The 144,179-nt window shown below is 36.9% G+C and overlaps 2 protein-coding genes across 7 annotated transcripts; one reads left to right on the top strand and one right to left on the bottom strand.

Moving 5' to 3' along the window:
* The first annotated feature begins 46,126 nt into the window (after positions 1-46,126).
* Positions 46,127-137,557, top strand: LOC131029587 (uncharacterized). Of its 6 annotated transcripts, none has more exons than XM_057960123.2 (10): positions 46,225-46,430; positions 46,763-46,819; positions 46,931-46,966; positions 47,083-47,207; positions 75,127-75,196; positions 75,447-75,606; positions 77,309-77,390; positions 117,434-117,653; positions 118,345-118,409; positions 137,147-137,557. In XM_057960123.2, exons 4-10 carry the CDS (start codon positions 47,115-47,117, stop codon positions 137,399-137,401), a joined length of 945 nt encoding a protein of 314 aa, XP_057816106.2. In that variant the 5' UTR covers positions 46,225-46,430; positions 46,763-46,819; positions 46,931-46,966; positions 47,083-47,114; the 3' UTR covers positions 137,402-137,557. The 6 variants fall into 6 exon arrangements, with proteins under 6 accessions (XP_057816100.2, XP_057816106.2, XP_057816104.2 ...); XM_057960121.2 differs by having other exon boundaries at positions 46,892-46,966; XM_057960122.2 differs by having other exon boundaries at positions 46,676-46,819.
* LOC131874646 (uncharacterized) lies at positions 113,216-114,571 on the bottom strand. Its single transcript, XM_059218413.1, has 2 exons — positions 114,306-114,571; positions 113,216-113,997 (listed from the first exon to the last, which is right to left on the bottom strand). Exon 2 carries the CDS (start codon positions 113,941-113,943, stop codon positions 113,302-113,304), a length of 642 nt encoding a protein of 213 aa, XP_059074396.1. The 5' UTR covers positions 113,944-113,997; positions 114,306-114,571; the 3' UTR covers positions 113,216-113,301.
* Positions 137,558-144,179: the final 6,622 nt, after the last annotated feature.

Here is a 144,179-nt window from a genome sequence, read left to right as displayed (position 1 = left end):
GAAGTTCAGGTCAAGAGAAATTAGAACTCTTGCATTCAAATGAGGGAGAGTCACTCTCAACTGCTCAACTTGTAAAACATTCCCCAAGGGTTTTAACAATTATGGTAGAAAAGGCTAATACTTAGTTGCCACTCCACGAATCTCTAACCAGGTAGGGGAAGACCTAACAATGAATTGTTCCAAATTTCCATTAGGGGACCACAAAAAAGCCCTAAAAATCAACTGACCCACATTCCAATAGTCTTTTTTAAGAACACATTCTTGCATACTGTGATTCTTCAAAATGAGAACAAATAGCCTTTTATGCATCATTCTAGAAAAATTCACATATATACCCATTTTTCCCCCAAACATTACAAACCCAATCATCAAAGAATTTTCTTGACGATAATGAATTTCCATCCATACAAATAAAGAAAATTACCACATTCTTTAATCTAATCTATTCATTTCTAATAGCCTTAACCATATCTTCATTTAGAGTGAGGGTGAGGACGTTAGGGATATAAGGTTGAGTCTTATCGTTACATCCTCCTTCGAGGTCTCCACCTTCGACATTCCCTCCATCTCTATCTCCATAATCCTTCAGTCTCCAGTACTCCTCCATATTCTTGGTTGGAGACTCGTAGAAATCTTCCATGAAACACCACTGAAGTAGGGCACATTGTTTTATTATTGTATATCAAGAGCACAACCTTGTACGAGGGTTTTTGAAGATTATTATTATTCTCAATATTTTGTTCGGGGCATTTATCTTCTTCCATCGAGTCATTATTAATCCCCTCCACTCCTGCATCATTACCTTCCATCAATGTGCCATGAGCGGAATAGACTTAAGGTACCAAGTCTTGTGGCCAAACCCTAGGCCAAAGGGAATAAGGATAAAACCAAGACCAGTATCGTACAGGATAATAACAAAACACACATATGAAAGAGAGTCAGAACCAAGCAAATCAAGGAAAGACAATAAAAGCACAAGAAAAACCAGCCAAGCAAGCACAAAAAAATAGGCAAATGTGGCCAAAGGGACACAAAGAAGAGCATCTGAATTATAGGCACAAGATCTAAGGAAGATGAGGTGGTCATTCACCTCCCTCAGAGGGCACCTGTACTAGATTGTACTCTCTCCCTATTTCACATTTCTTTATTTTTTATATAAAATTGTTATGCCAAATTATATACTAAGATATTATAGATTTAATTTCATAACAATGGTATATATAAATAAAAATAATGTATGTCCCATCACTTTTCATGTCTTGAAATAAGTCTATTACTAACCTAAGACAATTACATCTGTACTAGAGTTGCAAGAAATATTCCAGTGGTTTATGAACACAACTTAGGTACAACATTTATAGTTGCACAAATTTGGAAATGTCTTCCAATATAACAAGGTTTTTCCATAAGAGTGTTCAAATATGCATAGTAAAAAATAAAATTATTTTCCTCTTGCTAATGGGAGCTCACCTCCCAACCTTAGGATTGAAAATAATTCATCCCCAATTCTAAGAGATCAGAATGATAATTAAGTTCACACCATTACAATACACACACAAAGACACTAATGACAACACTTTTTTCTAGTCATTAAACTCAGAATGCACCCATTATAAACCAAGTGAGACATCAAATTGGTTTTCTCATAAAATCCATCTTTAGGGGATTTGGAACAACACTCGACAAGGAATAAAATTATCAAAATTTTCTCAAAATCATCTCCTCATCAAATCTTCACAAAACTATTTCTATTTCTCTAGCTCAATACACAAAAAATTCTCAAAACAACAATGTGATTATGGGCACTCATACCCTATAAATCCCCCCAAGGAGGTTCATACAACTCTAACCCATTACATGGAGTGCTCTTAAACTATTGGGAGAGCCTACCCCAAATAAATTCTCCCAATACCAAGCACGACACAACACAACACAAAAAAAGCACATAAGGTTGATTGCTCTTACATACATACAACTTCATAATCTTAAACTATAATGAGAAGGACAGGAGGCCTGCCTTTTTAAAACTTCAAACACTTTAAGAAGGTTGATGTAGCATCACAAGTCAAATCCTTCCTAAGTTTCTTCTTCTCAACCAAGCTTTGTCCAAACTTCCCACAAATCACAAACACTTTTTACCCTCAAATAAATTGCAAAATAAATAAAAAGCCCTTTTCTCATTCACAAATGAGAATCAAGTAGAAACTTCAATCTCAATTATTTTTAATGTGGATGTGATACTTGTCACTTTCACATTCAATCTCCAAGTACATCCCAAGCCATTTGTGCACAAATGTGTGAGCAACTTATTTGGACTACCCCTTCTTAAGAGCTTTAAAAAATTTCTCCCAATTGTGCAGTGCATGTTAGTGGGGAAGATTATCCATCAAGGATCTTCCATTTGAGTGATTCATGGCATGCTAACATTATTACCTTGACTTTAAGATTCAAATTGTCATTTTTAAAGAATGCATGAAATAGGGGACTAAAATTTAGATATAGTTTAATTTATACACTTCAAGATGTCCCCATCTTAGTCATATAACATATGACTTTGGAATTGCCAAATAAACATGACAATACCAATTTAATACCACCTTAGATGCATAGATTCAAAATCCAACACTTTAGGTTAAGCATTCCTTTCTACAGCTTGATTCAACCAACACCATTACATAATAAACATTGATTTTACACAACATTGTGTAATAAATTTCACAACACAAGAGATAATTTCCACACCAAGAAAGATAAATTTTACATTACAATAGTCCTTAGCCCCTCCATATAGACTAGGGTTAGGCTTTCCTAATTATGCACATTTAGGGTTAGCATGTGACCTCTTGATCTCTATTGACAATTGAATCCTTAAACACTCAATTACAATTATCAATTCATTATAATGGAACTCATATCTGAAGCAACTAGAAACTAAAACATATTTGAATCAACATTCAACTAATTATCTTAACATATATTAATAACATTCAATTTCAGCAAACTGGACGAAGAGAAGGAGACCTTGGATATTGACCCGGACACTGAAGGCACAGGGGATGCTCAAGGACCCATAACCCGAACCAGAGGCAAAAAGAAAGAAAAGAAACCTAACAAGGACCTGGAAGATCTCAAAGTTGTTGGGGCCACCTATGACCAGTTGGTGAAAAATGTGGAGGACCTGCTGAAGACTATAGCTGTGTAGTGCTTTCCCTGTTTCTTTGTTGTTTTTATCTTTAGCTGTCTTTTTGGTTTGCTGGATTTTTTGCCAGTCATTTTGTAAGTGGTTTATAAGCTCTGGAATTTTTATTGTCTTATCTTAATCTCCTTTGTTAAAGGTTTCGGGTCCTGAAAACCTATTTTTCTTAATTAATTAGAACATTCAATTTCACATGAATCTAATTTCTAGGCATGTACTTGAATATTATTTCAATTAATAGTAAACCTAATGTATCATGAAAACAACTTTACATCAAACTACTCATCTATAAATCACATATGAATGGGAATAATCTAATTAATTCATCCATTCACATAAACATTATAATAACCATAATCAAATTTAACCCATGCATGCCATATAAACCAAGATAAATGTCAAAAATGAAGGTCTAACAACATACTAATAAATCATAGCATAATATATCCCATGGAGATCAAAACAATCATGAAAGTAGCATAAAGGTCTATCACTAAAGGGTGGGTCTCATAAGGGTAAATCTATTCCAACAACTAAAACCTTAAAGATAATTTTTAGAACATTCCCCCATTGTTTCCATATCTAAGAGATTGATACCACCCAAATCACTTTCTTATTTTCAACTTCTTCTAGAAAGACCACAACGAACATTGAAGATATGTTGGTATTTACTCTATAATGATGATCAAAACCCATTAATTTCTCACTGAGATTGATTTTAATGCATGGATTATAATGACAATATTAATTTTTGAAGACCCACTTTAGCCTTATATTTGATATCCTCCCTCTAAACACAATTCTCCTTTTCTCTGCCAAAAGCCTAATATTGGTATCCATAATAAAAAGTGTCTTCATAGGTTAGAAAACTTGTGTAAATAACCTATTAATGAAAACCTTGCAAAAGCTACTAGAAATCTCACGAACTGCCATAATTATCAAGTACTTTTTAGTTTGCAAGATGAATTAAAAATCCCCGCCTCAATCATACATTTAATATAGCCTTAATCTTTTATATGTAGAAAATCTAACATTTCCTCAATGCACAAGTAGAATCACAAATTATGGATGGTGTAAGGTTGTCCTTAAGGACATGTGATGAAGTAATTCCTAACATAGAGGAAAAAATAGCTATAAGTTGATAAAAGAACCAAGAAATATCAAGTCCCTATTAAGTTACTAATAATATAATCTTCTTGCTTATCGATGGTATAATTTGCTAAGAACTCCATTGTCTTATTGATTTTTTGGTGAAAGTAGCAAATGAATCTAGAATTTATCGTATTTGCATTAGGATGTTATTTATATTCCAAGTTGGTGGTTCCCTCCTACAGCTTGTGTTAGTAGTCACCATCAATTCCCCTTAACCCAAGGAGTAGAGATTGTGTTTTAGCTTTTTTATTGGATCCATATTTGATTTTCTTAGAAGTTTCACCTACTAACCTTCTACCATGATCTTAGATTAGATTAAATATAGATTCCAAATTTCACACACACAACTCTCACAAGATCAAGATTTTCTATTAAGGTACCAATCTATTGGTGGTGGAATCAATTTTATTCCCTTCTAGGATAGAGAGGAGAGTTAGCTCTTGCATCCCCATTCATTTTTTTGGTTGGTAATAAGATTATATTTTTTTAATAGTATCAAAAAGGTAATTACATTATATTTTTTGATAATTTCAGAGAAAACCCTCCCTGTCATCCAATAAAAAATGAGCCCCTTTACATCCTAGAGCTGAAGAAACACCCATAAAAACTTCCATATACCCTACTAACATTTACATACTAAATACATAGGCCCTTTGAAGACTATGACATACGACCCCTACACTAAGATACCCTACTAGTTACATACATTCATTAGATCCATCCAAAGTTTATACACAAATTCATGAAATTTACTAAATTTATGTATAACATTTAATTTTCCTTCTTACTAGACATAATTGGGCCATTCACCCAATAATCCTTGAGGTTAGAAGTATCCTTCTCCTTTCCCTTGTCTACTTCCATTCCACTATTTCCATCATGTTCCCTTTCCTTTCTATGCCAAAGGCCTTTAACTCGTCCCACCTAATTAGTGCCATCGTCCTGTGTCCCTCGTTGTTCAAATTGGGACTCCAGTGGATAAAAGGAAGAAGCATAGAGGGCTTGTACTCTTCCAAATTTGTAGTGTCTCCATCCACCAAAATATTGCTCCAACATGAGCCTTTGCCAAGAGGGATTCCATGTTGTAGATGCAGTCTTCATCAAAACACTTTTATATTTCCCACAAAACCTCCTCTTTCTTTCCCAATTCAATCGCCCATGCCATCACCATCGAGACAATGTCAACATTTGTCCAATAGTGATGTTTAGAATGTGGAAATTTCTCTCCTAAAAGAACCTCCATTACTTGCAAAAAAAAATTGATCATCAAATTTTTATACTCTTCATGTGCTTCTCCGACACCCTCTCCAAAAATGCCAACTATTGTTTCATTGTAATGACGATGAAGTTGGCCTTCATGTTGCAGACCTTCCTCACCCACCACCACCAAGCACTCTATTCTTTGGTTGACACCTATAATGGTATTAATAGCCAACAACCTTAACAACTCATCATACCACCATCCAAGGCGCATTTAAAACCATCTTTCAACATGAGTAATTTAGAAATGATAGCATACAAGGTGTAAAAAATATAACTCAACTCCACAAAAATAATCCCTCATCAATTGTCTTCCTTCTTCATTAAGATTTAATGCCACCTTGGAGAGTGTATCCGCTACTGAATTACCCTCTCGCTCAATTTGGGAAATTTTAAAATTTTGTGAACGTTGCAAGTAATTCCCTTGTATTTTTAATCATTTTATTGATCTACCAAACCGTAATTTCACCTTTAATTAAATCATTTACCATTATTTGAGAATCACAGGCTTCAGATGGATCATGGAGAGGTTTAATCTTTTATCCATTTTGATTGCCAACTATGTTGCTTGAGCTTTTGCCTCATTATTTGTCCCTTTCACAAGTTTAGATGCCCCTAAGGCAATAATGCTCCCTATCCAATCTCATGCCACATAGCTAGCCCTTGATGGGCCAAGATTCCCCCATGGCACTTTATCAAAGTTTAGTTTAATTCAACCCTCCTCTAGCTTATTCTATTCCACATTCCTATTCACCTTCAACGTAGGATTAACCCCTGAAGAACCATTAACAGGTCGAACCATTCATTATTATTATTACGTATTAAAATATGTTTATAATTTTATTTTACTTTAATATTTACTATTTAATTGTTATTGTAATTTGGTGGAATTAGTATATCATACTATTTTCAATTTATTATTTGTACCTTGATGGAAATGTCTTATGTAATTGACTGACTCCATCTAAATGTAGTAGATTGATGTAGAAAACTCAATGCATACAACTCAATAAACCAACAGATCCCATATCAAGAAACCTAATAACTCAATTGGGCTCATTTAATTATCAACCAAGGAAGCATAAACTTGCTATGGGTCTGAATTTCATGTGCACTATGGGAGACTCTAAACTATTCTATCAATTGCGTATAACAAATTAACTAAAAGTAATGAACTAAATTGAAAGCATAACATTGCTAAAAGTAAATCTATTTGCACAACAATTGTGGTAGGAAACTATGTAATGACACAACAATTGTTGTGGGTTCTACTAATTATAACTATCAAAGGTGTAAAATACCTTAAGTGGCCCTTGCTTGGGTAATTTTCACTCTTAGCAAAGTGCTAAGAACTTGATACATGAGTAACTTGCTTCATTGAGAAAATACAATCTGTTACTTTCTATTAAAATAAAATCATTGTAGAAACATAATGATACTTTATTTTTCATGTTTTGGACTATTATTGATACTTTATTTTGATGCATTATGGACATAGATTCTATATGATCTAGTGATTGGATAGCATTGATATGGTGTATGCCATTTATCTCTGATTTGTAATACTTTATTTATGATGTTAGAAATTATGGATGCATGTCTTACGAATGATTGAATTTCATGATGATTATGATGATGCCATCGAGTAGATTATTTTATGTGGATTTTATTGGATAATTGGTAATTTGATTATTATAATTGAAATTGTATGCAAGTGTCTAAATTGTATTCTTTTCATATGTTAATATTATATGTGATTATTTGGGATTACTAATGTGCAAAGTGAGATGTGCAGGAAAACTAACCCATGTGACCATGGAAACTATTCAGAGAATCAAGCTAAACCTATGTGTGTTTGTGAATCCAACAGTTGTCTATTTGGAGAGAAAACACCTCGTGTGTAATGTGTTTTATTTGTAAATGTTTATGCTTGAATGTGTGTTTAAATTGAATTTGTTAAATTTGTTAATTCCAAAAAATGGACATTGTCATGTGTATTTAAGTATTGTATATTTGTATGGTATCACTTGACACATGTGTTGTGAAGTGAGTTGGCAGTGACATGTCCCTTGGAAGGAATTTGTTTAACCAATGCATTTTTTAAAATATCTTAGTATGGTCCCAAGAAAGTCTTGGATAGAGAGCCATTAGAAAGGTCGACCCGTAGGTAAACTTTGGGTGAGTTTCTAGAGGGTCAAACTAACTCCTAAGGTTAGGTTAGGGGTATTTTTTAAGGTCCATATGTTATACCTATGGGTAAAGGTCAATTTTAGCCATGTGTCCACTCCCAGGTGACTGTCAAGTCACCTCAAAAGTTGAGTTTTCCAAGATGGCCAAAATTTAACTTTTGAGGATTTCTCCTAGGCTAGACAACCTTCCAATTGAGTGATGGTTTCTCTTCCCCATTTTTCTTTTACCTTTTTGGGTTGCTTTTTTTTAGAGAGCCTGTAAGAGCTTGGGAAGACCAACCTATGAAATATCTCATTCTTTCCAAGAGGTTGGAAAGAGTGAGAAGGGTCTTCTTAGGGAAGGGTTTGAGAGGGAGAATTTTGATCACCCACTCTCCATTTTTGGAGATTTAGAATTCTTGTAGAAGTTTTTGGTTTTTGGAGTTGCATTTTCTAAGTTTTGAGAAGGAAAAATAATAGTGGATTGGGAAACTCTTCTTCAACTTCTCCTCAATTCCATTTGCAGGTTTAAGGTTGGTAGAAATTCATTCTTGTAAATGCTTTTATTGCCAATGTGAAAATGATTGTATGTGCTTTTGATGGTTGTTTTCTTTGTAGTTTTGGTAAGTTCATCTTGAGTCTTTCCTTGTGTTTTTCCTTATTTGTTGAATGATTTATGTTTTTGGGTGTTGCAAGGCCATACTCACCCTTGGGAGGGTAGAGTAGCCTTGGGGGTGAAGGGCTACTTGACAGCCTAAGAGTGTAGAGATTCTCTTCTTGGAAGAGAGAGATACACAAGGGTTATGGGACCCTTGCTGCATTGTATTTTTATGTTTATGCAAAGGGGGTCATAAGGGGAGATTTTGGGCCGGTATGCCATGGGGGACATAAGGGTATTTTAGGGAAAGTATGTGACTTGTGGTGGTTCTATTTTGGCAACCTTGTAAAGGCATTGTGTTCTCTATATTGCAGATTCTCCTCTAGATACTTGGTCCACCTTCACCCCTCAAAAGAAATAGTCACTTGGTGACTTCGTTTATCCTTGGGTTGGGAGTTCAAATGTTGTGAGTCTTTCTTGTGTTGTGTTTGAAATGTTTGTATCCCATTTAGCCTTGGTTCTCCTAGCTCGGGGGTGGCTTTATGTAAGCCTAGGTTGGGAGGTGAGCCTCCATGGTCATAACCTACAGATTTTATTGCAGGTTTGCTTGGGAATAAAGGATGGAGTAAAGTCTACTTGCAAGTTCCTATTTAATGTATTGAGTTTCAAAGTAAAGAAATGTATTTTGACAAGCCCTCATTTGGTAGAAATGAAGAGGCTTCAGTTTGTAATCTTCTTATTATTGTGTAAAGAAACAGAAAAAAAAAATTAAAAAAATATATGTTTACTTGAGTATTTTATTGCAAGAAATATAAAAGAAAAGAGAAAGGCATTTGTGTTATTCCCTTATATTTATTCATTGTTGGAAATAAAGTAGAAAATGAAATTAGTTTTATGTTTCAATTACTATTGAAAGAAATGCATGTTGAAATGGAAAAAGATAGATAAAATTTTAAGTTGTTTTTCATTCTTTTAATCTTATCATTTTTGCAAAATGAATGCTAGATGTGCAGTTGTTAATAGAAAGGAGATGCTATTGTCTGTCTTTAGTTTAAACAAAAAGAAATGTATGTAAATAATTTTTAAGTGTTAGTTTAAATCTCTTTTAGTATATGCGTCTTGTTGTTTTACTTTACAAATGAGAAATGTGAAAGATTTAGTTGCAGCTTTAGAATAAAGTATTTCTGTTAAATTTATAATTTTGGAAGTGAAAGTTCAACATTGCATTTCTATAAAACTCTACATTTAGTAAATCTGGAAATGCACATTTTAGAGGAATTATTTAATCTATGCATTCTTATTTAAAATAGAAAAAAAGAAAAGAAAAAAGTCATTCTAGTTGCTAAAACATACATGCTCTCAGCTAATGTAGAAGATAAAAAAATGCAGATTTAAGTATATATATATATATATATATATGTTGTATTTTTTAAAATATCTATTGTACAACTTAAAACTAAACTGTTGTATTAGAAAATAAATTGGAATGTATGCTACATTGAAATCAAAAACAAAAATATATATATACATATATTATTAACCTGTGAATGAAGATTTTTGCTATTACTATTCTGGTTTATGCAAAATAAAATTTGATCTGCTCAGTCACACACACACACACATACCTATGTGTGTGTGTGTATGTATATTCATATACATATATATATAAATATATATCTATATATAAACCTTTATAAAATAGAATTGTTTAATAAAAAAAACCTTGCTATGGAAGCTTGGCCGCCACCATGGATAACCACGGTGGAGGCTCGGCCCGCCACTGTGGGTATCCACAATGGGCGGCACCGCGGCCGCCACTGTGGGTAACCACAGTGTACGACACCATGGCCGCCACTGTGGGTATCCATAGTGGTGCCTGCATGTCGTCATGCAGCTCGCAACCCCCGCCTCTCTTTGCCTTCCTTTGGCTTGACCTTCACCATTTTCATGGCCGCCCTTCTTCACCTGCACACACACATAGCCACACAAAAAAAATGTGTTGTTAAAATAAAACCCTAACCTAATTTTGGGTTAGGGTAAATGAATAGCAAAAAAAATTAAAAGAAGAAAGAGGCATAAGGATTTAAAATAAACCCTAGTTAGGGTTGAAATAAAAGAAATAAAATAATAAAGGGGGGAAAGTTCTTTTAAAATTTGAAATGGAAAACCCCATTTGATTTAAGTTAATTATTTTAGGTTAGTTATTCTTTTATAGTTATTAGGGGTTTAGTTGGAAATGCAAATATTTATTTATATAGGCAATATTATACACATGTATGGGTAATTTTCTTAAAGGGTTTACTAATGGATATTTTAATTAGTAAAATGAGTAGTTTTAGATTAAAGGGGTAATTTAAATATTGGATATTAAATATTTAATATTTAATATTTTAGGGGAATTATTTCGACATTAATGTGAAGTTAATGACTAGGAAATTATTATATTTGATTTAGTCAACTTTAATAGGCGAATTTTAAAACGATATTTACTATTGCTAAATTCATTATTTTTGAATACTATGGAAAATGTGATAACATTATTTTAATTAGTTTCAAAAGCAATTAAATACTATTAGGAATGAATATTATCTCTTGATTAGAAAATTGAAGAATTATTTGGGGGAAACTAATTAATTAACAAATAAAGTTGTGATGACTCCTTAGGTAAAATTATTTCAGTATTAAAAATGTAAATGCTATATTTGTTGTGTTAATTAAATTAACTTTAGGAACCCATTATTTTAACGCATGAGTCAACCCTTAGTATAGACAAACTTAATTATCGCATCTTTTATAGAATAACATCTAGTATTTTTGTGTTGTTTTAAAAAAAATTGTTGTTGCATTTTTGCCCAAAAGTTTGGGCATGACACTAGATTAATTAGGAGGCAGTAATTAGATCATTTTGTTCACATAGTTTAAGTAGGCAGTTAATTTACAGCATATTGAAAAAAAAAATTGCATCTTTGTCTTCTTAAAGTAGCTCCACTTAAATTAATTTAGGAGGTTAATCAATCATTGTTTGCTTTGTCTACACAAAGTGGTAGGTGATTATGCTCTCACTCTAACTAGGTGATAAAAAAAACTATACCCACTTTTTTAGATTGTGTAACCCATTAGAGGACCTGCCTCCCAAGTAGCTCATAAGGCTAAGTGAGAGGAAACGACCCAAGTGGCAACAGATAAAAGCCAAGCCCTTCCGAGCCACTATAAATAAATGCGTCTGTGAGGTAACTCATAGGCGATAGGTGTCGATGTGTCATACCGACGTAAGTCTCCCTCAGTCACCAATATGTTGGATCTCAAATCAACATATTGGATATGTTCTAAGGAAATGCCAACTCCTATGATCAAACCTTCCAATTGACTTGGCCAACTTATAGAGTGAACCGATTTGGTTATTAACTCCCTCATTTTAGGCTCTGCAAGACCTAGGCGGGTGTACCCATTCACTAGTCATTTTTGGTAACTAATGCTTTTTATAACAGATTGAGTATCTTGATCTAAATTGTTCCCTATCTCAAAATGGCATAAGTACCTAGGATAGGTGGCTTTTAGATGAGTCCAAGATTGTTGTTGTGAAAGTTATTTGACCTTTGTAATTGAAATTTATATGTATACACTATTGCTAATTGATTCTATATATCCTACTCAACTATTCCTATTGCTTTAAACTAAAGGTAATTGATATGATAAAGATTGTGATTTGTAAATGACCAGTGTCTTCCCTGTTATTTGGGCTACATAGTCTTATATTCTTCTAGGACTTAATGTATGATTTATGAGACAATTCTTAAACTTACCCCTTTGGTAAATTTGTCAATTACTGTTTCTTAAAAGGGATCTGTCAAATGTTTATGTTATAGACAACCTGAATGAATTTAACCCTAACCTTAAGGTACCATTCAAGAAAGAGCTACAAGGAACAATGACAATTCACTAGTAGATCTTTTGATTCAGATTTATAACATAAGAACATAAACTTCACTGCAAGAATACAAGTAACCTTATCTTCTCAGAGATAATATCACAAACAATTGCCTATAGAAAATGAAATAACTCACAGCACATATGTGAAGGAAAACAACTGATTGTATTAAAGGTTCAAAATAGTACAGTATCATGCCAGAGTCTATATTATATTTTTTTTATCTCCCCCTTTTTAATCTTCCCTCCTCGATTTCACACATATACGTTACATTTTTTAGGGTTATGACCCTTCACTTTGTTCAGTGCAACTTTACATTTAATTAACCATGATTAAAATATTTAATTTTAATCACTTTAATCTTTAGTCTTCAAAATAATAACACTCTTCCTGCGTTGGCAATCCTCATGCTTGTATTTTTTTTGGACGGAGCTCTGCCACGTGGCACCTCCTAGTTCGCTCGGAATCCACCTGGGTGCCACCTAACCTGTCACCTCACTGCCACCTGACTGAAGCCCGCCTTGTTGCTGAGTCGTGATGGATAACTGTCGAGCAGTTTCCCATTGCAGATCAACGACCATCGTCGATCTTCCTCTAACTTGCCAGTTCTTTAACACACCTGAGTTACTTCCTTCTATCGGGCCCACCACTCAGTCGCTGGGTCGCGATGGGTTACCATCGCACAACTTCCCATTGCGGATCAACAACCACCATTGGATCATCTTCAATCTGCATGCTCGTTAACTCATTTTTTTGTCTCTGCGCCTTGCCTTGTGTCACCTCTCAATTGGTTCGCAAGTCCATTTAGGCACCACCTCATCCGCCACTTTAGCACTATCGGACCCACCACTGGACCCTGGCTGTTATTTGTCGTTGATCTGCGATGAGTAACCAGCGAGCATCTTCCCATTGCAGATCAGCGACCACCGTTGGATCATATGCCCGACCGTCAGATCTGCTCACTCTTTATCTCATTCTTTACTGCACGTGCATTATCGCTGATCCACGATGAGTAACCAGCGAGCATCTTCCCATTGCGAATCAACGACCACCATTGGATCATCCACCCGACCGTTAGATCTGCTTGCTCTTTATCTCATTTTTTACTGCAAAATTTGGGTGTCTCAAGATGCGTGCACATACGTGGGGTTCGCTGGGCACTCAGTTGCTTCTTGTCAAAAGCCTTTAAGCTTTAGACACTAAAGATATATGTGGCTTTGTATTTAAATACTAAAAATTTCCTCCCCACTACCAATGTGGGATAAAGGCCTTTATGCCTGCATTTGCATTGCTTGAAAGTTTTAATAGTCTTTTCTACAACGCCATTCCATATTCCACTTGCATTTATTTGAAACTTTCAAAAGGCTTTACCCATACCGCGGGGAGGGAGGTGTTGGCAAAGGTCATGGAGTTCGATATTACGCTTTCCAAGTGAATTTGTTCTTTGACGCCTTGCAATTGCATTCTACTGAAAGTCTTCACTTAGTGCTCTCTTTCAATGTGCCCAAGTGATGCCCTCTTTTTAGGAAACTTTTATGGCTCCAATTAAAACCATGGAATTTTACTGATTTAAATTCAATTCTCAACAGTGGCTCTGACTGGGGATGGAGGTATACTATGGATGCCTTCAAGAATCTAGAATCTTTGGTTAATATAAACATACTAATGGGAACTTGCAGTATATACAATGGAAAAAGTAATCCTACTCTAGTGTACATGGAATTATATTGTTTGTTTAAGAGAAAAATTTCTTCAAGAATTGCCCATTTACCGGCAAATCTTGACTCTCTCCTATTGCACTTTGTATGAAATTTGAATCTTCTCCTGCCTTCTCCAAGATTATATATGGCCCTAGCCAGAGAGCTTCAAACTTCCCATGCTTGCCTTTCTCCTGATTTCCTGCATCCCACATCAAAACCCAATCACCTATCTCAAATTCTCTATTTTTTGTTCTCTTGTCATACAATCTCTTCATTTGATTCTATAATTTAACATTTTGTTTTTGAACTTTTGTCCTGATTTCATCCAGTTCTATTAATTGCACGAGCCTTTCTTGCAAAGGATCAATGATATCAATCTCTTCCTGTATTATGAACTTGTGAACATGCAAGAGGTTATCTAGGGGAAGTCTAGCTTTCTTGCCATAAACTAACTCGAATGGAGATTTTCCTGTAGACTTGTTTAATGTTATCCTATCTGCCCAGATTGCCAGATTTAATTTAGAATCCCAAGCTTTCTTATTCTGTCCTAGCATCTTCTTGATGATCTTGAGAATATTTTTATTACTAGACTCAGCATGTCCATTACCTTGGGGGTGATAAAGAGATGAATGATATATCTTGATGCCATACTCCTCACAAAAGGTGTTGAATTCTTCAGATCTAAAACACATACCATTGTCTATGATAATTCTTGCAGGGACACCAAACCTGGTGATAATATTCTCCATCATCAATTTGATCACCACTTTACTAGTAGCTTGTTTGGTAGGGATTGCTTCCACCCATTTAGTCAGATAATCAGTGGCTACCAAGATCCACCTGTGTCCTCCACTAGATTTATCATGTATTTCCCCTATGAAATCCAATCCCCATTGTTGGAATGGTTCTTCAACCTGCATTGGTCTTCATGGGAGTGCTCCTTGGTATTTCATTTTTCTAGAGAACTTTTGGCATGCTTCACACTTTCTAACATACTTATAGGAATCATTAAACACATGTGGCCAATAATACCCTGCCCTTGATATCTTGTGAGTTGTAGTCCTGGCAGAAAAATGACCACCACACACTCCACCATGCATCTCTTGCAAGATCTTTTCTGCTTGATATTCATCTAAACATAGTAGCAATATTCCATCTTTGTTCTTCCTGGTATAAATCACCATTGATTATCACATATTTTGAAGATTGTAATTTCAGGGTTCTTTTTTGGTTGTCAGTAATATCATCTGGATACTTCTGGTGCTTGAGGCAGTACATAACACCTTTGTACCATGCTATGTTTTCAATGTCGAACCTAGCTTCCTCCAAACTAACTTCATTTATTTGAAACTTTTCAACTTTTGCCCCTGCCATAAGCGTAGCTAATCCTTGTCCTTTTATGACTTGTGAAATCTTAAGTTCAATATTAAATTCTTGTATCTGATTGATCCACTTACATCTTTTCCCTATGACTTATGTCTGTCTAAATATATCTTTAACTGTTGCATTAGGAAGATGAGCTATTACTTCTACTCCTACCAAGTATGGCCTAAAATGTTTTACTGCTTTCACTAGGGCATAAGCTTTCTTTTCATTCATTTCATACTTTACCTTAGTTGGGCTTAATGACTTACTGAAATATGCAATCGGTTGTTCACAACTATCTTTGTTCTTTTGTAACAATACAGCTTCTATTGTATGGCAAGAAGCAAAGGAAAAGATTAGAAATGATTTGCTGAAATCCGGTGACATCAATACGGGTGCCTCAGTTATTGCCCTCTTAATCGCTACAAATGCATCAAATGCTTCAACATTCCAGTCTATTTTAGCTCCCTTCCTCAACATTCTTGCTATGGGCTTCACAATATCTGCAAAGTTCAAGATGAATCTTCTAACAAAATTTATCTGTCCCAAGAATGACTGAATGGCTTTGACAGTTTTTGGGATGGGGACCTAATTGATTGCAACTACCCTCTTAGGATCAATCTTCACTCCTCCTTTAGATACTATATGTCCTAGGAGCTTTCCTTCATCAACTCTAAAATGACATTTCTTTGGATTAAGAGAGATCCCATATTCTAAAGCCCTTTTGAATCTCTTTTCAAGGTGATTGTAGTGGTCTTCAGCCCTTTTTGAATAAGCGGTTAGATCATCCTGATATACCACCATTATCACATCTATTAGCTCTGTAAATGCTACATCCATTGCTCTTTGGAAAGTTACTCCTGCATTAGTTAGGCTGAATGGCATCCTTGCATACACATACGTACCCCATGGTGTTGTAAAGGTTGTCTTGTATTGCTCAGCCTCCCTGACTTTTACTTGGTTGTAACCTGAGAATCCATCCATCATAGATAATAGTTCACATCCAGTTACCTTTTGCAACATGATATCCATATTTGGTAATGGGTAGTTATCTTTCAAAGATGATATATTCAAGTTCCTGAAGTCTACACAAAGTCTTATATCTCTATTCTTTTTTCTGACAGGCACTAGGTTTGAAACCCAAGTGGAATACCTACAAGGTTTGATTATCCCTGCATCTTTTATTTTTATTATTACTTCTTTCATCTTAAGTAGCAAGGTTGGATTTATAGGTCTCTGTTTTTGTCCAAATGGCTTAGCATCAGGTTTAAGGGGTATTTCGTGCTGGAAAAGATCTTATCTATAGGCTTTGAGGTCATCATATGACCATGCAAAAATGTGCCTATAGTTTCTGAGCAATATTATCAGTTGTTGCTTCATTTTAGGAGTTAATTTCTTTCCAACAAACACATGCCTTGGTGACTCCTCGTTTCCCAAGTTAACTTGTTCAACACCACTTTCTCTAGTTGTAGTCACTTTAGTTTCTATTATGTTCTATGCATTGAAAGTTCTTTCTAATGCAACCAAACCTCTTGGTATTTTGTTTGATTTCAGTTGTATGATTTCCTATCCAGACAAGATTTCTTTCCCATCAGTCTCTTCCACAAAGTCATTAAAGTTAATAGCTTGTGCTTGATAATGATCCACACACTGCAAGAAGTTTAGCAAGTCAGCATCATCTTGAAAAATTCGCCAGTTGTATAGGTTATCAGGGATAGAAGGTCTGACTTTTATCTCCACTTCTGATATCCCATTCAATGTCACATCATTTTCATTTAGTGCAATATTCACCAGAAAGTCAACCATTATGTTTTTTGACCTATCAACCCAATTTATTTGAAAGATCAAACAATTCGATGGTGTCCCACACTGCATTCCTATATTGCTTCAATCTGATATGTTAGAGACATATTTTTCCTTAATTTGGGACACTATCAGTTCTAAGTCCCCAAATACACTAAGGATTTTAATTTCATGCTTAACTGCTAGGTTTAGTCTTGTGATTAGAGCCTCATACTCAGCAATATTGTTGGTACATTCAAATATTAACTTGAAAGAATACTTAAATGTTTCTCCACTTGGTGAAATGAAGAGAATCCCAGCCCCACTTCTTTCCTTACTGCACAAGCCATCAAAGTACATGCGCCACACCTGATCATTTGTTTTTTTGATGCAAGACTCAATTGGAGACAAATCCTCAGTCTTTGGCTTTGTCAATTTTACTTTAAAATTATCCATGTTTGACTGAATAAAACATATTGGCTCAGGCGTTTCCACATCCTCAATGAGATATGAGGAATGAGACTCTCTTTCAATTCTCACTTCATGTCCGTTCACTGGTATGGTTGCATATGACAAATCCAATTGGACATGTCCCCCTATCAGGTTTGATCATTGTCTGGATAATAACATTCCATAATTTGGAGGGACATCCACCACCGTGATGTCTGTCTTGTAGGATGCTTCGAGGTATGTTGCTAGCTTGAACTCTACATATTTCATAACACCCACCACTAGAACAGATCTGTTATCCATAGCATAACACTTGCCTAATGTCGTATCCACCCCCATTCCAAGCTCTTTCATAACCCCTATAGGCATAACATTTATTGATGCTCTCGAATCAATCATACAGTTTTTGATCATCTTATTATTGATCATTAGAGTTAGGTAAAAGGGATCTACTTGGGAAGGATTTTTTGCTATTGTTGACCCCAAATATATGGTTGGAGCTCGATCATGTTCACCATTATTGTCTTGACCACCCTGCTTGTGTTATTTCACTTACTCTCTTGAGATATATGTGATCATCCTTAGAGTCTTCTCTCTGTATTCTGGTAACTTCATCATCTAAAGCAATGGCACATAGACCTTCATTTGCGTCAAAGCATTGGCAATGTCAAACGATGTGGCAATGGGTATTGGGGAAGTAGTTGTCATAGTCTCCCTTTCTCCCTTTTGCAGTTTTGTTATTTGAACCTCTTTCTCTTTGATTTTGCCTGAGTCCTTATCTTGGATATTACTCATTCTATTTATTGGTTTACATATTTTATTGACTTCTTTCATGAACATTTCAGAGGGTTTTCCCAGCTCGGGGTTTATGGTTCTATTTCTGAGAGCATAGGTCCTTTTGGCTTGTTCCTTTGCAGCCGTCGTGATTCTCTCCCTTTCTTCTTCAGTGGGAACCCTAAGTTTGATTTCTTCTTCCTCATCTGAGAATATTTGCTGCATACAACATTACTGATTGATCCATCTGGAACTTACATCACCATTCCCTTCTTCCTCGGATGAGTTGTATTCTTTGAATGATAGAAAATTTATGGTGTGGTCATTTGCATACCCTTCACATTCCTCTTCTTCTTCTTGCAACTTCTTTGCTACTATACATTCGTAAGGAGAATGTGGCATGTCACAGGCAAAGTACCACATATTATCATCTGACACTTGATTAACAGTTGTTTTCAGAGTGTTGGTTCCCAAAACCACAGATTGGAAAACCAAAAGACTTGGGAAATCCTCAAGTAGTCCAATCAGCCTTGGCCAACGAACAAGGATAGTCAAAGACCAAATCCCTCTGCACTTTAGGCTCCACTGAACCTAGGTGGGTGTGCCTCTTTCTCTCAAGCACAAAAGAGGTTATTTATAGTGGATTTAAACCTTTTAGCAAGTTTACACAACTGGCAAATTATTGTTCTGCAACTATGCTTTATTATGTGCTTTAACTGAATGCTTTGAAAAGAAATGATTGTGAATGTATATTGAAAATGAGATTGCTTTCAGGACTTAAATGAAATCTGCATAGATCAGTTCATATAGGATTTGGGAAGAACGTTTCTCTATCAAGGACCTTGAATGCATACAGATCAAAACCTTAAAAGATCAATAACAGACCAGTGCCTCTATCCAGGGATATATATGACACTTTGTGGACAAAATATCTTATCAACTCAAGAGACAATTTCTCATCAACTATGAAGGTTCAGTATGCATTACACAAACAATAAGAACTCAATCTTTCACTTAATGCAATGGCATGTGATTCACATCATAGAAAATCTATAAACAGATTTATCAAGAGGACAAAGATAATCATCAACACAAAACTGTACACAATATTTGGAAAAAGAAACAATGAACCTTGTATAGTAATCTTCGAGAAATAATTGCATACATAAGCTGCACTTGTAGATACTCCATTACAAATTGCTTGCACAAAATGATACGTCTTCTTCCTATAGACTTCTCTAATACAAAATGATATTCAATCCTTATAGCAGTATCTTGTTCTTATGACTCTCGCCCCCCTCATTGTAATCTCCTTGTTCTGGATGACTTCCCTTTTATACACATAAGGGATGGTTATAGTCAATTTCTTTCCAAAGGACACACCCTTTGGTTTAAGCAATAATTACAAATGAAACCCTAAAATACATACTAAATAATGCTTAATAATGTTCTTTCTAATCTTTCACTTTGATAAAATTCCACTTCCGCTTTTGAACTCCTTGATATTCCTCATCACCAAACTTTGATAAAATATCCTGCACACAAACTAAACCAATCAAATTCATTGATTTAAAAAATTAATTACTCTCGATTAGGTTTCACTTATGAAAGATTAATAATCCCTTTCCCTAATGCAAGATTAATCCTCCTTAATCAAAGTATATCATCAAGAGGATATTTTGCAAAGTGATATTTATACTTAGGACTTTAAAAATGTTAATTCGTATAATAAAACAAAATATTTACCCTAGTATATATTTCCAAATAATAACATAAGGTAAAATACTTTATACTACATAATAATACTTCCCTTGGAAAATCATAAACCATCGATAAATATTCCAACTTTGTAATACCTTTTCATCCTTTTAGGGCAACTTCATCTTTCTTGGGAATATTTTATCATATAGGATAAATATTTTGCAAAAATCAATCAAACATTAATTATATGATAAAAATAATTTACCCTAATGAACATATTCAATTTATTAACTTAGGGCAAATAATATGCATATGAAAAGATTGCCTCAAAACACCAAAATCCATTTTAATAAATGCTATTCATCATTTTACCTTGGGTAAAAAGAACTTTTCAAAATACATTTTCTTCTTTGAACAAAATATAATATTCACACTTTGATCCTCAAATACATTATTCATACAATAAAGAATAATATTTACCCTAATATGGATTCAATTCAAAAAATTAGGGTAAAAATATGATGAGAGACAATATCATTAGGTCACCATATTGAAAGCACTTATGTATAAATATAATTTCCCCTTTGTCAAAATATATTCTTTTATAACTTCTTCAAAGGCAATTAGAATATTATCATAATTATATCAAAGACTACAAATAAAATTTGTTTTCAAAGTGCTTTTGCAAGTAAATAAAGATTATTATGTGGTGAGAAATACTCCCTCCTCAACATGTGCTTAGGAAAAATAAATTCAAACTTTCATATGTGAGCGTACTGCACACCAAACAATGTAATAAAAAATTCATATTACATTAGGGATATTTAATAATTTGCCCCTTAAAATAGAATCCCTAACATTCAAATGATTTTCAAAGGTATCTTTCAAAAGTTACACTAATCATTTTAAAATTTGTCTATTTACATTTAATAATGTTTAGAAAATTTTTACTTAATAAATTCAAAAATTTCCGATAGTAACAAATCCCTTTGGAAATATTATTACTCTCTAAATCAACAAAAGAGAAAAATAATAAAAATATACTCATTCTTTGATTATTATAAATAAAATTTACCCAAAAATGTATATTCAACTCATTAATTTAAGGTAAAAATATTTATGAAAGCTTAAAAGATCATAACATTAAAATCCACTTATTAATCAAATATTATGCATTAAAGAACATTTATATGTAAAATATAATTATTCCTTTTACACAAATATTTCCCTTTCAAAAAATAAAATAAAATAATTCAAAGTTCATAAAATGTGGAAAATATAATCTTTAAAATAATAATTTTCCTTTTCTATGGTATTTACATGAATGATAAAAAATCATTATAAAAATAAAATACTCTATTAAATTTCTTAGGTAAAAAAATACTTCATGTACATGCCAACCTAAGAAATATAATTTTGTGTTAGAGTACCCTGCACAAAAAAAAAAAAAAAAATCAAATACCTTAATAAATTTATATCTTTCTAAGCATATTTTTAGAAATAGAAACATTGACAACATATCCCTTATGAACAAATAATTTTCCCTAAAGAACAATCTAGCCATTTGTTCATGCTAAAATAGTTGCTTGGAAGTATAAATCATTTTACCCTTTAAAAAATTTCAAAAGTAAAATATTAAAATAAAAATACTTACCCTTTGCAAAACAAAAATTAAAAATATATTACCTCATGGTGGATCCATGAGGGTAGCATACCTTCTCGGGATAGCACATTATATCCTACACCGATACCCGATGGCAATGAAGACTTCTCCTTTGCCTTTGATTTATTAGGCATAGAGGCTTTATTATCTCTTTTCCGAGAGCGTTATTTTTAATTTAGTGCTTCTTCAATCTTCCATTTTAAAACTGCTTCAAACTATGCAAGAAAATAAAAAATTTAATTTCTCCTGCGGCCTATTTTGGATTAATTTCATTGTCGACTAACCAGGCATCCGATTACCACCAAACTTGGCCAAAAGTTATGATAATTTAAATAAAAAATGGGTTTTATTTCAAATTTCAATTAGCTCACCAAATTTTGGTACTTGCTTTGTAAACTGGCCTGTCGGAGCTAGTCGCAGGCAATATAAATTTTAAATTAATACATCAAATGACCTCTGATCTCTGTGAAAATTAAAATGGAAGCAATTGACATAATAATGCTTAGGTGAGAAGAAATCATGATTCAAAAAGACTTACCTGGAATGATTTCGCCTTTGCAACCATATACATACCTAGAAATTGACCACCTTGTTCATGCATCAAAGTAGGTTGCAGGGAACTCAGAGTGGAATACATACATGATCTCAACAATTGCAGAGAGAGATTTGCTTCCTAGTATGAATCTGGAACCTTAAACAATTTTAAGGGTCCAACACAGAGGATCTGGTGTTTGCATATTATCCTTTTGGCTCTTCTCCACTGGTTTCCCATCCTTCCAGGTAGTGTTGTAAGGCATATCGTGTAGTCTGGGTCTATCATGACGGAAGAATTATTGTTTTTCTGTTTTATTTACCTTCATAGATAAATCTTTTAGAACATTTAATACCTTGTCCAATTTATCTTCATCTTTAGTTTGTTTGGGAGCCTTTGGGTTGAACAACCTAGTATCTTCTCTCTTCCCAATTCTCCCAGCAGCTTTTCTATTGTTTTCTATAGTTATGGCAGCTTTCATAACTCCTTGAAGAGTTGTAGGATTTTTTGTTCTGAATTCATAATTTGTCTTGTTGTCAAAGGCATTTATGTAGTACAAGATGCTTACTTTTGGGACTGGTTTTATCCTATTAGAAATTTTGTTTATAACTTTGTTAAATCTTTTATTGAAATCGACTACTGTCTCATTAGGTTCTTTCTTGATACTTATGATTTCATGTAGTGCAAACTCAAGGCTATTTTGATCTCCATACTGTTCGAGAAAAAGTCTCTTAAACTCTGCAAGGCTACTTATTGAAGCATCAGGTAATGTTCTGAACCAATCTCGTGCATCTTCTATTAAAGATTGCATGAATAACTTCATTTTAACATCTTCATATGGGAGGCATAAATCTTCCATGACTGTATCGAAAGCTTTGCAATGTGCTTCTCCTGTGATAGCATTACTCCTAGTGAATTTTGGTACTGCAGTTCTGATTTCATTTGGGATGGGATGAGGATACACCATCATTCCTAAAAAGTCAAATTGTCTGATACGCTCTATATTCATCAATCCATATCCTCCCTAAAAGAAATTCCCATGGTTCTGACTCATGTTATTATAATGGGGAAATTGGTTTCAGGGTTGGAATTGAGTTTGATATCCAAAATTGTTATAATGACTGTACTGATGTTCAGGAGGTACATGGGTGTATGCATAATTACCATTCTCATGATCATATAAGGGGTTTCCAATTATCTTATAGGTATTGTTCTTTGCATTGGTTTCATCTTTATGATTTCTTCCTTTGTCCGACCCTTGGGTTGCATGTTCACATCTTTCTTTATACTTATTCAAGTCATGATCAATATCATTTTCATTGACATTGATACCCAGCCTAGCACATAATTCCACATAGTCCCTTGTTCTTCCAGTATCTTCCATTTCGGTGGCCACATCTAACATTTGTTTCATCAAATCTACAAAATGGTCTGGTGCATCCATCCTGCTTGAACCTGAGGAACTTGATGTATTTGCTCTCGAATTTGGACGATGATTTTCAAAACCAGGAGGGAATTTTCCTTTTCGTGCTTTATCTGCAACTACCAAGTCCTCATTTCTTGGGCATGCAGGAACTATATGGTTTTGTTTATTCCAAGCTGACTGTAAGTTATTTTCAGAGTAATATTGGTTATACCTCTCGTTCATGAAATCATTCATGTGTTCCATTGGATTGTCTGTCGGTTCTTTGTTTGGTTCTTTCTTGTTTCTTTTCTTATCAAAGTTCAATTGTACTATTGGATGGCCTTGTGTTATTGACCTCCTTCTGTACATAAAAATTCTTCTCTTTTCTTCAGAGTCACCACCTCTCCCTAGAGAGGAAATTTGTTTCTTTTTTATATAAGTTCTTTTCCACAGTAGAGTCTTTTTAAATGAATACTTTCCCCAACAGAGTCACCAATCTGTTGGATCTCAAATCAATAGATTGGATAGGTTCTAAGGAAATGCCAACTCCTATGATCAAATCTTCCAATTGACTTGGCCAACTTATAGAGTGAACTGATTTGGTTACTAACTCCCTCACTTTAGGCTCTGCAAGACCTAGGTGGGTGTACCCATTCACTAGTCATTTTTGGTAACTAATGTTTTTTATAGCAAATTGAGTATCTTGATCTAAATTGTTCCCTATCTCAGAATGGCATAAGTACCTAGGATAGGTGGCTTTTAGATGAGTCCAAGATTGTTGTTGTGAAAGTTATTCGATCTTTTTGATTGAAATTTATATGTATACACTATTGCTAATTGATTCTATATATCCTACTCAACTATTCCTATTGCTTTAAAGTAAAGGTAATTGATATGGTAAAGATTGTGATTTGTAAATGACCAGTGTCTTCCCTATTATTTGAGCTACATAGTCTTATATTCTTCTAGGACTTAATGTATGATTTATGAGACAATTCTTAAACTTACCCCTTTGGTAAATTTGTCAATTACTATTTCTTAAAAGAGATCTGTCAAATGTTTATGTTATAGACAGTCTGAATGAATTTAACCCTAACCTTAAGGGACCATTCAAGAAAGAGCTACAAGGAAAAATTCCAATTCACTAGTAGATCTTTTGATTCAGATTTATAACATAAGAACATAAACTTCACTGCAAGAATACAAGTAACCTTATCTTCTCAGAGATAATATCACAAACAACTGCTTATAGAAAATGAAATAACTCACAACACATATGCGAAGGAAAACAACTGATTGTATTAAAGGTTCAAAATAGTATAGTATCATGCCAGAGTCTATATTATATATATATTTTTTATCTCCCCCTTTTTAATCTTCTCTCCCCGATTTCACACATATACGTTACATTTTTTAGGGTTATGACCCTTCACTTTGTTCAGTGCAACTTTACATTTAATTAACCATGATTAAAATATTTAATTTTAATCACTTTAATCTTTAGTCTTCAAAATAATAACACTCTTCTTGCGCTGGCAATCCTCATGCTTGTATTTTTTTTGGACTCAGCTCCACCACGTGGCACCTCCTGGTTCACTTGGAATCCACCTGGGCGCCACCTAACCTGTCGCCTCACTGCCACCTGACCGAAGCCCGCCTTGTTGTTGAGTTGCGATAGATAACTGTCGAGCAGTTTCCCATTGCAGATCATCGACAGTCGTCGATCTTCCTCTGACTTGCCAGTTCTTTAACAAACCTGAGTTGCTTCCTTCTGTCGAGCCCACCACTCAGTCACTAGGTCGTGATGGGTAACTGTCGTGCAACTTCCCATTGCGGATCAACAACCACCATTGGATCATCTTCAATCTGCATGCTCATTAACTCACTTTTTTTGTCTCTGCGCCTTGCCTCGTGTCACCTCTGGATTGGTTTGCGAGTCCATTTGGGCACCACCTCATCCGCCACTTCAGCACCGCTGGACCCACCACTAGACCGTGGCTCTTCTTTGTCGTTGATGCGCGATGAGTAACCAACAAGCATCTTCCCATTGCGGATCAGCGACCACCGTTGGATCATCTGCCCAACCGTCAAATCTGCTCATTCTTTATCTCATTCTTTACTGCACGTGCTTTGTCGTTGATCCGTGATGAGTAACCAGTGAGTATCTTCCCATTGTGGATCAGCGACCATAGTTGGATCATCCACTCGACCGTCTGATTTGCTCGCTCGTTATCTCATTTTTTATTGCAAAATTTGGGTGTCTTGAGATGCGTGCACGTGCGTGGGGTCCGTTGGGCGCTCAACTGGTTCTTGTCAAAAGCCTTTAAGCTTTAGAAATTAAAGATATATGTGGCTTTGTATTTAAATACTAAAAATTTCCTCCCCACTACCAATGTGGGATAAAGACCTTTATGCCTGAGTTTGCATTGCTTGAAAGTTTTAATAGTCTTTTCTACAACGCCATTCCATATTCCACTTGCATTTATTTGAAACTTTCAAAAGGCTTTACCCATACCGTGGGGAGGGAGGTGTTGGAAAAGGTCATGGAGTTCGGTATTACGCCTACCAAGTGAATTTGTTTCAAGCTTCTTTGACGTCTTGCAATTGCATTCTATTGAAAGTCTTTACTTAGTGCTCTCTTTCAAAGTGCCCAAGTGATGCCCTCTTTTTAGGAAACTTTTGTGGCTCCAATTAAAACCATGGAATCTTACGGATTTAAATTCAATGCTCAACAAGTGTGACACGTGAAAAGTTGTAGAACGTAACCTCTATATGTTGGGAGGCCTCCTTAACAGAGTGAAACGCTGCATGTATGGCCACCTGAACGAATGCCTTGACTAAAAAAATTTATTCTTAGAGACCAAAAAACTTCTAGTTGTTGGTACAAGAGGTCAGACCTCTGATGTCATCTCACGTTCTTACAATTTTTAGTAGAGATACAATGTTTTTTATTGGGAGTTTTCATGGGAACTGATGCTTGGTTGCCCTGGAGAAGTAAGTGTCGCGGAGTGGAGCCAGTAGGGTCAAGCATCTAAGTATCTGCTCTGAGCAAGCGTAGTTGGGGAAACCCAAGTGAGATTGAACATATATTGTCTTGGATAGCCACTAGAATTGTGCTTGTCTTTTTATTTTATTATTTTCCAAACATTGTGTCTATTGTGTTTGTTGTATGTTCTTATCAAAACAGAGAAAAATCACCCCATTTTAGACATCAAACAAAATCAATAGAAGAACTGAAAGATTTACAAGACAAACGTAGAATTTTGCATTTGAAACTCATATTTGCACATTTCTTACACAGAATAACACTTTTACTGAATAGAATAGCGCATTTGTCAAAGAGCTTAGCGCTTTCATCAAATACTTTAGCATTTTTGCCAAATTATTTTATTGCTTTTAAAAAATCTTAGCACATATAAGGAACAAAACATCGCTTTCAAAAAACAGTGTAGCGCTTTCATTCAATACAATAGCGCATTTGCAAAATCATTTAGTGCATCTATCTTAGCGCTTTCACAACAGTGGATACATCCTATGCTTTGACGAAAATTTTGAAAACAAATTTAGATACCCATTTCGGAGAAGGATTCATTTTGATTATCACAGATTACATATCTAGTCAAACTAACAGGGTTCTTAAGTACTTCACACATAAGACCATATTGTCAATACATTCAAGATCAAGATAAAACATTGGTGACCTTAAGATTTGTATTATCCTTTTATTGATTTAGTTCCAGTATCAAGATTTAACATCCTTCCAACATAGGAGCTATAATAAAAAAAATCTTGGCAAAGTGAGTTATTACCATTTAGAGATCTATCATTCCTAACAATGGCTTGCTTTGATATCACTATTTCTTAATAGTCCAAGATTTCCAAATTTCATAGAACAAATCAAAACTTGTACACCAAGAACCTTGATAGCAAAAACTTACATTGGTCATAACAAGCAACAAACATAAATCTCCCAACATACAACGTAGTTTGGAAAGAACCCTGTATGGTTGAAACAAGAAGTCAAAGAGCCAGTAAAGCCACAATGTTGTATCAGGATAGAAACAAGAATACCTTTGATCCTATTGATCTCTTTGGACAACACTCGAATCCATTGTTTGACAATGATAGTGACAGTGATTTGGATGAACAAAAAGTCCTTGGTGCATCACAACATCCTAAATTTCTAAAACTCATGGAAAAGGTTATGGAGAAGGAAAAAGAGAAATATTTTCTTCACCTTGCACATCGAGGTTTAAAACTTCCATCTAATTTTGATGTATCCAAGCTCAAGGAAAATAGCACGAAAAATGATGATACCAATAACAACACAAATGATGGAACCAATCAAGCTGAATCACATAAAAACAAGAAAGATAAAAAGTTCCCTTGTAAATCCTTTGAGTACTCTTGTTCAACAAATTCAATAGTTACAAAATCAAGTTGCCAAAATGCAATCAAGGTCATCCATTAAACAATATTCACTTGAGGACACATCTCCTTATAAATTTGACAAAAGCTTGGTTATGCTACCATTTCCCCCGAATTTTGAAATTCCCAAGTTTGATAAGTACAAGGGGAAAGGGGATCCACGTGATCCTATCAAAGAGTTTTGTGCATCATGTATGGAAGTTTCTCATAATGATACCTACTTGATGAGATTATTCCCTAAAAGTTTGGGTGGACAATCTATTGAATGGTTTTATAATTTATCACCTGGCATCAAATCATTTGGTGAACTTGTTGATAAGTTCATTACACGTTTTTCATATAACATCGAACATGAAGTTTCTATGCTAGATCTTTGTAATAGAAAACAACGAAATCATGAATCTTTCATAAATTTTTAAGAAAGATGGAGGCATCTTGCGAGTAAGTGTCCTCATGATATACCTGAAGATCAAAAGATGAAAATTTTCATTCATAACCTGAATTCTGAATTGAGTTATTAGTTGCAACTTAAATGTCCTCCTAGTTTTGCAAAAATGATAGATAATGGTCTTACCATTGAGAAAGCATTGATAGAGAAATGAGTGATTAAGGTTTACAAAAATAATGTCGGTTCAAGTAATAACAATGATAAATCACAATTTTGGACCAAGAACAAAAACCCTGTTAATGATGGTGTAGTGGATGCACAAAACCTTAAAACCAAACAACCCATCTTAAACTTATCAGGACCTCAAAATAATAAAGACAATCAAAACAACAATAATGCATCTAAACCCAAGACTTCTTATCCTCCTCGAAGGAAATTCACTCCACTAGGTGAACCTTTGGAAACTGCTTTGAGGAAACTTATCTCTAACAGTCTCATCACTTTACCCAAAGCAAAAGATTATGAACCAAAGGTTAAACCTTCATGGTGGAATGACCAAGACTATTGTGAGTTTCATAGAAGTAAAGGGCATAAGACCATTGATTGTCAGAGATTGAAACATGCCATACAAGATTTGATTAATAAAGGAGACATATCCGTAGATGGTCATAAATCTAATGAAGAACATGTGGCATTTAAGGATCTTCTTTCGAATTATGAGAAAGTAAATTCCTCTAAATCAAGAAATGAGAAAGTGAACTATATAAATGAGTATTATGACTATATTATAAATCATATTTCTGAAAGTGATTCTCATGTGAATGTGATTACTATCAATAATAAATCTGACTGCAATGTGACAACATGACGTGGAAAAGTCACTCTTCAAGGGGCATTGCATAAACCATCTTCCATGACTAGTCAATACAATGTCCTTGATCAACTTAAGAAAACACCTGCTCACATATCTATCCTAGAGCTTTTGCATTTGTCACGCACTCATAAAGAAATTTTGGAGAAAGCTCTACAAGAAACCAACGTATCCTGAGACCTTGATCCAACACTATTTCAAGCCATGGTAGGACACTTGACCACACCTCATTTCTTGTCTTTCACCGAACATGATGATCTTTCCATAACCCAACCTCATAACACCCCTCTTCATATAGAAGTCCTTGTACATAAGCACCGAATAAAACATGTCTTGATATATGGAGGGGCTGGTTTGAATATGTACACTTTTAAATTTGTCCATGCATTGGGGTTTTCAAAAAATGCCATGGATCCAAAGAAAAAGATCACAATTAAAGCTTATGATGAGGAAGAGAGATCTTCAAAAGGATTTGTTGTATTGCCCATTAGAGTTGGAGTAGTGAAAAAAGATGTGGTTTGACAAGTACTTGATCTTGATCTAGCATATAACATACTCCTTGGACGACCTTGGATACATGCACTGCAAGCAGTACCTTCCACGTATCATCAATGCTTGAAATTTCCTTATAATGGTCAAGAGATTATAATTCAAGGAGATCCCAATCCTTCCCAATATTTCAATACTATTAAGCCAAAACTTGAAGTAGTTGTCCCGAATAATAGCCCAGTTTCACCTCCTATCTCATAAGTTGATCTAGCTTCAACACCCTCAACATCTAAAGTAGTTGAACCCATAACTAAATCAGATGAATACATATCTAAAGCAACTTAATATCAAAGATCAAGGTACGGGAGAATATTCTATTGAGCAAACCTTTTGTGTTTTACAACTCCCATTTTCACCTAAATCCTATGGCAAGCCAATGTTCGGTAGACAAACATCTTTTTATTCTAGGAGATAGTCGAATGACACTTTTATTAGATGGGGGAAATTATCAAAGGAGACTGATGAAAAAGATATTAAGGCATGGTTATATAAAGAAGAAGAAGACAAGGCAGATACATCGAAACTAGACATTTAATTACCTCTTGAGCTATATGGGAAAGGATTCACTATAATGCAAAAGATGGGATACGGTGGCCATGGTCCCATTGGATTAAGAAAGGAAGGAATTGTGGAATCTATACAACCTTCTTCACAAGCCTCTACTAAAACAAAAGGATTAGGATATAATGAAGATAGTGAAGAAGCTACAAGTAATTTGTATGAGAAGATTCAAGAATTGCAAGAAATAGTGAAACGAATTCTCATGAATGGGAGAGGTTTTCAGAGGTGTCTTCCAAAGACAAGCAAATAGATGTAATTCATTCATATAATATACCAAACAATGAGGGACTTAGTTCAAGTTCTAGACCATTAGAGAAAGAACCACACAATGCTAGAACTGACTCTCATGAGGAGGGTTGGATATCAGATGAATCAAACAATCTTGAGGTGGTTATCGATCTCGAACTTGAAGATATAGTCATTGACCTCTGAAACTTTTACATTCTTACTATCATGTCTTATGATACCAACAAGCCTAATGACCTTCCTCTTGTGCACCCTGAGCTTATATATTGGGGGCAAGAAGACTCACCTGAACTCCAAACCTTTCTTGATGATCATGTTATCATAAACTTCTTGAACCCCATGGGTCTTTCATATGTAGGAGTTAGTGATATAGATTCAATTGAGAATCTTAATAATACAACCACATTTGGAGAAAATGCCAAGCGTTTTAGTCATAAAAATGCAAAAAATGAATAATATATTTGATGGTGAAAACCGTAATACGACAGTATCAAATCTTGAAAAAGTAAAAAGAAAAGACGTGTCTGATGGTGAAAACCTCTCTGAGGCACCAAAGGATGAGATGATTGACATTCTTCCGTAGTGAGAATATCAAGAAAGATCTTCAGTCATCATAGAACCAACAATATCTATTAACATTGGAACATAGGATAATCCTAAAAATCTTCATTTGGCAACATCATTATCACCAGAAGAGAAAGAAAATTTTATCATTTTTTAGAGAAAACTAGATTAATTTTGCTTGGTCATATGTGGATATGCCTAGTTTAGATCCTAATTTAATCATGCATCATTTATCCATAGCTCCTAGGGTTAAGCCTATAAAACAAAATTTGAGAAAAATGCACCCGCATATAGCTCTACTGGTCAAAGCTGAGTTGAAGAAGCTGCTAGATGTAGAATTTATCAGATCTATTGATTATGCTAAATGGATTTCAAACATAGTAACTATTTCAAAGCCAGATAAGAGTATCAGAGTCTGCACAAATTTTTGAGACTTGAACAAAGCATGTCCAAAGGATGATTTTCCTTTGCCCAATATAGATATCATTATGGACTTAACTACATGACACACTATGTTATCTTTGATGGATGGCTTTTATGGTTATAGTCAGATATAGATAGCCTCGAAAGACCAAGACAAGACAACATTTACCTATCCCTCAGGGATCTACTGTTGGAATGTCATGCCATTTGGACTGATAAATGCAGGAGCTACATATCAGAGAGCAATTAGAACAATCTTTCATGATATGATGCACACATTTATCGAAGATTATGTTGACGATGTTTTGGGAAAATCATATACTAGAGAGGAGCATCTTAGAATTTTGCAAAAGATTTTTAATCAAATGGAGAAGTGTAATGTACGCTTGAATCCTAAAAGGTGTGTTTTTGGAGTGACATCTGGTAAAAGCCTGGGAGACATTGTGTCAACAAATGGAATAAAGGTAGATCTTGAGAAAGTGAAAGCTATTATGGAGATGCCCCCTCCCAAAAATTTTAGTCAGTTGTGCTCTTTACAAGGAAAATTGCAATCCATTCGAAGATTTATTTCACAGCTAGTTGATAAATGTCATCCTTTCTCACATCTCTTGCACAAAAATGTACCTTTCAAGTGGGATAGCATGTGTGAAGAAGCTTTCCAGATGTTGAAGGATTATCTAATGAATCCACCTGTTCTTATGCCTCCTATTGAAGGAAAACCCCTTTTACTTTATATATAAGCTACTCAAGCATCTCTTGGTGCCCTTTTAGCCCAGAAAGATCATTAGGGGAAAGAAAGAGGAATTTATTATATCAGTCGAACTCTTGTTGTGTATGAAATAAATTACAGTTCAATTGAGCGAGCATGTTTGGCTGTAGTTTTTGCATCCCAAAAATTGCGTCATTATATGTTAACTCATACTATAAAGTTAGTAGCCAAGACAAATCCTTTAAAGTATTTGCTCAGTAAGGTAGACTTAACAGGGATATTAGCAAAATGGGTGCTCATTCTTGGTGAGTTTGACATATAATATGTAGATCGAAAAAGTTATCAAAGGACAAGTGATTGTAGATCAATTAGCAAAGGCACCTTTATCAGATTTTAAACCAGTATGTTCAGAATTTCCAAATACTTTAATTTTAACTATCACTAAAAATACATGGAAATTATATTGTGATGGATCATACACTCAACATGGATCGGGAGCTGGCATATTATTTGTTACACCACAAGGAGATACCATACCTAAATCATACTGATTAATGTTTCCTTGTACAAATAGTATGGCTGAGTATGAAGCATTAGTGACTGGAATAAATATGGCAGTGGAGTGGAAGATAACAAACCTTAATGTTTATGGAGATTCTCAGTTGGTTATCAATCAAGTGAATGATGACTATCAGACAAAGGATGAAAAGTTAATGCCATATAAATGTATGGTAGATGAATTTAAATAGTATTTTGTCTCTCTTCATTTTGAACAAGTGCCTCATATAGAAAACAAAGCAGCTGACGCTATGGCTACCATTGCTTCCTTGTGGGAGATACCTGAAAAACATGAGTGACGTGAATTTTTAGTTGAACAATTATATACTCCTGCATATGAAGACCCGCAATCCCAAGTTATATGTCATTTGGTTGGACTTGATTCTTCCATATATGGTGACATATATACCTATCTAAAATCCAGTACCATGCTGCTTAATCTATCCAATAACCAAAAATGAACCTTTATTCGCAAAGCCTCTCGTTACACCATTATAGTTGACAGTCCATATCGATGAGGTCTTGATGATACTCTTCTTAGGTGTTTGGAGCATGACGAATATCAAATTGCCTTGCGAGAAGTTTATGAAGGCATTTGTGGAACTCACTCTAATGGTCCAACTTTAGCTAAGAAACTTATTCGTGCGAGATATTATTGGCCGACAATGGAGACATATTCATATTAGTTTGTGAGAAAATGCAAGAAATGTCAAATACATGGTAATCTGATACATGCGTCGACTCAAGAATTGCGACCTTTGGCAACTCCATTACCCTTTTGTCAGTGGGGAATTGACCTCATGGGTAAGATCCATCCACCATCCTCTAATGGCCATAAGTTCATAATTACTGCTATGAAATACTTTACCAAATGGATCGAAGTTGTACCCCTCACTAATATTAATAGCAAAAGAATCGCTTCATTCATTTTGAATTATATTATCTGTTGTTATGGTATTCCCCAAACCATTATCACCGATAATGGTAGGCCTTTTAAAAACCAAGATATTGAAGAGCTTTGTAACAAATTTCATATCCAACACCGTTTCTCAACGCCTTATTACCCGCAGAGCAATGGCCAGTTTGAGGTCTCAAACAAAAAACATTATGAAATTTCAAAGAAAACGGTCAATGAAGCTGGTCGTGAGTGGCATATACAATTAAATCCTTCTTTATGGGCCTACAAACTAGTTTTCGTACACCCACCGATGCAACGCCTTATTCCCTATTTTATGGATCCGAAGCCCTCTTACCCATTGAGGTTGAGTTGCCATCATTGTGTTTCATTGAAGGGTTTGATGCCAGATGATGATTACCGTGTTTCTAGAATTAAATCTAGATGATGATTGCCAGATGATGATTACCGTGTTTGCCAGATGATGATTACTGTGTTTCTACAAATAAATCCTACTTTATGGGCCTACAAAACTAGTTTTCATACATCCACTGGTGCAACGCCTTATTCCCTAGTTTATGGATTCGAAGCCCTCTTACCCATTGAGGTTGAGCTGCCATCATTGCGTTTCATTTAAGGGTTTGATTTTCGTACACCCACTGGCGCAACGCCTTATTCCCTACTTTATGGATCCGAAGCCCTCTTACCCATTGAGGCAAAGTAGCCATCATTGCGTTTCATTAAAGGGTTTGATGCCAGATGATGATTACCATGTTTCTAGAATACAAGAATTAGAACTATTAGATGAGAGGAGACAAAAAGCATCTAATCATTTGAAGGCTTACCAACAACGAATGCCAAGAAGTTATAACCATAACGTCAAGCCTTATGTTTTCCAAGTGGGTGATCTTGTGCTTGAGGAGAATCCTTGTAATCAGCAAGGTAGAGAAAAGAAAAGAAAGTACGAACACAATTGGTTGGGTCCCTTTGTTGATGTAGCAACATACGGATCAGTGGCTTATCAACTCTCTACACCTAAAGGTGAACTGTTGAATGATCCAATCAACAATATACATCTTCATAAGTTTTATACTTAAGTATTTAAAAAACCCTAATGCAAGGGGCAAAAATACAAAAAAATCAAAAAATCATCCAAAAAAAAAAAAATTACTATAAAAAGTGCAATAAAAGCAAGTAGTGAAAACCTGGCAACAGGTGCTGCTTGTGACAAGCTAGCCCTTCCATCTATTTCGATTCTAAATATTCTTGTATCCTAGCCATAATAAATGCCTCTAGTCACAACTTATCCATCGTATGTCACAACTACATAATAAATTCTATCATGGCTTGTGAGCTCATGCTTTCATATGCCACTTCATTCATAATAAACTTTCACCCTCTTTCCATTACATACCTATACATTTTTCCTCTATTCCTAAAAAGGAAATTCATTCTTATACTGAGGCCAAATCCTTGACCTGGTTACAGTGTGGGATCTTTGAGTGCCACATTTCAGAGGATAACAATTTGGACTTTGATGAATGGATAACAAGTAGCAAAACAACATGCATTTTAAACATTATCAAGATATGAATCATTGGACGATGAGTGTTTGAAAATCATGAAATATCAACTACAACGATGAAACATAACATTGATAATCTATGATCACAACAAACTATGCAATGGGATGGTTATATTTGTTTTGACATGAAAGCATACTTTTTGCATGAATGATTCAATGTTTCTATCTTGGTTTTTGTTGATCATGCTTCCTATGCTACTCTGGGATGTCTGAGACTAGAGGAGCTATGATGGAGCATGGTTATTTTTCTTTGTCTGTTGCTTGTCGATTATTCTTTAGTAATGTATGTACTCGTCTAAGGACATGATTGGCAAAAGATCATTGAGGATATTCTGAGTTATGCATGAAAGAGGATAATCCTTGTCTGTTTCTAAAAGGGATACTTAGGTCATCTCGATCTCATTATACCTAGATGCTTGTATTAACTTGCTAAATCAAAATCCATGTAAGAAATACTCAGGTTATCCCGATGTAATTATACCTAGGTGCTTGTATTATCTTACAACATTTTAAAATATCAAAGATGAAATAAAACATTGTTATAATGTGTCAAAAAATATGACAAATTCATTTAGGTAAGTTTTGCATTTTTGTACTATTCAAATAGGTGTTTCATTTCATTTCATTTAGTCATGCATAAATATCAATGGTTGTTTAGAGGTATGATTGAGTATACTTGGACAACTAAAAAACAAAACATTTGCATTCATTTTAGTGTTTTTAGGGTTCATTCCATCAATTTAGAATTCATTACATTTATCAATTAAAGTCTTTTAGATTCATTCATTTATCACGTTATTATAAGCATTTCATAAATACATCTTACATCACATATGTATATATATGCATTTCATAGTACACCATAATCATATAGTAAATAAAATCACATATGCATCATCACCATTATAAGCATTTCATCAGTAAAACATGAAAAACAACATATAAGAATGATACATCCACCATAAGTGTGCATAATAGGCAACATTTCTAAATCACTGCATAATCATGCATATATGAATTATCTTCACATGAAATATCATAATATCATCAACATTATAAACATAGGTCATGAGAACTAAATCATATAGGTCATCAAAGATCATCATCACAATAAGCATGTAAGTCAAATAGAAACCACATATATAGTCCATGAAAGTCAGTATGCATATCATGAATCATAAAATGTCCAAGTATGCAATGATATAAGAATCTAAAACTGTACAAATCCCAAATAATATAATAAAGTATAAAATCAAGTCATAATACATCAAGTAGCACTACCACCAGAGGTTGTGGGTCTCGGAGCTCCTGTACCTGCTCCACTAGATGGTCCTACCCTTGGATCTAGGTCTCTGTGAGGTGGCCCCATGACACCAACACTCTCTGTCTGAGCACATCTAGATGGTTGTTGAGAAGTTGATACATAACTCCCTACTCTTTGACTAGGAGGAACCACACTCTCATATAAACCACTCCAGTGAGCTATCTCCTTCCCAGCCCGAACCATCTCCCTAATAGTACCCCCATGTACTCCCTATGTGCCAACCTGCTCAACAACCTCTAACATGCCCTCTACCCATCTGTATCTCTCAATGGCAATGTCTCTCTCTAATGTCAAAGCCTGCATCTGAACCTGTAGCTGATCAATCTGTGCCTGCAACTGTACAAGCGCAACCCTCAATGCATCCCTGTCATCATGAACTAGCTGTACCATTGTCTGTTGTACCTCTGCCTCCTGAACTTGTGGTTGTTGTGATCTAAATATCCTTTTACTAATAAGAGGTACATTATCCTCTAAATCATATCCCCCATAACCACCAACACCCCCAATATCCTGCACAATACACAACAGACCACCTCTACCTTTTGTGCCTCGACCTGCATCCCTAGCTCTGCCTTAGCCTGCATCATCACCCTTCCCTTTATCTCCTCAACCCCCTATATCACCTGCATCTCAGCCCCCATCTCTCCCACCTCTGCCATGATTCATAGGAAGTCCTCTAACCTGACTCCAAAAGGTCCACCCCGTACTCAAGCTCTACCTCATCTCGGACCTCCTCTCCTAACTCCTCTCCCGTCATCTCCTCCCTCTCCATATCCTCCTCGACCACCCTGACATCACCTCCTCCTCAGTCGTCTGTCTCTATCATCATCATCATCATCATCATCATCATCATCATCAGAATCACCTGAACTGGGTGGTGGCTTTGCAGGATCAATCAATCTAGGAAACGAATGCTCTGTGAAGTACCGAGCATACTCCTTTGTCATACTAGTATCCAATATGTGTGGTCATGGATCATATGCAGTATGAGGCATATCAATAAACTCTGCATACACAACATCAAATGAATGAGATGGACCCCATTATGACCTGTCCTTGTATGTTTGTGCATACAAGGCAACTCTCTGTGACATCCCCTGTACTCTACCAATCTGTTTGTAAACTTGGGATATCACTAGATGCTCAATAAAAAAAGGTGTCCTATCAATGAGGTATCAACTGTGATAAATCACTAGAAGTACTCTCGTATCATCTAGCCATGGCTCGCAAGTGACATAAGGCCTCCATACAACGGTATCCATAGTATCCAACACATATCCCCAATACTCAAGCTTACCCAACTTGGGTTAGGTAACGACACCTCGATACAAGTATATGTAAGGTTGTCCATCTCCTCGGAGCCAATCATGAATAGGCCATGTGATAGCTATGTGCTCCCAACACCATATCTTTAACAATGTAACTCTTGAAGCCAAGCTAGCAACACCATCATAGACCACTTGATGTAAATCATGGTATAAATGTGCTAACACACAAACTCCCCAGGCATATCGTGTCTTGTGCTGCATCATTTGTAATAGAATGCAACCCCAACTAATTGAAAGACCACGGGATCTCCTGTCAGGACAGATAAAACTTCTAATCAAACTAGCCAAAATGGAAGGCAGAGGCTCACAATACATCAACATATCCTCCCATCGCACCTCAAAGGCATCAATGCTCTCATCACCAAATATTGTCCGCAAAGCTGTTGTACCACCCATCTCACGATGATCATACTGTACAAGCTCACCAGTAATGGGGATGCAGAGAATCCCATATACATCGTCTAAGGTCACACTGATCTCTCCAGTAGGAAGGTGAAAAGAGTTGTGGTCACTATGCCACCTCTCTGTGAGTGCTGTCAGTAACCCCCCGTTCTCAAGCATACACAGGAGGTGTCTCAATCCACGAGCATCTATGTGTCTAATCGCCACAGTGTCTAAATCAAGAATCAAATGTCTCATAGAAGGGAATCTCTCCCGACACTGGAGGACATCTAAATCCTCCTGGAACAAAACACATTGTTATCTAAGTCAGTTATCTATCAATCAATCAAACTATCAATGGTAAATTGTTGCTTAGCCTACCAGCTCTTCATTAGAGACTACATCGGTCTCTTTGAGCAAATATCAAACAAACAAATCATTCATCATGATTTCTTTATCAAAGTCAATTATTGAACAAACTGTGAAAACTAGCTAAATAACAAAAGCGCTATAGTTATAAATAAAGGTGCTAACACATATAACATCTGCGCTAAAAAACATGGAAGCGCTACAACAATCAATAAATGTGCTACACATATTAACAAATGCACTGAAACCAATAAATGTGCCTAAAAATTTCACATATGCGCTATTCAAATTGACAAATGCGCTAATCTCAACAAATGTGTAACACTATCAAGCAAAGGCGTGAAAACATGCAACAAATGCATAAAAAGTATGAAAGCACAAAAAAAACTAACATATGCGCAATAAAATTTAACATATGCGTGAAAAAAACATACATGCGCTAAACAAATTCTCAAATGCGTGAAAAAACCTTCTAAATGCGCTAAAATATAAATGAAAAAAAGGGAAAAATTAGGGAAATGCAGTATTTTAGCAAAAATTAACCTAAAATCTAAAAAAAAATCACACAAAAGCAAGGATTTCGAATACCTACTGGAGGACCATACTCTGGCGGCCTTTGAAATCTCCTGACTCGCTCAAAATGATGACTATGTAGTGGAATCACCATCCCGACAGTTGACAACACTCTACAAGTCTCCAAATAGGATCTCCAAAATTCAAAAGCTCCAAGTGTGCAAATGAGGTGGAAATGGGCCCAACTTACCTTTTATAACTTAATTTTGACCTAATGGGAGTTGGATAAATATTTGTAAAGTGAGGGGAATTTTAATTTTTCAAAATTATAAATTCGCACAATCAATTGTGCATTATTAAACATTTCGTGAGATTGATTGCTCAAACAAATTTATCCAAATGTTTTGCACATTAACCTCTTGAGGGGGCATATACCATTGAAAATTTTATCGTCGTCAAGGGAAAAATCGAGACTTGATTTTAATTTTAATTTTTCTTTGAAACAATGTTATTTCAACATCGTCTCAAAGAGGGGCAAAATGTATACACCTAAAAATGGCTATGATTTATTAAATAAATATTTATTATTTATTTAATGATTATTCTTCTATTAAATAAATAAATTGAAAAGTTTATTTATTTTAATTCATTTAGCTTATTCTTCTATTTTTTAATTAATTAATTAAATATTCATTATTTAATTAATTATTTTCCTAAAGTCTTCTTGGTTAAATAATTCAAAATTATTTAATTATCTACCTTTTCTACCTCACTCTTTTCCACATCACCTTATCTTGCCAACTCACTCTTCATGTGGCTAAATGTTATTTTTTCCTAATTTTTAGTTAGCTACATTATCTTCAACTCCCACTTCCTATATTCCCTCCACTACTCCTACATCTTTGGAGGAGGTTGTGTCCACCTCATCCTAATCAAACTCAACTTGTCCTACATTTCCTAGATTGTCTCCAACTATCCTATATTCTTGGAGTTTCTAACTGTGGTCAACTCTAGCAAGCTGCCACTTGGATTTCTCTCCCACCTTTTCCTCCATCTTGTATGTGTAGGAGGAACATCTTCCACTTTCTTCTCTCAAATCTCAACCAAACAAATAATAGCCATCAACTTATCAAGATTCACCCTTAACCATTGATCTTTGCCACATGGGATTTTGCTCATGGAAAATCTATAAAACCTGCATTTTTCATTAGTTTGAATCTAATCGTAATCTTGCACTCCTGTCATTTTATAGCATTTTGAGCATTTTCACAGTGTGCCTTTGGCTTAGCTTAGATACCATATGGCTTCATAATATCATTTTGCATATTTAGTTTGCATTTTAAAAATCAAAGACTATTGTTTGTTCATCTTTGTCATCTTGAAGATCATTATAGTGCAGTTTGAGAGCAATCAAGTCATATAACTCAAGAGCAGAAGGTTATAGGACACAATGGGACAACAAAGGGGAGTTTATTTCTTTTGAAATGATTTCCTGTATTTTATTTCATTGGTAATCTAGGAGCTTTCATAGTTTCTATTTTATTTTCTAGGTTACACAATAATAAATGGTAGAGATTGGACTAAATGTGTTGCCTTCTTAGTCATCACTTTTTACTCAATCAACTTCTATCACAAACTAATAACTCACGATGTAAACTTTCCTCAAATGCTTTCTAGGTTTTTTGCTCCTCTTTTTCGGATTTCTAAATCATTTTGGAAAAAAAAAATTCAATAAGAAATGAGAGATATCCCCATTTCAGTGAAATTGTTTTTTTTGACTTTTCTAGTACTTTCCAACAACAACTACATGGTGACAATTGCCAATGTTTTTCTTCTTTTTAGCTGCTTGAATGAAACAATCCTTCCACAAATGACATGTTAATCCTTCTACAAATACTTGACATTTAATAATCACCGTTCATCATGATATATTATCATAATGTAGCATTAGGTAACTAGACATACAAATTCTTATCAAATATCTTTTACCATAGTTAATGCTTCATAGAATCAATGTAAAGCTAATAAATGTATTAGAATGACATTATAAACATGGGTTAAAGTTTCATGAGTCATGAAATAAATAGGACAATTTATAAGCTCGTCATTAATAATATATTGACAAGTGGTGTACTCTTGTGTTAATCTTGGCTCATGACCCAATTCCTATTCATGGACATTTCATATTTATTTGCACCATTTTCCATAGAATTGCGATTCTTATATCCTTATTCCCTTACTTATGTTCACCGCCTGCCTCAAAATTATCTCACCACTATGTACATTATCTCCATCTCAATTTTATGTTACTCTTAAAAATAACTTATTACTTTACTCAACATAATTGATTAAAGTATCCATTATACATTCTAACAATTCAAGTGTTAGTAAATACTGATAAAAGCACCTAAAGACGCTATTGGGTGGCCCATGGACACATATATAAATAGTCTAAGTGGCAAGCACTCCACAATAAAACTTTGGTAAAAAATAAAAAAAAATGTTTAGTGCTGAACTATTTAAATATGTGCTTATCAAGGATTCAAAAGTACCTTTAAGTGTTTTTATTAGATTTAGAATGTGAAGCTTACAATGACATTCAAATCCATTATGTGAGTCCTTGATAGCAAATTCTTTTCAATTTTTGATCTAAATAAGAAAAAGTAAAAAAATAACATGAAAAATTATGATCAAAATAAATTTAAAAAATCAATAATCTAAAAAGTTAAAATAACTAAATCAATTATCTTTGAAGATCTTTGACCCCATAAATATTAAAAGCCTTTCTATTCACTTCTATTGTAATTAATATAACATTGTATTTTAATGTAAAATATAAATTATATGCAACTTAAATGGACTAAATACCTATTATTAATCATAAACATGTGTGTTCTCTAACTTTTCTATCCAACACCAAAAGACCAATAGTTGAACACAAAAAAATTATTTGTTGTTATAAAAACAACATATAATAATAGAAGAGTCATTATGGGCGGAATCTATTTTGAGGTCACGGAGTAAGTCATTGCCCAAGCAACCAGTCTATCCCTGAAAGGGAGAAGATGTAAATGCAATAGCCATGCTGCTAACAGTGAAGGGCTTAACGAGTTTTTCAGAGGAAAGCAGACTCTGGTCAAACTTAAAGGTGGGTTCGCCAAAGAGGACCTCAAGTATCCCTGGGATATGGTATGTCTCTTAATCATGAAATATTAAATTACTTTGGAGGGACATCATACGATTTTTTATTATTATCACTTGCCTCTGCTGAACCATTTTAGGAATTACGACTTGCTTTGTTTGCCTTTCTACTTACTCCATTCTATGAAGAGTTCTATTAAGGATGCCCTCGACCCTAAGAATGAAGGAAAACCTCCAATTCCCCTCCACCAAGATTTATTTATAGGCTTTATGATTATCATTTGGCCCTCTACCTCCCCAGAAATATCATGCTTGTTCATCCCCCTTTTCTCGCCTCCCACCCTTTGGCGACGTTTGCTAGTGGTTTTAGCCAATCTAGGTTTTTTCAGCTCTTTAATGAGGCATTCACTTCCCCCGCAATGCCTTCCTCCTTTGTCACCATTACTGAGTTAAGAACTCCCACTTGTCCTCCCCCCTCCTCTGGGCTAGACAAGAAGTCCTCTGGCTCTAAAGGAAAAGGCAAAATAGGGAAATGCAAGAGAATTATCATTGATAATTCTAGTTTTGAAGAGTCAGAGGAGGAAGACCCTATTGATGACATAGCTGGAAGACAAAGGTCTTATAGGTTGGCTTCCAAGGGCTCCACTGAAAAGAAAGGTGAAACTCGCACAAATGCTGCTATTGAGGAAGACCTCGATGAGGGTGAAATTGAAAAAGATCCCATAAGGGAAGAGAATGTTGCTGCTAGCATGAATATTGCCGACTTGGAGGATCTCGACCCCTCTCTGAGACCTGATGTTTCACAACAAATTGAGAATTAGGTGAAAGTGACCCTTGACAATATCATTGATGGGATGGAGCCTAGTATTGCAATGACCTCTAACCTGGAAGCCCATAAAGATGATACAGTTGCCTTGGAAGGCGTAGGTAAAGAAAGGCAGATTGACAGAAATAAGAAGTAAAAGAAAAAGGACAAGGATAAATATTTTAAGGAGGATGAGAACATAGAACCCACAGACCCTAAAGTGGGTGAGTTGTAGACCCTTAACAGTAACCTGACAACTCACATTGATAGCCTAGGGCCGAATGGAGAAATTTAGAGACCGAAGGAGGAAATATGTGCAATTAACAATAGGTTGGACGTGAGAGATAAGCAATTGGTTAGCATTAACAAGTTCTGCATTCGGGTTTTGCACAGTTCAATGCTGACACTTTTTCTTCTCTGCGATAGAATTGCTAAAGATGAAGTTGATAAACAAGCTGCCAGGGAACTTTACAAGTTCCTCTCTGAAGACTAGGAGAAGATCATAGATATGATAGGGGCTCACAAATTGGCACCTTAGATCTTGACTAGTTTTTTTGGTTTTTTGGTTCTCAGGGTATACCTGTTGGCTTGACGATGATTTTTGTATTTGATGACTTGATGTGTTGTCATTGATGGCACATCTGTTTTGATTGTCATAGTCATCTTAGTTTACCAGTTGAGATAAACCGGTATATTTGAGTCATTGTATTGTTAACCGATATTATATGTATAGTGGAAGTCTAACCGGTACGAAGATGTCTAAACCGGTATATGTAGATAAGTCAATCAGTTTTGATCAATTCCAGAGTTATCGGTTTTGAGATGCAACAGATAAAGTCAAGGAGGAGCATGGGGACAATCACCCAGTATGAATTCAAAGTGAATCGGTCTGTGAGTTAATATTCTATTTTAAGTGGTCAACACTGAACTAGTATCGATGTTCTAACTGGTTTCCCCAGTTTGTGTGATGAGTTATCACCGACTGTGATGTGTTACCACCGACCGACACTATGGCGGTGATTTGTGTCGTGTTAAGGAAGATTGTCCTGATTCATTGAAACTAGGAAATTGTGTCAAGGTTCAGGGGCCGACATGAAATCTAATATCTATATAAAGACATTGTGATGAGTTATTTCATATAGAAGATACAAGTTATGATATGAGTTGAAGTTGATGCGATTTGTTGAAGGAATTGCAGAGTATGTCAGTGATACAGTAATGTATGCGCATAAAAGGATCTAAACCAACAAAAGGTGCTATTCTTAGATTAATCCAACTGTTGTTTTCTAACCACTACAACAATAAAATCCCTTAACTGGGTAAGCTCCAACAAGCTTCTTTGTATAAATCCTCTAACAAGGTGATTCATTCATTTGGATCTAAATCCTCCACTGAGGTTACCTTTAACCGGTATAGCTCCTAACAAGGCTTGAGATCTCTAATAGGATCTGCTCCTAACAGAGCATTTGTAGACCTTAACCGGTCAGTTATCTATACTGCAGATAGTTAATTTGTGAGTTCCATCTCATCGTGGTTTTTCCTAGTTGGGTTTTCCACGTATAAATCTTTGTGTTATGGTGAATATTTTGCTTGTGGTGAATACTTTTATAACACTTTGGATTATATGCAAAGTCATTGGTAAATTGGTTAAATGTTTTTACCGGTCTGCAACTAAAGTGTTACTATTTTTGCTTTCACCGATTCACCCCCCCTCTCAGTGCTTTATACGTTTATCAATACCCTTGATGTTTAATTCCTGCGAAATTCTTATTTGGTTATTTCCTGCTGAACTCTCGTCTAGTTTAACTGTTTTTTTGATGTTGTTGATGTGCTATGGATAGTCTATGACTATGTTAAAAGGTCGGTACCCTAGTTAACGCTGCTTTATAATAAAAAATATATAATATAAAATACAATTTATATTGCACATAAAGGGACCGATTGTTGAAAACTAAAACCTTTGGACAAACTCTCACATTTCATGTAAAAAACAAGGCATTTATTGTGTTCACCTTTTATATTTGTGATAAATAAATTATTAATATGAAATACTTCAATGCATATACATTGTTTTCCTAATAGTTGCACACATAAGAATAATATTTTTTCACTATGATAATAGTACTTGTTTAAGTGAGCATCATATTTTATAAATCACACACATATAGTGGATAGCTATAATGTTTTATTTGAAACAAAAAATGATTTATTTCACTTGTTCATGAATGTATTTATGTTTTTTTTTATATAACACTTATAGGTTCTCTTGTGTTCAAGTATTGGTCAATTTTGACCAACATTTGGTAATTTTTCTTTACCTATTGCTGCCTCTGAGAGTTCCTTGGTAATACATGCTAGCGTCATAGATTGTAGCAGAGCTCAACTTTGAGGGAAGACAATCTCATTCAAAAAGTTAATAGTGCATTTGGCGAAGATACTCGTCATAAAATTGAGGCAAATGTCAGCAGAGGAAGTACATCATTGGAAGAGTATAAGTGCGTGCAAATGAAACAAAGGTTTAAAGATACTCACCTTCCAACTATAATTTACATCAAATCCAATCCAATAATATTCCATCATGCAAAAGAAGTGTCGTTCCAGTTACTAACATCAAAAATTTGATATTACTTGCATTTATAATTTTAAGTAATTTAAGTAGACATAGCATAAATTAGATTTTTTTTCTAGAATTAGAAAATTATAAGAGGAGAGGGTCACTACTTAAATTACTTAAAATTAAAATTTATTTTAGACTAACTACTAAAGATTTTAGTATATATGCCCGGGTCATTTGAAAATTATAAATGCAAGTAATATCAATATCTTGATGTCAGTAACCGGAAGGCACTCCTTTTGGATGGCGGAATATTATTGGACTGGATTTGACGCAAATTACAGTTGGAAGGTGAGTACCTTTAAACCCTTGTTTCATTTGCACGCACTTATACTCTTCCAATGATGTACTTCCTCTGCTGACATTTGCCTCAATTTTATGGCGAGTATCTTCGCCAAATGCGCTATTAACTTGTTGAATGAGATTGTCTTCCCTCAAAGTTGAGCTTTGCTACAATCTACACGCTAGCATGTATTACCAGGGAACTCTCAGAGGCAGCAATAGGTAAAGAATGAATTCTGTGCATGTAAGATTAGGTCTAATCACCTTGACTCCACCTCCAATCTACCAAAGACAGAAATTTCCAGAGGGCTCTTTTTTGTGAAATTTTTTTAAATCATTGAAAAAGTTGCTCTAGATTACAAAAATAGTAATTATGCTTCTGAAGGCTCTGAGAAATTTATTTATTAAATCAAACCTGGAAACCTTTAATTGACAAGGACAAAATGAATGGACCTAAATAAATACAGATATCAAGCCCCTGGAAACTCGCTATAAGCCTCCTTTACACTATTGGCTTTTATAAACTAGTGGGCTCATTCTCTTCACTTTTACAGATTTGTCTTCGCAGACATCTTGAAATAACTATCCACCTGCCCCAACTTTTGAGTCAGGTTAGTTTTGATCAATAGCTTTTTTCCTGAAAAAAGTATTACCACTATCATTTTTTGTCCCTGTTGATGCAGAATTGAACTTCTTAACCATGGCATCTGCTGTTCGAATAGGTTCTTTGGTACCTGAATGCAATTATAGTTGTTCAAGTGAGCACAATTTCCATGCATTTATCTTTGTCTTTTTGGAGGGTGGATCTCTTTGGGCATGTACTTCTATGAAAGAGTGTCTAATATAGTGTTCTGAATCTTCTGATTCATGGCAGAAATACAGCAAAGGAGACATCACTTTACAAGCATGCCAAAAACATTTGCTATTGCGAAAAAAGAAAATCAAAATTTTCAAATTTTGACAGGTCTTAGGGACTTGGCACGGTCTCATCAGTATAAGGTACACATAACTAAAAGCTAGAGCTTCTGGTTGAGAGTTTAATCTGTTTATTAGATATCTTACAGTAATCAGTTGATTTTTATTTATAAACTTCTAGATTATTGTTCATTTTAACAGCCAAGCTGAGAGGGTAAAGGGCAAAATTTACCTATCATTATGGCAAGGAATGTTATGATTTGGGGAGACTCGTCAACTAATCATCACCAAGAAATCATATACCAAAGATTGAAATATGAACATCATCCAAGAGATAACAAAGATTTTTAATTGATTTGACCATAATTGAAAAATTTGGACCCGACAAAAATTTGTAGATCTAAATTTTATTTGGATTTGATAACTCCATCAAATTTCTAAATAATGAATATACATAAATTTGTAAAATGATCTTTAAAAATATGTATAGAATAAACGTATAGAAAGTCACAAGTAGACTGTTCTTCATTAATAGATTAAAAAATGAGTTCAATGCATGTCATAGGATAAATCTGTATTATTGTTTTTACAAGTTTCATTACTGAAAAATATGGGCTCAAAACAAATATTATTTTTTGCTTTTTAAACTCACATCCGGAGCCTGAGGGCAGCAGCCCTCTGTGGAGTCAAAGGGCAGCACCCCTTGTGGGTTTGAGGAGTGTCACTCTTGGTGTGTTCTATTGTGAAATATGGCAAGGTTGAAGGGTGGAGCCTTCACCACCAAGCTCAAATTAAGGCCTTAAAGACCACATAGACCTTTAGACTTGTGAGTTTTTATGATTTTGTCAATGTGTTGAAGGAGTGAGAGCTGAGAAAAAATTTGAAAAATGATTTTGATTTTCATTATATGACTGTGGGTGAGTTTTTCCCATTGACTCGCGAGTTTTAGCAAGTAACTCTTGGAAACTTGTCTTTGAAACTCAACAAGTTTGAGGTCAAAGTACTCAGGACAAGAAATTCCTTGTGAATGCTCAGCGAGTTTTAAATCTATGAATATGGCCATCAAGGAATGAAGAGATTATTTACAAGAGATTAGAAGAGATTATTACAATTTTTCTATTTAGTTTCCATTGGATCATGGATATATGAACTTGTTTCCCCTCATGTAAAACAAATTCACATGCAATATTGATGTTTACATAGAAATCTTATTGACTTGATATTCAACAACCCTTTTCTACCTATAACAATCTCACATTTCTCAATTGATTTCTCATCTCAGAGTGATCTTTAACTTTCCATTGCACAAAACAACATTGATAACTTTGAATCTCACATGAATTACAAAACATAAATAATTTTCTTGGAAATGACTGTTGATATTTGTTATTAAATGTACAACATTTGAATTGATACACAACCAACTCAACCACGATACACCATATTATAGTATCAATGATATTAGATGATAACAAAACACGCGGTGAACATTATATGCTAATATGGAAAAGGTGGTTATATTTTTCAATTTCATTAAATGTACTCTTATAGGGAATGAAGTATTGATAGTGGCAGCAGTTTTACAAATCAAATTATTTTTTTTTCTTGTTACAAATATGAATCAACATCATCTAAAAAAATACATGAACGGTAAAACTTAAGTTGTGTATCAGCATCATCTAGGAAAATGTAGGATATATACTAATGGTAAAACTTAAGTGTTGTATCGACATCATCTAAGAAAATGTCGACCATATGCGAATGGTAAAACTCAAGTGGTGTATCAACATAATCTCAGAAAATGTTGACTTTGTACAAATGGCAAAACTAAAGTGATGTATCAAAGTGGCTCTTGTGCAATGCAAAATTAAAATACTTGAAATCTTTTAAAGAGGCTATTAATCTCATTTTTGTAGTGTCACAAACATTTGTAGACATGTTGACAACCCAAATGAGCCATTCAAGCATACAAAGAAATAACCTTGTGCATATGAGATTCTATCATGTCTCATCAGATTTTACTCGAGCAAACGCAAAGTACCTAATCGTGTAGGTTATCTCTTCAGCCAAAATATGAAGTTAATGAATGGAGAGAGAGAAACAAAAGTTTGTTAGAGATAGTATTAGATAATGTTTGAAATGTTGATATAAGATGCTTGGTTTTAAGATAGTATAAACAGGTTTCTTGGGGCACGAAAAATGTATGACTTGCTATTAGATGCTTCTAACACAATAGAATTTAAGACTCAATACAAACATCATGTCAAAAATATCTTAAAATTTTATAAAAGGGTTCAAAGCCCTAGCAATTCAGAGAAAGTGGGAAACAATAGGTCAGGAGACCCTAAATAAAAAATTTCAAGACACAAGGTGGTGATTTCAAAACATTTGTAGAGAATGAGTTGTATCAAAGAAAACATGGCCTGCATGGAAGTCAATTTTTTGTTAGTGGAGCTTGAAATCCCATGTAAGTAGAATACTAGAGAAGAGTGAAAATATTGGAGGCGGGGAAAATATTGATGGATGGTATAGAAGTTGGATTGGAAAAATCAACTTAAATAGTTGGCATGTGAAATCTTTTAGATAGTCGTGTGATTACAATTGTGATTAAATGGTAGTGTAACTAAAATTTGGTTTTTGAAGAAAAAATTGTGTCCTGTACAATCATTTTCATTGATGTTTTTTAAAATTTAAAGAAATCTTTATCTAAGCTTTCCAGATGTCCCTATAATTCTATTACATAGGTAAAGGTTTGTTCATTACATTTGACTAGGCACACTTTTCAAACATGTATTTGCAGTGCAATGTTTTAAAGTTCTAAGGAAAATCTAATAAAATAATTATAGTTCTGATATTCATTAATCTAGATTAAGTAGATATCAATTTCCTCATCAAATAGATCAATTTTTCTATTCAACCTATTTGACTCTTGGATGGTACATTCAATGATGTATTGGGCAAGTTAGACGTTGATCCTCTTTACATGCAAGTGTTAGACACATTGTTGTAACTAGTTTGAAATAGATTTTTTTTTTGATCGGTAATAAGATTATTTTATTAATAGAACCGAGATTGAAACTGGCCTGAACTAGTTGTGGCTACAATTAGGGAGCCACCTCCCCAGGAACACCTCCACCCTCTAGTGGAGGGGCAATACAGATACTCCCGAGTCCCAACCAATCCTTTCTTACCCTTCTTTCGTTTCACCTCAATCCATCCATCCGTTTGAGCATTCTCCAATAATTTTAGATTTTGGACCCCAACATTATCCAATTCCTGAACAACTTGGTTCCCATCCCTAAACCCTACAACACGACCTCCCTGAGAACCAGACCCACCCTCCATCTTCTGTTCAGATGCTGAACCACCCTCCATCTCTAGTTCAGACACACAACCAGCCTGTATAGAGCTGCAACCCAGATGAGAACCACCATTTTCTGCACAATCCAATCCTCCGACTGCCCTTTGTATATTATTGGTTGGTTCCAAGGCCTTTTCACTAGTTATATTTGCAAGACTCCCCACATCTTGGGGGGTGCTCGGATCTCTTGCCTCCTTATCCACTGTATATAGTTGTGGAGTAACCTCTTTCCACCAGGACGCCAGACGCCGGACGCTTCACCCTAAGCCTAGTGCATGAATCAACATTGTCTCTCGTCTTAAAACATCTCCTACATCTGAAAGGAATCCCTTCATAATCCACAGACTGAAGCCAACTTCCTTTGGAGGATGTGATAGAAATTTTTGAAGGGAGGCCCATGGAAACATCCATCTCAACCAACAAACGAGCGAAAGTAGTATGCAACAGATTTGGAGAGTCATCATTAGCCATAAAAAACTTACCTGAGGAGTTTCCAATAGCTTCAAAATAGGAGTCAAACCAATACTGCATTGGAAGGTTGGAAGTCTGATCCAAAGAGGAGTCCAATCAAAGGACTCCGACTCAGGGTTGAAAGCCGGGTGTCACAATTTCAACATCAACACTTGTTTGTCCTCCCAAATCCAATGACCACCCCCAAGAACTTTGTTTTTGTCTGCCACGCTTTGGAAAACCACAATGAAAAATCCATGAGCATGCGGGAAAATCTGCACACAATCCTCCACCAAGGGTTCCCAATTAACCGAAATCCATTTGTGCAAATCACCAAGACTCGACCATATGCCTCTAAAGCGTCCAATAAGCCCTAACTCTGCAAAAACCACTTCATTTTGTTCGACTTCCTTCTCAACCTCCTACAAAATTAAAGAAACCGACTTGGCCGCAGGAACCAAAGTCGTAGCAGCAAGAGCCGAGTTACCCGTGCCATGAGACACACCTCCCGACAGTAAATAGTATTCCTGCTGTCATTTTATGACACCCTTGCTCCATCAGTGAGAATCGATCAGAGATATGTTCCATGGACCAGCGCTGCCCCAGTTGATCAAGGAGAAAAGTAGTAAATTTATGAAGTGTGAAGTGTTGTCTTGTTTGGAGGAAGTCCCTTCCCTTTGCTTCCCTTTCCTTTCTCTGTTCCCCGGAACTCCAGAACCCCGAGGTTTCGAAGTTCCTTCTCTTTGCCTTCTCTTCTTTTCTTCTCCGGAACTTCGGAACCCCGAAGGTCCCTCCTCGTCTTCTTCCCTTCCCCGGAACTCCGGAACCCCGAGGTTTCGAAGTTCCTTCCCTTTGCTGCCTCTCTTTTCTCCTTCGCGGAACTCCGGAACCCCGAGGTTTCGAAGTTCCCTTCCCTTGCCTTCTTCGGAACTCCGGAACCCCGAGTTTCCAAAGTTCCTTTCCCTTAGCCCCTTTCTTTTCCCGGAACTCCAGAACCCCGAGGTTCCGAAGTTCCTTTCCTTGCCACCTTTCCCTCTTCTCCGGAACTCCGAGGTTTCAAAGTTCCTTCCTTAGCCTTTTTTCAGTTCCCCGGAACTTCGGAACCCTGAGGTTCCGAAGTTCCTTTGCTAGGTCTCCCCTTTTTCTTTTGCTTAGTTTTTTCTTCCCTTCCCCGAAACTCCAAAACCTCGAGGTTCTGAAGTTCCTTCCTTGTCTTCCCCACTTCGGGAACCCGAGTTTCCGAAGTCCTCGGACTTCTTTCCGGCTTGCAACACTTCCGGATGGCGTGATCAACACTCAAAGCTTTAAATGCTCCGACGACTTTTGTGACTTGTGCACCTTCTTTTGTGGAGCCACGGGGGTGCATTTAATGATTTTAGCAAGATTTCCATCAAGAGAGGTACAGGGCCATGCTTGTTGTGGTAACTTATGTCATGTCTGCATGCTCTGACTTTGGAAGGTCAGTCAATCCACCCTTCTCAGGGTTGCATTTTTCAGGGTATGGCTAGGTTGCTTGCATGTACAGAAAGTCAGGGGTATGCACTTCCCTGCACTCCCAGACTGACATTTTCCTGCACACACAAGAGTCATGATCACTCTTGTAACGAATTTTCTATATAAAAGTTGTTAAGCCTCATTGTAAAGGGTTCTCTCCCTGCTGGCTTGAGCTATTCTATGCTCTTTCACTTCTCTTGTATTAATCTTGCATTTATGCAACTGTAAGTTTGGCCATTGGCCTTATAATGAATTGAAATCACCATTCTTGCCTTCCTTCAACTTATGTATGTTGTGTATGTTTCCTTACCTTCATCATAGGTGTATGTTTTGTGGCTCTTCTCTCATATATGTTGTGCTAATTTATTTCTGAGTGTGACTTGTGGGAAACCTTCTCCCCTCTTGACATTCAGCGAATTCTAACCTCCATACATGCATTGGGGTCACTCATACAACTGAAGTTTGTGTATCTTTTGGGTATTTCAATTGATTCTTTGTGTCATTTCGGGTAGGGAGAGAAACAATCTCTTCTTGGTGCATCACCTCCTTTTATTTTAAGCATTTCTCTCTTCCCTTTTCCTCTGCAAGTTGTTAGGATAGGCTTAGGAGTAAGTTTTGAAGTGTTGAGTTGGTTCAACACTTGCACCTGGATTGAGAAGGAAGTCAACCTTCTCCGGAGATTCAACCCCCTTGCGCAAGGTCCCACACTTTAGGTTTGTTTCCATGTTTCACAAGGTTGCTGAGTTGATAGCTCAGCAAGGGTGCAAGCTTTTGTGATAACAATTCCCTTAGAACCAAAGCACTCCTATCGCTTCCCCCCACCCACCTAGCGTTCTCTATAAGGGGCTGAGAGCGGGATTGAAAACCCAAACCCTGGCGAACTCCTTCATTCTTAGCATCAAAGCCATTCCGATTTCGTGCTGCCACAGAGCCGCCGTTATCACCGCTTTTTGACTCCACACCCAGCCGAAAACTTGCACTACCACCCTTCGCCACAGTCGCCCAACTTCAGGCCCCTCAACCTGGAGAAAATCCAGCATGAGAATGCCCTTGCGAAGAAACCCTAGCCCATAGAGCAACTCGGAGCGACATTGTAAATCAGTTTGAAATAGATTTTGGAGGAGATTTTATCTAGGTTTATCTGGGAGAGTGTCAAGATGAAGTAAGTTGGCATATTTAATAGAACAAAGAAGGCATTTTTGATTAGTAATTTTGTAACAGTCCATGGGAGCTAATGAAAAAATTAGAAGACTCCAAAAACATGGGCCTTATGCAGGGAGTGGAGTTGTGATTAAAAGTTATATTGTTGTGCTTGTCAGTTGAAGTAATTAGTTAGTAACATTTAGTATTTTATAATAGCCAGAGGTTGGGCCCAAGATGAAGTAATTTTAGTTGCTAGGAGACAATTAATATAGACAAACCAGCGACACTTAAATAGATGATATTCGTTTCTTCTGGTTGTGTCGATGAGTTCAATGATGATGACTTCCCATTTGATGAGCATGAAAACATGGTTGTTGAGGGACACAAGGAATTTGATATGTGTTGAGAAATCTCACTTAATGTGAATGGTACAAGCCTGTACAAGGAAAGAAGAATAAGGGGAGAGGAAGTTGACTGTCAAGAGTTTTTCAAACCTGCTGCAACCTTCAACCAGGACTGCAAAAACATGATTTCTAGATGCACAAGCACCGTATAAACACAAATCAGGTATGCAGTATAATTTAATGTTAAATACACTCCTACCTGAGTAAGATATAAACCTTATACACTGAAAGTACAATTTCTAACTTTCTATAAATGATTAATGAGAAAATTGCCAGCACTTTTTGTCTGATAACAGCATAAAGAATTATTGTACAAAACACCATAGTTCAAAAACTTGTGAACCAGAAAACTTTGTAGACTCAAATTTGACTCAATAACCTGGCAAAACCCATAAACTAAAAAAAAAACTTAAATCCTTTAAAAAAATTAATTTTATGCAAAATACATTAACACAATGTATTAAATGAGTACGTAAAAATGTTGGGGAAGTGTTTTCTATTAGATTGAATACAAAATAACTGCAATCTTGTGTCGTCATGTGAATACAACAGCTGATAAATGTGAGATGCTCAATCATCGTTAAAGAACACATATCCATGCAAGTTACAACAATTTACAATTCCCTCTTCTCTGTATGCATTCTAGTGATAGTTGTAAGGTTTTCAACAAGGTGCTTGAAGACCGAATGTTAAATAAATCAAATTTATTTTCTTAACATTGCATCAATTGCACAACAATTGAAACTTCAAAATGTGGAAGCATAAAACAAATACATAGATAATTAAACCTTCAAATCAACTCTTTACTCCTTTGAAAAAATTACACAGAAACCTTTGCAAGCTGTTCAATACTCAGCTACACGGTAGTCTACAAGATGTACAATGATGTTCTTGTATATTACATTCTTCTATCATGCTCCTATCTTTATAGTGTTCAACTAAAAATCTAATCTTTCAAAATGCATCTTTATCTCTTACAAGATATGAATTGGAAGATAAATCTAAATCATTAATACATGTCTACACTTAGTTAGCTATATAAAGACTCACTTTTTACTAACAGTGAAATGCAAAATATAATAACTCAAACCACCCAAACTATTTCCAACACGTTCACACTGAACCTTTAGAAGTTCCTATCCAAGCTAAAAATTCAACACTACCTATTAACAAGGAAGGGATTTTGCACCAATCCAAGTTTGTCTTTGAAACTTCAAACTTTTCTTTTGATAAGAGCTTAGTTAGAATATTCACTATCTGTTGATTTGTTGCTTCCTAGTAATTGGAAACTTCTTCGTAGGGCTGCTCTTTGTGAATGTGCTCCTAGGAGTCTCAACATGCTCTCGAGAATCCCTCAATGTTTGTGTGGACCATTGAGGTCTCTTGATAGAACTGAAAGGGGCTAACGTTTTGCCTCCTCACGTAAAGGCTGCTGCCCTAAACTGGAAATTATTGTTGTCTTTGGAGACCTAGGTTTAACCTTGGGAGCTTCTTGCTTCTCATCCTCTATTATTAAAATGGTTTGTCTTCTTAGATGCAAGTTTTACTCAAACTTTACATCCCTAGTACCTACTGATTACTACTTTCCTCTACTTTGGAATATAGACTTTGTAGGCCTTTGAAGTCTCACTGTAACCAACAAATAAACCCTTTCCGTTGCAAGGTTCCAACTTGGTACTCTTCTCTATAGGTATCTGACTATAAAATGGACAACCAAAGATGTAGAAGTGACTCACTCCTGGCTTAATACCACTGAATGTATCCTTTGCCCTCTTGTCCTCCAAGATTCTATGAGGACACTTGTTCTGGACATAGATTGTTGTGATACATGCTTCTGCCCGAAGAAACATCGACAAGTCTTGGTCATGAATCATGGTCTTGGCAGCCCCTATAATGGATTGCTTATTTTGCTTTGCAAGCCCATTGTTGTGGTTTGTACAACAATGTTAACTCTCTCTAATCCCTACTTGCCTACAGTACCCTCAAACCCCTTGGAGGTATCCTCAACCCCATTGTCCGTTCTCAAGACTTTGATCTTCTTCCTTGTTGATTTTCAACTAGAGTTTTGAACTCTTGGAACTTGCTAAAGATCTCTTCCTTAGCCTTAAGGAATTAGATCCAAGTCTTGTGAGAGAAGTCATCAATAAAGAAAACATAATACATGCTTCCTACAATTGATGCTACTATCATTGGTACACAAACATCTAAATGCACTTTGTCTAGAATCTCCTTAGACCCATGCTCGTTGCTTGGGAAAACAGCCTTGACATTCTTGCCAAATGCGCATCCTCTACATGCTCCCTATTGTTCAGTATTGAACTCTAGAAGACCTATGACTATCTTCCTCAGGATAGGCAACACTTTTTGATGTAGACTCCCCATCCTCATGTGCCATAATTTGCATAGATTGTCATTGTTACGAACTAGAGCTAGAACTAGTTCACACCATAACCTGTATAAATTGCCTTTTCTAACCCCTATAACTTGTGTAGTATCTAGGCTAGATCCTGCCAGCTTGATAAGAACTTGATGCTTCTTGAATTCTACTGCATAGCCCTTAGCTTGCATAACTGAAATCGAAAGCAATTTTTTTTGAGACTAGGAACAAACAAAACATCATCAAAATTTAAGTGTTACTTGACTGTAGTTGAAAGGCAATTTTACCAACTTCTACTATAGGATACTTGACATCATTACAAAGCTTAACTTGAATTCTAAAGCCATGTTCTCTTAAGTTGGTAAAATACTATCAGGTTGATGTGATATGCTTAGATGCTCCAGTGTCCACATACTAGCATTCCATGGAATCATGCTGGTAGAAAGACAAGATACCAATGAGAAGTCCTCCTTAAACTGGGCAGAAAATTTGTTCATCTGGATATCTACAAAGGCTACTACTTCCTTGTGCTGCTGTTTCTCTTTGTCTTTCTTTCTCTTTGGACAATGTGATGCATAATGACTGAACTTATGACAATGAAGCACTTGGTTTTACTGGCTGTGAGGATGGATCCTCATCCTTTCCCTTACCCATGTTGTTCCTTTTTCCTTTATTTCCTTTCATTTGTCCAAAAAGGGCTAAATTATCATCACCACTGTTCTTGTTGGCTTTTGACTCCATTTGAGTTTCCTCTTGCATAGAATCATCTGAGTCTTTTAAAGGAAGGAATATTCTCCAATGCACAAATGCCCTGAACAAATGCTTGCCATGAAGATGAGAACTCATTCAAAGCCAAGTTTATTAGCTTTGCATCTTCAACTTTCTTCTCAACTACGAGAAGTTGGTCATGACACTGTGCGACCTTCATCAGGTAACTAGTAATTGAATTTGATTTAGACATCTCTATGGACCTCAGTTGTTTGACAATATCATCTTCTTGTTTATATTTTCATTTTGGTAAATACTAACTAGAGCATCAAACATCTCCTTGGCTGTTTTCCTTTCTACTAAATGAGGAATCAAATGATCTTCTACCACATCCATGATTATCTACTTGTCTGAGTTGTCAACTACAATGCATCAGTGGGTGTAGGCACCACATCCTTAACGATTCGCCAAATATCATTTTCTTCCAACAACAAAGTCAACTTGATTTTCCAAGGCAGGATGTTTATGCACCATTTAATATATCCTCAAATCTGAGGCTACTTGATGGCATTAAAACATTATTTTCCTTCACAAAAAAACCCATAGATTTGGAAATAATAAATTGCTCAAAAATTTGCAAATACCTGTTTAAATGCCCCAGTCATTGCTGCAAACCCTAGTTGTTGTCATAGCCGCCAGTTTGAACCTTGGTCATAGCCTTAAACACTAGCTGTCTCAGCAAAAAATATTTGCAAAAACCTAGAAATTTATAACTGCCCTAATCGTGATCTGCTAAACCCTTAGCTATGAATGAACCAATGCAGAAATTTGCCAAAATATATCAAAAAACTGACACAGATCTGTGTTAAAAAATTGGGATTTTTACACAAAATTCCTGCATTTCCTTAACAAAAACTGTTGCAATATTATTCAAAACCTCATCCTAGATTTTCAAACTAAACTTGCACAAATTTCCAAGGAAAACCCAACGCGATTTTCAGTTTATCTAGGCTGCGATTTCCTTTCAAAGAAGTCTGTGAATTTGGATATAAAAAGATGGCTTGTGATTTTTCATAATTTTTTTTGGGAGATTTTAAGCAAAAAAATCCCCGAAATATCTTCTCCTAGCTATGTGATTTTCATCTTGCAATTATTTGCTTTGATATCATGTAAAGTTTTCAACAAGGTGACTGAAGACCTAATGTGAAATAAAATTCAAATTTGTTTTCTTAACATTGGATCCCGATCAATCACACAAAAGTTGAAACTTCAAAATGTGGAAGCATAAAACCATAGATAATTACACCTTCAAATCAGCATTTTATTGCCTTGAAAAAATTACAATGAAATCTCTACAAGTTGTTCAATACTCAGTGGCATGGTAATCTACAGCAAGTATTATGTTGTTTTTGTATATAGCATTCTTCTATCTTACTCCTATCTTTATAATATTCAACTAAAAATCTGATCTTCCAAAAAGCAACATTATCTCTTACAAGAGATGAGTTGGAAGATAAGTCTAAATCAGTAATATATATTGACACTCAATTAATTAGCTAAATAGAAGACTTCAACATATTACTAAAATTAAAATGTAAATTAGAATACTTGAATTACTTAACTATTTCCAACACGTCCATGTTGAAATTGTGTGGAAGTTCCTATCTGACCTAAAAACTTTGGAGTCTACTACTCATAGTTTGGAGCCTACTACTCATAGTTGGCTGTAGTTCCACCCTTGTATTAGAAGGCCGTAGCTCCACCTATGAACTAGGAGGCAATGGCTTTTCCTTTGGCTCAACATCATCATTTCCCATAATGTCATCCAGTCAAAACAATTGTTGCTTTTGTTGCACCCTATTTTCTTCTTTCTCAAATCATCAGTCTTATCTTTTGTAAACATGATAGTACCCTCATATTTTGTAGTTTAGTTGTTATATAGATCAATCTCATCCAAGTCGATCAACTCTTAAGTAGTTGTGTCCATTTTTTTGAATTCTAAGGTGAAGGTTGAATTCCATAAAGATGAGGTCATTGAGGCCTTTTTGTGTCAATTTGTTGTGTTTTTTCATGTGAATGGTGTTGATTTTAAGTAATCAGATTAGCAATGTGAATGAAAGTCAGAATGCTAAGTAAATCATGCACATAACACACATGTACCCTGGGAAAACCTCCCTCTTGGAGGAAAAACCCAGCAACCAAATTATCTAGATTAGGCTATAATCAACAGAGTTTACAATGAGCTTCAACACATGAAGCTGTCAGTAAATATGCACAGAACCCTAGGGCAGATAGCAATTATGAACTTATCTGCAATACAACTGTTGCTGTGACAAGGAGGAAGGCAGATTGAGGTTGCTGTCTACAAGGTTGATCTGCTGACCCTTAGATGATGTTCACTGCCTCCTACAGACCAGTTCGCAGTCCTTCAAGAGAGTTCGCTGTGCCTTGACAAGGTTCGCTGCCCTCTAAATGCAGTTCGCTAACATCTGATTATAATTCGCTGATCACCAAAGTAGTTCGTTGATAGGATAGGTTTGCTGAGTGATAATGTGTATATTAACAATGAATGCTGACTTGTATATATATAGGTGACTTAGCCTTTTGATTTTCCAAGTCGGCTAGCATGAGGAATTACAAACAAATGCATTGAGGTGGCGCCAAATTAGGTCCACACGTTACAAGACCCCAACACGTTACATCAAGATAAGGATGATAGGACATGACTAAGGCCACAGACCCATTAGTCATCCAAACGTGCTAGGTGTGCTAGGTCGGCCCTAGAAGGGCTCCGACCTAGCTACATATATCAACAAATGGCCTCAAGCAAACTCTAGTTAAACTCACATCTATAATTGCTACAAGGTTGAGATAAATGTAGAGGACTAGCTTTTGAAGATTTGAGGCATTTCCACTCCAATCTTACTACCAATCAATTGCAAAGAAAACATTCAAAAGTTTGTTATTACGCGACATGTTAACGGGTGTTTTATGACCGCACCAACATAAGATAAAGTTTCCAATGGTCACTCTTTCCTCTCTTGATCAAAATGCCATGTATGCTAAGATTGCAGAAGATCATACAGTGATTCCAAGGTTCCAACTGCGTACTTGCAACTTTATGATGGATATAGGCTCGTTTGGTTTGATGTTGCTAGTAATCCAAGGGGACTTACGTGCAGTGAAGAAGACTTAAATGAATTTGAAACTTCAAGGAGGTTTTGCAAAGGATTTAGCTATGGATAACTTTTTTTTGGAACTTTTCTCAATAAGATATGTGGAAAGTAAATAGGAAGGGTTTAGAAAGGTTCTAATCTAATCCTAGGAATTCAAGAGACAACGAAGGCTTTAGGTGAGATTGACCACACTTTACTTCACCACTTTCAGACAACTACATAAAGAGGGTGCAATCTTCAAAGGTTGTGCTTGTAAGATTTTAAATCATCTATGAACACCATCAATGAACAATGCTTTGACAATCCAAATTAAGAACACAAATATAAAAGCTCAGTCCAACCTTGCACTGCAGATAGAAATCATCTGTCTGCAAAAAGTATGAGCAAATGATCTCACCATAAAGTAATGCTATCTATTTCATTCATCTAATTGCTTGGAAAATAAAATTCCAATCTAAGTGAGGAAGATAAAACCATGCAAGCTTCAAAATAACACAAGTGAACACCAAAATCCAATGTATCACTCTTATTATCTCAATAACTTATAGCAACAATCTCATGCAACTCTTTCCTCTTTTACAAATGAAGGGGTGAACCCCTTTTATAGGCCCCAAAAAGAAAATGGACGACCCATATTACATTCAGATCAATGGCTAAGATTCACCCATGCAAAACCCTAATTAGGGTTTGACCAAGAAAGACTAAAAATAGTGCCAAGTAGTGGGGATAGCCATTAACGAAGAATCTCACCCACTACATATTAATTGCCCTTTGTTCCCAAAAAGGGCGTCCGTGATGCATCAAATGATCAATACCTTTCAAATTGTCCATTATGCATTAATAACCCACTAATTCCTAAACATGGCAGCCGTCATGCAATGAATGAGCCACCACTTGGTCAAAACATCCACCAACAATTAATGACCCATCATGCCGTCATGCAATTAATAGATTCTCGTCCAAAATTTGACGACCATTATCTCTTTCATTGATGGTGAATATGACAAATCTGGTCACGACGGCCTCCAACCCTCCTACGGAGACACTTGGCACAGTCTCTAATTTGAATTCTAGCATGGAAGTATCATTTTCACACTTGGAGAAAATCTTCTCCCATCTTGGTACAACTTCCTGAGTCTTGCGCATTGTGTTGGAGAACAAGGAAACATTTTCCAATTGTTCCTTTGAGAAGGATTCCACAAAGAAGAATTCATGCAGCCTATCCTTCAGGTTATCCACTGTCAACTCTTCGTCTATCAATCTTCTTGCAAACAATGCCTCTACTGCATTGAGGATATCCTGAACTTTCTTGATTAATGCCCTAATAATTTTGACTCCCTGTTGGATCTTTCAAAGAATTCCTTTCCAGTGCTAATTGCATAAAACCATTGAGGGAAATCATATGCCTCGTTTTCCCTAATGACCTTTCCATCTATTAATACTCGACTGGAGGTTTCCATCAGTGCCTCAAGGCATGGAATTGTCAAGTCTTGATAAATATGTGCATCTTCCCATGAATTGTCCACGCTTTCTAATCTACCAAGGATTGCCAGGATCCTCCAGTAGAAATGAGCCAAGTCCTTGTTTTTTATCTTCTACTCTCTTCATCCGCTCCTTCAATGCTAAGGAAGACTCATCAAAATCTTCTACCACTTGTGCCTTGGAGGCACACCCTAGGTCGAATTCTGCGACATCATACTCATCAGGAGTAATCTCATTCCTGTCCTTGTTGACTTTGGGCACAACTATGTGTAATGTCCTGGATCCCGATTCATCCCTTATAACCTTGGAGAATTTCTTTTCTGGTTTCTTCTCTGCTGGCTTGTCTATCCTGTTTAGAAGTTCTTGAAGTTCTAGCATTTGATCCATCTCTTCCTTTGGCTCTTTCCTCATCCTTTCCTTTAGCCACTTTGGAGTGGCTTCTTGTTGATCCTGCATTCCCAGCTGTACCTATTCCTGTGAAAATCCCCCAAAATTTCCTAAGTCTCCCATGTTCAATTCCCTGAAACAGTCCTAAACCTGCTGTTCTAGATTCAGAGGAAGTTCCTGTCTATGACTCCTCTGCTGAACAGGTCTATGGGAGGCACTAACACTAAGAATATCCCGTGCTTGTGAAATGTTCTGGTCATCCCCCTGTGGCTAATTTCTTGTGACTTCTCCAGTGAACATTTCAACTTCGTGCACGCTTGAAGAGCTAACAAGTGTCTGCGGTTCTTCCATCCTAGGCCTTTGCTGCTGCGGCTCTTCCTGCTGAACTTCCTTTCTTTTCCTTGTCTGTGAAGTCCCAGGAACACTTTTCTCCTTCCCATGTTCTACTCTTTCTTGTGGAATTTCCTCTTCCCTGGCCTGGGCTCCTGATGACCCCTCAGTTGCCTCGTCATGGGATTCCAAATCTCCCATTAGATTGTAGGTTAGGTGGGCATTCTTTGTTTTCAACTTTGCGATGTTGTAATGTCCCCAATTTGAAATACAATTTAATGATAAAATGGTAAATAAAATTAAAATTAAAAAATAAAAGAATATAATTAAATTTTAATTATATTAATGAATGGTCAAAAGGCATGAAATGAAAAGTTGTGACTCCCTCAAACATGAGATATAAAAAGGAGAAGAGAACCTCATTTGAGGGGGATAATTTAGGAATCAGAAGTGCAGATCCGATTTAAATAAGGAATGCAGATCTGATTGTGAAAGGTTTTGTCCCTTTCAAAGGGCAGAAATAATTAAGAGATGCATTTTTTCAAAGGGTGCTAATGGTGAAAGGGTGTGTCTCTTCCCAAAGGGCATCCATAATGAAGAGGTGTGACCTCTCCCTCACATTGAGAGATATAAAGAAAAGGAATCAAAAGCATCCAGTGACAGGACCATCGATCAGATCAGATCAGATCAGAACTGTTATTAAGTTATAGGAATTGGCAGCTTCCTAGTAGGGGACATTACAGATATAAAAGTAGAACAATTTCCCCAAGGTAGGGCATCAAAGAAGGAATTGAATCTGATCAGACCAACTAAAAGTAGAAGGAGGATTTTACAAATCGGAGCAGGCCGATTACATCCAACATATAAATATATTAATGCAACAGACTATAAGCATTCCATTGAATACCATATCTACTCAAGGTATAATAAACAGACCCTAGAGCAGATCTAAGGAATATTTATGAGCAGAAATGTGTGAAGACTATGAGCAGATTATTTCAGACTTCATGAGAAGTTAATTTCAGACTTTACGAGCAGCAAAAGATCGAACAGGGGCAGACCTGATATAATCAGATTCAGGCATATAGATATTAGTATTACAACTGTGATTTGATGTGAAATAATAATTCTTGTGGATCTGAACTTGGATTTGTGATTTTAGGGCAAAAAATAGAGCATGTAGAAAAAGGGACATTACAAGTGGTATCAGAGCCTGTTCCTGCCAGCCTGAGAGAACAGAGAACAGATTTACTTGATTGTTTGCAGCAAAGAAGATAAGCAGTGATTACTTCATTAAGTCTGGTTGACTTTCTTGGTATATACACAACAATTATCAAGCACAAAGGAAGAACAGGCAGTGATCAGTTTTATGAGAAGATAAATAATAACAAGGGCGGTGATTTTATTAAAGACCTTTAAGGCAATGAACATAAAGCATCAATTGGGATTTATTAGAAGACAACACAGTTGTTAGTGATAAACAATAAAATAGTGACAATTACCTTTTAAAAGATGGGGAGTTCTTTTATAATAAATAGAAAGGTAGCAGCTAGCAGCGATTACTAGAGAAAATCAAATTGAATGAAGACATCAGGTTTATTAAAATAATGAGAGTAGCAATCAGTAAAGGGTGTATTCTGTTCTTAATAAAGAAAACTATGATTATCTTAAAAGACAACCTTTGAATGGTTGTCTCTTCATCAAGTTGCCTCTTTTGAGGAGTCAATCAAAAGGATTCTGAATTGTGGTGGAGGAAAGGGTGTGAAGAATAAAGCAATATATTAAAACACTAGCAAGAAAAGAGAGAATTATAAAGAGTAATCTTATGCAGATTTGTATAAAGAGATTGATTAATTATCTTGTGGGTAAAGTAAATTGGCCCAAGAGATGGTTCTAGTTCTGGTTGGATGCTCCTGCCTCTTGTGGATAAAGTTAATTGACCCAGGAGATGGTTCTGGTCCTGGTTGGACGCTCCTGCCTTTTGTGGATAAAGTAAATTGGCCCAAGAGATGGTTTTGGTCTTGGTTGGACGCTCCTGCCTCTTGTGGATAAAGTGAATTGGCCCAAGAGATGGTTCTGGTTCTGGTTGGATGCTCCTGCCTCTTGTGGATAAAGTGAATTGGCCCAAGAGATGGTTCTTGTCCTAGTTGGACGCTCCTACTTCTTGTGAATTGGTTACTCCGAGAGATGGTTTTGGTCCTGCTTGGACGCTCCTGCCTCTTGAGGGTAAAATGATAGATTGATTGGCCCAAGGGATGGATCTAGTCCTAGTTGGATGTTCCTGCTTCTTGTGGACTAAGTAAACTATATCTATCCATGTGTCTACTTCGTGTATACGTCGTGTTTTCATGTGTATGCTCTGTGTTTTATGTGTATACTTTGTGCTGGGCATATCCACTACATGAATATTTATGATTACTGATTTCTATCATTGTGAATTCTATTTTTTTGTTGACCTAGAAAAATGAGTCTATTTAGGAAAGAATATTGCAATTAAGGTCTTACATGTGTGTCATGCTTCTAATCCTCTTCTCAATGAATGAGGATTCCACCTTTGTTTGTCTCAAGGAAACAATTAAACACAGATTACAATTGATTAGAGAGAAGTTGTCCTAAGATTCCAAATCTTCAAGGGTTAGTTAGGAATCCTTGCATAGGGAAAATTTAGTTAAATTGATCATTGCTTGAGGACAAGCAATCTTGAGTGGGGCGGGTTGTAATGTCCCCAATTTGAAATACAATTTAAGGATAAAATGGTAATAATAAAATAAAAATAAAAATATAAAAGAATATAATTAAATTTTAATTAAGTTAATGAATGGTCAAAAGGCATGAAATGAAAAGTCGTGACTCCCTCAAACATGAGATATAAAAAGGAGAAGAGAACTTCATTTGAGGGGGATAATTTAGGAATCAGAAGTGCAGATCTGATTTAAATAAGGAGTGCAGATCTGACTGTTAAATGTTGTGTCCCTTTCAAAGGGCAGAAATAATTAAGAGTTGCACTTTTTCAAAGGGTGCTAATGGTGAAAGGGTGTGTCTCTTGCCAAAGGGCATCCAGAATGAAGAGGTGTGACCTCTCCCTCACATTGAGAGATATAAAGAAAAGGAATCAAAAGCATCCAGTGACAGGACCATCTATCAGATCAGAACTGTTATTAAGTTATAGGAATTGGGAGCTTCCTAGTAGGGGACATTACAGATATAAAAGTAGAACAATTTCCCCAAGGTAGGGCATCAAAGAAGGAATTGAATCAGATCAGACCAACTAAAAGTAGAAGAAGGATTTTACAAATCAGAGCAGGTCTATTACATCATGCAACAGATTATAAGCATTCCATTGAATATCATATCTACTCAAGGTATAATAAACAGACCCTAGAGCAGATTTAAGGAATATTTATGAGCAGAAATGTGTGAAGACTATGAGCAGATTATTTTAGACTTCATGAGAAGTTAATTTCAGACTTTATGAGCAGCAAGAGATCGAACAGGGGCAGACCTGCTATAATCAGATTCAGGCATACAAATATTAGTATTATAACAGTGATTTGATGTGAAATAATAATTCATGGATCTGAACTTGGATTTGTGATTTTAGGGCAAAAACTAGGGCATATAGAAAAAGGGACATTACAGATGTGCCATTCAACCTAGTGCCTAGTGAACTTCAAAACTGGCCTACTTAGGACATCTAAATCATCAACTTCTGGTACTGACCAGTTTGGCGTCTGAATAGGCTTATACTTTTCCTTTTCATATTCTGATTGAACAGTACTTTCATCCTCCTCTATTTGATCTGACACCAGTATAACTTCACAGATTCTTATCAGCCTGAGAGGCAATCTGGAAAACATCCTCCTGATTTCAAAGTCATCCTTGGCATTAGCCCAATAATCCTCCAGCTAAATATTGTGTTTGTGCTTTACGTCAGCAACCATCTTGATTTTATCAGATGGATCAAAGAATGTCCTTGTGGTATGAGATGCTAGGTGGTAGAATAATAATTCATCCATTGACTTTTTTGCAGCTGCCAATGACATACACATTTCCTTGTAATGTCCCATGACAATTGGAATTTCAAGCCCCAACTTTTTCTTCTTATGAATTTTTTCATAGGCAATCAATTGTTTGGTAACCTCTAATAGCACCATCTTGTCAGTTGGATATCTTGGAAGTTTATATGGTTGGGCAGAAAATCCTTGGACTCGGATATGAGTATATTTTGGAAATTGAATGTACCAGGCTCCGTACTTCTTTACTAACTTCCTTGCCTCCTGTGACAACCTTGTGTGAAGTCCTCCTTTCAAAGATTTGGTGATATGCATAGTGAAGGTGTCGCTTGCTTTTTTGAAAGAAGTAGGATCATATAAGTGCAATTGTGGATAGCACTCATGAACTTTCAACTATCCCGGTCTGCATCCCATGGGTCCTTTGCCTGGTAGCCCGTTGAATTTGCCCATTCTGGCCAACATGTAGACAATGTATGAGCTCATGTAGAAAGATTGAGATTGCTTTAAATTTCTTAGTTGCTTGTCTAGATTGTTGCTGATTATTCTTGCCTAGTCTACCATCTTTATGCCTTCCATCACTACACCAATGATGTAAAACATCCAAGATTCAAATATGTAGGCCTGCGGACACCCGATAACCCGACTCATCATTAGCAGAAGATCAACATATTCTTGTTTAAAATCCATGCCGGCGATCTGCTTGGGCAACTTTGAAATGTGAGGCTTCGGCTTTTGCATCTATATCTTATTGATGATTCTAGCGCATCTCTCAAAGCCAGAATCATAAATTAACGTTGCTCTTTCCTTGGTCTTATATGTCATGGATTGGAATGCAGGAATTCCAAAAATCTTTTCAATTGCTTCAGCTATAAGATTGGCCAAGAGTTTGCTAGTAGTTGCTAGAATCGCTCTTCTTTCAACATTGTAATGCTTTAAACATTCCATAATTAGCTTAGGGCATTGGATGGCAGGAGGGAAACTGACAACTGCTACAATTCCACTTTCAACTATTTTACTGGCAATGGCTGATGGAGGACATCTGTCTATTCCAAACACTCTCTTTTTGAACTCTCCCAACTTGAAAGTTCCCAAGTTGGTTTTGCTGACTTCTCTCCATTTTGAAATGATTTTTGTCTTCAGGAGAAATCGACTTTGTTTGTTCTTGATCTATGATTACTGGGAAGTATTTGCCGCCTTGCTGGATTCCGCCATTCCTGCAAAATAAAATAATTAACATTAAATTCCCGTAAAAGAATTCAATAAATTCGCCAAGGAAAGAATCCCATGTTGTCAATTCTAGACTTGGAATAAATAAAAACCTCCAAAATAAGAAATTCTGGAAAATGATAAAAACTTCGCTCTGACTTTCTTCACTTTTCTCTTGCTTCCAATTTCTTCAAAAATTGTTGTGAAGAATGATTTCCAAGTCCTTGTTTAAATAGAAGCCATCCACTAAGTTCCTAAGTTGGTGATGGGATAATTTTAGTAGTTGCATTAATTCTCTTCAATCATGCGTCATGTTTTCTTAGACAACTCGCCATTCTAGTGGACCTCGCCATCATCTTTGAGTTAAAAAATAGGAGCTTCTATAATTTTCCAAGTTGTGCTTCATTAATACAGAATATTCCCTTTTGCATGTCGCCAACTCATCCCTTACAAAAATCTTTCTATCCTGGGCATGCAAGGAAGATTTTCTTGCCTTGGAGGAATTTTAATAATCTTTTCCATTTTTTAAGAATTCCAAAACGCTTGGAAATCTTGGAGAGAGAAAATTCTTCTTTGGAGAAATTTTTTCTTGAAGGAATTTTTTGGATGCTCGTGTATACTCTGTCCTGAAGGGATATTTTTTTCTGACAACCAACCATTTTTTCATGTCTAAGGAAATCATCCGGTTCGGAGTCCTGAGTAGAGAAATCTTCAACACTTAGCCAATTGTTTCCTTTACTTGGAGTTTTGCCAATTTGGGTGCATTTTAAGCTTGAGGAAGGAATTTCGCCAAGGATGAAAATTCCAACTTGACCTTGTTTTGGTGCTCTCTCTCTATCCCTGGGCGCAAATGAGAGGTTGTGGAGGAATTTCTATTAAGAGGAAAATTCCTCCATGATTGAGTTTTGGTGCCCATCACTTGTCTTGGAGTGCACTTTTGAGGAGGTGAAGGAATTTCCTTGGAGAGGAAAAATCCTCCCCAACATGGTTTTGGTGCCCACATAGTACATACTATCCTTGAGTGCATTCTTGAAGGAGTGGAGGAATGTCCTAGATACGGAAAATTCCTCCTTCACTAGGTTTTGGTGCTCCCAACTCAGTGAAGGATAAATTCTCCATACCTTAGAATAGATTTTCATGCCTTTGCCACTTGAGGAAAGAATTCCAAACTTAGCCAAATTTCTAATCGTTTGCTTGCTTTTTCAACTTTTCTAGATTTATAACTTGGATTTTCAAGAATGTCTTGCCGTCAATGTCTTGCCAATTGCCAAAGATAGATCTGCCAAAAATACTTACTAAAAATAGTAAGTTCGTCCAAAAGTCAAATTAGGGCAAACCGGGGCATAGGGACACTAAAAATAGACACTGCTAAAAATAGTAAGGTTGTTTAAACATAAAATTAGGCCAATCCGGGATGTAGTAAAACTTACTAAAAATAGTAAGTTCTCAAAATTCTCTCAAATTTCACTGGTAGCTTCCTTGAAGGATTCTCACTTAATTGTTTCATTCAGATTTCTCAAAACCCTAAGTTACTGACCTCAATTCTAAGTTTGAAGGGTAAAAACCCTAAAATAGACAATATGAGCTTGACTTAGCCAAATTTACTCAGAACATTTGCAGACTTAACCAAAATTCACCAAAATATTTGGGGACCTGAAGAGATTGGAGAAACTGCTGCTAAACCACCCAAAAGACCACAACCAAAAGACCAAGCGGACCAAAAATGTAGGGGGTCTCCATTTGGAATGGGGTGATGTGGGATTAGGTCACAACATGACAATTGTAAGTTATATGCGAAGACTCATTTTTTTTGTACTTGGTGTTTGGGTGGTTCTCCCTTAAATAACTAGTGGTGAAGAAAGAGTTTTTCTCTAATCTTCTTGCTTTATGTGACTTCCCAAAAATCAAGTCCCTTGTAACAAGCTCAAGTATCATCTCCTTAATGCATGTTGAGAGGCCCTCCATAACCTCTCCATTGATATATGCAAAATCCTCTTTAGAAGAAAAGATTGGGTTTGAGGTGGTATCTTTGCTACATCAATGGGTTGGTGGAATTGATTGTTCCACCTTTAATCAATGATCTCTCAAATGGATCAAATTTGGTTGTCTCCCCTATAGTAGTTTTGGATGGCCTATTTTGCACTGTTAATGGCCTCATAAATGTAAACTAGTAAGTTTTTCTTCCCATCCACCAAGCACAAAACAATCACTAGAGGCCTCGACACCCACAAATTAAAGTTACAATTACAATAATTACCTAAAAAAAAAAAGGTTCAAGGATACAACGTAAAATTTAAATTCAAATTCAAAGTTACCTTGATTATCTTTTTAGCTCTCTTCCCATAGTCATCATCAAAAGTTGTCTTTGCGGCCTTTTTTCCTTGAATCTTCTTTGAATAACATGAATGAAGCCACTTTGCTCACAAACATCTACTTCAAAGGTGTCAATAATGTACAATTGCTCTACAAGGTGAGGAAATTAGTTGCAAATCATGTCACACTTGCTCCCACAAGCTATTTCCCCTTTGTGCACTCTCTCTTTAAGCCGAGAAACCAGTCAATTTCACCTATGCCCTCCAAGAGAAGGCCAAGGCAATAGGTGCAAAAAAGTGTTGGGTGCCTCTCTTGTATTATATTTCATTACTGATGACAACTTGTATTATATTTCAATGCCCACTAACACTGTCTCCTCCAGCATTAGACTCAATTTCTTTGCATTCTTTACCTTATTTGTGAGGTTTATGGATTTCGTTTGATGAGGGTGTCATTCCTTTCATTTGTCCACTCATGTAAAAGTATGGTGTAATCCTTACTTGCACCACTGCTTTCTTTGGTCTTTTATAACTTTTTTTGCATTTGTGATCGCCTTTTAGAGCAATGACCCACTTATGTCATATGGAGAGGGTGCCCTATACTTTTTTCTTGAAATTGTCAACATTGTGGCTGAATTGTTCCAACATGAGCTCTTTGCCATGTTGAAAGTAAGATTCTTGGAGAATGAAAAATTGGTACAAGCCATGGTTGCTTCCTTTTCTCTTTGTTCCACAGTGTATGTTCAAGTGAAGGTTGTGATCCAAGTGTGTTTCGGGGAACAAAAAAGTCCTGTGATTGGATTATGCTCAAGCTAGATGAATGGATGTGTTGTGAATAGAGGGACTATGATTGAAGGCTACAAACTTTTTCATATCCACCTTTCCTTCCTGCATCATGTGAGGATCCATGATTACTACTATTGCTTACTGCTCGCATTCTCTCCAATTTCTTTTGGTCCAACAATAAAAAGATCACTTTCATCTCTAATTCTACATTTGGTGCTAGATTGGGACATAGTTTGACGTTGTGGCCGACATAATGTGTGAAGTGGTACTTGAGGCAATTGATGCCTCCCCTCTCTTTAACCTTCAATAGTTGCAAATAGCAGTCCTCATGGCTGGTTGTATTATGCTATGCTTCCAAGCAGTGTCATTTCCTCCAACAGGTCAACTTCCACTTCTAATGCCATCGTGTTAAGTGCAAACCTAACATTCATAAGATCAGATAAATACATTTTACTGTAGGATATTTAACACAAAAAAATTTTGAAATTAAAAAAGATGCTTTAGTCAAATCTTAAGTTGAGGTTTAGACCATAGCACACTACCTACAGTGCAGTGCAAGGTTGGATTTTGAGATCCCATCAAAGAAGAGAGCAGGATAGCTGAAGTGTATTTGCAGGGGTTGGCAGCCAACTAAAGAGTTGCTTATATAATCCACAAGCTTTCTTTTTTTGAGAAATTGAAGTTCTGCTCTGGATAGCTCGTATAATTTTTTTTTTTTTTGAAATGAGAAAAATAAAAATAATATTGAACAACATGAAACTGTTTGCAAACATGTAAATGCATCCTTTAAGAATGAAATAAAATTCTGGAAATGCTTGGGCAAAAAGAAAAGATAAACTACTCTGGAACTGAAAAAATGCAGAATTTCACCCCTCAAATCACCTTCACACTTGTTTGATTTTTCAGTGAATGTAATGTGAGGAATGTTGGAGGGTTGAATGCATTTTTAAAGAGCAAAATCTCCCTTTTTTTTCTGCATTTCTGTGGTGTTTTTTCACATCTTCTGCATTTGGCAAGTCCATGGCGACGATTCTCTGATTTCTTGTGATGAGTTGCCATAGTGGACTCACCAAAAGCAGGTTGCACGTGTCAGTGAGTTTCTTTGTCAGATTGACTAATGAGGTCTTGGCGAGTTTTTTGTTTTGTGCAAAAGACAGACATAATTTCTCAAAAAGAGGATGATCACTTAAGGATAGAATCTCTCAGCTCAAGTTTGATTGTGAGTCACACAGTAAACTACAGTCAAATAGCAGGTTACTGTATTCAAGTGCAGTGGTTCTAAGGCCATCGTTACTTCAACCACAGACCACTAACATGTGTAGAATCACCTCAAACTGGGTCTGCTCATATACGCTCATTGACTGACTAGATCTGTGTTTAACTGAGTTTCACCTCAAAATGGTTGATTAAATGATTTAGATAATTAACTCTCTACTCACTAGATTATTATCAGTTACCAACACTAAACCTTAATTGAGTCTTATGATGCAGCTGCTAAAGCTAGGTTAATGTTGTCATTTTATGACACCCTTGGTCCATCAGTGAGAACCGATCAGAGATATGTTCCATGGGCCAGCGCGGCCCCAGTTGATCAAGGAGAGAAGAATCATGAAGTGTGAAGTGTTGCCTTGTTTGGAGGAGGTTCCTCCCTTGGCCTTTTTGTCTTCCCCGGAACTATAGAACCCTCGAGGTTCCAAAGTTCTTTGCCTTAGCCGCTTTCTTTCCTTGTTCGGAACTCCGAAACCCCAAGGTTCTGAAGTTCCTAGCCTTCCTTTCCTTCGCCTCTTCTCTTAAGTTTCTCCTTTGCCCGGAACTCTGGAACCCCGAGGTTCCGAAGTTCCTCTCCTCTTTGCCCTTTCTTCTATCCTTGCTCTTTCTTCTATCCTTGCCTGGAACTCCGGAACCCCAAGGTTCTGAAGTTCCCTTTGTGCAGTTCCCTGGAACCCCGAGGTTTCGAAGTTCCCTCCTAGCCCTTCTTTCTTTTTCCCAGAACTTCGGAACCTTCTTTCCCCTTTTGCTTCTCTCTCTAGTCCCTCTGGAACTCCGGAACCCCGAGGTTCCGAAAGCCTTTCATTCTCTTCTTTTGTCTATCCCGGAACTCTGGAACCCTGAGGTTCCGAAGTTCTTCTCTTGTCTTCCTCACTTCGGGAGTCCGAACTTCCGAAGTCTCCGGGCTTCCTTCCGACAGGAGACACTTCCGGATGGCGTGATCGACACTTAAGGCTTTAAATGCTCCAACAGTTTTGGTGACTTATTCACTTTTTTTTGTGGAGCCACAGGGGTGCATTTAATGTTTTTGGCAGGATTTCCATCAAGGGAGGTATGGGGCCATGCTGGGTGACTTATGTCATGTTTGACTTTGGAAGGTCAGTTAATCTATCTTCCTCAGAATTGCTTTTGGAGGTATGGTTAGGTTGCTTGTATGTACAAGTCAAGTGCATGCACTTCTCTGCACTTCCAGACTGACATGCAGAGGTCATGATCACCATTGTAACCCATTTTTCTATATAAGGTTGTTAAGCCTCATTGTAAGGGGTTCTCTTCCTGCTGCCTTGAGCTTTCTTATGCTCTTCTCTTCTCTTGAAGACTTGTAATCTTTTGCATTTCTGCAACTGTAAGATTGGCTTTTGGCCTTGAATTAATTGAAGATCACCATTCTTGCCTCCTTCTAACCTATGTATGCTGTGTATGCTTTCTTACCTTCATTATAGGAGTGTGTCTTGTGGCTTTTCTCTCCATCTATGCTGTGTTAACTTGTTTTCTGAGTGTGACTTGTGGGAATCCTTCTCCCCTCTTGACACTTAGCAAATTCTAACCTCCATACATGCGTTTGGGTCACTTATGCAATTGAAGTTGTGCATCTCTTGGGTTTTTTAGTTGGTTCCTTGTGCCATTTCGGTAGGGAGAGAAACAATCTCTTCTTGGTGCATCACCTCCTTTCATTTCAAGCATTCTCTCTTTCTTTTACCTCTGCAAGTTGTTAGGATAGGCTTAGGAGTTAGTTTGAAGTGTTGAGTTGGTTCAACACCTACACCTATTTGAAGAAGGAAGCTAGCCTTCTCCGGAGATTCAACCCCTTGCGCAAGGTCCCACACTTCGGGGTTGTTTCCATGTTTCACAAGGTTGCTGAGTTGATAGCTTAGCAAGGGTGCAAGCTTTTGTGATAACTGTTAACTCTCCTAAAATTTAGAAATAACTTCTGAAAAATAGCAACCCTAAAAACTCACCGAAAATAATATTTTCTAGTGTTCCATAGGGACGTGGGTCCCCCAAACAAACCTTCGTCCCCTGTAGGGAGACGTTTCAGAGACTTGGGGACTTGGCGGAAACGTCCCCCCACAACACCACCATTTTTGCCACCTCCGCCACCTCTCCTGGGGATGCTGCCAAGTCACTTGCTATATGTCACATGCCATTTGATAATGATTGCATCCTTTAACTTCGTGAAAACTAGCTGGCCTTTCATGGGGCACTCACAGAGATGTTATATTGCAGATTTTTCCTTGAAGATTTCAATTCACCTCTATTTTTATATCAGCACCATCCCCCCACCATCGCTCAGCTGCCATCCCCCTGCCTTCTCCAAATTGTAGGCCCTTGGTCTCCCCGTCCCCGAAACCCGTACCCATGTCCCCCCGACCCCCAGTCAGGAAACTCCGTGGAAGACTGGTTTCACAAACTAAATAATGTGTACTAAGCTCTAAGATGTTTATAACATTATGATCTGCATTCTGCACACATCAACAATGTTGGATTCATTTGGTTGTTAGAAAGAATTAGCTGCTATGTATCTACATGACGACGTTTTAAATGGACATCATTTCTTTTAAGTAGATTTATTTGAAGCTGATAGTATTGTGAGTCAGATTCTAATTCATACAGGGTTAAGTATACAGCTACTGGTTCTCCAATTAAGAAAAATGGAGTTTTTAAGAAACTTCTATTTTAAAATGCCATTTCAATACCTGCTTAGTTCCTTTCCACATTTGTGATAATAATTCTTTTTTCTTTAAAAACAGATATGTTTTGCATTCCCACTGTACATGACTTTACACTTAAACAGAGCTATTTCACAATATAATAGAAGTCTACATTTCTCAATTCAATAGTTTACGCAGGGAGGGCTACTAGATGGTATAAAACATGTCATGATAATGTGCATTAGCATGCATGGTGGTTGCATATTCTATTTGCTACATGATTTAAGTTTGTTGGTTGCATATTCTATTTGCTACGTGATTTAAGTTTGTTTGATGTTTGAGATAATCTGAAGTTTGCCTTAGAGCCTTAGACAATAATGCAGTCATAAAGCCACCAACTCAAACTCTTTCTGCCATCTAAATTATTTACCAAATATGTCTCATGCATAGGCAGGCTTGGCTTCTGGACCAATTTGGAGTCCTTCATGATGGGCAGAGACCTTATCCAGGAGCTGTTGCAACTTGTATGTTCATACTACTTGAATTAAGCATATTTGTCTTTTTGTTATAGTTGAATTCCATTCCATTAGTTCATCGGAATACTCCAAATAAGTTTATGACTATCAGCTCACTGATAGATGTTTACAATAATTTGTTTTAGGATATATCCACTTAGGTGAATTGACTTGCATTGTATTAATGAAATATATGTTTAAAATTAAGATAGTACCTCTTTAGAAACCTTATATCCACTCTGGCGAATTGATTGGACAGTGGAACAGCTAGCACATTCTGGTGCAAAGATGGTCATTGTGAGTAATTCTTCAAGACGCTCATGGGTAACAATGGAGAAGATGACGAAACTAGGATTTGATCCCTCTCTCTTTGTTGGTGCAATAACCAGTGGGGAGTTGACTCATCAGTTTCTTCTGAGGTAGTGCCTTGACTGTTCTGTCTAGTTAACATGGATAAAATTTACTTTATTTTTCCAAGTAAAGGTATATCAGTTTGTTCTAAGGTGCCAACCAGGTAGCTTATGGTGCCCATTTGACATTCTATATGGAAGAAAAGTTAAAGAAGTATAACAACAATTTGAAGTACATGAAACATAATGTCTTATTCAAACTGAATTTGAAGAAGTATAACAACAATTTGAACTACATGAAACATAATGTCTTATTCAAACTGAATTTGAAGAAGTATAACAACAATTTGAACTTAAGAGGTGTATATTCATTGTGCATTGTTTCTATTTAAGGCATTGATTATGGGAGCGGATTATCATTAATTGATGCTTATACTTCCCATGAATCCAACAATTTGGCTGTATAATACTGACTGGGGTGGTCTTATAATAGTTTTGGGAGAATAGAAATGCTTCTTCTTTTCTTGGCAAATAATTGATAATGATTGTAGCAAACCTGTCTCAGGAAGGTGTAGTTCTCCAAAGGAGCCTCAGGACAAAGGAAGCTTTGTGTGCTAAAACAAAAGTGAAGAAATTACATTAGAAATATACTTGTTGGGAAAAAAACACTGTAGTATTTGCTTGGATGTCTCATTACTGGTATTCTGCTTAATTGTGTATCCCAATTTAGTCTAACCCCATGCTCTCTGATTGATATAATTTTCTTCTAATGTTGCCAAACAAAAGCAGATAATATGAGCATTCTAAGTGCATGAAAATGGTGATAATTCTTTTTTTCTATATAGAAAATGGTGATATTTCTTTGTTTACAACTTGCAACTGATTCAGTAAGCCTTGAACACTATGTTCAATTCATTGGAAATGCCATGTTGTACTTCGATATCCTGAATTATGCAAATTACTCACACTTGAAAGACATAATGTTAAGTTTAATTAAATTCTGTGATCAAGAGGCTAGAACAGATGAAAGGTATAGTCTGGAATTTACTTCGAACTGCAGTAGTGTGAATGAAGGAAGCACAACACTTATAAATTTTCGGTATTGTCCTCCTCCCCATTGTATGCGTGTTATATATCTAAGTGAATGAGAGGGTATGTAGGGAAGAGATATGTCTTCCCACGTGGGAAGACACATCTCTCCCTACGTACCACTCAGCATGTTAACAAACATATCGTGATTTATTACAAATCGTTTAACCCAGCCCGTTATCATTAAGGAGTGTAAACGGTGGCATAAATAATATCCCCAGCCCGATAACATAAAGGGGTGTGACTGGTGGCAATCACCACAATAAATTCGATTTATTTATTGTTTATTGTTAATGTGTAAACTAATATGTTAACAGGTAAGCATTGGAATTTTGAAGTTGTACGACCGACGTTACCAGAATTAACACATAATGGCAGCATTTTCGTTTATTAAGTGCAGAAACCATCACCTTTATAATATTCTCTTTTGTAATCTAGACATTAGCATAGTTATTACATACTATGTGAGATTGTTGTGATGATTATGACATACGTGGTATACTTAAATGAGGCAGTACCAGGAAATGGCAATTATATGATCAGAATGATGTCCAAACAAGTCCAGTCCCAGTTGAAACTCATAATACTTCTCTGGTACTTTAATTTCCCGACATTTAGTGTACCATGCCTTGAAATGAATTAAAGATTCTTCTAATACCAATGCTTTATTTTGTAACAATAGGAGGAACGACCCATGGTTTGCTGCACTAGGCCGACGTTGCATTCATATGACATGGAGCGATCGAGGTGCAATATCCCTTGAGGTCTGTCTGTCTTCATTGTTTTTGGAGAATCTTATTTGAGGTAGATGCTTAGTCAACAGAATTTGTGGTATGATTTGAAGTAATTTCTAATGAATAAATGTAATGGTATTAGTAATTTTCTAGTTTGTAAAACAGCTGAAACTTGGTAGTCTATTGTATTTAAAAAAAGGCAAGTAAGAATCAAGAAGATTGTTCAAATATCCTGGTCTTAGATAATGCTTCAAATCTGATTTGGGTTTTTATTTTTACTCATGTTTTGTTTCATCATAATGTAATATTGCAACATGCAAACATGGAAATTGAACATGCAAGATGAACAATATAGATTTTCAAGGAAATCAATCAGTGAAATATGGAGAATCTAAATAAGCCAATGGAATACTTTTGATATAGAAATTTATTGCTGTTTACAAACACATGCTGCTGTTATAAATCAGAAAATGCCTAATGCCATCAGGTAAGACATACCCTTGAATGCCTCCACACATAAAATAACAAACCCTTTGAGAATCTATGAGATAGATCATTGAATCTCCATGAAAACTGCTCAATGTTATGCAACTGAATTCACCAAGTGGGCTGATTTGGGTTTCCGTCCAAATAGCCAAAACCCCTAGGGTTTCTGTCCTAGGGTTTACTGAACTTGCGAGCTAAAGCTTTCAAGCTCTAAAGGAAAAGTTATTTTGAAAATAACAACTCAAGAATGAATCCTCATTGCACTTTTTCCTCCTTTTATAATACTTTTCCTTTTCGAAAGTAATACTTTATTTTATTTCTCTTTTAAATAACTTTTCCCCTCAAAAGTGACTTTACTTTATAATTTGTCATTGACATTATTATAAAGTCTTTTTATAAAATAAAGTATGTCCAACTGCTAATTAATTAAATTTAAATAATCTCATAGGATTTAGGACTATTTAACATTTAATTAATTAATTTATTCCCTTAAATAAATCCAACTTGGAGAAAAGGGGACATTACAATTGTGCCTCTTATATGCAAAATAGGTCCAACCAATGTAATAATCCTTCAAGTTTAAGTAAATATAATCACCTCTTATAAAGAGATAAAAAATAAATGATAAGTATTTGGAGATTTGTTAGTGTTTTAATTTGTCCTTTGGGACAATACAAAATGGAACAGCATGTAAGGTAATACCTTAGTTCAAATAGAAGGAGAAGCTCTCTTATAAGATAAAGGCTTAAATAAAAACCCTTAAACACTAAACTATGGACAAAGACTATAGTATATCTTTTTACAATATGCACAAGGTTTTTCACTGGGCTTTTAAATATGCAATGCAAACAAGCTTTAATTGCACTATCCGTCTGGATCTCGGGTATCAACAGCAGCCTGAAATGGTTCACCTACTAAATTATTTTTTATCACCTAAAAAAGACAGCTAACTTAACATTTATATATAATCTCTGGCTAGATATTTAGAGACCAAAAGTTATATGTAACCATAATTGGACAGAATACTTGGAATTGAACACCAAACTTGATTCTATGAATCAAACACTTGAACATAAATATTCAATGCCATCAATATTCTGATTTAACAATAATCACAATGCAAAGCTTGCAATCATCATTAACTTGCAATTAATTCATAGAACCATTCACACATAACGCAATTTAAACTCTCTTGAATAATAAACTCGCATATATCATAACAACTCTAATGTCACATTGAACTCTGAGAGTCTGAACAAAAAATTCAGCAGCTATTGCAGCAGAAACTTACCATTAGAAATTTATGTGCCAATGGTACTTATTTATAAATGTTTACAAACTTTGCATGTTTGTGCAATCAATTAGTTTACATATTTTGCATGGCAGTGCAATTTATTGAGAATAAATACAAAAATAAGCTAACTAAACTTTTGTTAAAAATAGGTTGCATGAAAGCCATTCAATCTCTATATATCAAAAACATAAAATGTAAAGTGTTTCAAAATAAGAAATCTAGGAATAGATTTCTCCCAACAATAGCATCATGCTAAAGGTAGCAATAGCTAAATATGACTGTTTGAAAAATCATTTGGCCTTTTCGTCAATTCTGTCTCTACAACTAACTCCTTCTGAAACTTCAGAAAATTTGAAATTGCATTCTTTATCTCCGATTCTCTTGGCATTGCAACAGAGATCATCTAGGTAACCTGAATTTGTAGCACATCTTTGATTTCAACAACCACATTTCCAATGGAAAACTGCTTGTTTTTGCCCATGCCAATCTTTCTAGAAAAGCCAATAAGTTTATTGACATTGTCAATTCTTTTCAATATCAAATAGTTTACTTTTTTGTTTCCTGAAAGTCTTGACCACTGATATGAGAAGTGTGATCACAAATTTATACATTCCTGTTCACTAAGACATATGGTTTTCCTTGGCTTCTTTTATGATTCCAACCCTTATCAATTTTTCCATATGCAGAGAAACCATACTACTTAGATGCTTTAAGAAACCTTCAAAAGAGAGAGACATCATCAAGAATTCTTTTTTCCATCTCAGTGATATTTCCTCTAACTGTTTAGATTTTGCTCATAATTTTGTAAGATTTATCAATGGTTCACATACCTTGGTCCTAAACCTAATCGATCAACTCCTGGTAAGTTCTCTGTATGCAACTAATTGATCCAGTTGCTTCCAATAGGTGTCAGTTTCTTGTTCCTTTAGCATTGATTTCTGGGCCAAGGTATGAGCCATATATTCTTGCAACTCTTTGATTTGAGCCTTTAGGGCTGCCTTATCTTCTCCATACTTTATCACCCTTTCTCTGATATTCTCTGAAACAACCCTAAAAAGATTTAGGTCTCCCTGCCTTGTTTGTCCACTTGAATCGGTTTGTACAATATAGAAATCTGATGCTTCCATCTCTTGGATTTTTTTTTTCCTTAGGACAGAATTGCTGTCTCTGCACTGATGTGCCTTTGAGAAATTTTCTTTAACTTGGTTTTCTCTTTGCCTGTTTAGGTACTTAATTCTTGGAAGAGAAGAGAGAGCACTGATATTCAATGGGGTTGCTGACACAATCTTCCTCTATTTTAAAACTGTTGTTTTCACCCAATCGGGAGTATTGTCTATTTGTACTTGTTCTAGAGGAACATTCAATGTGGAAAGAATAGTAGTTTTTTTAGGAGCATGAGAAGAGTGATATGGAGTTTTTGAAGGGGGATTGGGAATATGAGAGGAAGTGTGTTGTGGGGCAGAGTGCATCCGAGAAGAAATGGCAAAGGACCACTTTTTTATGTGATGCGGGGTGAGTTGTTTGATGATGAACTAGAATATGGAGGAGAAGGGTGATGCGAAGGAGCCTATATTGCATAGATCTGGGATTTAGTTGCATTGTTGCAAGTGACTTTGTAACACCTCGCCAAGGAACCCCAGGGTAATAACAACTAATAACTCAAATACATAGCAAATAATTTTTTTTTTTTAAAGGGAAATATAACACATCAACCATATTTAACTCAATACAACATTAAGTAAACAGATTACACAACATAGAAGGATCATAGTTACAATATTTAGCGGAAGACAATCATATCACATAATAGAACTGTAAGGGTTCCCTAATGTCGCTACTAAGCAACACTCACTACATATGTTAACCATATAACTCATCACATAAAGATATATACTAAATCCATTTTAAGACACCAAATGAAAGATTCCTATGACAACTTTCATTAAGAGATAAGAACATATATGTAATTCACATAAGTACGTTCATTTGCAAGATATCCATAGATATAATCACATCTATTACTAAGGTCCTATTACAAAATTTTCACTTAGCACAACCTCAAATATCTTTTACAATAACCAATACAAATAAACAGTTACATATTCCTTACATCATTTCTGGATGATACATTACAAATAACAACATAATGGTAAACCATCTCACAATTGAAAGATGAAGATACTAGAAAGCACATGATAAAGATCCATCCAGCCACACACGAACAAGTCCACCAAAATATATTCCCATTGGGTGAAAAAGCAACACCACCCAACCATGTGGAACCCATAGGCCCACCCCCCGTGCTAGGAGATAGACACAAGGCCCCAATCAAGAAACAAGAAGGCTAGAGATAAAGAACTAAATAAACTCACAACCAAGATACATAAGATACCACTTCACAAGACAAGAGGATAAAGGTAATAGCCAAAAATCACTAAAACATAAATACATAATTACAAAATTTCTAGAGACACGTGACAAACAAAACCTTCAAAAGAAGTCACAAAAGACTTCTCAAATAAAAGTATCAACCAAAATCTCAAAAGGACTCCTAGAGGCTTCCACAAACAATCGGCTCAATAGGATGCTAGGATACATAACGTGAGAGTGTCATCACATAGCCTCTCATGGGTTACCTTGGTAGTCTGACTCCTCTCCTAACTCCAAACCTTGACCCCCATGGACAACTCATGCGGAACTGTACAATCCTTTCGCAGGGACAAGGTATTGCACAATCATGCTAGCTTAACACCTCAATAGGTGGCCAAGCTTTCCCAAACTCACCTTCTGCCTATACAAGCACACGAGGCCGTGAGTGGGGCACAACATTATCTTATTAGCATGTGTAAAACCCAAATAAATCCATCCCAAAATTTAATTAATATTATCACTTATTAATCTACTCACCTATGAGTTACATTGGTAGCCACTCAGGGCCTCAGCCCTCATAGTTAGCCACTCTCCCTTGATGCACCTGCATATCCTATACTCCATTACTCAACACAAACATCATGAAGCATCAAATAACCAAATGGGAACATAAAGGGTCCATACACATGCATAGATAGCACATCCTGCAAATATGATTTTCATACATAGACCCATCACAAGGTCAAGTCCTGAAACTGAAACATGATCCCAAAATAACTGTTCCACTTTACAAGCCAAATCAAGAATGGGCACATGAAAAATAAATTAGTCAAAATAATATCAATCAGATCCAAAAGTACATAAGTAACAAAGCACAAGTCTAAAACAAGCCTCTAGAAGAAAACGGGAGTCAAAATAGAATCAAACTACGAAATCAGTACCCAAAATAGTGATTTTGCACATAAGAGCATCAAAAGACTCCAAAGCAAAAATCTGATTCAAACCCATTTGAGAAGGGTCTGATAACCATCTAAAGACACTAATAGATCAAGCACAAGGGTTCATACAAGAATTGAGCAAAATTGAGCAATTAAATAATTCTCTTTACTCGATTTTGGCAAAACTCATCTTTGAAAAACATAAATTAAATAACTGAATTAAATACATTCAATAACACATCTCGAAATCGCCCTAATAATCCATTTAATCAATATTACAAATTAAATTGAAATTAAAATTGGGAAATAGGGAGAAACGAATACCTACTTGGAAACCTGTGAAAAGAAAGAGAGAGAATTTGATGACGAATTTTGAAACACAAAATATTCTCAAAACAACAACCAAATCTTCAAAACATTCAAGCTCGAGAATTCCAAACCACGCTCAATGCAAATCCAAAGTTAAACTGAAAACTGCAAATCCCTCTCCTCGAATTCACACTCTAAAATTCTTCACAAAGTTGCAATAAAATTTCCTCTTTTCAAAACTTTAAATAATAATAATAACACCATCAATTCTCATGAAAAACATAATAAATAAAACTCAATTATCTAAATAAAGCTCACAAAGAAAAGCAAAACCCTAATCCTAAAAATATCACATTAAATCAATAATATTAAATTAATAAATAAATAGTATTAAATCAATTCCAAAATAAAATCTCCGTAAAACAATTAAACAATAATAAATAAATAAATATTAAATCACCAATTACAAATCCCCTAAAAATAAATAACTCTTTCTTGACAACGAATAAATAATAAATAATTAATTCCAATTAAGATATAATAATCCACTAAAATAGAACTAATGGTTACACCCACTTAAATAGATAATAATCCAATCAAATATTAAGAAATAAATAAACAATAACTCATTCAAGAATAATAACCACAAATAGTAAATTATTTAAAAATAATTAAACAATAAATAATAATAGTTAATTTCCACAATTAATAAATAATTCTCACAATAAATAACTAATTCCAAATAAATAATAAAACAATATAAGAATAAATAAATGATAAAATAATAAGATAATAAATGATAAATTATTTAAAAATAATAAATCACTCAAAAATAATATATAATAAATAATTAATTCCCACTCAAAAAGAATAATAAAATAATAAATCATTTAATATCACAAATAATAAAATAAGAAATCATAATAAATAATTCCCACCATAAAATAATTAATTTTAATTTAAACTCAATTATCCATAATAATAGAACTACTAGTTCCATCAAGAAAGAATAATTAGTTCCACCAAGAAAAAACAATTAGTTCCACCAATAATAAAATAAAATATCATTTTCACTAAAAATAACCCCCACAATAAAAATATCACATGCACAATAATAAATAATAAACAAGTAATCATTTAATAAATAATAAAAAAAGTAAATAAATCATATTTATTTAACTAATAATTAATCATTTAAATACTAAATCATTTATTAAATAATATCCAATAACAAAATGTTTTTGGACATGTAGTGTCGCGGTTAAAACACTTCGTTGGTGAAGCGGCCACCAAGGTTCAAACCCCTGCTTGGCCATTGTGCTTGCAGGTCTTGTGTCTTCGCTGGGCCGTTGTGCTCACGGGTTTGAACAAGTGAAGTGTGGGGATGAGGTTCCCTGTTGTGGCCTCACAGACATTATTTGATAAAATGAAAACTAGGTAATTGTCCCTCAATTAGGACAATGGCTAGGGCTAGATATATTTTGGGCCTTGTACTATCTCCTGTTACCACCATTGGGAATTATAAAGACACGCTCAGACCTGTGGAACCAGGTGGAGTCGATCTTTGGTACCTGCAATCCTGCACCAAAACATGTCGTATATAAACACACACACACACACACACACACACACACATATATATATATCAGTGTTCCACGGGCATTGGGGACGGGGGGACCAAGGGTCTAAATTGGGGGATGGCGGCGGGGGGGTGGCGGGGTGGTGGTGCTCATATACTTATACATATACATATAGTACTTGAAAAACTAGTTTTGAAAAGATGTATAACGGTATAAGAATTAGATTTCAAATGAAACTATAGGAAATACCAAGATTACTTAGATTAGTAATACTAATTGCTAAAAGTAAATAAAATTTGACAAATGAAATTGTCAAATTGAAGATTTCTCATTTCCATCATATGAATATCGAAAAAGGAAAACGAAAATACGAATATCTGATGCCATTGCAAAGTCTATAATAATAAAGATGATTACATGATTCATCATTACAATGAGTAGCCAAATACAAATACGTGTAGCAATAGCATTACAAAAGAGACTAGAGTCAAATACAAAATGACAAAACTCAAAATGTAGCTAATGGAGGCCTCTAATCATCTGCGAACTCCTCCTCACTGGAACTGCTGGACTCCTAAAGATCAAGGTCCCTCAAGATCACACCAACTAGCCCTGCATCTGAAGTGGCAGGATCATCCTCATCAATCTGTGAAGGCTCCTCTGGCTCTACATCCCATCGTGCCGCTGGACTCTCCTTGTACACAAGTGTCTTGCGGTCCATGAGACGCAAAGCACTGTGTACAGCCACAAGCTTCTCTGCTCTCTTAGAGGTAAGTCTGTTCCTCTTAAGAGAGTGGATGAAGCTATATGTAGACCAGTTCCTCTCAGTAGTTGAAGAACTGGAAACCTGGGATAGCAGACGGATGGCTAGAGTGGTGGTCAAAGATTTCGGGCCATGACAATTCCATAAAAGTGGGTCCTCCTGTGCCATGCTGTCTATATCCATCTTTGCCGCATTTGAATAACCTCTAAGAGTGGCAAATCTTCCCCACTCAGTGCGCATTGTACCGGCATCTCTGGAATCAAACATCTTCTCTATGCACCTAAAGAAACCTGCCTTCACCTCATCATCCTGAATCGGTGTCAGTCTACCCGGTCTAGCCTTGTACCACTTAGGATTCAAGGCAAAGGCAGCCATATGCAAAGGAGTGTTCAACTTGTCCCATCTACGCTGAATGATAGGCTGGATTTGCTTATTGTAGAATGCTAAAGAGGGGTCCTTCACTCGCACAGCAGCCCTCATCTGGTCAAACATAGAGTCAATGCACTCATACACCTCTCCAAGGTTAGGTGCATCCCCATCCCCATATCTGATCACCTGGAATACTGGAGAAATGATAGAGACAATGTATTTTGCATCAATTCAAAACACATCACTCTTCACTATCTCCTTCACCCTTCTCCCCTGCTCTGTCTTGGCCTCAACCCACCTATTCCACTCATTAGTCATAACCATGAGTTGCAATGCCTCTTGCAACTCAATCATTCTCTCCAAGAGAATGAAATAGGATGCATATCTAGTCTCAGCTAGTTTCAAGAACTCCTTCGCGAAGGTCCTGAAGAGTGCATGTGAAGTGTGGTGGTTGCAAATAAACATCTGCACATCTCTCGCATCGGTGACCACTCCTCTAATCCAGTCTATCTTCCCCATGTCCTTGAGTGCATTGTTCATGGCATGCACGCAACATGGGGTCCACCAAATGTGTCTATAGGCTGCCTCAATGAGTCCCTGCTGCTCTACACACATGGGTTGCATCTGTCACTACTTGGACCACATTTTGTGGCCCAACCTCCTCAATAGCCTCCCTGAGGACCTGAAACTGGAAATCAGCATCTTTACGATGCCCTGTACAATCAACTGCTCTAAGGAAGTATGGGCCCTCTGCACATGTGACCATGACATTGATGAGTGGACGATGGCTAATGTCCGTCCACCCATCCATAACTATGTTGCACCCCGATGCCACCCAACATGCCTTCATCTTCTCCATCAAAATATTGATCTTGGAGTAGCATTTATCCAAGATTGAGGTCCTCATTTTCGTCTCCCCTGGTGGCACATAAGATGGTCCTCCCTTGGCCACCATAGCCATCATCTCCCTATAATAAGGAGACTGTGTAACATGAAATGGAATGCCATTGGCAAAGAAGAACTTGCCAATGGATTCATCTATCTCATCTCTCAGCTGCACATTAAACATATCAGCAATGGGGTTGCTCTGTGGTGTCTGCAACTTACGTTTCCCAGCCTTGGTGGCAGTAGAAGTGGAAGTGGATGGAGATCCAAACATCATTCCTCCCGTCTGCGAAGCATGAGAAGTATGTGGCATATTCTGGTTGCCCTGAAGTGCTGCCCTAGCAGACAAAGTAGTAGGCATTGAAATATTTGTGTCATCTGGAACCCCCCAAAGCCTGTTAAACTCAATTCTGTACTGTATATTTTTGGCTTCCTCCAAAAACTTACAATGTTTTACGCCTTTTCCTCTCCAAAACATAAAGTGTGCATTCACCCTACTAATGCTACTGAACCATTCTGTGTCACAAATATTGCACTTCCACTTCCTTGTTCCCCCACTTGAATGTGATGTGCCTTGTACTGATATTGGTGAAGCAAACTGTTTTAGAGGAGACTTAGGATCAAAATGACCCCTAGCATATGGTGCCAACAACTCTGAAGGGCAACCTGTACTAGCTGGTGCACTTGCCATAGAACTAGATTGGGCTCTAGGATCAGCCCCATGGTCACCCCCCTCATTTTCAGGTTCATATTCTGAATCATTCTCACTATGAGAATGGATTTCCATGTCATCTTCACTCATGCCTTGGGAGCTCATTGTGAAATTGACACTACATTTCACAAAATAAAAAATAAAATAAAATCAGCCTAGTTTAACAATATATTTTTAATTTTTTTTCCTATTCATCTCAAAATGAGATTTGATGTTGAATCTTGAGGGCAAAATGATATTCAACATCAAATCTCATTTTGAGTCTTGAGATGAATAGGGAAAAAAAATCCAAAAATGACATAGAACAATGAAAATCAGAAAAACAAACAAAAAAAAAACAAGAAAAAGTTGAAAAACCCTACATTGTGCTTGAAAAATCTCTCCAAAATGTAGAAGAATCTTCTTCTTTCTCTTCTTCTTGCTTCTTCTAGCTCCTATCACGCTTGCAATCAGCTTTTCTCACCTCTTCAATGAGTCTTCTTCAAGTTTTTCCTCCTCTTCAGCTTGCTGGAAAAAAAATCAGTTTTCCAAAATGAGAGTTAAATCTAAAAGAAACATACTTTTGTGTTGTTTTGGGGGGTTGGGTGGGGCCCACGTCCAATTAGGGTTACCCCTTAACCCCCCCAAAAGGCACATGTTTTTAAAAAAATGACTTTTTCGGTTTGTTTAGACGTGGGAACGCGGGAGATGTCTCCACGTCTCCCTGGGAGATGCAGAGACGTCTCCACGTCTCGGTGGCGTTTGGGTGGCGGTGGTGGGGGACGTCACGTCCCCGTTCCCCTGTCCCCGAGACGTCTCTGACGGGGTCTCGGGGACGCGCCCAAAAAGGGGGGGGACGCGTCCCCGTGGAACACTGATATATATATATATATATAATCCCATCTAGTGAAAGGAAATTGTGATGTCCTATGGAGCTCACGAATGAGTAATACAAAATCATTCCTTTCACCCTACCCCAAGCAAACAATACAATAAAGATATTCTAAAAATAGCATTTATAGTCAATGTTCACATGTTGCTAAAAATAGAAACTACTAATAATAGAAAGTTTATCCAAATGCAAAATTAGGCCAAATGAAGACAGTGAAATTTTCTAAAAATAGATTTACTAAAAATAGACATTTATAAAATTAGTAAGTTTTTGAAAAACACCTGATCATAGATTAACATCTCATGAAGCATCATAAAATAGTCCAATAACATGAATCACATGAATGCATCCATACACATAAAGCAACGAAATAAACCACACATAAAGAGTCAAAACATAGTTTAACAAGTCAAAGTAACAAGTCTCAGACGCAAGGCATGGAGGGTCACTATAGACTTGACACTTTTTTCTATGACTATCTATAGTTTCTTCTTTTTTTGGAGGTGATTTTACCTCACATGTTGCCTGTAGTTGAGAATCTTGTGAGACAACTCTATTGTGGTTAACTAGAGGATTTGCACCTTATCCTTTTGCTGCTCTTAATCCTCTTTCTGATATTTTCTTTAAGAAATTTGACACTTTTGTCCATAACTAACCTGGTTCTATCAGCTAATTCCCCATTCATATGCCTAGCATCAACAATTGCTTGGCATTTGTAGATGTCTATCTTGATTAGGAATTTGACACCTAACTTGTGCTTGCATGTGCAAAGTGTATGAACCATCACCAATTGTGTACAATATTTATCAATATCATATGATCACTTTGATACCTTGGCTGTTGGGAAATTCCCAATCTGTATCCAATGAACTTACATTAAAGATTTGTTCTCAATTTATGACATCAATTGGTGAGATACCAGGTTTGGACAACTACAATATGAAAATCTGAAATTTGTATGCAAATATGAAATTAAGTAACCTTAATGTGAAATTACCATAATTAGATCTATCTTCTTTAATAGGCTATAAATCAACCAACACAACATGCTTAACAACACCACTTTATGAGAACTTATAATAGTAATAAATAAAAGATAACATCACCATAAGATAGCAGCAAAAAGGCACAAATCAACTACATAAAAGCATCACATGACATAGTATCTATGTGGCAAAACCCTTGTAGGAATAAACTTTACCAAGAAGAGGGGCCAAGTATGCATTACCTTTAAAATAGGATTACAATTTGTCACACACTTCTATTCTTCTCTTTGCTTCCATTACGGCAGCACTTGTGTACCTATGAACAACTTCTTTGTGCTCCAATTTGTTCCTTCTTAGGTTCTTGTACCTATAGTATAACTTTACTTTCAATTGTTCCACCCTTTTTCAACATCCAAGGAGCCGAATTTATAGAGCTGTAAAGAGGTATTATGCATCAAACTTGGTACCTGTTGTGACCATTTCACACATCGCCCCATTGCAAATGGGGACCCATGTTTTTTGCTTTTTAGGGTTTGTTTTTTTTAGTTCTTTTAGGGTTTTGTTAGTTAGCCTTTGCATTTTGAGTGCTGTCGGGGAGATCAATAGGATAGCAGGTCCTGCTGGAGTGAAGTCTTGATCCTGAAATTTGGCTAAGTCTGAAAGTCCTGATCCTGAAATTTGACTAAGTCTGGAAACTGAAAAACCTCAAAAAACTAGATTTTGCAATATAACTCCTGGAGGTCTGAAACCACTCTCAAACATCCTGAAAGTATATATGGAATATAACTTAAAGTATACTTAAATGTTATATTCCATAAAAATTATCCTGATAGAGAGTTCAAAAAGTCAAATTTCGCTCTTGTCCTTCACTGATGATCCAGAGCGAATTTCGCTCTTGTCCCTCTCCAAGGGACCAAGACGAAGCGCTCCTGTCCCTCACCAAGGGTCTAGGGCGAAAAGGCTTATTTGAGTCATTCCTGACCTTGTTTGGTCAAATTGGAACATCAAAGGCATGGTGAAGGACGAAATGAGTATGATAGAGCATCCAGACTTGACAATGAAATGATGAAGTTTTTGCCTAGAAGGTCAAATTCGCTCCTGTCCCTCACTGAAGGACCAAAGCGCTTTTCTTTATATGCACAATTTTTAGACCTTTTTTTGGACATTAACTTTTATTCATAGCATGAAGTAAGGTGAAATCTTCCCTAGCAAAGGAATTTCGAGATGAAAAGTGAAGCATTTTGGCCTAGAAGACAAAATTCGCTCCTGTCCCTCACTGAAGGACCGGAGCTTGAATTTCAAATTTGTACTGTTCTTGCAGGATCAAGATGATTTTATGATTTGAAGAGATCAAGGAAAACATGATTTGTGCGTTGAATATAACTTGAGTGGGCCACGAAGGAGAAAATCAACCCAAAAGATAATAGGTGCTCCTGTCCCTCACCAAGGAACCAGAGCGATTTTCTCACAAGGCCAATCTCTCGCAAAGGCAAAGCAAGTTTTATGTTTGAAATGAATGAAAAGGGGCGTGATTGGTACAATGAAGATAATTTCGAAGGCTAGCAAAACACAAGTAAGCTCATAGTTGCAAAATCGCTCCTGTCCCTCTCCAAGGGACCAGGGCGAAAAACACATTAGCCAGCCTTCCTCTCCAAATTGGGACGAGTCCAGGCCAAGGCACAAGTTTGGAATGATATTTAAAGTGCTTCAAAGAAGAATGGAGTTGCAAGGACCACAAAATTCGATGAAAATTGGCTAGGGTGCTCCTGTCCCTCTCCAAGGGACCAGAGCGAAATCTTCAAAATGCCTAAGTGCCTAACATTTTGAAATGCTATTTCTTGTTGCCAGGACTCAAGATGAAGTGGGGAGTGATGTTCTACGTCTAGAAAGTAATTCAAGGTTGATATGATCAAGAGTTTGTGCAATGAACCAAAAGTCGCTCCTGTCCCTCACCAAGGGACCAGGGCAAAAATGCCTTAAGGCAAGCTCCTTCCCAAGATCACATGAATTGAACTTAAAGTTCCAGACAAAATGCCATTTTGAACGTCAAGGATGAGGTTTTGAACGTAAAAAATGAAGGATGGAGGACAAAAATGCAGGAGCGCTCCTGTCCCTCTCCAAGGGACCAGAGCGAAGTTATCAACATTCATTATTTTTTGCCTTATTTTAGCAAATCGCACTAGATGCCAAGTTCGCCCAAAAACTTCGAAATATTTAAATTTTTTTTTTAATTAAATTGGCATTTAATGAAAAGCGCATAGCATTTAATAATTAATTTTGAGCCTTGGAAAATCGTTTTTTTTTTAATTAATTGAGGCATTTCGAAATTAATTATTATTAATTTAAAATTTAAAAGAAGAGCGCTTGAGGTATCATTTTTTATTGCTTAATTAAGTCGGCCTCTTCCTTTTTAGTTTTATTTATTTTTTGGCCTATTTTCATCAAGTCGGCCTATGGGGAGGTGAAATGGTGAGCGCTCTATATATTTGGGGTGTGTTTTTCATTATTCAAATCATTCACTCATTGTTTCAAGTGCGATTTGGAGAAGCAAGGAAGGAGGTGCGAAATCTAGCTTGTGTGGAGCAAATTTCTACCAAGTGTGGAGACTAAGGAAGGCGAAATTCATCTTGAAGGCTATTGGAGAGGCGTATTTCTTGCTAGATTGGAGGATAAATTCCAGATGTTTTGAAGGTATTTGAAGGCGAATTTCCAGATTTTTGAAGAGGAAGGTGGAGTTCTTTTCCAAGCTAAAGGAGGTGCATTTTATCCAAGGGAGAGCTTTGATCTACACTTTGCCTAGCAAAATTCATCTATTTTTACATTATTTCTTAGAGTTAATTCTCAAGAGGAGGTATGGCAAAATCATCTTGACACCCTTATTCAAGGTTTGATTTTTTAGACATTTTTTGGAAAAATCTAAGTATTACATGGTTAATTAGGAAATGATAACTCAAGATTTATCATGAAGTTTCCTAATTAAAATCTTGAATCTTTCTTTTAAAGTTTAATTTTTAGATTTCAAGATATATTACTAATTTTGAAATGTTGTGTAGGTATCAAGATGGCGACTCCAAAGCTCGGAGGATCTACAAGTCGGCAGGTTCTCATCAAGGACGATCAAGCAAGGACAAGGATGACCTTCTTCGATCCAGCCTAGCATTGACAAGGGCGACCTCCTCCAGCCTAGCATCGACAAGGATGGCCTTCTTTGGACTAACGTCATCAAGGGCGACCTCTCCAATCCAGTATTCCAAGGCGAGGTACATCATCATCCTGCAAATCAAGGACACAAGAAGTCAGAGCAAAGGGTTCGTTGAAGAAGCAGATAATTTCAGAAGAGTTAATTAAAGATAGCTTCTCAACAACATCAAGTTGAATATCTACCAAGTTACAAGTGTCAGATGAGGTGGCATCCTAGTCATCACTCCTCCAGTCAGTGTGGTCCACCTCAGCATGTCCAGATTCAATGTACCTAACTCATGGAAGGTGGCACAAACTCCGATGTACCTACCCCAGCTATCCATTGGTGGAATTTTCTAGAGAGGACATGTGTCCAAGCAATACAATTTTATCATTGGTCAAGCATTAAACGTTATGTAATGGTTGTAACAAACCCTAATTAGGGTTTTCATTGTTGAATCTTGGCCATTGATCTCGAATTGATCTAAGCCATCGAATTGTATTGAGGGCACTATATAAGCCCTGGCATTTCATTTGTAAAGGCAGTTAGAGGATAGTTAGAATATAGTTGGAAGCAGTTAGAAGACAGATAGAGAGTAGTTAGAAGGTGATTAGCTAGTTGATAGAATAGCAATTAGAGTAGAGTAGAGAGAGAAGGCAAAGATTGTTGCAAAGATGTTGTTGTAAAAGACTTGTAACTTCATTGAAGAAATGGTGAAATTTATGGGTCGATTCGACAATTTGCATGGTCTCTATACTTCTCGTATTTGATTTCATGTTATTAGATGAGTGGAAGAAATGTGCTTGATTGATGGTGGAATTCGTATATCTATACTACTCGCAGTTTGTTGATTGCAGACTTGCCTTGTGTAGTCAACTGGAATCATTCAGCTTAAGCCTAACTTCAATTATCGCTTCTTCATTGATATGCATCAGCGTGATGGTGTCTATGCCTACAGTGATGATTTGAACATCATAAAGCTTTCCTTCGAAGATCGCACTAGCCTTGTGGAGATGGTCCTGCGATGTCAAAACAAGACCTAGTTAGAACTTCATCAAAGATCAATCATTGCTCCTACATTCCTTAGTATTAGGATTAGATTCTCTCCTCGCCCTCGTCTTTTTTCCTTTTTTTTTCAAATTAAAGCTAGTAAGAGCCTGTGTTCCAGCAATATTCAAAGCAGATCAGACGTTCAATCATCAAATGTAAGTCCCCTTGTGATTCCAGCAAATCACATCATACCGCAGAGAGCTTATCCACACGTAGAGACCCTACATTAAAGAACCTTGGAGTCATCCTGATTGATCCTTTTTCGCGACATCTTCAGCAATCAGAAGCTTTATTCAAGAGAGGATAAGGTACCTTTAGGTATTTTATTCTGTGTTTGATAGTGTACAAAATACACGTCAACAGTACCCCAAAATGACTCTTTATTCCAAACATCCTATCCTTTGATTGGCCTACTAGGAATGTGTAAGGACACAAGTTTTGGCTCCAAAAACTTTCCCTCCAACCTAGGCGCTCAAACTTGGAAATGAAACATCACATGAAATGCCACAAATGAAGGAATATCAAGAGACAATTGTTGTCTCTTCCCAAATACCCACTTGGAGAAGCCCAACAATCACTCTTTTTGTCCTCTTCACTTGTCTTTTCCCATCCCATTCTAGGCGTCCACATTCGGAAAAAATCAATTGAATATTTATGTGCACAAGTCACCTTTACCACTACTAATGGAACCCTTCACCCCTTATGAATGTATTACAAACAATGGCGAGAATAAAATATTACAAATTATTTTTCCAATACACCTGTTGATGTGTCTTTTGTACACATACGAACACAGAATAAAATACCTAAAGGTACCTTATCCTCTCTTGAACAAAGTTTCCCAATTGCTGAAGATCTCGCCGAAGGATCAGTTGGAGTAACTCTAAGGTTCTGATATGTAGGTTCTCTATGTGTGGATAAGCTCTTTGCGGTACGATGTGATTTTGCTGGAATCACAAGGGGACTTACATTCAACGACTTGAACGTCTGATTTGCTTTGGATATTGCTGGAACGTGAGATTTTACTGGTCCTAGATTTTGAAAAAAAAAGGAAAAAGGAGAAGGGTTGAAACGGGATCTATTTCTAATACTAAGAATGTAAGAGCAATGAATGACCTTTGATGAAATTCTAACTAAGTCTTGCTTTGACATCCCAGGACCATCTCCACAAGGTTAGTGCGATCTTCTGAGGAAAGCTTTATGATGTTCAGATCACCGCTAAAGGCATGGACACCATTAGGCTGATGCATATCAATGAAGAAGCGACAATTGAAGTTAAGCTTAAGCTGAATGACTCCAGTTGACTACACAAGGCAAGTCTGCAATCAACAAACTGCTAGTAGTATGGATATACAAATTTCACCATCGATCATACACATTTCTTTCGCTCATCTAATAACATGAAATCAAATTTGAGAAGTATAGAGACCATGCAAATTGTTGAATCGATCCATAGAATTCACCATTTCTTCAATGAAGTTTACAAGTCCTTTACAACAACATCTTGGCAAAAATCTTTGCCTTCTCTTTCTATTCTACTCTAACTATTTCCTACTCTCTGATTATTCACTACTATCTATTCTCTATTAACCAACTATTAACTATTAGCTAGCTATTAACCTCTACAAATGAGGAGCTAAGGCTTTATATAGAGAACCCATTACAAACAGACGGCTCTGATTGATTTAGAATCAATGGCTAGGATTACAAGATAGAAACCCTAATTAGGGTTTGTTACAACAAACTTCCTTAGCCAATTAGAAAATTACATTCCAAGAGTGAGGACCAATAGGAAGCAGGGGTAGGTGCCTTGAAGTTTGTGCCGTCCCTGATGAGTCAGGTACATTGAATCTGGACACGCTGAGGTGGACCAATCTGACTGGAGGAATGATGACTGGGATGCCACCTTGTTTGACACTTGTAACTTGGTTGATGTTCAATTTGATGGGGCTGAGAAGCTAACTTTAATTAACTCTTCTGAAACTATCTGCTTCTTCAACGTACCTTGGTACCGACCTTGGTTGATTCTCCTTTGTCTTTGATGTGTTTGATGAATGGAGTACCTCTCCTTGACTCCTATGTGTCTGATGAAGTTTCCTGATTGTCAAGTCATCCTTCTCCGGAAGTACACCTCCACCTGGGAGTGCTGGAAAAGCCTTTCTTGGTCATCTTGTGATTCCTTAGTGTGGCGAAGTGAAGGGCTTTGGAGATAGCTGGCAATTCCTTGAACACCTTGAGTCTTCCAATGCTTGTGGAACGTTCTTGACGATGATGGACTGGAAGTGGTTGTCCTCAATGATGCTGGACTGGAATTGGTTGTCCTCGATGATGCTGGACTGGAATTGGTTGTCCTTGATGATGCTAGACTGGAAGAGGTCGTCCTTGCCCTGGCCTGGTTTTCTCCATCTGCCAAATAAACCAAAAGGTGATTAAGTACATATGACATGTTCATTTCAACAAAGCATTTTCACCTTAAATCATCAACAAGAAGACTTTAAAATAAAGTTCGTTCAAAATCCTTCCCAGGGAAAGGCCCTATAAGAATTTCGCCCTAGACCCTTTGGAAGGGTCAGGAGCGAAATTTGCTATTTTGCCCAATTTAGACCTCTTTTCAACATTATCTCACAACTAGCCCAAACAAGGTGAAAAATAGGAGTTTCCAAGGATTTCGCCTTGGACCCTTTGGAAGGGTCAGGAGTGATTTCCTTGATTTTGTCTTAATTGCCTCATTTTTTCACTCCAAAATCCTCTTAAAGGTGAGCACATGCTAGCTTTAGTTCAACAAAGCCTAGGGATTCAACTTTTAAGCTTCCACCAAGGGCAAATTAGGTAATTATAAGAATTTCGCTCTGGACCCTTTGGAAGGGTCAAGAGCGAAATTCACTTTTTAGGTCAAAATTCACCCTTCTTTCACTCACAATCTCTTCTAAGGCAATCTCTAAGGCAAATCCATCTCGATCACTGACTTGGCTCAACACCATCCTGGAGAAAACATGACTTTTTGTGAATTTCGCTCTGGACCCTTTGGAAGGGTCAGAGCAAAATTCACTTTTTAGGCTTAATTTTCCATCTCCTTCACTTCAACTCATCTTGCAAGGCTAAATAACATCATTCCAATCTCAACCATGCCCTAGGGATCAAAATCCTGACTTGACACAAGGAGGAAATAGTGGTTTTGAAGAATTTCACTTTGGACCCTTTGGAAGGGTCAGGAGCGAAATTCACCTTTTGCTTGCTTATCCACACTTAATTTCATTTTCTTCACTTCAACTCATCTAGACTCCCTCATTTTGAATCCACTTCTTAACCTGACAACATTTGTTTGATCCTCACAAGGCTTAAAAAGGAAAATTCGCTCAAAAACTTAGCTAGGGACATGACCTATCCAGAATTTCGCTCTGGACCCTTTGGAAGGGTTAGGAACGAAATTCATGTTTAAACTCAAAATTTGCATTTTTGGTGATCAAAAGTCTTTCCAAGGCAATTCAAATGGCTTCTCTCACCCTGGTCTAGGCCTGACTTCACTCAAATTTTGGAGAAAAAGATGGTTTTAGGGTTTTTCGCTTTGGACCCTTTGGAAGGGTTGGGAGCGAAAATCTTGTTTTGAGCTTATTCCTCCATCCTTTCAACTTCAATCAAGTCCAAAAGGCAAGAAAACACTTCTTCACACTCATCCCAGCTATAAAAACCCAAAGTTTGACTTGTCTTGCAAGGAAAGTAGGTGATTGTAGAATTTTCGCTCTGGACCCTTTGGAAGGGTCAGGAGCGAAAATCTTGGTTTTGCTCAATTCCTTCAAATTTGATGATTTCTTAGCAACTTGAAGTCATTCCTAAGGACCTCTCCTTCTCGAATTTACCTTAGCCTACACATGATCTAGCACAAAGTTAAGAGAAAAGGGTGGTTTTGAGAAAATCCCCTTGGACCCTTTGGAAGGGTCAAGAGCAAATTTCTCATTCTTGACTTGATTCTTGATCTTTTCAATCTCATTCTTCCTTACAAGATAAAATTTCATCGTTTTTCACCCAAGGAACAAAGTTTTAAGCCCAAGCAAGGTTAAAAGAATAGGTTTGTAAGGAATTTCGCTCTGGACCCTTTGGAAGGGTCAGGAGTGAAATTCACCTTCTAGGCTAAAATCCTTCACATTCTCACATCTCATCACTTCAATACTAGAATGTAGGTCCAAACAAAGAAGGAAATGAAGTTTATGGGAAATTTCGCTTTGGACCCTTTGGAAGGGTCAAGAGCGAAATTTCCATTCTTGGACAAAATCTTCACTTTTCAACGCTTTTAATCATTCCCAAAGGCAAAAACATGTCCATTCTTCCTTTCAACATGCCTTGGATATTAAAATTTGATCAACCAAGGAAGAAAAATGAGGGCTAGGTAGATTTTCGCTCTGGACCCTTTGGAAGGGTCAGGAGCGAAAATCATGTTTTGGGCTTGATTGCTCATCTTTCCTTCTTCAATCTTCTCTGGGGGGCAAACATAGACTACTCTCCTTGCATCTCCATCTTGGTCTTGACTTTGGCTAAAGGGAAAATGAGTGTTTTGAAGAATTTCGCTCTGGACCCTTTGGAAGGGTCAGGAGCGAAATTCAATTTTGAAGCCAAAATCCTTCTTCTCCTCCACTTTAAGTCACTCCCTAAGGCTAGCACATGTCAAACACTTCCATACATGCCTTAGAAGCTATGAACTTGGCCTTGATAAGTGAGAAATTGAGGTTTAAGGGGATTTTCGCTCTGGACCCTTTGGAAGGGTCAGGAGCGAAATCCCTATCCTTGGCTAGTTTCTCACCTAGGTTCATTTCATTTTCCTTCAAACTTGATCCATTCAACTTCCTTCTATCGCAATCAAGACAATCCATCATCCAACTGGGTCTAGGCAAGGTCAAACTAGGTTTTTAAGGCCAAAAGAAGGCTAAATGGAGGATTTCGCTCTGGACCCTTTGGAAGAGTCTGGAGCGAAATTCTCCTCCCAGGTGTATTTTTGCCATTTCAAAGTCTCAACCTCCTCTCTAAGGCAAACATGCATCAAAACCTTATCAACTATGCCTCAAAAGTCAACAATCTTGGTCATATCCTTGAGCAAAGTGGAGGAAAAGTGGATTTCGCTCTGGACCCTTTGGAAGGGTCAGGAGCGAAATTCACCTTTTGGGTCATAATCTTCATCCTTTAATGCTTTCAAACACTTCTTAGGCAAGAACATATCAAAACCTTCACCACATGTCTCAGGAACAAGACTTTTAGTGCAAACAAGGTGAAGAATAGGTGCCTTCTTGGAATTTCGCTCTGGACCCTTTGGAAGGGTCAGGAGTGAAAATCATCCTTGGGCTCAAATCCTGACTTCATTTTCACATTTCTTCACTCCAAATAAGTGTTTTGCCTTCACAAATGCCTGGGAATGAGCTAGTTCATGACTTTGGGCAATGTAGAATGTCTTATGGAGAATTTCGCTCTGGACCCTTTGGAAGGGTCAGAAGCGAAATTTGCTTTGGACCCTTTGGAAGGGTCAGGAGCGAAATTTGACGTTTTGGTCTCTCTGTCAGGATTCATGTATGGAATATAACATTTAAGTATAAGTGATACTTTAAGTTATATTCCATATATACTGTCAGGATGTTTGAGAGTGGTTTCGGACCTCCAGGAGTTATAATGCAAAATCTAGGTTTTGGAGGATTCTTCAGTTTTCCAGACTTAGTCAAATTTCATGATCAGGAAGACATTCCAGACTTAGCCAAATTTCAGGGCATTTGAAGATCAGGATGACATTCCAGACTTCATCACTCACCAACTTGACCTAGCTCAGACCTTCAAGGATGATACTCACTCACCAAGCAAGACACAATTAGCAACAAGAGCAAAACCAGGCCCTAAGGAAGACTCTCAAAGAAACACTAATTCTGGGGCCCCGTGGACTCACCCTGGCTCAAGTAGAGCCTGTCATCCTAGTGATCCCTCTGGCAACACTTAGCATGCAAAGGCTAACAGACAAACCCTAAAAACCTAGAAATCAAACCCCAGAAAGCAAAAAGTAGGGGTCCCCATTTGCAATGGGGTGATGTGTGAATACGTCACAACAACACCCTAATTGCCTAAGGACAATCTCGAAGGATGTTGGAACCATGCAATATGACATAGGATTTACAAGGTAGAGGGCACCTTAATCCTTACATTCTCCCATTGGACATCGTACATTGTAAATATACCCATAGGAATCACAAACAAGGGAAAAAGATCTCTTAGCCAATCATGTATCATCTAAATCTTCACCATGCTCTTATGCTCCAACAAGATACCTGCAAAGGCAACCGTGATAACCACCATGAAACAAAAAACTCCTCAAATTATGTCACCCATGATTAAACAAGGAACATGCCAAGGTGTAATATATCAACGGTCATTCAAACATGTACTATCTTCACGTGAACACAAACATCAAATTCAAATGGTAACAAATGGGTCTGAGTGTCTACCACACTCATACAAGCTAGAATAGTAACCACAACAAATTTCAACTCATCCAAGCTATCTATAGTTCAAACCAGGGTATTCAATACATCAAAAGAAGAACTCCATGCAATGAACATATCAACCCACAATCTACAATCAAGTCCTTGTATGTCCACTAGTCTAAGCATCCATCCTTTCATCTCGACTCAATCATACCAATGCACAAATGACCACAAACAAGGGCAACTTACAAAGTTTGCATCAACATTGAATCAATCCCATGGATATAGAGAGTCATCCCACTTGCAATCCATAAGTTGTAACTTGTACACACCTACAAATTGCATAACTCATAGATTTGAAATAAATGCAAAATGCAAACTCGTTATTGTTAATGTTATTATAGCTATGGTCGGATTCCTTCAGGTCGATTTATATACATTTATGTTAAACATAATTAAGGATTTAACATATGCCGATTAGCATATCCGTCTTGCTTTAATTATAATCGGTTATCTTATGAGGCCGACTTGGAAGTCCGCCACCCCCCTTGCCTTGAGATGTGTTGCTTGGGAGAGTGCTGACCCTTGGTAAAGGGGCACTTGTGTATTTAAAGGAGATCGAATCTCCATTCATTGGCATCGAATCATAACACACAATAAGCAGACCGAACACACTTCAGAAGAGTGAATTCATCCTTCAGCATAGCGAATCCATCCTATAGCAGATCGGATCATTTCATCAGCAGATTGCACATTATATGCAAGTCAGATTGAAGAGTTTTAGATCATTCCTTGACAATTTGGATACCTGAGAGCAGTTCGGACTGTATATACAGCCGTATATGGTGAATTGATCTATTCATATAGCTTCAAGGAGAGAAGCAATTTGTAAAGACATATCTATATTTGATAAATATATTCAGATTCTTTTGTTGCTGGGTTTTTCACCTTCAAGTTGGAAGGTTTTCCCAGGGTATCTTGGTGTGTTCTTTGTTCATTGTGTTGATTTTCCTCATTGCTATTAATCTGACCATAAAATTTAACATGGTATCAGAGCGGGTTTGAAAAGATCGTGATCAGATTTCATTATATCAATGAAGTTTTCTTTCATCTATCACCTTCAAGAAGCAATATCAAGCCTCAAAAATGGTGTATGGTCTCAAGGTCGAAGATAGACTTGAAGGTGCTTCAAACTTCACTTCATGGAAGTTTAGGGTTCTTGTTACGCTTGAAGAAAATGATCTTCTTTAGTTTGTGGAAGAAAAAGATCTATCTAAACCAGAAGATCAAGCAAAGAAACTCCAATTCAAGAAGAATGCCATAAAAGCGAAGAAGTTCTTGACAGACTCCGTGAAGGATCACCTAGTGCTCGTCATTTCCAAAATGTCAAATGCAAGAGACATGTTCAAGACCTTGTAAGGGCTGCATGAGATCAACAACACAATTAGGGCTCTAGTCAAGATGGCGAAAGGAGAATCTGTCATATCCTTCTTCATGAAGATCTCAGAACTGAGGGATCAACTAAGCGCTATTGGAGATGAAGTAGTGGATAAAGATCTTGTCATGTTAGCATTGAATGGCCTTCCTCATTCTTGGGAGCCATTTATTCAAGGTATAAGTGGGAGATCCAAATTTCCTAAGTTTGATCACCTTCGTGCTGATTGCATCCAAGAAGAATCTAGGTTGGTTGCAAGGGGAACTGTCAAAAGTTCTCAAAATGAAGACACCCATGTTCTTGCCACCCAATCTACTAAGAAGAAAGGAAGAAACTGGAGAAAAGGCAACTTCAAGAGGAATAAAGATCAAAGATCAGACTTTGCACCTGATTCAAAGAAGCAAAAGAAAGATCTCTCCCACATTCAGTGCTTTAGATGTGACAAGTTTGGTCACTATGCAAGAGATTGCTTGACAAGGCCTAAACAACAAATGGCAAACATTAATGAAGTCTCCACTCAAAACGAAGCAGAAGACAACTCTAATGGATTCCTCTTCATATCTGCCTTATCAATCAATGTTCCCACAGATAGTGACACCTGGCTAATTGATAGTGGAGCTTCTCGACACATCACAAGCTATTGAGAACATCTTTCGGATTTGGTGGAAAGGGAGTCTAATCTTCAAGTGATCATTGGAGATGATGCACGCTATTCAATGAAAGGATTTGGTGCTACATCACTCAACCTAGAATCTGAAATTTCTCTTCATCTAAGTGATGTCTTATTCATGCCAAAAATCAAGAGGAATCTTGTATCTATTTCAGCCTTAGAGGACAAAGGTTATCAAGTAGCATTTTCATAAGGGAGAGTTCTTGCATGGCCAAAGAACTCCAGCATCAAGATTGCACGTATGATCAGGAATCGACATGAGAGTTTGTACAAGCTTTCCACTCGTCCAGTTCAAGCTCTTCTACATGACTTCCAATTCCAACGAACTGTGGCATAGAAGACTTGGGCATCTACATTTCAGGGCTCTTCCATCATTGGAGAAAATGGTTAAAGGTATTCCTAAACTTAGTCATGTACATGATGGTACTTGTAAAGGTTGTGCTATGGGTAAAAATACTAAGAGTCCATTTCATAGCAGTGAAAATAGGTCAAAAGAAATTTTAGATCTTGTACATTCTGATTTATGTGCTCCAATGTCAATGGCATCCCTAAGTGAATTTTTGTATTATGTAATTTTCATAGATGACTACTCTAGGAAGAATTGGATTTATTTCTTAAGATTTAAAGAGTCTGATGAAGTCCTAGGTAGATTTAAAGAGTTTAAGGCTCAAATAGAAAACTTATCTGGAAAGAGAATTAAAGTTTTAAGGTCTGACAATGGAGGTGAATACACCTCTGGTAGCTTTCATGATTTCTGTATTGAGGCAAGGATCAAGAGAGATTTTTGTGTCCCTTACAATCCACAACAAAATGGAGTTGCAGAAAGAAAGAACAAAAATATTGTTGAAGCTGCAAAAGCCATGATTCATGATCAAGACCTTCAAACCTTTCTTTGGGCAGAAGCCTCTAGAACAGCAGTGTATGTTCATAATAGATGCCCTCATCGGATATTGCAGAATATGACTCCAGAAGAAGTCTTTTTAGGGACTAAGCCTGATGTCATTCACTTGAGGATCTTTGGTTGTCCAGTGTATGGCCATGTACCCAAAGACAAAAGAACCAAGTTGGAACCCTCTGGCAAGAGAGGAATATTTGTGGGCTACAGTGAAACCTCTAAAGCCTACAAGATTTACATTCCTGGTTAGAAACAGATAGAGGTTAGCAGAGATGTTACATTTGAGGAAGATGTTGCATTCAGAAAATCTAAAGGTTCATGCATGGAGATAGATGATCAAGGAACTCCTCAAGACATGGACACTGATCATACTCCTGAGATTCAGAGGGAGTCTACAGAACCTGAAGTAAATGATGATCCAGTTGACCCTTTGGATCCTACTGATGGGCCTAGAGATATTATTGTGAATCGAAAGAGACCTCTTCGGGCAAGGAACACTATGTAGGAGGTAGAGAAGTTTGTAGCTCCTAGAGGCACTTTCAGAGAAAGTAGAAGACCACAAAAACTAGCTATGTTGCATTGATGTGTAATATTATTGAAACTGAACCTTCCAGTGTTGAGGAAGCCTCAAATCAGCAAGTATGGAAAGATGCTATGGATGAAGAATGTCAATCTATTATTAAGAATGATGTTTGGGACATTATGCCTAGACCTAAGGGCAAGTCAGTTGTATCTTCCAAGTGGCTATTCAAGATAAAGCATGCAACTGATGGAAGCATTGAGAAATACAAGGCCAAATTTGTGGCTCATGGTTTCTCTCAGTAAGAAAGAATAGACTATGAAGAAACATTTGCTCCAGTTGCTCGATATACTTCCATCACGACCATCATTGCCATTGCAGCATCTAAGGGATGGAAGCTACATTAGATGGATGTAAAGACAACCTTTCTCAATGGTGTAATTGAAGAAGAGGTCTACATTGAGCGACTTGAAGGCTTCGTGATTCATGGGAAAGAGTCTCATGTATGCAAATTGAAGAAAGCTTTATATGGCCTTAAGCAGGCTCCTCGTGCATGGTATGAAAGAATTGACAGACACCTGGTGAGTTTGGGTTTCTGCAAGAATGATGCTGATCCGAATATCTACTTCAAGACATTCAATGGTGAAGTTTAATCTTGGTCCTATATGTTGATGACTTATTTCTTACCGGGGAAGAACAACTCATCTTTAGATGCAAGGAAGTGACTTCAGAATTTGAGATGAAGGACCTAGGACTCATGCATTTCTTTCTAGGTTTAGAAGTGTGGCAGAAGCTTAATGAGATCATCCCGAGTCAAGGAAAATACACCATTGACATCTTGAAGAGATTTGGGGTGTTAGATTGCAAGTCTATGTCTACCCCAATCGAAACTAACTTGAAGAAGTTAAGTGAATCTGTAGCTAGTTTAGATCTTGTAGATCCTACTATGTACAGACAGTTGATTGGATCCTTAATGTATCTAGTTAACACTAGACTGGATATTTGCTATGCAGTGAGTGCACTTAGTCAATTCATGTGTGAACAAAGGCAGATACATCTAGTTGCAGCCAAGCATATCTTGAGATACTTGCGTGACACAGTTGGATATGGCTTGAAATATTCTTTCAGTGTGGACTTGAATCTACAAGGCTATTTTTTTTCTGAATGGGTAGGGTGTGTTACTGATCGGAAGAGCACCTCTGGTTGTTGCTTCAGTTTGGGATCTGCAATGATTTCTTGGTGTAGCAGGAAGCAGTCTTCAGTGGCATTGAGCACCGCAGAGGCAGAATACATTGCAGCATGTGTGGCAGCTCGCGAAGCAGTGTGGCTTCAGAAGCTCCTTGCAGAATGTTTGGATAATCGTTGGAGCCTACAATTATTCATTGTGATAACCAAAGCTGCGTGAAGCTTTCTATCAATCCTGTGTTTCATGACAGAACAAAGCACATGGAGATCAAATATCACTATATTAGAGATATGGTGCAAAGGAATGCTATTCAGTTAAGGTACATTAGCACTGATGATCAGATGACCGACATTCTCACCAAGCCTCTTGCCAGAGTGAAGTTTGTGCATTTTCGAGACAAGCTTGGAGTTGTGGATAATGAAGCCCCAGCTGAGAGGGAGTCTCAGCATGAGTGATTTATTGAGATGTACTATAATGCATTCTTCTCTGTGAGAGAAGTTTGAGGTGCAAGCCCTTGTTAATACATTCTTCTCTGTGAGAGACGTTTGAGCTGAAAGCCCTTGTTCCACCCTCTGGGAGTAGCCATGGTGTATGTCACGTTGAGAGACTCCATGACTTAGCACTTGTGTTTATTCACCCTCTGGGAAGAGCCACGGTGAACGTCATGATGAGATGACGACATCACGTAGAGTGATTCCGTGATGAGCACTTGTGTTCATTTACATTTCCATTTATGGGAGTAGCCATGATGGATCCACCCTCTGTGAGTAGCCATGGTGGATAGCACTACAAAGATTGTGAAGGAATCCTCCCTAGCTAAGAGGGAGTGTTAATGTTATTATAGCTATGGTCGGATTCCTTCAGGCCGACATAGCTAATATAAATGTGTAATTGGCCTATCGGCCTTGGACATTTATAGGTTCGATTTATTTACATTTATGTTAAACATAATTAAGGATTTAACATATGCCGATTAGCATATCTGTCTTGCTTTAATTATAATCGGTTATCTTATGAGGCCGACTTGGAAGTCTGCCACCCCCCTTGCCTTGAGACGTGTTGCTTGGGAGAGTGCCGACACTTGGTGAAGGGGCACTTGCGGTGTATTTAAAGGAGATCGAATCTCCATTCATTGGCATCGAATCATAACACAATAAGCAGACCGAACACACTTCAGAAGAGTGAATTCATCCTTCAGCATAGCGAATCCATCCTATAGCAGATTGGATCATTTCATCAGCAGATTGCACATCACATGCAAGTCAGATTGAAGAGTTTTAGATCATTCCTTGACAGTTTGGATACCCGAGAGCAGTTCGGACTGCATATACAGCCGTATATGGTGAATTGATCTATTCATATAGCTTCAAGGAGAGAAGCAATTTGTAAAGACATATCTGTATTTGATAAATATATTCAGAGACTTTTGTTGCTGGGTTTTTCACCTTCAAGTTGGAAGGTTTTCCCAGGGTATCTTGGTGTGTTCTTTGTTCACTGTGTTGATTTTCCTAATTGCTTTTAATCTGATCATAAAATTTAAGTGTCATAACATTAGTATGCTGCAAATGAAGGTAACAAGGATAACTTGCTAGTGAAGAAAAAACATATCCAGGACTCCCACTGCATGGGTAATTTCAAATTTGAAAACAGAATCAAAGCATTACACAAGTCTTCCTATAGCACATATCATAGAGGATGTGGCTAATTTTTCTATCACATAGTGTTAAGGAAACATGATACGCAAATTAAATCTCTCATTTCCCAATCAAATATCTCTTCCAAATCCTCCAAACCAATAAAGACAAAGATTAAGGAGCTACCAAATTGTTGCTGACAAATAATGAATCACAAACAACATTTGACTCCATACAAACCACAAAAAAGAGATCTTTGCAAATAAAATCATGTTGTTGTACCACACTAACATGTGCCAAATTGTGTGAAGTAAGATCTCCAATATCCCAGATTGGAAGGATATCAACATCTAACATTCAAATGAAACATGGAAGTATTAGATGCAAACCTCTCAAACTACAGGTAGATCAAACCAAACATTCCACAACACCAGGATTCTGCCAAAAGCCATAAACCATTTCTTTTATCTCTCCAAGCAAGTCCTTTATAATAGCTCTATAGCTCAAGACCAAATTAGGAGAATAATGTAAATCAATGAAACCATGCATCTACTTCTCAACGATCTTTAAATCTCACAAGATGAATGTTCATGAGGTAGGATACATAGAAAGAATGCATCTAATAAACAAGTAGGCAATACCTCTTATATCATTCACCTACTAAGTAGACCAAGAGTGGGATACAATATTGCCATATGCATACAACACTAAGCAATGAAAGCTTACAATAAATGACAATCTTCTCTCCAGATCCATAATGAATTCCTATCCATAACTAGGTGTAGGCTCCTCAATCTTTGTGTAGATTTCCTCATAGTTAGTATTAGTCCAATGTGTATTTCTAAGTAGAAGAGATATCTAGCCTCACTCAAGTCTCTCTACTCTCCATGAGCATCCACCAATCATTCCATACCAACTTCAAATGCAACCTACAAAATCACGAAGCTCTAGACAAAAGATAATTACTTGAAACCAAAGAGAACTACATCCTTTCCCAAGGAAGACCATAAACAACACCTTAACCAAAGACTCCAAGAGTTCTTCATGGCAACCAAGATGTTAACATTCCCAAATAACATGAAGATAACCTTTATTTGTTAATAGTATTAACAATTTCAACGAACTCTCACAAAATGCGAGCTCCTAATGAAATGAACAACCATTATAGAAGATCATCCATCTCCTCATCAAAGATCATACATGACTCTCACATAGTTAAAATACTCACTACATAATTGCACAAAGTTACCACTGAAAGTGATACTGAACTATGCATGGAATTATGACCAACATCATTGCCAAAACTCCACTAAAAGTGAATAGAGCTTCTCATGCACCATAGCGAACTGCTATGGGTCCAATAAACAACTATATTGAGTAATCCAAATAACCATCTCTTTGTCTCACTACAATAAACATATCAATGGAACAAGATGACCAACAAAAGCCAACCAAACAAAATCTACATCATGAAGCCCACATCAAAAATAGATTCAACATCTCATCAATATGCATAATAGAGGAAATGAAAGATCACATGTAGATTCCAATGTTCAAACACATGATCACTACTGTACTTGGTTTGCCACAAAAATGCACAAATAGAGTTACCATAGTATTAGGGACCCATGCAAGCAACCATGCAAACTTGTAACTATATCCATCCAGAACGCACTGAATATAGTCTTTTCATAGATCTACAAACCACAAATTTTGGTTAACATATAAAACCTACAAAACAATCTTTGTAAATCTAAAATCGACTTAAATTCCAAACATTCAAATCAAACATGTCATCAAAACAATGGAATAAGCACAGATCTACAAGCCCACAACTCTTGAAACAAGAAAAACTTAAAAACCTACAAGAAAAAACAAGAAGTGTAGGAGCTTATAACATATGAAACATATCATCTGTACAATTCACAAAGAAACAGGGGAACCGTGTTGTATAAGAGCTTACAAAATAGAAAAATATACTAACTCTACAACTTGCAAGAGATCAATGGATTATCTTTTAGTGCTTTCATGTAAATAGGGGCTAAAGCCTAAAACCATGAACCTAGCATAAGCACTCCATTTTGTAGTCCAAATAGTGGGCGTTTCTCCATGTGAACAGGATGTCAAAAGTAACCATCCAACATGAACACCTTCTCATTGCACATGACCACAAAGTAAAGGAGCAAAACCACCAAACAAGAGCTCTAGGTTACCATTATGCAAAAAAATGATAACTCCATGAAGATCCACAACCATGAGCTTCCAATGCCCAACATAGATCACAGTGACAATGTCAATGGCTTCCAATCTCACAAATCTGCAAAACAAGGTTAACCTATAAAACATTCATTGCAGCCCACAAGCCTTCAACATTTCAAGAAAGGTAACAAACCCCCTTCTTACCAGTCCAATGGCTCTTAGACCAAACAAGCTCTAATACCACGTGCTGGAAAATTTCCAATCTCTATCCAATGAATTAAATTTTAAAGATTTGTTTTCAATTTATGACATCAATTGGTGAGAATTGAGATACTAGGCTTAGACTAATACAATATGAAAATCTGAAATTTGTATGTAAATATAATATTAACCTTAATGTGGAATTATCGTGTTTAGATCGATCTTTTTTATGATGCTAAAAATCAGCCAACATAACATGCTTAAGAACACCACCTTATGAGAATTTATAACAGTAATAAAAGATAACATCACCATGAGATAGCAGCAAAGAGGCACAAATCAGTAACACGACACAAGATTTATGTGAAGAAACTCTTGCCAAAAAAAATCCACCAAGAAGAGAGGCCAAGTATGCATTGTTTTTAAAATAAGATTACAATTTGTCACACACTTCCATTCTCCTCTTTGCCCCCAATATGGCAGCACTTGTGTACATGCGAACAACCTCTTTGTGCTCCAGCCTATTTCTCCTTAGGTTCTTGTACCTACAGCATAACTCTGTTTTCAATTTTTCCACCCTTATTCAACATCCAAGGAGCTGAAATTATAAAGTTGTAAATAGGTCTTATGCACCAAACTTGGCACCCTAAGATGACTCTTCATTCCAAATGTCCTATCCTTTGATTTGCCTCTTAGGAATGTGTTAGGAGTTAGGACACAAGTTTTGGCTCCAAAAATTTTCGCTCCAACCTAGGCACACAAACTTGGAAATGAAACATCACATGAAATGCCACAAATGAAGGAATATCTAGAGACAACTATTGCCTCTTTCCAAACGCCCACTTGGAGGAGCCCAATAGTCATTTTTTTTGTCCTCTTTACTTGTCTTTATCTTTTACCATCCCATTCTAGGCATCTGCATTTGGGAAAAAAATCAATTAAATATTTATGTGCACGAGTCACCTTTACCATTGCTAGTGGAACCTGTCATCCCTTTTGAATGTATTACATACAATGGTGAGAATAAAATATTACAAATTATTGTCCCAATACACCCTAAGTGCCTAAGGATACTTTTGAAGGATGTTGGAACCATGCAATATGATATAGGATTTACAAGGAAGAGAGCACATTAATCCTAACATTGCAACATGTACGACCAAGAATAGAAACCACATACCCAAATATATATGAAAGAGGGGAATTGAATGAAGTAGTCAGCCCATTCCTATATTAATGCTTTGTCTGCTTAGATATTCTAGTGTGCAACTGATTGCCCAATGTTCTTATGGAGTACATGGTGAAGGCATCGTTTACTCTCCTATGATATTTCAGAGATTCTCTATATTTCAACTGTGGGTGATATTTATAAAATTATACAACATTTGCACTCTCCCACCTTGACGAAGTTGGAAAAATATATAATGAAACACAGGTGGTCTGGTTTGATATGACGGTCCATGCAGCTGCACATAATGCCAAAAAAAATGTTATTGGAGTAGGTAGGGTCCGGTTGCTTCAAAATGTTTTGCTGTCTCAAAATAGTGTGCCTCTTGAATGAGTTGTTGTTGAGGTGAGCCTGTAGGAACGCAAAAGTACTGAAGGATGGAGAGACATCGATTAGACAAGTAGTAATGTACAATTTATTCACTCTTTATGAGATTTGAATAGGCTTGTGCAAAGTCTTGATCAATTGAGAGGGAAACCTAGTCTAAGAAGTTGTGACCTCTCATGTTGAGCAATTTGATGAGCATTTTTATGTGAAGATGACTAAGGCAATCCATCACTTTGTTGGCTTTTCCCTTCTTGTGTTTGATCAACAAATGGAAATGTTCCCTAGTAAGTCATCCATGGTTTCTCCAACTTGCTTTGTGGCTACAAAAAGCGAGGTGATTTATGATTTAGCGTGAATGAAAGGCTTCTTTCACAAGTTGTAGTGTTGTCATTACTTGACAGCTTGAATGATTGTGTACAATTATTTCTCATAGGTGGAGTGGTGCTAAATTGTATTGTTGAACGCCTCTGAGTGAAACACAACTAGATGTTCATGTTGGGTGATAATTGTGTTGAATGCAAATTTTGATGCATTGGGATCAATCTCAAAGGCTAGTATTATTTCTAGCATGGCCATTATTGTTGATTGAGCTCCGTATCAGAAAACAACCTTGGTGTATGTGGTTTGATTTAGCAGATAGGATGTGTGAAGACCAAAGAAACGAGACACGGACTCGGCAAGGCCGACTCGGACTCGGACTCGGGACTCGGCGTCAGACTCGACTCCAGACTCAGCTAGACTCGGGAAAGTGAAAAACTCAAGAAATTTAGAGATTTTTAAAGATTTAAAACTTGTTTCAGACACCCTTTATTGAATACACCTTAAAGACACAAAAACATCATTAAACTCGACTCATTTGATTACATACACAAGTATACATCAATCACATAAGCATAAATGCAAATTGTAGCTGAAGAAAATAAGAAACATAGATATATAAATATTGTCAAATGTATACAATATTACAAAACTCATGGAATAAAAAATCCATGTCATCATATGATCATCATCAAATGTTTCATACAAATACCAAAGGTAAATATTAAATACTAAATACAACTACAAGTGTACAAGCCTATGGCTGAGAGGGCCGTGCACCCTCTCACCCTGGCCCCCTGCGAAGGCGTTTAAAGTAGGTCCTGGATGATTCAGCAGCCATAGTCGCTCCCCGTGACACCATGCCATGCTCACCAACATCAGGAACGGCTGTGTCATGCTCACCAACATCAGGAACAGGTGTGTCACTCTGAGTCTCAGTATTTCCTGTCTCTGCTTGTGCTCTCTGCTCCTCCTCTGCCATGGCTACAGCCTCAGCCTCTATATCTACCTGGTCGATCCAATCAATGTCATCATCACTAAATACAGCTGTAGGAGTCCCAGGAGCTGTCTGATTCTCATTGGCCCACTCTGCTTCAAGATCAACCTCATCTAGAATGATAGGAGACATGTCAACTGTTGCATTCTTTCTCATTCTTAGGCGGAGGTTGTAGTGAACAAAGATGCGATCATTCATCTTCTCCACAGATAATCTATTGCGCCTCTTGGAGTGTATGTGCTCAAACATACTCCAATTGCGCTCACAACCTGATGCGCTGCATGGTTGGCTCAAGATACGAATGGCCAACTTCTGAACATTTGGTGTCTCTGGGCCAAAAAAGTTCCACCAATGATCTGAGTTTGAAATGAGAAAAATAAATAAAATCAGTCTCACTCATGAACTCATTTAACAAGTTACAATATAGTATTGAATAAAACTAAAATTAAGCCTAACAATTTATTTTTACCTAGCATCATAGTTGTCCTACCGTCTTTGGTGACAAGACGAGAGAAGGTCTCCCCTTGTGCATCTGAGAACATCTGTAGCTCTCGAAAAAGGTCTATCTGAGAAGTACCAGCAGGTCCCATCTTCTCCATGATTGCATATAGCCCATTAAGGACCTCCGCATCAGCCTTGAAAGAAGGGATAAAACGGAATGCCGGATTCAGATAATAGGCTGCTGCATGGATGGGCCTATGTAGCTGATGATGCCATCTCCTATCAATGATCTCCCAAATGGGACCATACTTGCTCTCATCTGCTCCATAGACGAATCTGATGGCCTCCTTCGCCCTATCCATGCCCTCATATATATAGCCCATTGCGGGCTTATCTCCATCCGCAACTTGCAACAAAACCACCAAGGGCTTAACAAACTGCAAAATTGAAAATATTGTGTAATTTAGAAAAATGAGCAAATAAGAGAATACATATAATAAGTTATAAAACATGAAGCTAAATTGTAGAATTTATAAAAAAATTACCTTCACTATCTCATCACAAGGGACCCAAAAGCCTTGCTCATCAAAAATGCAGTCTGCCATCTCTATCCCTGCAGGGGTGGTAGCATAGGATGAGGAAGACCACTCCTCACCAACAATCATACGTCTCAAGGCAAGCTTAGACCTAAGCATGGACTGCAATGTGAGGAAGTTTGTGGCAAATCTTGTGATTCCTGGACGATGCAACTCCTTCTGCTCTGTGTATTGTCTCATAAGAGCCAACACCCATGAATGATTATATACAAATTTGCAGACATTTCTTGCCCTTTCTACACATCTCTTGACCCATGGGATTTTTCCAATATCCTCCAACATGAGGTCAATGCAATGAGCAGCACATGGAGTCCAAACTATAGATTGGTGCCTCTCCATCAATAGTCTACCTGCAGCAACATAATTTGTTGCATTGTAAATTGTAATTAATGGAGGTACAAACTACAAGATAGTAATTAATTTGCAAACAAAATTAGTTTGTAATCAAAAGTTTACCCGCAGCAACATAATTTGCTGCATTGTCGATCACCACCTATACCATGTTCTCCTCACCCACATCTTCAATCACCTCCTCCATCTGCTCACATAGGTAGGTGGCATTCTTGCAATGGGCGGAGGCATCAATGGACTTGATGAAAACGGTGCCCCCTGAAATAAAAAAATAACACTAGGTCAATGATCATTCAATAAACCATTAGATAAAAAATAAAAAATTAAAGACTATATGAAACTAAAATTAATCAATCACCTGTGGAAGAAACAAGAAAATTAAGGAGAGTTCTATTTCTCCTATCCGTCCAACCATCAGTCATGATGGTGCAACCTTTAGTGCTCCATATGTGGCGTTGTTCATCTAAATCCTTTTTCACATCATCCACCATTTGAGACAAAATGGGTCCCCTCAAATCACCCTCACTAGGGGCTTTGAACCCCGCCCCGCATATGGTAATGGCATCAACCATTTGTTGCGAATAAGGAGACCTGTCGCAAAGAAACTCAATGAGATAAGTTAAGTATAAAAATTCAATGAGATAAGTATAAAAATTAAAACAATCAAAGTTATCAAACATAAAAGTTAGTAAAACATTCACCTAGCTACAAAGAATGGAATACAGCTGTAGCTCCAAAACCTGCCAATTGCCATTTTAGCAGCATCATGGACCTCCTTGTTCCAACCCATGCCCTCAAGCGACGGTTGGGACCCAGGAATAGTGCGAGGCACAAAGAAGGAATCCAACCTAGATTTACGAATCCTAGGTCCAATGGTAACATTCCCACTACAACTACTAGTGGTAGGAGCATGAGAAGTGGCGGTGGCACTGCCACCTATAGAAGCAGAAGCAGAAACGGAAGCACCAGCAGTAGCAAACTGAGTGGGACGATATGGAGGTAAGGAAGAAGGGCCTCCAACACAACCTAACTGTGTCCCTCTTCCTAAAACTGTCTCTCTCCCAATGGCCGCTCGATCCTCCTTTTGTTTCTTTTTTCTTTCAATCTCCTCAACCATTACATAACAATCACGTATGGCCTCAGAGACTGCTTTTAGGCATGGTTCGGCATCATGTCCACGCACACCAGCAATATGGTATTTCAACCTATATATACCTCCATGGAATATTGTTTTGCAAAACATACATTTTGTTTGCCCCTTTCCTTGCCCTGGAAAATCCTCATGATATTTCCAAGCAGGGTCTTTTCTCATGGGGGGTCTAGAAGCTGAAGTAGACATTTTAGGATAGTTTTGTGAAAGTTGAAGTTGAGGCAAATAATAAAGTGAAGTTTGCTGCAATAAAACATTACAAATACAAAATAAAATTAATACATACATTCAAAAAAACTAAAGTAGGGTTTGTAAATTTTTAAAAAAAAAAAATTGTAGGGTTTGTCAAACCCTACAATTTAAAAAAAATAAAATTTACAAACCCTACATACAACCCTACATAGTACAACTACATACTACATGCTACATACAAATTACAAACATACAAAAGATCTTGCATACAAGAAAATGTAAAACTTTCAAAATAAATGAATAGAAAATGGAATTTTTGCATATAAGAAACAAAATAATGTTAAAAAAAACAATCTTACCTCTTACAACAAGCTTGAAATGAGCTGCAAACTCTTCCTATCCAACTCTTGATGCACCAAATCGAAACACAATGCAGCTCCAATGTGACAAATTGAAGAAAACTTGAGCTTCCTCCTTGCTGGTTTTTCTTCTATGCACCCTTGTTTTTCTTCCCAACTCACTTTACTCTTCCTTTTTTTGCAAGTGAATGAAATGAAAGTCACTTTTAGGGCTAGAAGACAATTAACATTAAAAAACGGATTTAAAAAAACTTTCCAAACTATTTTTTTTTTGACTTTTTAGTTGTGCCAACGCCGACCGAGTCTAGGGCTCGGGACTCGCCGAGTTTGGCGATTTTGGGCCAAAATCGCCAACTCGGCAAGTTTGGCGAGTTTACTCTCCAGTCTCGGCCGAGTCCGAGTCCGAGCCCCTTGGACTCGTTTGGCCTGACTCGGACTCGGACTCGCCGAGTTTGGGCGATTTCGGGCGAGTCTCGTTTCTCTGGTGAAGACCCAAGGACAAACCTGTGTCAGAAGTTTGCTAGTCCAAGTGAACCCTTGAGCACTATGAGATTGCATGAAGTTGGTGAATCTTGGATGACTTCAATGATTTTTTGATCTATTTGTATGCATGCGTGGTCAATGATGAAGCCCAAATATTGAATCTATCTGCATGGTGTCTACTGTCTAGTGTACATTTGCTTGAATTAACTTCCAACTTGTGATGACACAATGTATCTAGGATGAGTATGATGTGTTGTACATACTCCTCCCAGATCTGGTTGAATATGAGAATATCATTTAAGTAGATCATGACAAAGGAATTGGTGAAAGTTTCATAAAATGTAATTCATTAAGTGCATGAATGTATTTGGTGCATTGGTCAAGCTGAAAGGCATAACCAACCTTTTAAACAATCCCTCTTTTATCTTGAAATCTATCTTCCTTACATGTTTAGGATTGATAGGAACCTGAGTATATGACATTGTAATTGGTGTTGTACCTATTTTTTAGTTCTAAAATTGATGAAAAAGCTGCCTATGTTTCAAAATTCAATATTTAATCTGCTATTTAAGTATATTTCACCAATTTTTTATGTATTTTTTAGATCTTGAGTGTTTGCTGAGTCTCAAGTCCAAGTCAAAATTTTGGCCTGCTGAGTTTTTGTTGAATTGTGTTTTTGAATTATAATCTAATCTATCTGAAGGATCCCATTTCACTCTTTATTGGTTTGCTTTAAAGTTTTGGTCATATTCTAACACATATAGGACGGCTTCCATCATTATTGGCTACCATCTTGAAACAAAGGATGCTTTTGAAAAACGATAACTCCCTTTAGGTACTTACCATTTTAGAAAACTATAGGCCAATTTTTTTTCCTAACAAATTCCATTTTCAACCCAACTTTGAATGCTTTCAAAAATGGAATATTCTTGTTTAAAATGACATTTTTTCTACATTGTAGATCTTTTAACAAGACATACTTTCTTCTTCAAAGAATTCATATCTAAAAACAAATAAAAAAAGAGACTATTAAAGTACCTACTCAATTGTATGATAACCCATTATGTTTGACATTGGAAACAATTTCTTGTGTGTGCCTTCCTCTTGATGCCCATGCATCTCTCTTGTGACCACTCAAGTACCTTTTATCCACGATGTAGGGCATTGCAACTGTTGGATGTTCCTCTTTTTGGTTCTTCCTTGCAGCATATGGTTTGATTCATTCCTTTCCTTTGCTGCATGGCCTTATATCCTGTTTTCTGCGTCTTCTGCTATCTTTCTTCCTTTTGTTTGTTAATATTTTCTGGCTTGCCCTCACAGGCAGTGCTCCTTTCTTTTTCTCCCTGCACCATGTGTTGCATGCTGCCACTCTTGCTCATGACTTTTGGCTTTGCTGCATTCCAGGTCTGTAAACATTTAAAAATATGCTTATTTCAAATGGGGTCAACTCAAAAATATGTGACTCAAGTTAGTTCTGAGAAAGAATAAAAACATGCAGTTAATATATTAAAGCACTGCTCAATCAAAAGTTTCTTCATCCTCACAATGCCTAGGATACAATCGAAATTGCTTTAATACCACCTGAATGAAATATTACACTGCATGAGAATGGCAACCCCTGCGGGAAGTCAACTATCATGACCTTTCATATTTCTCTTCCATTCTAAAGTCTTAAATTTCTACTTTTTAGATGTGAGGGAGTCTCAAATGAGGTGCATGTCTCACTTACAATTAATTAAATGTGCATGATAATGGCAGCCTGAAGAAAGCCAACCATCACGATCTTTCATAACCCTTTGCCATTCTGAAATCTCATTTTTCCCATTACTCTATTTTTCTAATTTCTGAATGTGTAGGAGTCTCAGATGAAGTGCATTTCTTATTTAGAAGTGACTAAAGAAGACTTACTCAATTATCTTTCAAATAGTTCACATCATGGTGCAGTTCCTATGATTAAGGATAGAGAGCCATTGTTTCTTTGAAAAGGTTGCTAATTCATGCCTTGAGATTATGGTTATAGATTCAATGTTTGTTTTAAAATGGACATAATCATTTCCTTTAAAAATGTTTCTGTACGGAGGCTATCCCAGATTTGTATAGGGCATTTGGGCAGAATTGTTAAAAATCTATGCAGAGATCTGATGCTTTGATGAGGTAATCACACTAGCCCCTAAATATTTATGTTTCTGTGTTAAACAGTAGATGGACACGTGATTTTGACCGGGTGCTTTGTAGGATCTCTTCTTTTTATTCATGTTGGTCAACGAATTAATGGTGACAGTTATATTAGTAGTGGTAAATTATATGGGCCTTTGGTTTGATGCTCAGTCATGGAAACTTGTACCTCCTTTATATTTTTTAAATGAAAATGTGTTTTTCCTTTCAACAATGAAGTTCAATCATGGGAACCCAGAACCTGTTTTTTGTTTTAAGTCTGGCACACATCATGATCTCTATTAGTATTGTCAATTTGTATGGTCATTTTTTGCCTCGGCATTCCATTTTTATTACAGCACAGGAATAAAGTCTCAACATAAGAGACATGTTATAACTGAAATGCGAGTAATATGATCGGTTTGAAATGAGATATTCATTAGTAGTTTCATTGTAAAATCTATAAAACTTAACAAAATGTGTTGTCACAGGGCCTGGATTTACAGATTGTGGAGCATCTTGAAGCTGCTGATTTTATTCTGGCTCATGGTACTGAAGCAATTGGACTTGCAAATGATTGTGGTGTTCAGCCAATGAAACTGGATGAGTTGGAGGAGATCTTGGAGCATGCTGTGGATAAGGGAATTCCTATGATAATTGCCAATCCAGATCATGTTACTGTTGAGGCAAGGGCCTTGAGTGTTATGCCTGGTACAATAAATAGCAACAGATTCTTATTAAAGACACATGCATTCCAGTCGGTAAAATCATCATTTATAATAAATTTAAAATTGGAAATCGTTGTAGAGAGGCATGCTCCATTTAATCCTCTTCCAAAATTTACATTTTCTAATGGATACTTGAGGCTAACCTTCATTGGACTAGATCTTATACCTGAGCATTCGGATTTTGTTAAAACCCTATGACACTTATTCTAAACGATCTGTAATAAAATGGAAAATAATCAACTATATTTACTTAGATATTTAAGGGACCAGATGTAGTGGCTTATGGTCGTGTTTTCATAAAATCAATGATAAAGTTGTCTAAAAACCTCACGTATTTTTTCTGAACTGTTCCTTCATGGATTTTCTCTGAATTAGCTGGGTGTTGTATCACTGGAGCAGGCTGATACTGTGAAATTATGAAATCAAATTGCTGAATAGCTGTATTAACTCCTATGATTAGCATTATGGGATTCCAAGAAAGTAATCTGAAACTAAAAGTGCTATTTTCTATATTTAAAATTTGATTTTGTAGTGTATCAATATAGTCATTGTTGAAATTAGCTATGCTGTTCTAAGGGGTCAGTCAGTCTGTAACTTTATGTTGAAATTTGCAGGTCATTTATTGCGTTCTGTTTATTTATCTGAGGCTTATACCATTTTATTATTTCTTTTAGGGACTCTAGGCTCAAAATATGAAAAAATGGGAGGTCAAGTAAGATGGATGGGAAAGCCGGACCAGGTAAATAACTTTTCCATTATAATAGATTTGCTACGAACTAGTGGCTTCGATATTTTTTGCATTTGTTTCCAGTGGCATATTTTGTCCTCAATTTTTGTTTCTTGTAAATGATATCCACTTGTTCAGAAAAAAATATAGACATTGTGTAACTATTCATGCATATAGGGTGGTGAAATTTGAATTGGGGTACATTACTTTGTAGGCGTCTTACATTTTACGGCACAAATTTAGTGATCATGCAATCATCAAACTTTATCTCCTTCAAAAACAACAGAATTCTACAAATGTATGCTTGTTGATGAGAGTGGATAAACACTATAGTGCACATGATGTTGACATGAGTTATCTAGATGAAGCAAAATATTATACTGGCCAATCTACTTCCTCTCATGGAGTCAAACAATGAAGAAGTGAAACATAAGAAGGTTTTGCATCACCTCATGCAAGAAGAACAATAACTTCTTGCAAACATTAGGTTGTAGGAACCTCAACTTGCTGTCCTCAAGAATCCAAGTACCTTTTCAATGAGTAGAGAAGAAGATCTTCCTTATGAGGGGGATTGTTCTCAGTGCTATGAAGAAGATGACGATCAGTATGGTGCATCAGGATATGATTCCATAGATGGAGAAGATGAAAACAATGAGTATGATGCAACTGATTTGGATTCTCATGATGTGCTTAGTGCTGCTGATGAAGAACAATATGAGTTGCCTGCTCACAACATAGAACAATCTGAGCAAATTTACCCAGCCATCCCTACAGTCAATGATACCATGTGAAGGTGGAATCAAGGTGGTACAATCCACTGTCCTTCCTGCTACTACAAAAGGTCATTTTACTCGGTCCCTTATCATTCCCTTGGACAGTCTTTACAAACAGCTAGACATGTATTGGGTTGATTATGAAATGAAAGTCATGAAAACTAAGGTCTACAACCAGATGCCTAGATTTGATGGATATGATATCAGTAAGGGGACACACATGTTGAGGTATTTTCAAACTTCATGGTTAGAGTTCAGTTTGAAGATGAAGACACATGGATGAGATTTTTTGTTAGGTCCTTGCGTGGGAAAGCAAAAGCTTGGTATGATGGTTTTTATGAGCATTCTTTTTCCTCTTGGAATGACCTTGTTGCTGTATTTGAAGAAGAGTTTGTATTGCATGTTGACCCTACTGTTCTTGTCTTAGAGTTGGCAAACATGAATAAGCAAGGAGAGTCAAGCAAGGGTTTTGTTGTGACGTTTTCAACACATCGCCCCATTGCAAATGTTGCAAATGGGGACCCCCTTCTTTTTAGGCCCTGTCGGTCTTTTGGCTTTGTTTTTTGGGTCTTTTCGCAGCAGTCTCTGCAGTCTCTCTGCTTTGCAAGTGTTCGGGGGTCATATTGATCAAGTCTGCTCTTCGTTTGGGCGAGTTTTATGAAGTCTAGGGCCCGTTTTGTCCCTTTTTAGGGTTTCTGCCTTTTGTCCTAGACTTTAGGGGTTTTTGTTAGGGTTTTGGGAAAACTGAACATACAACTGGAATCAGGACCCTTCAAGGAACCTCCCAGTAAAATTTGAGCCAAAACGGAGCAACTTTCTATTTTTAGAAAGTTCCTTTTTTTAGGGATTTTTTTGGGTCCCGGAATGTCGTCATTTTGCCAAAAATCAAACTTACTATTTTTAGTAATTTCTATTTTTAGTAAGTCGTCTTGCGTCCTGTTTTGGGCTCTAACTCTGACATTTTGGAAAGTTTCTATTTTGGGAAAGTCTATTTGTGACAGGATTAGGCTAGCAAACAGCGAAGAATCAACATGCACAATCACTTCTAAATCTGGAAAGTTGAAAGCAGACAGGCAGGGGTCTAAAATGGCTAAGTGTGAGAATCATCCTTGAAGTGGAAGGCACAAAATTGTTCTAAGTTTGGAAAATCCACCTTCAAAGTCCCAAAGTGGCATCTCAGCACAGACAGTGGTCAAAATTTGGCTAAGTATGGGAATCTGTTCACGAATGGAAAGCTATCTAAGTTTGGAAATTCACATCAATCCACCAATGTCATCTGGATCCGAAAATGGCCGGAAATTTCACGAAGTCTAAAAATGTGAAAGATCTTCATTATGATTCCTATGGACTTGAAACCACTCTCAAACATCCTGACAATATATATGAAATATAACTTAAAGTATAAGTGGTCTTATACTTAAATGTTATATTTCATATATATATCCTGACGAAGAGCTTGGAACTTGTGAAAAGCATCAAAATCCTTCGTGCATGAAGAATTCCGTCCAGCTGTGGACTTGGGCGCCAAAATGGAGGAGGCAAGGATAGATGGAAAATTCCATGAATCCATGGCATAGTGAAAATTTCGCCCAAGGATGCAGTTGGGCGCCAAAATGAGTCAGGCAAGGATAGATGGAAAATTCCATGAATCCATGGCATAGTGAAAATTCCGCCCAAGGATGCAGTTGGGTGCCAAAATGAGTCAGGCAAGGATAGATGGAAAATTCCATGAATCCATGGCATAGTGAAAATTCCGCCCAAGGATGTAGTTGGGCGCCAAAATGAGTCAGGCAAGGATAGATGAAAAAAATTTCATGAATCCTCCACATAGTGAAAATTCCGCCCAAGGGAGTGATTGGGCGCCAAAATGATATACCCATGGAAGGTGTAAAAAATGAAAAAATTCCAAGGCACAGTGAATCCTACGCCCAAGCTAAAAAGTTGAAATTTTGCCTAAGGCATGGAATCCAAGGGGTCAAGGAGGAATAGAAAGTAAAATTCCCCTCGGGCAAATTTTTGGATTTGCTATTTTTAGACACCGGATCTCGCCGGAAGGAGGAAATTGTTATAGATTTGGAATCATGGCAGAATTCTCCATCCAATGAACCTAGCACCTAAATTTTAGGAGGATCCCTAAAAAATAGGGATGTTGAAAAGAAGACATGGACAATTCACAAAACAATGAATTCCTTCCTCAGGAGGAATTTCCGCCCCAGCCTTGTGGAGGGCGCTAGAATGAAGAGTGCATGGAGAAACAGGCAAATTGCAAGAGTCCTTGACCAAGGCATCTTAGCGCCCAAGTGAGAGAAGGAGCGCTAGATAGAGGGATGCAAGGAATCCATGGAATTGAAAGAATTCCCCACCAAGTGTAAAATGCTGCCTAGGAACACAGGAATGCGCTAAAATGATCTTCTCATGGACAGTGCACAAAGAGATGAATTCCTTCATCGGGGAAGAATTGCACCCAAGAAGAAGAAATTCCAGGAAAGGTGAATAATTAACTAAGAGTTTGAAATTTCTTCCTTCAGGACATAGTTCTTGGAAATCATGAAAATTGGCTAAGGTATGAAGAATTTCCTTCCTTAGGGTAAGGAACAAATTTCTTTCCAAAGGAGAATTCCTCCACAACAAGAAATCACATCCAAGGATGAATTGAATCAGAGATGAACTAAACAAGAAATTTCCCCCAGGAAAAGTTTTTAAAAATCCATTCCCGGGCATCAAATCACATCCAAATTTCTAAAGAATTTACAGATTTGGATTCGTAGGAGAATTTTCTCTCTCCTGGACCGTGGAACCCTAATTTGGAAATTTTCCTAAAAAGTAGGAAATGTGCGGAATTGATGAAAAACCTTCTCTGAGCAAGGAAAGTTGAAGAGACTTCAAGAAAATTCTTCCTAAATCGAATTTTCCCTCTCCAACAATTCCAGATGTGTAGGAGCGGATATACGACAGCGGGGTCCACTTGCATGGCGAGGATCTATTGAACACATGGCAATAGAGTGGCGCATTCATTACCGAAATATTTGACCAAATGGCGATCCGGTTATTGCATGTTGAATTTATGGCAGATTCTTTTTGCATGCAGCCGCCGCATGTGGAAATGATGGATCATTTATGACATAATGGGGTGATTTTTGCATGGATGAATGTTCAACGCATGTTGGGCGAATTTGAAGGTGGTGCATTTAATGCGCAATGGATGTTATTTTGGGTACTTTTGAATTAATTGTATATGGGCATGATGGGTTATTGATTTGAGATTCCCACCTTGTTGCATCTTGAGTGGAAAATCTTTCAGGGAAAACCCTAATTAAGGTTTGCATGTAATCATGGTCTGAGGCCTATATAAAGGGGTGACCCCCCTCATTTGTGGAGGAGGGAACTTTGTATGAAATTGTTGCGATAAGTTTTGAGATAATAACAATGAAACATTGTTCTCTGATGGTGTCCACTTAAATTATTTTTTCAAAGCTTGCATGGTTTCACCTTCCTCACTTAGATTAGAAGTAGTAGAGTGCTTTGATTTCAATGGAAAATACAATGGTGTTTGATGAATATCCATGGTTCATACTTTTTGCATCTCGCTGATTGTAAGTTGCAATGTAAAGTTACCCTGAACCCCCTAAATTTGTGCTAAGTTCGATTGTGGATGGTCGTTTGGATTGCGCCGTTTTTTGGGTATTCAAATGTACTTTCTCGATTTGAAAATCCTCTAGCATCCCCAGAAGATTGCACTGGTTCTTGCGGAGTTGTAGTTGATCTTGGCGAAGCAGAGCTTGGTTTATTTGGAATTTGTCCACCAAAGCACTATTCATTGTTATCACTGCCCTTAGGAGTAGATTTAGATCCTTCTAAACCCTTTCCCCTTTACTTTCAGTTCATTTTAGTCCATTCGAAGCAAAAGCATCATAGATTCGCTATATCCGATGGAGTTCGAGCCACAGCAAAGAAGTGAAAGAACGATGCAAAACGTAAGGCCCCTTGGATTACCAACAATCACATCAGCCATCTGAGTCACGTCCGTAGCATAAAGGAACCTTGGAGTCGATTGTTTGAACTTCTTGCAATCTTAGCACACAATTGTACTTTGATCAAGAGAGAGTGAAGTGACCATTAGGCAACTTTATTCTGTGTTCGACGTAGTCATAAAAAAACATGTCAACAGGTTTCAACCACAAGTTTAAGGTAGGAGGAAACCTAGAGGCTTGGGTCCAAAAGCAAAAGACAAAGGTGGGAAATAGGTGTTTGAGGAACTTAATGACAAAATACTTTAATAATTCAAAGTTTGTAACCCTATAGATGCATAAAAGACAGAGGAAAATTGAAAAAGCAAGGAAATAGGGGAAAGCACACCAATAAAGAGGATTTTGAAATCCCAAAGTAGACAAAGGATTTAGGGGGTGTTTGAGAGTGGGATTTTGAGGAAGAAGGGGAGGGCATGTTGACAAGAAACCTGGAAACCAAACAAAGACAAAAAATATATATAAATAGCCTAATACTTCAATTTTTTGGGGATTTTTGCAACTTGAGCACATGACTGAAGTACAAGGGGAGGCTGAGCATAACACCAAGAACACTTTTGACCAATTGGGCCCATTGAAGACTTCTCAGATTGGTTATCAATGATGGGCAAGGTAGGCCAGACCAACAAAGGGGCACCACACATTAGGAAATTTTGGATTGTTGGAGCAGGTACCAACTGTAGGATCCAAATCTGCTCTAGATCACAGATTATTCTAGCCCTAGGTGTGGCTTTAGGTTAAATTAATTTAGCTGTTATTGTGTTGTAGAATAGATTTATTTGCAAAATTGTAGTTTAGATTAATAGTCTTATCTTGTTCAAAGATTTCAAATCAAAACAGTAGATCGAATCAATTCAAAATAGCATCAAACATTTCTCTTCATACTACAATCAGGCCTTAAGATTCAGATTTTATTCTCAAATCAGTGAAAGATCCCTGATGGATCTCTTTTGCTGATCTGCTGTAATTTTTATTATTTTAAATTGATTTTTCCCGTTTATTAATATTTTCTTTCAGAAATAGACAGGGGTTGCAGAAGGGTTGGATTCTTTTTGTGTTTTGATGATTTTTCAACAAGTAATAAATGAAGTACAAGTACATGAACAAAGTACTGAAAATGAAGTTCATATACAGCCAAAACAAATTCGATTCAAGGCAGATTTCTGAATATAAAATCAAATATTTGACCAGATGAAGATTTCCAATAATTTCAGGAAGATTACAATCAGGAATGAACCCAACCTGGATGCTGAAAGAGTAATATAACCAGGAATGAAGCTGCGGCAAGATTCCAGCCCTCCAAGTGTTGCACGTGGGAAGGAAAGTGGCTGCCAGGTACAGCCGTACGGCTGCCAAGTACACCCAACTGGATAGAAACCCCCAAACCCCACGCTGAACTCTGTCAGAATCACTGAAACCTCCAGAAAGTGTGCCGTACAATCTCCAAGATGCTAATAACTGCAAGCAAATCCAAACCACTGTATTGGGGGCTACGTCCCAAACAGGCAAGGCATTGGGGTTGGTGTCCCAGATGCTGAAAAGCTCTTCTAGAGCCAAAATCTCAAATCCAAGATGTAAAATGTGTAGAAGATAGCCAAGAATTATGTCTCAACTTCCTTATAACACCTTTCCACTTAGCTTGAACCCTAAAAGTGACTCAATGTGGCGTTTAGGGTTAAAATGTTATATTTCTCATTTTAAGTTGCCAAGTGCATAGGAAACGACCTTTTTTCAAATATAAAGAAATCCGTTCCCCGAAAGGATTTGAGTCAAGAGAGAAATATTTAGAAAAGTCCAAGACCTTTCCAATGAGCTATTACACCAAGGGATACGCATCCAGATGAGGCCAAAAACCCCTTATTACTCAAAAATGGCTATAAACATAGCCTTATTTAAATAATAAACGCTAACTGAGGAAATATTAAAAATATAACCCAAATAGCTGCAAAATGCTCAAATGACACCACAAACCAGAAAGTCAACCTGCCACCTATCTGTTCCTGAAGTCGGAAATCAAGGATCCACTGGCAATCTCATCCCTAAAATCTAGGGATGCTCCTAGAAACTAGGAAACAAACCCAAATCCTCTGAAACTGAACCCAAGGAATAATCTCAAGGAGACCCAACCTTGGGTATGGTCATAACCTCCTAAATAGTAGGGATATCCTCCATAAACGTAGGAACTGCCTCCTAAAAATAAGGAACTGCTCCAAACTGATCAACTACTGCCAGAAACCAAGTCCCAAACACTGTATAACCACACTGAGTCTCTATCCATCATTGTCAGCCTACAAGACCCCATAATAAGCTGACTCACATGTCTCTGCTAGATAGAGCTAAAGAGGGGACATGACAGTCCTCCCCTCTCGGAGATGCTTGCCCACAAGCAACTGTAATGCTGGATGTTGTAAACTGGCCTCACCCTCCCAAGTGGCATCCTCTATGGGAAGATCTCTCCAACGTACCAAATACTCACGAATCACCCTGCTTCTCAACCGTCGTTCCCTCACCTCAAGAATCTCCTCAGGAACCAAAGTCAATTTACCTTCCTCATCCATGGGAGGCAAATCGGGTGAAACTGTAATATGCTGTCCAAGGGCCTTTTTCAGGCAAGATACATGAAACACATTATGAATTTTACTGCCTGGTGGTAACTCAACCTCATAAGCAACCTCTCCAACTCGCCTGAGTACCCTGTATGGTCCATAAAAACGTGGTTTGAGCTTCTCAGCTCCCCCCCCTTTAAGGGTGCTTTGCCGGTATGGCTGTAAGCGCAAGAAAATCATGTCATCCACCTCAAATGCTCTCTCAATCCTATGTCGATCAGCATATATCTTTTGCTGGTTCTGTGCATGCTGTAAATTCTCCTTGAGAGATCTCATGATATCCTGGTTCTCCTGTAACCAATCCTGAGCCAAAGGAACTCTACTGTCACTCAGAGCTAAATCAATGAACGATAATGCCTCATAGCCGTAGAGAGCTCTGAAAGGCGTCATACCAATGGACATATGGTGCGTAGTATTATAACAATACTCGCCCAAATACAACCAATGTACCCATGCCTTCTGCTGCCCTGACACATACTTACGCAAATATCCCTCAACCCACTTATTGACTATTTCGGTCTGTCCATCTGTTTGAGGGTGGTAACTAGTACTAAGTGTCAACTCAGTGCCTGCTAGCCTGAAAAGTTCCTGCCAAAAGGAACTCATGAATCTGCTGTCCCTGTCACTCACTATGGTCTTGGGAAGACCATGGAGTCTAAACACCTCTCTGAAAAATAGCTCAGCCACCTGAGATGCTGTAAAATCAACTGCAATGGGAAAGAAGTGGGCATATTTTGTTAGCCTATCCACGACCACATAGATACAATCCTTCCCTTGCACCCGAGGAAGACCTGTAATGAAGTCCATAGAAATCCCAGTCCACTTCTGTTTCGGTATAGGCAAGGGCTGTAACAACCCAGCAGGATAAGTATGCTCCGACTTGTTCTGCTGACAAGTCATACGCTCACGGACATGCCGCAAAACATCATCTTTGAGACCCTTCCAAGAGAATCTCTCTCGAACCGCTCTGTAAGTCTTAACATACCCTGGATGTCCTATCGTACGAGTATCATGGAAAGCATGCAAAATTTGTTCCTTCAACTGTGAACCCGGAACAAGATAAACCCTACCCTTGTAATAGATAATATCATCTACCACACTGTATCTGTCATCCACTATCAAACCATCCATGACCTCACAAGCATGTTGATTTTTGGAATACTCAACCAAAAGTTGAGCTTTCCAATCTGCTAAAATCTCGCTCAATGAACATAGGGCAGCAAGTGGGGGTTTCCTAGAGAGTGCATCAGCCACACTATTATTCTTCCCCTTTATGAATTCGATATCGAAATCATAAGCCTGAATCTTGCTCACCCATTTTTGCTGTTGATCATTGAGCTCTGTCTGATCTAGGAAATATCTCAAACTGTTGTGGTCGGTTCTTACCACAAATTTGCTGCCAACAAGATACTGTCTGAATTTGGCTAAAGCATGCATAATAGCCAACATTTCCTTATCATAGGTAGAGTACAACCTCTCATTATCTCGCAGCTTCCGGCTCTCAAAGGCAATGGGATGTCTGTTCTGCATCAACACAGCTCCTATGCCCAGACCTGAAGCATCACACTCTAGGACAAATGGCTGCGAGAAATCAGGTAATGCCAAAACTGGACAAGTGCTCATAACCTCCTTGAGTCTATCAAAGACTCCCTGTGCCTATTCTGTCCATCTGAACGCCCCTTTCTTTGTGAGGTCTATCAAAGGTGCTGCCAACTGAGAGAAACCTCTCACAAATCTTTTGTAATAAGCACATAAACCAAGGAACCCACGTAACTTAGTAATGTTTTGAGGGCGGGGCCAATCCCGAATCGCTTGAATCTTCTCCTCATGCACCTTCACCCCATCAGCACTGATCACATGGCCCAAATATAAAACCTCCCTAAGTCCAAACTCACATTTGGATAACTTAGCAAATAGAGACTGGCTCTCCATAATGCTAAGTACCTCCTCAACATGTCTGAGATGGTCCTCCCAAGTACGACTATAAATCAATATGTCGTCAAAGAACACTAGAACCGACTTCCTCAACTGCTTGTTGAAGATATGGTTCATACAGGACTGGAAAGTGGCCAGTGCATTGGTAAGGCCAAAAGGCATTACCAGAAACTCATAGTGCCCATAGTGACAACGGAAGGCAGTCTTGTGTACATCCTCTGCTCGTACACGTATATGATGGTAACCTGAACGAAGATCAATTTTAGAGAAGTAGATAGCTCCATGAAGCTCATCCAACAACTCGTCAATGCGTGGAATAGGGTATCTGTTCTTGATTGTCTTCTTGTTCAAGGCTCTGTAATCTATACACATCCGTAGAGTCCCATCCTTCTTCTTAACAAGCACTACAGAAGAAGCAAAGGGGCTAGAACTAGGCCGAATGAAACCCATATCCAACAACTCATGAATAGTCTTCTCAATTTCATCCTTATAGGCTCTAGGATGACGATATGGGGTAGTAATCACTGGCTTCGCTCCATCCTCCATCTCTATACCATGCTCAAAACCTTTATCTGGAGGCACTCCAGAAGGTATGTCACCAAATACTCTGCCATGACGGTCCATCACTGACTGAATATCAACATGAAATACCCTGCCATCCTGAGGTGTAGGTGTTTTGGACTTCACCAAACAATGTGTAGCCCAAATCACATCATTATGTCTAATAATAGTCTCCATCCTGCGAGAAGACACCTCCTTAGGTCCACCATCTGAAGCTGCCCTCAAGATAGTCTTCTTCCCCCCAGAAAGGAACTCTAACTGCATACAGTGGTGATCAATAATGTAACGCCCAATACCCTGTAACCACTACATGCCCAAGACCACATCATAATCCTCTAATGGAAGCACATAAAAATCATCGGTCAGAGTATAATCCCCCATCTGAATACTAAGCTGTGGAATCCGTTTAGTACAACCCAAAACTACACCATCTGCCACCTTCACTCCAAAACCACCAAACTCCTCATACTGTAATCCACGCCTCTCCACTAACTTCTGATCAATAAAGTTATGCGTGGCACCTGTGTCTACCAAGCTCATGACCCGCTTGCCCTTCAGTGTACCTTTCAACCGAAAGGCATGAAATTTAGGATAATTGGAGAGGGTAGCCATAGTTACTTTGGCTGTCGCCAAAGGCTCAGGGGTATCTAACTCCAACTGTGTCTGCACCTGCTCAACATCCTCCATGCTATCCTCAGTGTCAGTGTCGGGTACCTCCTCATCCCCTAACTCAGATGTCACCTCAATCAAATGAACCTTTCCTTTACCCATACAACGGTGTCCTGGTTCCCAAGGTTCCTTGCAGGAAAAGCATAACTTTTTCCTTCTCAATTCGTTCCTCGTCTCCTGATTCATCCAAGGGGGTCTAGATGATGACCCTCCTTTATTCTGTGAAGTATTGGTCTTCTGTGCAGGCCGAGAGTCCCTTAATGGCTTCTTATCTGCCTGATAAGAAGTGGGAACGGTATCCAATCTCAATGTCACATCAGTGGCCTCCTTAAGAGTGGCCGGTTGGAAAGCACGTACCAATCCCTTAAGTCTATCCTGCAATCCCTCAATAAATAACATCACACTCCGCCTCTGGGGCATATCAGGTACCATAACCGCAATACGCTGGAACTCATTAATAAAAGCTTCTGCATGCCCAGTCTGTCTAAGATGTGCCAACTCTCTATAGTAGAGCTCTGTATCCTTACGGTCAAACCGTGTAATGAGTCGTTCAGTGAACTCGGCATAGGAACGTACCAAGGCGTGATCCTAGATGACCAATCCATGGTGCCAACAATCATAGGCAATCCCGTCTAAATGCAACACAACAAACTGAATAGCCTCATGCTCAGGCATGGGCCTCAAGGATAGATATATGTCCAGCTTATGCACCCAAGCTCGTGCACTCGTATCACCAGAGCCATCATATGTAGCCAATGTGATCTTCCCAGTAGCTCTATTGAGGTCATAGTTCTGCGGCTGTGGTGGTCTATAACCACAATCTCCTTTGAACCTAGCTGTATCTCTACGCTGTGCACAATACTAGGGAAGAGGGAAAACATCCCTAACCTCTGGGGTTAGGGCTCTCCACTCAGCTGTGGCTGCCAAAACTGACTCCTGGAACCCAACCTCTGGTGGATCTACATGTGCTGGTTGTTCACCTAGTACAAACTGAGGAAGCAAAGGTCTATCCGTAGCAGGTGTACGATGGCGTTCCCGCCTAGAGGAATGAAGGGAGCTCCCAACTGATGAATGGGACTGATGGCTATGCTGATTGCCTTGCACTGAAACTGATCTGCTCCGCCCATGTTTGCCCCTATGTCTATCCAACTCCATTCGTGCCAAGGTTTCCTGTAATCTGTCAAGTGTCTGGACTATCCTGGGCTGTGTAGTGATGAGAGTTCTCATCATCTCCTGTTCTTCATCCTCAATCTGGTTTTGTCTAGCACCCCCTTGTTCATCCGCCATACTGGGTACCTGTTCAATTCCACTCTCACGCTCCTGTTGAGCTACCCTGCGTGTATAATACCTGTGTATCTCCTCTCTACCCGGATGCATAGAATAAAATGTAACCCTAGTGTGAAAATTCCACACAAACCCTACAGGCTGGCAGGATGATAGCTCTGATACCACTGAAAGATCCCTGATGGATCTCTTTTGCTGATCTGCTGTAATTTTTATTATTTTAAATTGATTTTTCCCGTTTATTAATATTTTCTTTCAGAAATAGACAGAAGTTGCAGAAGGGTTGGATTCTTTTCGTGTTTTGATGATTTTTCAACAAGTAATAAATGAAGTACAAGTACATGAACAAAGTACTGAAAATGAAGTTCATATACAGCCAAAACAAATTCGATTCAAGGCAGATTTCTGAATATAAAATCAAATATTTGACCAGATGAAGATTTCCAATAATTTCAGGAAGATTACAATCAAGAATGAACCCAACCTGGATGCTGAAAGAGTAATATAACCAGGAATGAAGCTGCGGCAAGATTCCAGCCCTCCAAGTGCTGCACGTGGGAAGGAAAGTGGCTGCCAGGTATAGCCGTACGGCTGCCAAGTACACCCAATTGGATAGAAACCCCCAAACCCCACGCTGAACTCTGTCAGAATCACTGAAACCTCCAGAAAGTGTGCCGTACAATCTCCAAGATGCTAATAACTGCAAGCAAATCCAAACCACTGTATTGGGGGCTATGTCCCAAACAGGCAAGGCATTGGGGTTGGTGTCCCAGATGTTGAAAAGCTCTTCCAAAGCCAAAATCTCAAATCCAAGATGTAAAATGTGTAGAAGATAGCCAAGAATTAGGTCTCAACTTCCTTATAACACTTTCCCACTTAGCTTGAACCCTAAAAGTGACTCAATGTGGCGTTTAGGGTTAAAATGTTATATTTCTCATTTTAAGTTGCCAAGTGCATAGAAAACGACCTTTTTTCAAATATAAAGAAATCCGTTCACCGAAAGGATTTGAGTCAAGAGAGAAATATTTAGAAAAGTCCAAGACCTTTCCAAGGAGCTATTACACCAAGGGATACGCATCCAGATGAGGCCAAAAACCCCTTATTACTCCAAAATGGCTATAAACATAGCCTTATTTAAATAATAAACACTAACTTAGGAAATATTAAAAATATAACCCAAATAGCTGCAAAATGCTCAAATGACACCACAAACCAGAAAGTCAACCTGCCACCTGTTTGTGACTGAAGTCGGAAATCAAAGATCCACTGGCAATCTCATCCCTAAAATCTAGGGATGCTCCTAGAAACTAGGAAACAAACCCAAATCCTCTGAAACTGAACCCAAGGAATAATCTCAAGGAGACCCAACCCTGGGTATGGTCATAACCTCCTAAATAGTAGGGATATCCTCCATAAACATAGGAACAACTTCCTAAAAATAAGGAACTGCTCCAAACTGATCAACTACTGCCAGAACACCAAGTCCCAAACACTGTATAACCACACTGAGTCTCTATCCATCATTGTCAGCCTACAAGACCCCATAATAAGCTGACTCACATGTCTCTGCTAGACAGAGCTAAAGAGGGGACATTACAATCAGCAAGAAACAAGAAACTGAGACACAAAAATTCAGAAAAACTACAAACAAGTTTTTGAAAGTAAAAGAGAATTTGCTTATTGTTTATTGATCAGTTATGTTTGATTTCTTGTTCTCTTATTGCCTGAATCTAGTCGTACAAAAAGGGGAAAGAAAATAAAACATTCATTTTCTGTTCATTGAAATAGACTAGTAAATATCTTAATGTTTCAACAGTAGTTTAATTTTTAGATTAGTTGCATGCATTTATAAAATCGAATGAAAAACACACACAAGTCATTTAATTAAATTTCAACATATTTGCATAAATTAGTTAATTTATTTTAGCATTGTTTTAATTTTAAACACTTCAAAAATATCAAAAACATTAAAAAAAGACAATATTCACAAAAAACAATTGCATAACAAAAAATTTTCCGATCAATTCCTTGGCAAACAACCATCATTTTATGTTTAGACATCAAACGCAAAATATCAAAATGAACACATGATTGAAACACTTTAATATTCGAAATCGAAAGACAAATAAAATCCAGATGAAAATACCTCAATTAAATAAAATTTAAAAAACATTAGAGGGACCTTGAAATATTCTTGTTTGCTCATTCAATTATACTAGGCATTTCATGTCTATTTGTCTTGGGATGAGGCAAGGTTAAAAGAGACTTTGGAAGAGCTCAGATAGATTATACCCGTTTCTATGGCTGTCGAGGTTGAAAAGTAAACTTTTCTTCTTGAACAAATCTAGTGAGAGAATGCTCACTAGAGGTGACTCAGATAGTGCACCTTACTGAGATATTTGAATGCACAACTGTTCTTTTGGATGCTCTCTGTGAATTAAACAAGGAAATAACCGGTACCTTCTACATTGAAATTACTTGCCAACAAAACACTAATGCCATCTTCCGTATACTCCTTCCAATGTGTAGACTGTAGAGGGTGATCCACCTCACTCACCACCATTACACCTACTTTTTCCAAGTGAACAAGAGTAAACTTGCCACTTATCTAATTAATGTGAACTATCATGTGAGACATTTTTTGGTGATTTACTAATATAGGTTAAAAACTTGCAATTTGCCAAAATTTGGAAACCCAAATTTGACTTGAACTTGGAGACTCGGCAAATTTTAAATTTTTTTTCTTAAAAATTAAATAAATTTCATGCAAAATACAACTACACAATGTATCAAGTCAGTCCGTAGAACATTGTGGAAGTATTTTCTCTTGTTTTGAATAAACAAGGTCACTATATCATATCAACATGCAAATACAATAGCTGATAATATATGTATTATGATGATTTCAATCATCATAAAAAAAAAATTCCATACAAGTTACAACAAATAATAGTTTTCTCTTACCCATATACGTTGGAGATCCACCCTCAAACTAGAAGGTAAGGACTCTTTAGGCCCAATATCATTATCAACCATGGTGTCATCCAATCAAATATGTCTTGTTTGTGCTTTTACTATATTGTACTTTTTCTGCCTCTCAAAATTAGCAATTTTATCTTTTATAAACATGTGGTTCATCTCTTGTGCAGTCTAGTTGTTATATCGATCAATGTCATCCAAGACAATCAATTCACAACTAGTTGAGCCCTCCTCAATTTTTGAGCAAAGGCACATATGCTCACATTTAAAAGCACTACAAAGCTATAGGTAAAAATTTATGTCTCCCTTTTGGAATTAGTGACATGGAGAAGACCTATCCTCATTTCCTGAAGGCTAAAGGATAAAGCAAGAAAAATGTTTAATAATTAATTTATTATTTGAGTATGGTAATTTCTAATTTAAGGGGCAACTTAGTAACATCATCATAATAAAGATAAAAAGTGTTTTTAAACACTAATATTAAAAAGTATTTTTAAATACTCTTGGAGAGATTTCATTCTTGAGCCCAATTTGGAAAGCTCCATAAAAAGAGGCAAGTGGATTCATTGAGCATCTTGTTATCATCATTTTGCAAATCAACTTTTGAGAAATTTGAGCATTTTGTTCAGTTTTTATAACCAAGGACAAACACCTTGGACTGATTGGAGATCTTTGAGGACGAAAACACTCTTGGATTTTTACTATTGGATATGGAGACGAAAATTGTCATCTCCAACATTGGCAATTCCATCCAAGAATTGCATGTGAGCTAATTTTGGCGATTTCATTTCCATTTTAGATTTGGAGCAATTGGTATTTGCAAGCAATTATTCAGCATCGCTGGTTTCCAGAATTATAGAGTTGGTTGCTACTCTTTCATCATCATTTGTTGTTGTCACATTGCCAAATTGAGGTGCCAACATCTTAAGGAGGGATCTAAACTACTTTGGGGCAATTGTACCTCTTAATTCTTCTGATTTGCAAACTAATTTTAATATTTATTGCTTATATCATTGTTAGGTGGAGTGACTGCATTGGGAAGGTTTATTTGCCACTACGCAGCCTCCATTTGATAGTTTCTAGCTGCCACACTGCCTTTCCAACCATGCCATTGCCATATAGTTCCCTGTTGTAGCTGTACTACCCAGTCATCAGCTGTACAACATTCTGTATAGGGTTAATTTAATCAAGGAGGGGTGGTGCAAGTCTAAAACTTATTCATTTTTGCCCATATCTGCTAACCATACAGCTGTACTAAGTTTGTGAGTGAAATTAATTCATTTGCAAATGTAAATTTGTGATTTCAGTGCATTATATTAGTCAATGTGTTTGTTCCAACTGTTGCAAATCAAATAAAATCAGTTTTCAGATGGTTTCAAGTTGATGTTTGAATGTTCCAATTCATATTTGGGTGTATTTGATACCCCAGGGTTTCAAAATTGCCGTTCATTTGCAATTGAGGGTTTAATATACTCATTTTCAGTCAATTGTAGATGTGATCAATGTTATTTTCAAATTTAATTTGTTCTTTCAGTTCTCATTTTGTTTTAGATTTAAAAAATACAAAAAAATACTGAAATTTAAAAAAAATCTACAAAGGGGACATTACAATTCAGAGGGCTAAGTTTTGAAGACTTCTGGGTTTTTCTGCTCCAATCTTCTCACCAAGTAATTGCAAAGAAAACATATAGAAGTTTGTAAGTAAGCACTAGTTGTATTCATCAAAGATTTTAAATTTTTAAGTGAAATGAAGACTGATATTTTTTGTTGTGCGTTGCTTGGGTGCTTATTTTTTGCAACTCTTCTATAATTAGATTTTTGACCTCAACCTTATACGGCAACCTCTCAATGTATGTTGAGAGGCCCTCCCTAACCTCTTCTTCAACATCTCTAAAATCATTTGTAAAGAAAAAAATGGGTTTGAACTAGTACTCTGCCACATGAATGGGTTGATTGATTCGGTCATTCCACCTTAGATAAAGAACGTTTAAAATATGTTCAAATTTTCATCAACTCCTATGTGATAGTTTTGGACGGCCTCTTTTTCCCTGTCCATGGCCTCATAAATATACCTCATTGACTTTTCTCTCCATCCACTAAGTGCAAACTTTTAAAGGACTTGACAATTGCAAACAATTTCAAATTACAATTAAAAATAAAACTTAAAAGATTGATTAATATTTTCTAATTAGAATTAAAAGAAGTCAACTTGAATGATAAAATTTCATATTTAACTAGCAATTGGAAGTTTCCTATATAATCTTATTAATGATCTCCCCAAAGACATCATAGAAAAGTTGTCTTTGTGACTCTTTTCTTAACCATCTGCTTCAAGTAAGAAAAATCTAACCATTGTTGGCTCACAAACATCTGCTTCAAAAGTGTCAGTTACTATATATTCTTTGCAAGGTGATGAAGTTAGTTGCAAACCGTGTGGCACTAGCTTGCACAAGCTCTCCCCTGGTGCGATCTCTCATCAAGCTCAGTATTCAATGGTTATTGGAACTGTATTTGGTGATTTCATTGTCATCTTCTACCATGGATTCCACTCAATCAAGTTTACTTGTGTGCTGTAATAGAAGATCAAGACAATGAGCAATACAAGGGGTCCAAAATATGTTGTGTGCCTCTTCTCAAGTACTCTTCTTGTTGCCATTTATGCTATTGTATTCTTAATTTTGTTTGAGGCCTTGATGAATCTTAAAAATATTATCTCACCATTTGAATCCACTAGAAAATTGATAAGCATGCGATTCCTTATACCTGTCCACCCATCTGATAAAATGCTACATCCATGCTTGGACCCTAAGTCCCTAGATTTTATCATGGAAATTTGAAATTTGGTGAATATTTCAAAAATCCTAAAAATTTGTTTGAAATTGCCATTAAATTTGGTTCACATGTGGTCATATACTTTGAAATAGAAAAATCGGTCGTGGCATCAAAAGTTTTCTAGATCTGCAGGCTACAGTAGTGTCAGTGTTGGATCTATAGCAAATTGGGCTTAGCGAGGTAGGTTTCGTTTTTGTATTTATTTATAAAAATAATGGAATCAATTGGCTATTATGTGGAATTCAATTGAACTTGTTCTCTATCCTTGCCGTGGAAGCTGGCGCAGAATGGATGCAGTAGCGTGTGGATTGTGCTCAACCTCTGAAATTGTTAAGCTGCCTTCATTGGGCTGGTGATATAGGTGTATTGACGTGAGCTTTTACATGTGATGGGTCGATGAATTCATGAGTGATGTGATGTACTTCTTGGTGGATGTACTGTATTTTTGCATATGCATTGGCTATGGTGACAGAATGCTGTGCATGACATTGATGAGATGTTTCTCTGTGCATTTATACTGGTAGTCTGGTGGGGTTTGGCTTCATTGATATTACTCGCTCTCTGAAGGATATGTCCATAAGGTGGCTGACTAGCATTAATGTGCTGCACTCAGAAGGGTTCATTGATAAATTAATGATAATGATGTATGAACTAGTTTTACATTTAACCTTAATGTTGGGCTTGCTTGTCCATGTTTAGAGCTTACTTCAATGAAGAGCTGTTGTTGGCTAGGATGTGCAGATAAATTGCAGTTATTCAGGGATGGAGCATATAAGGAATTTAAATAGTTGATACCAGAGAAATTGGTTAAGATTGATGGCATTTTTCTTTATGGCTGGGATTGCCAAGAGATCAAATGCCATGGGAAACCTACTGAGCATATAATCCAATCATTAAAGGTTATGATGGTTTTATGAAAGAGAATTAAGTTTCATTAAGTATACCATAGGCATTCACTTTGTAACTCTTTTCCTGTGGGTCACTGCTATTATGTTAGACTTTAGATGTTTGAATTTATGCATATAAAATGTGTGCTTCAGTTGCACACAGATTTAATTCATCTAAAACTTTAATAATTCTGACAGGTCATCTATGAAGCGGCCAAGGAAATGACAGGGGTAGATGCTACAGAATGTATTGCAGTTGGAGATTCCCTTCATCACGACATCTTGGGTGCAAATAATTCAGATATGCAGTCAGTGTTCGTTGCAGGGGGCATTCATGCCAATGAGCTTGGAATCACTCAATTTGGAATGGTTCCAGAGAGGGCAGCTTTTCAAGCTCTTACCCATTCATATGGTGCTTATCCATCATGTATCATTCCTTCATTTACATGGTGACTAACATTCATTTTAATACTCATATTATTGGAATTTATGAGCTCACCAAAAGCAGAGAGAGTCTGATTTTCACTCATTCATAAAATAATTAAGGTTATAAAATTGTTTACTGACATTGTTTGAAGAGATCTATGAAGTGTTGCTAATTCCATTCTACATGAAATTGTACTTTTTTTAATTTTAGTATATGCTAAAAATATTAATGTGTAATTGTGCATATCCTAACACTCATTGGCAAATATTTGCTGATTGTTGATGGGTACCTTGATTAACAACATTCAACAAACTGTTGGCAAGGAATTTTTTGGGAACTTGATGCAATTTCCTCCATTATATACTGAAACAGTGAAGCTCTCTACGACCCATGTATAACATTGACATCTCATTTATTACTTCAAGAAAAAATCCAAAATCCGTACCTTGGTTAATGCTACAGATTCTTCGAACCTTAATCTAGCACCTCACATTTTTCTTTCCCATACTTGCAGACTACTGAAGAGTACTCTTTTCATTACCTCTTATAATTACTTGTTAGTTCTATTAGAGAAATAATTGAAAACAACAGGGTATTTTTACATATGAGTATATCTACAAAACTAGAAATGATACAGATTGTTTCATATCCTATTTTCTAAAATGTAATTCCACTTTTTTCCCAACAATTTGACTTCAATGTGAGTGGTTTCAAAACAGCTCACTCAACAAACATATTTATGCCAAACTTATTTTTTAAAGTTGAATTTCTATTTTCCAACACCTCCTTTGAATATCCAACTTGTAAACATTGTTCATTGCATTCAACCCCAATATTACATCATGGTCTCACACCTGGATAGAATACTAATAATCGCATAATGAATTAGGACAAGCTCACTAGTTCACTTGCACATAAAGATCATGGACTGGGACAAACTCTATGATCCATGACTTACAATGATGTGAACATGGACAAACACAATTCCTCACGTCTCACTGAATTCTCAATTAAGGATAGAGACAGACTCAACTACCCATGATTTTACATCAAATCTGGATAGGGCCACAAACACTCCATCAAACCAACAAAATTATGAACGGAGACACAATTTTGTTCACCATACCAACGAACTTGTGAGTAGGTACAGAAAAATCACACCTAGTGTGAATAGGACATACTCAACTACTCACAAGGACATTTGTGAATAGGGACACTCAATTATTCACGACAATTTTCATATGTATAAATAGGGACAAACTTAACTATTTACATAAACAACGGTTTCAACTTCAATGGATGTTGAGCTTCATTGAACAGTTACAAAACAACAAAATTGGGATTGGGCGGGTCCTCACTATAGTTTCTCAGTGGTTGCTGAGCACCTCATCAATCATCTTGTATGCAAGTAGAGCATAGTTTGACATCATTGTCACTGATGATCATTATCTTTAGCTTTTTAGTAACATTCGCTCTAGGTTTTGCCTCTATAGCAAGACACTAATCTCAAAAGTTAGTGACAAACTCAAAATTGGTGATTGCCCTTCAACCTCCTATATCCTCTGTCCTCTTGTTAAATGTTGCTCACTCAGCCAGATATATCCCAATGGTGTTGTGGATCACAAGCCATTGCATGATGCACGTTGATGGGTTCGACATTATTTTTCTCAATTCGTGTCTTGTTCATGAGAATGGTATTCCCCTCAAATAAAAAAATTTCTTTGATGGGTGTTTGTACAATTGACAATGCACTCATGTGCAACATAAGTCTTGTAATCTCACCTTTCATGAGAAAGACAATTGTTTCTCTTGAACCTTAAGGAATAGAAATAAATCCTTTTGCTAGAAGTTTTGGACTATATTTTTACACTATATGGGACATTATGTTTGAAATTGTTTATAACTTACAAATTTAATAAAATTCTTTTGGAAAAAAATTTAAACCTAGAAAATAGATGATAGAAACATTACAGTTCACATACTTTGACTTGATAGACGAAAAGTTTTTGACTTGTCCAAAATTCAGTAACTTAAAAAAGCACTTAATTTAAAAAATGCATATATTATGCAAAATTAAGTTACAAAATGACGAAATGAGTCTATAAAAGGTTTCGAAAGTGTTTTTTTTGGTTAGATTTGAATACAAATAGATTGCAAAATCCTATTATCATGTGAATACAATAGCTTGTTGATAATTATTATCAATTTATGATGTTTGTCCTTGAAATTGTCATAAATTACATATTTAGACAAGTTACCAATTACAAGATATTACAATTTCCTCTTTCTCATTTTAGTGAAAAATTGTGGAGAGGGTTCTAGTCTTTGAATCCGGTTGTGGCTCTTCACTTAGCCTTGAAGGTTGCCCTTGTGGCTTCACCTTGCTACCAAATGACAATGACTCTATCACATTGATGTCATCCAATCCAATTTCTCTTGCTTTGTTGTAGCCACATCCTCCATATCCTACCTCTCGAAAGAAACAATCTTGTCCTTTATAAACAAGGAGGGCACCTCATTCTGCATGGTCCAATCATTATAGCGATAAATCTCATCCCAATCAATAAGCTCGTTCGATTTGCCTTCCAAGTGTCTTATGCAAAGACATTTTGGATTGCACAAAAACTAGGTCATTGAGGTGTTAAACTCAACTTATTGCGCTTCTTCAAGTGAATGATGACAAACAAACCCCAATTGTGCTCACAATTATAAATGCTGCAAGGTTGAAACAAGATTTTGAATTTGGAGATTTGGGTTATTTTCACCCCATTTTTTTTTCCCACCTAGAACCTACAAAGAAGATATTCAAGAGTTTTCTATTAAACACTATTTAATTAGTAATTGTAATTTGTAAGATATAAGAATCCAATTTTTAGTAATTAGTGTTTGGGTAGATCTTTCTTGGATAGCTAGTGACGAAAAATGAGCCCCCCCTAGGTGGCTAAATTTTTTGTAATTCTGAAACAATGAGGTCTCTCACCTTAACTTCGAGTGTCATCCTCTCAATGCATGTTGAGAAACCCTTTATAGCCTCTCCATTAATATCTATGAAACTATTGGAGAAGAAAAACTTGGGGTTGAGGTAGTATTTCACTCCAAGAATGGGTTGGTGGGGTTGATTGTTCCACCTCCAATCAATGATCTTCCAAATGGAGGCAAATCTACTTGTATCGCCCTATAATAGTTTTGGATGACATCTTTAGCCCTATCCATGGTTTCATAAATGTATCCCATGTTTCTCGTCCACCAAATGCAAAGTTATCAGTAAGGCTTCAACACCCGCAAACCACAAATAAACTAAAATTACAAATTTACAAATCAAAATTAAAATAAATGCTTTTAAAAATTGCAAAAGAATTGGGCTAGGGCCTTACTCGATTGGCGAGAGTTTCTTGTGGTAAAGCACAAGGTTACAAGGTCTAGTCATTCCCTAGTCCACGTGGTATTGGAGGAGGTGTCGCACTAGAGTCACCAATCATGTTAAAAAGTTAACTATGTGCATTGTAGCTTATAGGGGGGCTTACCGATTCTTGCAATCTAAAAAAAATAAAATTGAAAAAGAATTTAATTTGAAATTTAAATTGAAGTTTGTAGTTATCTTGACATTTTTTATAGCTCTTTTTGCAAAGACATCATAAAAAATTGTTTTTGCGGTCCTCTCTATCTATCTTTTCTAAACCTTTGTGTCTAGCTATGCTTGGCTCACAAACTTCCACTTCAATGATTTCAATAAATTAGAAATACTTCACAAAATTAGAAATTTAGTTGCAAACCTTGTGAACCTATTTGCACAAGCTTTCCCTTGGTGTGATCTTTAATGAAGTTGAGAAACAAAGGGTGATTATAAAAATAGTTTGTGATCTTTATATCTTCTACAACTAGTCTTCTCAATCAATTTTTCCTATGTCCTCCAAAAGAAGGTCAAGGCAATGGGTTGCACAAGGAATGCAAGACAAACACCTTTCTTGAAACAATCTTTTGATTGCCATGCATGTCAGTGTATTGATAGTGACAAATTGCAAACATTCTCTATGTCCACCTCTAAGATGATTTCCTCCAACATCAAGCTCAATTTTTTTGCATTTTTGAATTTTTTTAAGGCATCAATTGACTTTAAGAAAACCAACTCACTATTGAAGCCATGAAAAAACTGATGAGGTTTTGGTTCCTTTCTTATTTGTCCACCCATTTGAAATAATGGCGCATTTGTACTTTTGCCACTATTTCTTTTGATTTCCATAATTGTCTTTGCATTTGCAATATCATCTTGGAGAAACTTCACACTTGACCTTTTAGGAGAGGGTGCCTTGTATCCTTCCTTGCAATTGTTATTGTTATCACCAAATACTCCTAGTATGGACTATTTGGCATGTTGAAGGGAAGGTCATTGTAATACCAAATAGTTGTGCATTTCTTATCACCTTCATTATGCACCTCATTGCACCTTGTACCTTGTTGTGAAGGTTGTGCATCAACTGTATTTATAGGCCCACAAGACCCTGTAACTAGGCTCTAGTCGAGTTGGATGTTGCATGTATATGTTGAGTGCGACTAAAGTTATAATATATATCATATCTACATCAGTTTTTGTTGGCAAATTAGGATTAAGGGTTGCTTCTATGGTTGCTTGTGTCCTTATCTCCAATTTCTTTTTATCCAACAATACAAGGATTGCTTGCATCTCTCATTTCACCTCTTCAAGGGCACCTAGACACAACTTGGCATTGGGAATAAGAATGGCGGCAATTTTTTTAGTTGAGGTGATTAATGCCTCCATTAAGCTTGTTTGAGCACAAAATTTAAATCACACTCCTGGCTACTAATTCCTTTACACCAATATTTTCAAGCTATTTAGTGGTTTCCCAATGGGATGATTTTCACTTGTTGAGTCTAAATTTGATGTAGAGTTGGATGCCATTATATACTAACTTGCAACATTAGTTAAAAAAAGGCATTTAAAAAGATTACAACAATTTGAACACTTTTTTTTTTGAAATTATGTGAATTCATTTGAAAAATTAAAACATAATGCAATAATAGAGTAATATAATTAATTATAGACAAAAACATGATTTTACCCTAAAATGTGAACATGTAATCCTTATTTTTTCATTCATATAAACTTGTATAAATCAACAGAAAAATTTACATAAATTGAATTCAATACAATTAAATTTGTTAATTTTACATGTTTAAAAATTTAACATGATAAATTTTCTTCTACGGATGGGACAGCCCCTAACAAAAGATGTTCAATTAAGAAAGAGTGTTTCTAGATCATTTATGTAGATGGAAAAAAAGGGTGACCAGGTTAGAAAGAAAGTTACTTGCAGGATTCAGCCATAGGGACTGTTCAATGCTTCTGAATGGTTTCGTTTTAAACCGACATGAGTATATTGATCTTTTTTTTGTGGGTTGTATGCTCTATGCTTGTTATGCTTAACTCCTCTGGTTAAGTTGTTGATTGTCTGATGTTTTGTAGTCTTTGGGTTGGTAGTTCTTTTGTTGCTCTTCGTTGATTGGCTAGACTTTGGTGACTTATCTTTCATGTTTCGTAAAAAGGTTTAGGACCCTTTCAAAGACTCTACTTTTACCCCTAAAAATTTAACATGAAATATTTAATAAATCCGAAAAAAATGAGAGACAAAAAAACTTATAAATATAAATTTCCACAAAATTGCTTCTTGAATCCTCTATAAAATCCATCCAATTTACTCAACAATGTTGAAATGCAAGTGTGTTTCATTAGTTTTGGTAGATAGAGTTTATAAAGCTAGAAATTCACTTTTCTTTCAGTTTTTTTTTTTCCTGTGTCATCCTTTTGCAGTGCTAGTTTTTGGCATATAATAGCAGAGTACTCACTATTTGACTCGTGAAAATTCAAATCTAAGACTCAGCGTGAAAACTTGACAAGTAACCGAAAAAAAACTCAATGCTGTGAAAAATTGACAAGTATTCAGTAACTCATTGAATAATCAAACTCTGGAAAAAACTCTTAAATTGAAAAAACTAGTATAAAAATTACAACAAAATTAATGGAAAAAAATACTTAGCAATAATATTTTTCACAACGTAACAAAATCTCATGACCAAACTCCTCTTGGCTTAAGAGATGCACAATTAACTTAGCTTCATTGCATAGACTATAAGCAAAAATTAATAAAGTGACTTATATGTTATCCTTTTTTCAGAGTTCACATGACTCAAAAAGGGACATAATAGAAATTTAGTAGACTAGGTGACGAGTGGACCTCAAGACAGTGCTTGACAGTAATGAGGTAAGTCTCCATCGTCTCAACTCATCAATGATGAATTCTGCAACTCTAGGTTCTTTTTTTATGTGTTTTTTCAAAAGCATTTCAAATTTTGGCAAACACAACAAAAAAAACCTTGATAAGAATAAAACAAACTTTGGTAACGGTGGTTTGTGGATCTTTCAACGACAACACTAAACCCAAATATTGGAGCTCAGACAATATAGAAGAAAACATCACAGGGCTAGAGGTAGATTTACTAATAGACTTCTCAAATTACAAAGAGGATGCACACACTGTCCTATTGGAAGAACTTTAGGAAAAATGTGGGGCAGATCAGAAAGGAACAAGAAAGTATATTAGACATGTTGACATCGTTTACCCCACCTTTATCAACGAGGAATCTAGAGCCCCACACTTGCACACAAATCAAAGTTCCAGATATAAGAGAAAAATTGACATTTGTTAATGCCAAGCAGTACAAGAGAATTTTATAGCGAAGGCAAGCGAAAATAACTAAAAGGTTAAGGTGGCTAGGGCACACTAAGTT

The sequence above is a fragment of the Cryptomeria japonica genome, chromosome 3, assembly GCF_030272615.1.
Source record: "Cryptomeria japonica chromosome 3, Sugi_1.0, whole genome shotgun sequence".
NCBI lineage: Eukaryota > Viridiplantae > Streptophyta > Pinopsida > Cupressales > Cupressaceae > Cryptomeria > Cryptomeria japonica.
This window is presented reverse-complemented; position numbering and strand designations above follow the sequence as displayed.

What these genes read in the sequence shown, in the direction of transcription:
- LOC131874646 (XM_059218413.1), bottom strand. Translation starts at nt 113,943, where the DNA reads ATGTCTACTTCAGCTTCTAGACCCCCCATGAGAAAAGACCCTGCTTGG.
- LOC131029587 (XM_057960117.2), top strand. Translation starts at nt 46,909, where the DNA reads ATGGCATCTGCTGTTCGAATAGGTTCTTTGGTACCTGAATGCAATTAT. An exon ending in TCCAGGAGCTGTTGCAACTT is followed by an intron (nt 75,197 to 75,446) that starts GTATGTTCATAC and finishes TTGATTGGACAG; the next exon opens with TGGAACAGCTAGCACATTCT. An exon ending in GAGGTGCAATATCCCTTGAG is followed by an intron (nt 77,391 to 117,433) that starts GTCTGTCTGTCT and finishes GTGTTGTCACAG; the next exon opens with GGCCTGGATTTACAGATTGT.